The sequence below is a fragment of the Pagrus major genome, chromosome 7 (genome assembly GCF_040436345.1).
Source record: "Pagrus major chromosome 7, Pma_NU_1.0".
Lineage (NCBI taxonomy): Eukaryota > Metazoa > Chordata > Actinopteri > Spariformes > Sparidae > Pagrus > Pagrus major.
Window position 1 is genome coordinate 29,922,651 of NC_133221.1, and position 144,179 is coordinate 30,066,829.

General features: G+C 40.3%; 1 protein-coding gene across 1 annotated transcript; it reads right to left on the reverse strand.

The window, feature by feature from the left end:
• Positions 1–35,416: 35,416 nt before the first annotated feature.
• On the reverse strand, positions 35,417–102,709 carry ntsr1 (neurotensin receptor 1 (high affinity)). The gene is made up of 4 exons (XM_073469485.1): positions 101,967–102,709; positions 64,151–64,352; positions 47,054–47,138; positions 35,417–35,974 (listed from the first exon to the last, which is right to left on the reverse strand). Exons 1-4 carry the CDS (start codon positions 102,639–102,641, stop codon positions 35,719–35,721), a joined length of 1,218 nt encoding a protein of 405 aa, XP_073325586.1. The 5' UTR covers positions 102,642–102,709; the 3' UTR covers positions 35,417–35,718.
• Between the last annotated feature and the right edge of the window lie 41,470 nt (positions 102,710–144,179).

A 144,179-nucleotide genomic window follows, 5' to 3' on the forward strand; every position in this document is an offset into this window, starting at 1 on the left:
CCTGCACGCTACTGTTAAAGTTTAAACAAAGAGGGACCCAAACGCAAGACACAAAAGGGAAGGGAAGGTACAAAAAGGCAAGCATTAATAATACGCTGATTCAAAATCCAAAGTCCAAACTGAAACAATACAAATCCAAACATCCAACATGCAAGATACAAAAGGAATCAAAAAGAAGAGGAAGCAGGCAGGGGCAGGAATAACAGAGTAAAAACAATTACCAAACCAAAAGAGTACAAACGACAAGGACTTAAATACACAAGGGGTGATTACTAATAGAACACAGGCGAGGAGCAAAAAGGCTGGGAAAACAGACAAAGGGAGGAAATGAAAAGCAAAACATGCCACATTAGGACAGAACTTCAAAATAAAACAGGAAATGACAACACTATAAACTCAGACCATAACAGGTACCAGTATAAAACACCTGAATCTCAGACCAGTGTGTTGCTGGTTCACTTTCATTATGGGTAATCTAAGAACCAGGTTTTGATAAGACAGAAGAATTTGTGAAACATAATAGACTTTCTGGATCAGTCGCGTTTATTTTGATCCTTTTTTTTTTTTTTTAAAAAAAGGTTATTGTGAGTATGACGAGGTTATAGGTGATTTAAAGGGAGACGTCATCCCCCTTGTTAGCAAAATGCCCACAATCCGTAATCCAGGTATTGACATAGACTTTTTGAACAAACAAAATAAATTGGAAGAAACGGATCAAATTGTAAATAGATTAATGTGTCACAGTATGTACCTCTGGAAAGCATATAAATCATAGGTATAAGTAGAAAAAGACCTTTTAAACCTGAGGACATGCTTCTCTTTATGATGCTACATTAGTCGCACTGAATAAACATGTAAATCTTAACAATAGAATAATGATAGATAATGATACCAAAGAAATTAAAGAGCAATCTAAGAAGATTGAAAGACAATTTTCAGGTGTTAGTCATGGCCATTATCTTTTATAGCCCCTGAGCGTCATCCTTCACCATTTTACCCCATCGTCTGCATGTCCGTCTCTCACTGAGCTACCATAATACTGACACATCATGCAGAGACACATTCTACATGCTTTACTCTTCTCAGTGTTCTTAAAGGAACCAATTCAGAGCCTCAATTGTTGCTCTGATCTGTCTTTTATCAGTGCCGTATCTCATCTTTTGGGCCCCATGTTCTCCGCCCACACCTCATTTATTTCCCCCCCATCTATTTTCCTTCATCTTCATAAAATTTGAATGCAATATAATTCTAATCAGCAATGAATGCCAGATAATGACATTCAAATGCATGGATGCTAACAAAGAGCCACTTATGATTTCCAAGTGTGTGAGCTGAGCAACCCACCTCCCCCTTATGCAGTGCTAATTCTAATCACTTTGAGAAGCAAATCCAAGCAAATCTCTCTCTCTCTCTCTCTCTCTCTCTCTCTGTGTGTGTGTGTGTGATAGTGTCTCTGTCTGCTGTCTTGGGTGAATTAACACACATACAGTATTGTATAGTGGCAACAGTTTAGTTTTACTAGCAAAACCACACTGATTGTGTGCTGTTATCAGCTGCTGCAGAAATTAACCTTTAACTTTCAAAGAACATGAGAATGCTGAGAAATGGAGCATCATGCCTGCCTGATGTTGATTCTTGTTTATTTCTTCATTTTTCCTTGATTTCTGTGCTTCTACCGTGGCTGAGTCATTAACTAAATTGTTTTGTTTTATGTTCCCGCGTCTGCACACAGTGTTTTATCTTGAAAATTGACCAGTTGCAGTTTTGCTGTCTGACTTCCTGTCTGGCTTGACCTGCTCTGTGCAACTCGAAATGGCTGCGGTCTGCTTCTGTCACAAATAAAGTCAGTCAAAAATCAAGGGAAAATGATTCCTGGTGGAATCTGATGGTTACACCAATCTCTGCTCATTTTAGCAGGAAATTGAAGAGAAAGTGAAGTGCTGATCTGCATGTTTCTTGGCTGAAATAAATAAAAAATTGGAATGTTTCACATTTCTACTAACTGAGTCATCTTATCTGAGTACAAATCAAGAAATCATGGAATTGCATCAGCTAGCATGTAATTCCTGCTGGGTGTGAGAACAATACTTTGATACTCACAAGCTCTTCCTTCCACATCAAACTTGTGTTGCGAGAGACAACAATGGAGAATGGCAGAAAGAAAATGTGGTGCTACTTTTCACCTGTCACGATCTCTGGCACAACAATGTCCTTTGGGATTAATAAAGTTCTATTTTATCTTATTCCAAATGTAAAATTGGGACAGTAAATTAGCCAGATTGAAACTGAAGATTCTCCAGAATTCTCCAGGCGCCCCAGAAATTGTTCCAGATGGGTGAGGGTTTTATTTTGTGGACACATTACAGTCAAAAGTCACAAATCACAATTTAAGAACGTATCAGTATTGCTATTGGTATCAATAAAATTGTAACAAAACATTATTATATCAGATTTAAAAAAAGTTTGGTATCGCCCATCGGCACATTACTCTCACATCTAAACTGCAGAGGCGAGACAAAATCACTACAGTATCATATTTTTCAGTGGGTGTTAATATGTTCAGTTCATCTCTGCCACTGCAGTAATGGAGGCATCACCAGAGGGCAAAACCCATAAATCAGCCTGCAAATTTTCCATAGCTTATGACAAAATGTAAAACAGATCTGTTGCATCAGCCTGTTATATTTTGAAGTTTGTGTGGTTTGCATTTAACAGCGCAGTAAAAGATTTATTAGTTTCTCCTGGTGTATTTGAGGTATTTTCTGTTTATCAAGGCAAAATGCTTAAGTGCACTCAAAAAGGAGATTGGTAGAAATAATTATAACCCACCATATCATTAAAGAATCACAACAGCAGAGTCTTTGAAAGTAATTGAAGCAACAGTGCTCGCAGATAAAGATAATTAAGTTGTCCGCATGATTGACGGACCATGGGAGATGACTGAGATAGAAGACAACAGCCTGTGTGTGAATGTATTCATTCATTCATCCGTTTTCTATTGTGGTTGAACAGCTGTGCCGTTTAAACATCACTGATACCGCTGGCTGATGTTACTGCTAAAATGTGTTATCTGTTCATTCAGTTAGAGGGGGTATGGAGAGTCAGAGCAGGATAGAAAAAACCCTATGATACCTCCTCTTTGTGGAATATCAACAGTGCTGCTCTGGAGGTGTGGGAATTTATGCATTTGTCTGGGCTGAGAGCCAAGAAGGGGGTTTTATTTTGCTAATTCAATGAAAGCTCTGACTTATGCCGTCCACTAAAAATGACCTGAAGACTCCAGACATCCATTAAGTGTTGGGGCTAGCTCACTGCTCCCTGGATGGGCTCTGTTTGTCTTTCCTTTTTGCTCATTTCCTTCAATTCTTCCTCACAATCACATACTCTATTAGGATACTGGGAGAAAATAAAGAAAGGAAGGGAGGAATGTGAATGTGAATGTGATCAGGAAACAGAGGAAGAGACAATTGGAACAGTCACTTTCATATATTATGTAATATGGTTAAACATTTTCTTTGACCCACTATTAAAGAGTTAGCTGAGAGAAAAACTCACAATTATGTTTAATCATTAGCCCGAGGGAAAATATATCTGAGAATATAAAGAAGGTGGCATCTCATCAACAATGGCCTCTTAAAATGTGTTGATAATTAAGACACTGTATTCCTTTCAGCAGTGTATACTGCTTGATCACACATCAAGCAGATGTAGATCCCTATGCAGCTGGCCATAATGGCCATTCAAAGCCACTCCTCTCTGTGTTTGGTTTCAGTTGGACTGTTGTTAACTAGCCATGTTTACTTGAGAGGGTGAAGGAGGCCTGCACAATTTGCCCAAATGTATATTGTTTTGTGTAAATCCTTGTTTCTCCAAATCTCTACAACGGAGATGGAGAGTGCATAGTTAGCATGATCCATAAAGTCATAATCCCCACATTTCTGAGAAATACAATACATCACATGATATATACCAGACTTTCACTTTAACATGTGGTCTGCCACAAGGTGCAATTTTTGATCCAGTCCTGTTCTCCATGGGTATTCTGCTCCTTCTCCAAATAATTAATTTATAATCATTTTTATGCTGATGATAATCTACTGTATTTGTTATTTAGTCACAATAAATGAATGAAACGAATGTTCACTTCTCAGGTAACAGCTCTGGTGGACACTCCTGCAGTCAAAATTTGAGACATTTGTGATGTGTGCTGTGAGATAAAACTGCACATTTTAGAGTGGCCTTTTATTATGACCAGACCAACACATGTCTGTGCACTAATCAGGCTGTTTAATCAGCAGCTTTTGACAAAGTAAGCCTTTTGTGAGCACAGAAAACTTAAATTACTTGTGGCCGCGATCAGCTCCATGTCGCGACCATTCTAGACAATGCTTGTGGCGTCTCAGAAGTGGCTCTCCACTCTGCTCCGCAGAGAAAACTTTCCAGGTATTTTTGATGCAAGCAGACAGCCACCTCCAAACACGTCACCAGGATTCCAGCCCCACCTGTTAATGCGGTTAAGTAACTGTGACAACTGCTTGCCCAAAAATTACGAATCTAGCATAAAAACAATTTATAGTTTTGATCCAACCCTAATTTGGAGCCCCATGTGAAATTTGGAAAATGTGTTTTTTATCACAGTGCCCCTCAACTACTGTATGCCTTGTTCATCAGCCTAAGCTAGCTTGTTACTATGTATGTTTCAATCCATTTGTTTTCTTTGCCATATTTATTTGATTTAATAACCTTTCCTCTGTGGGTTACAGACTTATTTCTCCTTTTATATGTTTGTGTTGTTATCCCTGTCTCTTCTACCTCCCTTTTTCTCTTTTCCTTCTGCAAAACTCTTTGTAACTTCAATTCTGAAAAGTACTCTGTGTCAGTGAATACATAGATAATCACACAGCTCTGTTCGTGGGAGGATAAAGATAAGAGCTAAGCTTTTACAAGTGAAAAAATGCTTTGACTCTCAAGGTAATCTGCTTTGATTTTGTACCAGTGAGGTAAATTGTTTAACCTGAGGGAAAATGTGACACCACATTCCACACATTTTTAACCCACCAATGCCGTTTGTGTACACAACTATCATCCACTTCAAACAAATGTTCATTATGTCATTCATTGGTTTGACTCATTCCACCCTGCACGCTGTTTGTCTTCATTAATTCACTCATTTGTGATCTGCTTGTGTTGTTTTATACCACATGTTTCTGCTCAGCTAGACAGCTGTTTCTATTTGCCAATCATATGGGCTCATTTGTTAACACAGCGCCTAACCACACAATCCATCACACCCAGTCACTGTCTCATTAGTGCCATATAAATGTGAGACTGACTGCCATAGTGAAGGTCAACTAAGCATTTCATATCCAAGGGTTAGACAAGACTTGGCATGAATGGCCCTCTATAATTGACTGATTGCTTCTTCAGTCTTCTTCCATCTCTTTCTCCGTCTATCCAACCTTTGCATTGCTCCAATCACTACACAGTTAGAATGCCTGCTGCTGTTCACTTTGATTGTGATTTATTTCATACTCACAGCCTTATCGCCTGAGCAGCCAGAACTCACTTCCATGAATTTCCCTCTCTCCTTCTGGATCTTTAACTGCACACTATAAAAATCATTTGGGTCAAAACAGCATCGACACAATGCTGTGTTAACTTTACCCAGGACCCATCAGTAGAAAGTGTTTGGTCACAAGACAATGGGTTGTTTTGACCCAGTGTTAATATTATTTTTTTTATTGTAGTGTTAGATAATTAACCCAAACTAAAATATAGAATGGATTCAAACAGTTATAGACAAAGACATACCTGCCATTTTCGTGGCAGTATCCCCATTTTTAACCTTTTAACCTTTGTTAAGAAAGTGAGAAAAAGTTCTCGGATCCATCCCTCTATCAGGATCTGCACCGAAAGTTAATTCTGACACCCATTCCCAAACTACATTTTTTGGAAATCAGTATTTTTTGTGTAATCCTGCTTACAAACCAAGATACAGACACGGATGAAAACATAAGCTCCTTGGAGGAGGTAATTAATGGTTTCCGCCCATGGCTGATGTAATTGCTGCAGGATTTAAAATGTTAAAAAAAATGTTCTTCTAGCAAGGATTTCAACAGGTTGTTTTGTTTGTTTGTTAGAACAAAATCTCCACAGGGCAGCTTTACGATGTGAGGGGTCCTATAGTGGGCTTCAATCTGGACTGATTGATCTATTACCTGCTGTCAGTGGTCAAACATCGCCTGCCTTCCAAACATGTTTCCACAGCATTTATAACTTGTGAAAACAAGTGTGAGTCCACCACTAAATTTTTCCCACATAGTGAAGGTCTAATTTAATTAAAAACAAAAAGCATGGGGAGAACACAAATAATGAAAGACACAGCCTGCATGACAGCCACCTGGACAGAATTAAAGAAAAAAGACTGGGCCTGGAAAATCACTCACGTACAATTAGGATGAACACTGAAAAAGAGGGTTGAAAGTATCAACATGTTTCTGGGACTGCATGCCTTGTCAGGTTCCCGTCTGCCTAACAATCTGGTGAGGACTGAACAACTTCCAGAAAATGTCAGGAACAAAGCCAAATCTGGAAACACCCACCAAACTAATGCCTCAGACCACCTTTAATCAGAATCTCGGATAAAAGTTAGTGAACTCGCTATGACTCTGACTGGAGGGGTTAAATAAAGGTTACTTAAAGCAAATAGATATATTCTGAGGGGAGTGTTGCTATGCATTAAATGTGGTGTTTAAGTATAGTGATACAGTGCATACTTTATTTATTCAGAATGCCCATGAGAATAGGGTCACCTTCAGAGAAAAATGCACAATAAGGATTTCCCTGAACAATTTAAAATTGAATGAGGTACAAAGGCCAAATCAATAGAGAATCAACACAGTCAGACTGAAGCCTATTGGACATGTGTGAATCCAGTTGGTGTTATTTCTGTATACAAAAAGCCTGAGGCTGGCTCTTACTGGAGCTTTACGGATAGTTATAGTTATATAGGTCTGCAGTGTATTAAGTGTTGTGGTTGGACTATTTCCCTGGCTTTCTTTGTGTGGTGTGTGTGTGTGTGTGTGTGTGTGTGTGTGTGTGTGTGTGTGTGTGTGTGTGTGTGTGTGTGTTTCAGAGGTGCTGTGGAGTTGCTGGGTGTGGTTTCCTGATTGGCCAGAGCTGACACCAATCTCACACCTGCAGCATATTGAGGCAATCAGCACCTGGATAAAAGCCCTGGTCTCCTCTCCACTGGCTACCAGATATATTTCAGTGTAACCCTAGTGTCAACCAGTAGCTCTAGTGTGTTTTGCTCGTGACCTCTAGTGAAACAACTCGTGTCTCTTTTTGCCTCCTCCAGTGATCACCTCACTCCTGGATTTCCTCTTGCTTACCATGACCCAGCCTCCCATACCTCTGCCACCAGCCAGCTCCACCCGAGACTCCCAGTGCCACACTCCCCCCTCGAGCCCCAGCCTTCTCCTCCGTGAGCTGCACCACCTACTCCAAGGAACTTCCAGCCTTCTCCTCAGGTCCCTCTACTCTATACCACCAAGCATAACAGAATGATCTGGCCAAGAAATGGACCCAGCAGTCCCTGGAGGCTCTACACCAAGTCATGGAATCCCTTCAAGGCCTCTGTACTAACGTCTCTCGACTCAGCACTCAACTCAACCAGCTCTTTGCACAATCAGATCCGCCAGGCTCTCCTTCACCTGCTACTAAGACACCGGCTTCCTGCCTAGCTCCTCCCTCCTCCTCCCTAGAGAACCCTTTGTTCCCCCTCTGGAGCAATACCCCGTGATTTAGGCACCTGCAGTCATTTCCTCCTCCAGTATTCACATGTTTTTGACCTACAACCTTCACTCTTCTGATAAGTCCTGTATAGCCTATATTATGAAACTTTTAAGGTAAAGCAGCTCAGTGGAGAACAGCGCTTTGGGAGGGTAAATATGCTTTGTTAAACTCATGTGTCATTTGCTAATGAAATGTGGAAGGTCTGTGACCATCTTGTGCAGGGGGCAGAGGCAGCCAGCCGCTCTACGTCAGGGTTCACTGTCAGCGGCAGCCTACTCAATCAAAAAACTTAAGCCTGAACTGTTTAGCTTATTTATATGGAAAAATGTACATAATATGGTTGATCATAAATTTCACAAATTATGAAAATCCAGCAGACATGTCTACTATGTGGGAGTCAAGTAACTCCTCCTCATGCTAACATTGCCGCTCTGTCCTGCTCTTTATTTGGTTTAGGGATGTTTATACTGCTGACATCCCAGTCATCTTAATACCCAGGAAAGTGTTAAAGGGAAACATGTTATTTAAGAATAAGAACAACGAGGCGTAAATGGACTTGCATTTCTTTAGTGCTTTTCCAGTCTACTGACCGCTCAAAGTGCTTGTCACATTCACTCATTCACACACACATTCGTACACTGATGGCAGAGGCTGCCGACCTGCTTATCAGGAGCAGTCTGGGGTTCTGAATCTTGCTCAAGGACCCTTCGACATGCAGGGGAATTGAATCAGCGACCTTTCGATTACTGGATGACCCGCTCTACCTCCTGAGCTACAGTCACCAAAGTGGATCAAGAATATCAACAGAAAGGACTCAATAACAATGAGGAGAATAAATGCAACGCTTGATTGATCATGCTAGCTAGTATATACAGTATTAGTATATTAGACAGTATTTTATCAATTAAAATATAGTGGATGGTAGTTGTCCATTTTTTAATCTATTTCTTAATTATCTATTCTGGCTAATATGTTAAATTTGAATGCCGTTAAGATCGCCATCTATATAAGGAACCTTAATCAGTCGCTGGCTGACCCAGTGACCCATGCTACCCATCGATTTAAAAGATTATTTGCACCATTTTTAAAGCCAAAATCTTTTTTATCTTTAAAATCACATTTGAATCTTGGGGTTTCAGGAGACTTGGATTTTGATGAACAAGCTGTATGGAGCCATCTTATGTTAGTTTTATTTGTTTTGTTGCATTTTAAAACAGCTACTTCAGTCGTTTAGGAGAATCCTGCTACGCTGTGAAGCTTCAGAAATGTTTTGTGGACTTTCCCGACTTTCCATCAGCATGGGGATGAGCAGATAATGTCTGATTTTTCATTTTTGGGGTGAACTTATCGTTTATACTGGCTTCAATTTTCTTTCTTTTTTTCCAGTTGAATGAACAGATGATATACCCAAATGAAACTCAGTAAGAGTAAATGCACCTCTCTGTAAAAGCCTTCTGATGATTTAATTCAAGACTGTTTGTGCCTATTCATTTTTAAAGAGCCAAGACCAATGTGGATACTCCATCAGTCCCTCAGTAGGTCGGGCACAGACTCTGGCCCCGCTCTGCTGCACTCCAGCCAAACAGTGTGTGAGGAAACAAACAAGAACAGACTGGCAGGCCTCGCAAGTTGCTATTGACTAGGTGTCAGGTACAAAGACCTGTGGTGACAGCATTCATCACTGCCATGTTAACACCACAAATCATGTCTATTGATGTCAAGTCTGTCTTTATTTGTAGAGACTGGTTGATGTTGTGTTGCAACAATTCCCCCTAATTGTGCTTTATAAATGGACCTGGCAGGATGGCTTAGATAACAAGTGTGGTTAACACTGAGCTGCTCTGTTAATCTTTCTTGCCTTTCCTGTTTTTACTATTAAAGTAGATGAATTTAGAGGAAAAGATTTCATTGCTGTTTCATAAATGTACCATTACACAACAGGGTAGTCAGTACTGCTCAAATGGCCTGCTGGATATTGTTCTGCTGCTATTAAAATGATTAATTCTTACCAAATGGTATTCATTAGATTAATTCTATCTATCTATCTATCTATCTATCTATCTATCTATCTATCTATCTATCTATCTATCTATCTATCTAATATACAATTTTATTTATATATATAAGTGCTTCACAAGGCAATAAAAGCAATGTAGTATATGGTAACGTCCTTATGTTTGCTGAAATATATTATATATATATATATATATATATATATATATACTAATATATATATATATATATATATATATATATACTAATATATATATATATATATATATATATATATATATACTAATATATATATATAACTATATACTAATATTTTTTAGAAAATGATCAGAATCCAGGAATAAAAGTGTCTGACACTAAAAATCTAATGTGGGAGACACCCCACTTGATTTTTGACATTCTAAACCAGTAATTCCCAAAGTTGGGGGCGCGCCTAGAGTCATGACAGGGTGGGCACAGCTTGTAATAGGACTTCCAGGAAAACATCAAATCGTGACAACTACCAAAACAAAGACCAGAAAATATAACGAGGAATATGTTGCTTCACCAGTACAATGGTGGGTAATGAAGGGAGACAGGGAGGGACAGGTGAGGGTAAATATTCAGGGAGGTGCCACTGTTGAAACTGTTGAAATGAATGCTGTTGCACAGTTTAACTTGTTCCTGATTTATTTTTTTCAGTAAAGATGTCACATTGAAGTTGCAGCTTTGCATGTAATAAATTTGTCATAAAAAATACAAAATAATAGCACCACCCATTGGCGCCCTTCCCTCATGTTCTGCCTTGAAAAAAAAACAAGTGAACAAAGAAAGAAAGAAAGAATAACACACTGCCTCCCTGTTGTTCCTCATCATCTGACCTGCCAGCATTTGGGGTGCCATGTCAAGTGAGCACTGACTGAGCTGAAAGTGCATCTGGTCAGAGGAGAGAGAGCAGCAGGAATCATCTGAATGTCAAGCCTGTTAGCTTATTTTGCTAACTGTTGCTGTTGTTCAGTGTTCCTCCTCCTACCTACCGTGTTTGACACTGTGCTGAAATTCTCTGACCAATACAGACAAATAATGACCCATATAGTTGGGCATGTGTAACTACTTAATTATAGTACAATGTTTATGTTGACCACTGGTGCCAGTAGTAGTGTGCAGACTGCAGCAGTCGTTTGTCCTTCTCTGTCTGCTGCAGCTACATGTTTTTGCTTGCACAGTAATAATCAGGCTAATCTGCTCTATAGCTGTCCAGATGCACTCAGGACACTTTTGCAGAAGCAAGTGGGGGTGCTCCCAAATCCTAATCTCGCCTAGGGCACCAAAATGGCTAGAGCCGGCCCCTGGGTGGGCAAGTGGTTTAAAAATATTGTTCTCCACAAAAGGAGAGGCCTGAAGAAGGAATTTGGGAACCACTGCAAAAACTGGCGGTTGGCAACCCTCGTCGTCCATCAGAAACTATCGTCACAGGGTAGCTCACACAGATAATAAGTGGTCAGCTGACAAGTGAGTGCTGTGCCTCTTGCCTTGCAGTCGCAGTCTGTCAAGAGTCTCCTATTGACAAATGATCTAATGATCATCCAGCAGACAGTGGGCAGCTCATGTGCCATTCTGGAGTGTAACACTGAGGGCTGAAACGTGTCAGTTTCTTTCTGCTGCTGTGCAATTTGAGTGCTGATGACTTCATTTGTTATTTTGTGATTTTCGGGTCGACACATGACACTAAGACTTATGAGTTGACAATGCCAGTTCTTTCATTTGATTCTGGGGTTTTGCTGTTAAAAGTATTTTGTATTTGACTTTTGATTTGACTTGCAAAGACTTGTTGCCTTTTCTCATTTTGGATTCTGACACACACTTTCCTGTCTGGGTCCAGTTGCTGTTTGACTGAATGAAGCCTTCAGGCTGTACTGACAACAAGTTATAATTTCTCTCTGGTTATTGCAACCTCTAATCCTTTTCTGACAACATGCAGAGGGAATGTAATGATTTGAAAGCATAACCCTGGCACAAACTCATTGAAATGGCTCTCTGCAGCTTTGTCACTGGGCTGTGTGGGGTGCAGATGTGCTGGAGTGTACATTCAGATGAGTACACCGCTACCTTTAAACCAAGGCCACAAAGTGCACTTCAAACTTTTACTGAAACTTTACTGTTATAACAAGTGGTGTTTATGTAGCATGTTAACATTTTGGTGATGTGAGGACTGGAGATCAAATTTGGACTGATTACATTAATGCATTTACAGTAACTGGGGATGTTGATGTCTGTGCTTGTACTGCTGTCTTTGTGGATGAGAGGGAGCTTCCGATTGAGAATAATAGTGTGTGTGTGAGTGTGTGTGTGTGTGTGTGAGTGTGTGAGAGTGAGTGAGAGTGAGTGAGAGAGAGAGTGTGTGTGTGAGCGTGCTTTGTTAATTTGTATGTGAGAGCTGCTTAATGTGTGCATCAATAAAATGGCTAATCAGCACTACCAAGAGAAAAGACATCAATTAGTCGTAACGGATGAGCTTTCTGTATCGTGCTGTATTGTTGTAAACACTTCACTTCCCGAAACCTCTGGGGGAAACGGTGATCAACATGGCATCTTACTGAGTCTCCTGATTTCTGTTTCTACAGGGTATAACCTGCTAACAAAGAAACAGAAGAGAGGGATGAGTGAAAACATCATTGTGTTGGTTTTCTGTTGAAACGGTTCCATTACAGCCACTGACTATAAAACAAGTGACCATGAACGAGTCCTCTCAGCCTCTGGACTGGAGGAAATTCTAAATTGTCCAAATTCCTTGTATGCTCACGGTCGTTTTCAGTGTTGATTTTGTAAAGAACCAAACAGAACCAAAAAGAGACTGGATGAACACAAACACAACTCCAAATGAATGTTCATGATTGTACATGTCCTCATATGTGAATGATCAACAATAAGCTAACATGTTCACCATCAGTTTTTCGAGGTGACAATATGTCAGTGTTATGTTTCCATGTATTATTCATGCAGGTTCATAACAAATTTGGCATTTAAACGTATAATATAAACTTAATTTGCCGTGCAGCTGCTCAGAGCTGTGCAGCTCTGCAGTAGAGAGTCAGGTGCAGAGCCAGACATTCTGGAGGAATAAACACACAGAGTTACACCACATGCTGATCCAGAGCCATTTTACAGCCGGGTGGAGAGCTCAGAGATGACTTTTTAACTTTTGGATTTATCTTCATCAACCTGACTACAGCAGCAGCAATCTGCAGAGGTGACTTCCAGTTTGGAGGGGCAGGGGCAAAAGCACCAGCTGTATGCGGTGGGGCACCCTGCGTGATACATTTATGTGGAGAGAGGGTGCTTTACCATGTTTATCCACTGGAAGAGAACACTAGAACGCACTTTATCATGATTTTTCTACCATTGGGGCATCTAAGAGGGCTGTTTTTGTGGCGTTTTTTTAATTTTTCAAACATGAGGGCACTGTTACGCTTTGTTGTCGAGTCATTAAAATGTCATTAAAAATGTTCATTCATGTAGTTTTAGCAGTTTCACTTCTTTCTGCAATGCTCGCTCATATTTTCTCTTGACCGTGTCAATATAACTCATTACCTTCACAACTGACTGGAAATCTGGGGATTAACCTGACTGAGGCTGTGGCACATCATGGGGCCTTAATGAGGACTTTTAACAAAATCCCCAATAGTGTATTGACATTCTTGGGAGGAGGTGAAGTGTACTGGATCATGCAAACCATGAAGCCAAATCTCAGACAGAGCGTTCCGTGGCTCAAAGATGTCACATTCACAGAGCTGTATTAATATACTGCTAACTCAAACCTGCTGCCTCACATTAAAAGCATTCAACTGATGAAACACAAAGAAGCTGTCATTGTGAGGCAGTCACGGGAAATACAATGCGTGTGTCACAGGGGTTGCTAGATGTCACAATGACTGCAGAGTATTCACAACTCTTACCTACTGGTTGCCTCCTCTGTGAGGGGATCTTTCTATGCAGTGCATCATCTGAAATTGTTTGAAATGAAAATGGAACATTTTCTTCTTTAAAGCAACATTATGTAGAAATTGGCATTTTGTGCGATTTGGTGCCCCCCACAGTTTCTGAGTGCAACACCACTGTTGTAACTACAAATCCCAGGTCTAACAATTTATCAGATGTAATGTAGGTGCTGACTACAAACTAAACTCATCATATCATAACCCCTAAATTCCACCAGACCCATGGCCACGGCAGTGGAGGTGATAGGTTTACTCTAGTCTATGTGTCAACTTCCACTGGCTCCGCTGCGTTGCGTATCTGTTCTGTTGCAGCTCTGGCAGTCCGGACCCTTCCGTAGCAGATACGCAGGGCTTCTGTTTCAGCTGCATGCCGGAGCACGGCGTATCAATTCAGCCAACAGAGCAGACAGGAAGTCAGACATGGAAACGGTCTCGCAACTCCAGCTGTCCAGTAGTGCTGCGCCGTGCTGCACTCAACGCACTCAACGTACATGCAACCAGTGCATACATATTTCGGGGGGCAGGTTCAAATTTATTCATAATAAAGTTACATACACTTTTTACTTATGCACATATTTGTTTGAATGGTCTTTAGCATTCACTATTTCTATATTAACAACAAGAACAGGCAACAACAAAGAAAACAAAGCTGCATTGTGCTGCTTAAATGGTCTATTAAATGAATTTACATAAAAATGAAAGGCTGTTATTTATTAATTTAATAATTAAAATAAAAAACAGCCAATTTACTCTTCAAACTACAAAGCAGACCTGTTCAATTGCAACAAAATGGGGTTTTGCCCTCCCCTCCTCCTCATTTCCTCCTCTCACCTCTTCATCTCACCTTATTCTCCGCTCCTTCCCTTTGCTATCACCTCTCATTTCTCTCTCTCCTTTCCGGTTCCTCTTTATTTTGGTCTTCTCACATTTACTTCGCTATTCTCTCCTCATCTCATTTTCTTCTCCCTATCTTTCTCTCTCTCCTTCTAGCCTTCCCCCTCCTCATTTCCTTCTCCTCTTCTCTACCCTGCTCTCTCCACTTTGTTCTCCTCTCCTATCATTTACTCTCATTCGCTCATTTTATTCTTCACTCCTCTCCTCTTCACACATCACACCAGGAGGCTCCCTGGAACACATCCCCAGGATGTTATTTCTCAGATGCACCCTGAAGCACAGCTGTTATGCTCTTGCTCCATCTATCCCTTATACACGCAAACACATACACAAACACCTGCTTCAGATAAACAGAGGGGATACCGTGCATTATGACTGACAGTACACAAACAGCCAAATACCGCCTGCAGTGAACATACATACATTAGAGATGCTTTTCATTTTACTAACTGATGCTTCCTCGCATCCTCTCTGCTGCTGTCATCCAGAAATGGTTCTCTTCCAATCCCTTAAGAACACCTTGAGGAGACAAGCTTTCTGAATATGTCTTGTGAGGCTTAATGGGTGGCTCAGGCGGTCGCCATCTTGGCGGTGGAAGTGGAGCCTGGGTGGAGTTGAGGCGAGCCGGATGAAGCCTGATTATTGAAAGATGACCACCTAGCTTGTAATAACCAAGTTAGCTAATGCTAACAAGCTAGGGACACCTCATGTTATTTGCAAGACTTTGACCCCAGCTTTATTAATTATTTACGCATGTTCATAACAAATTTGGCATTTAAATGAACAATATGTAACTTTATTTGCCAGACCTTCTGTATTGTATTTTAGCTGTAAGCTGAAACATCAGACGACAGATACAGAGTGTGTGTGTCTGTATGTTTGTGTTTGTGATTTTGAGCCTGTGACTTAACTCAGCACTCAGCAGAGACTCAGGTTCTTTCTGTTGCCTTCCAGTGTCTTTTCTTTTTCCCATCTCTGTAAGTACATGACGTCATGACATTCAGCAGTCAAAGAAGAGGGAAGTGGATGACCTCTAGGGTGACTAAGGGTGAAATTCACTTGAAGATCCCGAAAGTTTAAAGAATGAATTCTGCTGTATGGGTGTTTAGACTCCAGGAGTTCACTCCTTCAGAAGCTCTGGGCACTGCTCTCTACTGCAGAGCTCTTCATTTTGAAACAGCTGTCTCCTGGCATCTGTCCCCCTGCTCCAGTCTGTGAATACAATTGACCACACAGCAACTCATATTATTCATCCAATATTTGCATTAAAAATCATCATCACATCAGTGACTGGGAATAGACCAGCAGACAGCTCATGGCTAGCTGTCACTCAGAGCAGCCAGGCCCCTAATTATGCATAACTATACACCTAAATATCATTCAAACGATTGACTTGTATAAGAATTCACTCCCACACAGCAAACAGGGCTGTAAACATGTTTTTTGCTGCTGTACAGGTGGGCATTTTAACATGGGCTCTGTTGGTGTTGAACTTTCACTACATTTTTCAGCCCTGTATGTGGTCGCTTAGCTGTCACTAGTGAAGTCTGATCAGAGAGACGTGGATGCTCAGTTTTCATTTCCTAACTGTGGTGGCTGTGACAGTGGATGTCTGGGGCTTGTGCAGCCTCACAGAATGAGAACTCAAATGCAGTCGTTGGCACAGCGTGACAGGGATTTGAATTTCCGTTGCAACAGGGCTACATGCTGGAAGGTATTTAGCTGATGATGCGCTTGACTTGTGTATAAGTCAATGGTGCGGCTGTGAAACTCTTCCTCCCTGCTGTACTTTTGAAGAATAGCTGCTAACAAAGCTCTGCTGTGTCATTTTCTGTAAATTCCTCACAATAAAACTTCTCCTTTAGTTATTTAAAAGCCTTAAAGGTATAGATATTGAGTCTGGAAAGACTGTTGAAATTTGAATTTGTGGCCAAACAAACACACCCATCCCATCAGTGCTCATTCAGAAACTCCACCCCTCAAATTCAGGGACCGTTCTGTGAAACATAGCAACACTAAAATTACCCACCAGCCAAGCAGAAACACAGAGAAGTCTCTCCACCTTTGAAAAGCCCCGCCGATGTTGGCCCAGGTGTTTCACCCTCGCCTTATCATAGACCATCTTTTTCAATTTTTGTTCTTCTGACCTTCTCCTCTTTGGCTGTTGTTCAGCCATCTCTCAATCTTCATTACACGTGGCAAACACACACACACACACACGCACGCACGCATGCACACACGCACGCACGCACACACACACACGCACACACACACACACGCACACACACACACACACACACACACACACACACACACACACACTTTAACAGCCTTTCTGGGACCATCACAGGTTGGCTGGGGTCGCTAGACTGATTTGGCTCCATTCCGAAGCGGGTCCATCGCAGCCGCTGCTCGGCACAGTGAAACTGGTAATGGAAATGCAAATTGCGACGTGGTGAAAGAGAGAATTAGCCTTGTTGCAACATTTACTCTCCTCATGTCCAATCATTTCCACAACAACTATTCCCAATCCTTAACACGGTGCAGATGGAGAAAATGGACACACTCACAATAATAACACAGACTCAAATACAATATCATTATATTCTCTAACAGATGTAAATTACTATCCAATCTTTATTTTTGGCAAAGCGTGGCAACCCCATAGGCCAACACAAAGTGAATTGAAGAAAGAACAGTAAGGAATGTTACAGAGTCTTTTGTCTGTGACCCGGCCATTCTATCTGACTGCTTTCCCTCCTCTGTCCGCCTGCAGCTAATGAGGGCGACAGCTCCCTCATGAAAACCTGTGGGAAAGCCATCTCTAAGCTCCTGTGTTGGCTCTAAAAACAATTTGTTGTGCAAATTCCCAGAGATTGGATTTGGATACCTCCTGTGTTGGTTTACCTACCTCCAGTGACTGGGCAGTAACATGCTGTTCATACGCTTGACCAAATCCCTCTCTCTCTCTCTGTCTGTCTGGCTCTCTTCCTCTCAGTTCATCCTTCTATCTTTCCTTTTCCACACACTTTCCCTCTTTACGTCCTGCCTCGTCCCTGTCACTGACTCCTTACTCACACACTTTTCAGTGTTTTTCTGCATTAATTAATCTTTTTGTTTGGGTGTTTCCTGCCAGGTTGTGTCGTTTTCTTCAATATTAAGAACTCAAGGAGGAGAGTCATGGCTCATTTACTCAGCTGGTGAGGCAAACAAAATTGAAATCAAGAAATATGGCATGTGGCTGGCTCTCTGCACTCCAAATGCAATTTAAGGCCAAGTTGGACTGGATCCATAATTATATTTTAAGTATCCTGCATGACAGGATCATTAGTTGACCCTCCTCAACTGTGTTCCGAGTCTTGCATCTAAATAAATAAATAAAAAACTGCCACACTTCTTAGAAAATGAGAAAGTATTTATTTTATGGAAACATTGAGTTATTACTGCAGACTGATAAAAAGATTACCATACAAACCTGTGAATATTCAGCAGTATTCATAAAGCTTCATATTACTAAGAGTTGCTCCCAGGGCCAGAATTCTAAGAAAATTCTGATAAATATTACATTTTCTAACAGTTCAGTTCCTTGACCGCTTTATCCGTGAGGGTCGCGGAGATGTTACCGCTTTATCCCCCCCTTTCAGGGGGTTGCGGGGGTTACTGGGGCCAAATCCAGTTTTCTTATGGGCGGAGGCCAGGGTATATCCCTGGACGAGTCGCCAGCTCATCGCAGGGCCCTCTGACGGCAGAGGTGCCAACTGCTCATCAGGAGCAATTTCAGGGTTCAGTATCTTGCTCAAGGATACTTCGGCATGTAGCTCAGTTCCGCCCAGGGGAGCCGGGGTTCGAGCCAGTGACCTTCTGGTCACTGGTCACCTGCTCTACCCACTGAGCTACAGCCGCCCCTTTTTTCTAACAATTTTCCCCTAAAGAAAAGTAAAGAAAGAAGTGATTCACAAAGCATCTTTGCTCTTAAGAGATCCCCTAAGGTTTAACATGCTAGGAGTAGGGAGGAGGACTTAAGAGTTTCTTAAGTAGAGGAGAAAATGGTGGAAAGACAAACAGGAGAATTATTCCCAAATATTGAATGACAGCGAGTTAATTTAAACGCTACAGTTTAGATTGTGCAGGGATAATGTTTGTGGTCAATCTCATTTAATGTCAACACAATGATTCGAGAAGCCCAGATATGAAATTGATCACATCAGCAAAATATGTTGTGTGTGATGTCCCCCTACTCTAACAGGGCCTGCTGTGTGTTGCCTTGTGGACAGAGTTAATCAGTGCAGCTGGGAGCACCTGCCAGTCTCCTGGGATTATATAAGATCTGGTGGTCACAGTCAGCCAGTTCTTATTCTCAATGCGTCAAATTCAGCAGCCTGGTGAGTGGCCCTATGCTACGTCTGACACTGTAGTTAGCCCTCTAGCAATACTTCCTGAAGCACCCCTCTAGTGCAGCAGTATAAAGAGCAAGAAAAGTCAGAGTCAGGGGGTTGTTAGGGTGGTTGAGGCATTCTTTCATGTTATGTAATTAAGTAAATTATGTGATTTATGTTATGAGACCGAATGTACATATTTTAATCCAAAGTATGGACATTCCCTAAACCTAGTTTTAGTGCCTAACCCTAACCAAACCACGACCATGTCACAACAGAAAGTCAAGAGTGATTTGTTTTTAATTCATATAATGTAAGTAAATTATGTAATTTATATTACAAGACTGAATGTACTTATTTTAACCCAAAGTATGATCTTTTCCTAAACCTGACCAAGTAGTTTTTGTGCCTAACCAACTGCGACCATTACACAACAGAAATCAATTGCAGCGCTTTCACAACCTCATGTTGTGGCGCAGTTCATTTAATTTCCACCGGATGTCAACACCCCGCAGGCTCACAAAGGAGAATTCATGGACATAACAGGCTTTCCAGGTGTCGTTGGTGTGATTGATAGGACGCACATCTGCATTATCCATCATCAGAACTCTTTTGTCAACCAAAAGAGGTACAGCAGTATTAATGTTCAAGTAGTTTTTGGTGCAGAGTACAAGATTTTGGAAGCCAGGATACTGTCTAAGAGCAGTCTGAGACAGCTTCTTGAAGGACATTATGTGCCAGCAGTTGCCACTTGTTAGGGGACTGTGGCTATTCATGCAAACCATGGCTCCTTACCCTGGACCTCCACTATAGGGATTTATATGGCCCATAAGACAACACAGGCAGGAAGACAAATGGTGGAACAAAAAGCAAGTTTTAATGAAAAGCTTATATCAAAAAAAAGATAGATGGAAAAACCAAGAAAATAAATTCTATTTGTCATGAAATGTATTCTTCAGAAGTTATATTTTTAGTTCGTAGTAGCCCTCCAGTAAACATAGGACTCTCACTGCTGTTTGAGGACATCCATCTCAGTCTTGAATTATCTGTGCAGCGGGGATGGTGTTGCAGCAGCAGCAGGCTTTATTGAGACATCTGAGGCTGTGGGTCGCACACCTGCAGCGGTAAAGGCCCTGGTTCCTCTGCTGGCTCCATGCTACAGAAGAGGAGAAAACACTTTGTCTTTTAAACTGTTTCGTGTTCATTTTTTGTCAGTTTCACAGAATACCATCATGGCAAAGATAGAAGAGAAGTATATAGTATATGAATATGACCTTAATATGTCCTATACCCTAAATAAGATTAGTTTGTGTTATTCTGTTTACCTGCATATTGGTTTATGAAAACCAACTCACCCCGTCTTGTCACATTTTCATCAACTGAATCATTGAACTGTTGGTGCCTTCTGTCAGCGAAGTGATGCTCACTTTGAATGTCCTAGGACTGAAACTGTCTGTGATACTTGAGAAAGCTGTTTTGCAGGTGATCCACCCCCTAAAATCAATTCAGTATATGAACACATAATTTAGTTAAGTTAACTTTGTTAGCAGTTGTAGTTAAATTGTATAGCACTCTTTTCATTTATGTGCTACAATTCCCCCTCTGGTTCAAACTGCAGCACATACCTTAAGTTTTTACAGTCCTCACTGGTGCACACAACTAGAGGGAATGACATATTAATCTGCTGTGCTCTGTGTCCCCATACCTGCCTCTTGGCTTGAGCTGTGACACTCCAGGGCTGTCAGGTTAATCCCAAACTTTTCAAACACAGCTAAGCAAATAGGCAAACGCCTCACTGTAAGTGTATAATTATGCCATACATCATTAGAAAGCGTACATTCTTGTGAGTATATTGATGTGAACCATTTCAAGATGAAACCACATCGGCAAGGTGCAATCAATAAACAAACTAACAAGCTAAGAGAACTAGTGTCTGGGTGTTTCAGTGCATCAGAATGCCATTATCCCTCCACAACAGCTGGATCATGATCGTATATGCCCGCTCTAGAGCCTACAACAGTCAATGAGTGATAATGTAGACCAGCGACCCACTCGCTCTTCTTTCTCCTCTCTCCTGTGCCACTTACACGCTAGCCTCAGGATGATTGATGCATCATGTAGCGAATGGGATTTCAATTCCAGCAATGGATTATGGACAACTGACACTTCAACTATCTGTCAGGATCTATATAAATACGACCAAAGACACGGGGAGAAAAAAACTAACAGCAAGCTTTAATAAAATAAAGCTGAAGTCCACAATCAAAATTCCCAAATACAGTCACAAAAAAGCAACAAAACAGTTATGTAATTCAGTTTTAAACTGTTTTTTGTGCCTGTGGATTACTGACATATCAGCTCTTACTCTTCAACTGTTTGATTACTCAGCACTTCAACACAAACCAGCCACTCAACTTTACACAGGGCACAATTTTCCCATCATTTAGCAATTACACTTCAACTGATGTCAGCTGCTTTCAGCCCTGCAGCAGGACACTTCATGTCCTTTCAGTGCTTCAACATATGTGCAATATTTTATAATGCAGAGAAATAACATTAACCTGTGCAAGCAAGCACACTTACATTTTATGAATAAAATGTTGCTTTTGAATATATTTTTGCAACTAGAATAAATATTTTTATTTAAAAAAATACAAGATTACACAAAAAATACCCAATGAAATCAACAGCTGGAGATTCATTCACTGAGAGAAGGGAAAATAGAAGCTTGTGCTACAGTTCTCTGTAATGTGAGTTCTCTGTAGTACTTGGATGGATTAGTATCACTGTCTGACAACACTCTGCCTCGCAGGCTCCGATGCATCATCATGAGCGTCACGCCTCAGTGTTGGCCATGTTACAAATGGAAGTGCATCACTGCTTACTGCCTGCAAGGCTGCTTTGTAAAATGTCGTGCCATTCATTCTGATCAGCAGGCCAAACACTGGTCTCTACTGTACAGCAGCTTACCGTGTAGGAATGTGTTAAGGTGTTCCCCAGAGCTGGGTGAGTAGGACCAGCCATGCAAGTGACGGACTAAGAATGGAGGGATTATAGTTCCTTCTGTCTAACTCAGAAGCAGGTTCTTCCCAGAGCCCCGAAGCTTTGATCCACTTTCCTTTATTTGTGGAATTTCCCAAATTCCCCCAGTACGGATGATTTCCAGAGAGCCGGGTGGAATATATGTTGAAGGTCAGATGTGAGAAGATGGTTCATATAGGAATCAATATAAAGCAAATCTTGTTCATGTAGAAATGCCAGCTCCCCTTTGGACATTAAATTGAACTGTAAAGCAAGAAAAGCCTGCCTAGATTTTATTCACATTTCTCAAGAACCGTTCATCCGATCTACTTCACACTTTGCTGGTGTGTTGTTGGGGACCCGAGGAAGTGCAGTGTCAAATTTGGTGTAATTTGAACATGCGACATGTTCATTAGTAAATAAATCTTGAATAAACAGCAAACAGCGCTCTGAGCAGCAGTGGGGTCATGGCTTCAGGGCTCTGCAGACTGAAGCTGGGCTCACGTGATCTCATGGGGAAGCAAACTTTAAAAAAATGGGATTACTTGCTGTTATAACATGTTGCAGTGTCAAAAAAACAAGTGGGGGGACATGGTCAACATGTATTCTTCTGAACTTGAGGTGAGCTTTTAAGTTTCTGTCAACAGGAGTGTGCTAGTTAATGTTAGCATCACAGGCTAGAGTGTTTAAATTGTTTTTTGTCTGGCTCAGAAAATACCCATGTAATCATCGAGATTTTAAATCTAAATATCAACCATGCTTGATGTTATGTCATGCGGCCCTGACGAGTCTTTTAGCAGTTCAGGAGGCTTAAGACTGCTGCAAACCCCTCACATCACCAGATAATCTGTGCTGAACATTGGGGCTGGTATTACAGCTGGACAGCCTGCAGAAACAGCACCACTGGAACTCAAATTGTTGGCCACAGTATTTTATAACACTAGTTATGTTCCCGGCAAAATACCTCATTAAATTCATGCTCCGCTTTATGACCACAGTGGTTACATCAATGTAAGCGACCAATACGCCTATGACATCAATAACTTCGCTCATTGCATGCAGTTAGCTTCAACAACATTACAGATGTTTACTAAGGTTTAATTATATGACATTGATTGCCACTTGCACAAAGAAAGCAGCACCTTAACACACACTGCTCACCAAACTCAGATCACACTGTAAAATAAGTCAGTGCTGATCAAATGCCAATCAAGATTTTGATACCTCATAGCTTCACTATACTGCATTTGTCACCTTAGTGTTTTTTAATCGTATTTTAGCGTACGGTTTAGCTGTTAGAACAGAACGTTTATGATGAGATGGCTGCTTTGGGTGCTTCGTAACGTTCTTTTTGTTCAGGGGTAGATTATTGAAATGTGCCTCCAGGCAAACGTCTGTTCAAGTAGAGCTTTAAATCTAATGTAATGCTGATTAGTTTAATGATTAAAAATGCGTCAGATGTTATATTTTTGAAAAGCACGATTTGAACAGGCACTGCACGATAAAAAAACATTTAGATCATAAAGAGTGGGAAGCTGTTTTTCATTTTGGACCAAATGGTTTGATTAGCAATGCTGAATGTAACACAAAGCTCTTCTCCTGATGTCTCTAAGCGTCAAGTTCAGTGTGTGTGGATGAACTGCTGTGATAAACCAATTCAAATCCTGCCTCTTGTATTCCACAGTTGATCATTAAAGTATTCTCCCTCTCAGAAGCGATAAACGGACTGGTAAGCCGTTTTCTGCCATGTGCTTAAAATCTCATTTGGCAGAAGGCAATAGAGTGGACAGCCGGAGACAAGGGAGAGAATTGTAATTTCATACCCAGCTCCTCATGGCAAACTGGGTGGCTCAAGATAAAATTGGTGCAATTTAAAAAATAGATAGAACTCAAAAATCACCTGTCACATACAAGTTAAAAAAAATACCTGACTTCACACTGGGTTCCACAGGGTTCAATTCTTGGTCCTGTCTTATTCAATCTCTTCATGCATCCACGAGACCATTATCATAATAATGTGGATGATGCTCAACTGCACAATAAAGGCAAAAGGTTAGTGTTTATTTAAACTCCCTGTCAATTGGCTGTGAACAAAAAGCCTCTCCAGACCAGCAATTGTCCAATCATAGCCTTAGCAACTGTATCCAGGCACCGCAGTCCTGTCAAGCTTTGTATCTCTTGTTTCTGCACTATGTAACTTCAGTGAGAGGGTAGGACCACAGCGTTACATACATGTCGACTTCAAGATACAAGTTTTCAACACATAACATCGTTATGATGTGACGAGTATGTTTGAAGTTAGCACCTACATTACATCTGACTAATTGTTACAGACCTGGGATGTGTATTTACGACAGTGGTCACAAAATGCCAATTTCTACATAATGTTGCTTTAAAGGTTATTATGGAAAGAATGATGGGTGATGCTTCCAGTGTGCAGCGGAACTAGCGTAAGTCACAAACTATCATAATGACTTACACACTGGAGGCATTTTGAGGGTTTTAGAAGCGTTAACTGAGCAGGTTAAGTTATAATAATAATAGTGTTAGTAGTATCTGCTTGTTAAAGTCACCAAACTAGATCTTTATGGATGAATGATACACTGTACCAATCACTCTAAGATCAAGGATTATCATTCTGTTACCACAATTAGGTGACATGATGATACAGTACAGTAAATATTTCAAAGGTTGATTATCTACTACTTTGTTAATCCAGGCTGTCATCTTCAGACTCTGTGCACATTCCCATATTAAAAAAAAGGGCATTATTTGACTCTTCTTCCACACAAAACAATGGACTGATCACATGCTGGCTTCTTCAGACAAGAGATACTACTACAAAATACTTCAAAGAACAAGACTGTTTTCTTCAAATGAGGCAAGAGAAAAATGCTGGCAGAAAATTACAGATCATGTAAATTCATGTTAGTGTAGTGGTTTTCAATCTTGGTCCTGGGAGCCTCCTGCCCTGTGCGTTTCCCTGCCACAACACACCTGATTTAACCGGGTCGTCATCAGGCTTCAGCAGACCTCCGTGACAAGCTGATCCTTTGAATCAGGTGTGTTGGAGTTAAGGATGTTACGGTGAGGTTAATTATAGGACCCAAACGAGAGAATGGAGAGAGGAAGTCAGTGAGTAACATATTTATTGTACAAACTATGACCAGGCAGGCAGGCAGGCAGGCAGGCAGGCAGGCAGGCAAGCAAGCAGAGTTGGCTGGACCCGGCATGGAGGAACACAGGAGAGCAAGCTGGAAGTGGAGCAGAACGGCGCTGCAGATTTCTGTCGCCAAATAACAAGGGCATTAGCGCAAAGGCGAAAATACAGAAAACACAAAAAGACTCTGAGTGTATAGAAAACACTAAATCGCAGCACTCTGAAGTCACCGTATGGGATGTAATAATCTATCGCTGAAGTGGTGGAGAGACCAGGTAGATAAAGCCAGAGGGTGATGAGTTGATCTGAGACAGGTGTGTCACTCTGCTGCTGCTGCTGCTGCTGCCACGCCCACAGACACACACACACACACACACACACAGGAGAAGGAGCAGGTGAGGGAGAAAAGGGGGGGGGGGGGGGGGGGGCAGGTAGGGAGAACAGAACACAGAGAAACAGAAAAACAACCATACTGCCACAGTAGCACCGTGACAAAGGAATTTCTTTTACCAGGCAATTCCCTTCTGATGATTGCTGTTTATTTCTGGCGTGTCAGAGTTATAGAAGTCTTGACCGTTTAAACATTATAGCATTTTTAGGTAATACATTTAGGTCTGACACAGGACCTTTAATCACTGTAGCTTTTGGCCAGATCGAAATAAAATTTTTTTATTGATTAAACTTTATTTGTGATGAATACCAATAGACTAATCAATTTTGTAATCAGTGGTCTATTAGCTAAAATACCAGCAGTCTAAAAGAGACTTGCAGCGAATCAGCACCAAAGATAAAAACATAATCTAAAGCGGTCTGTAGTTGGTTTGCCTTCATCATTATTGTAGTGTATGGATGATATGCTGTGTAAAATTTAAAGGGCCTGTATTACCTGAAGCAAACAGGACAAAATGATTTTCTCATCACCAACTGATGTATGTAGGTGCCCGTGGCAAAAGACCACAACACGATGCATACAATATGTTCTGCTGTCATTACATGGCTTTGACTGGTGGTGTACTCGTATACCATTCATTAAGTTTGCATAATGTATTCCCTCAGCTGATAATCTCTTGTTCTGAGTATCGTCAGGAAAAGAATGAGTTAAAGTGTGGCAGTTTTTTTAAAATGTTTTATAATTATTTAAATCTAAACCTCATTCAGGGCAGGTTAGGTTTGCAGCATAAGGTCCTGATGCGGTGATATTGCCGGGTTAAAAGAGAACCATCTTTATGGCATTGAAAACCCTTCCTTTAGGCTCAACATACTTCTCTAACCCATTAATCTGGCTTTGTAGTACATCCTTTGTTCATGACAAACAAAACCCTGTATCTCCCCACTCTGTGGAATATGGGCTAGAAGCTACCAGAGTTTAAAGTGATCTTAGCAGCAATGTTCCTCTGTTTATTGTATTTATGGAAGATTACTTTTAAGCACCTCCAGCCAATGTTACAGAAGTTCGCATTTTTTCTTGATTTTCAATTAAAAACATAGGATTTGACAATACAAACAGGTATATAAGCTGAGCACCAAAACAGACTTGTCACAGTAGTAAGAAGAAGGTCTACACTGCAATACAAGAACCATGCCTTCTACATGGATCATTAACCAGTGAGAATGTTGACTTTTCTCATGTTATGTTTATTTCATTTTGACGTCTCTATTTTCATTTTTGTGTCAGGATTACCTGTAAATCTCGTCTGTCTGTAGAGCACTTTGAAGCTGCCTCTTGTATGACTTGTCCACTAACCTTGACTATACTTCCATGTTCCACTTTGTTGAAAAATTTCACATATTTGTGTCAGTTTCAGAAAATGTGTAAAATTATACACAGTACAGTAAATCCTACCTATCGAGGCTCTTGCAGGAAGAGAATATACATATGATATGAGCATACTGTTTGCAGCACTGGAGCCAGTGTGTTTGAGAGAAATATTTATTTTTTCATGTGCGGCAGAGAATGTGCCGTGGGTGACAGTGGACACCTAAAGTGATGCACACTGCCTTGCTTGCCTCCCCTGCAACTTGGATCCTGATCACACTGAGGCGTTTTTTATACAATGGCAGGTGTTTTGCTGTTGCTAGGAAACATGCTCAGCTGTCAATCACTTGCAAGTTGTGGGACACACATGATAACTATGAACAGCAGCTTAGTCAGGCAATCAAAAACCCTAATAGCATCCTAAACTTACCTGATCCAGAGTTTTATTGGCCAGGCCTGCTGCTGCTCTGTGGACAGCAGAGGACAAGCCACAGTGTGATTTCAGTGGCACTGAATAGTGGTATTTTATGATTTAATTGATTTTTCTTATTTAAATGAGCTGACATTTTTAGCAGACCTCAGGTAAACTAGAAGCATGTTCCACAGGTTTGGATCATCAAAACTAAAATCCCAAATGACCAGAGGGGTCTGGATGCTTCGTAACAAACAAGTAGATCAGAGATATATTTAGGCACTAGACCGTTTAGTGCTTTAGTAATGACATTTTAAAATCTTTCCTTTGAGACACAGGTGTAATTTGCTCCCGTGAGGACTCTGGCAGCAGTCTTCTGCATGACTTGCAGCTGTTTGATTAATTTTTTTATCAAGGCCTGTGAATGCACCATTACAATGGTCTAGCCTGCTCAAAATAAATGAATGAACAAGTTTTTCTGTATATTGTCTAGACAGAAAACCTTTTATTCTTGCTATGTGAAAATTCTTCTTTATGTGAACATCAAAATTCAGGTCAGAGTCCCTAACTAGATTTCTGGCTTGATTTGTTGATTTTAGTGTCATAGATTCGAGGTAAGCACTGACTTTTAATCTTTCTTGTTTGGGGTAACCTTCTCTCCAGTTGATCTTGGAGTCTCCCAGATGGCTTTGGGTGAACTCTAGTTGAGATTTAATGAGCTTTCTTCAACAGTGGCTTTCTCTTTGCCACTCTCCCATAAAGCTTTGACTGGTGAAGAACCTGGCCTGAAGCTTTTAACTCCTTCAGAATAGTCATAGGTGTCTTGGTGGGCTCCCTCACTAGTCTTCTTCTTGCACGGTAACTGAGTTTGTGAGGACGGCCTGCTGTAGGCAGATTTACACATGTGCCATATTCCTTCCATTTCTTAATGATGGATTTAACTGAACTCCAGGGGACGTTCAGTGACTTGGAAATGTTTTTGTATCCATCCCCTGACTTATACATTTCAATAACCTTTTCACAGAGTTGATTGGAGTGTTCTTTTGTCTTCATGGTGTAATTGTAGCCAGGAATACTGATTGACCAGTGACTTTATACTACAATTACTTGAGACGCATTCACTGCACGCACGTGATCTCCATTTCTACTAGCTACTAGCACCAATTGGCTGGACCTCTGTTGCATTAGGTCAGTCAAGGAGGTTTAAAGGGGGTGAATACTTATGCGATCACTTATTTTACATAATATATTTTTAATCAATTGACATTACTTTGTAGAAATCTCTTTCACTTTGACATTAAAGAGTTTTTTTTGCCAAATTATATTGACCATGATTCTATTTATAAAAGCAATAAAAGGGGAAAACAATTATGGGGATGAATACTTTTTATAGGCACTGTAATGTATATATGTGTGCATATATGTGTGTGTGTGTGTGTATATATATATATATATACATATGTCACATGTAGAGTTGTCCAGGCATCTCCGTTGCAAACTATCCAGCGTGGTCGGCCTTTAGTGAGGAGGAGTAGGGCTCTCTGCATCAGCTGTGTGCTCGGCCAGCAAGTGGTATTTGAGACTCAACATACTCCGGTGGTAACTCAGTTCACATCGACAGTAAATGCAAATAACTTTGGTCTTGTGGAGAGAACCATCTGACAGGGCTTTGAAGCTGAACTTGCCATTCAAAAGACCCTTTTCTTTATCCATTTCTGCTCAAGGAGGTTTTTTCCTGCTTGCCATCCACAACGTTACTGCTGCATTGCTTCCTGATTTCCCAGACTACTGGGCGAGCCGAGGGTCATAATGTGCGTACATTTTAAATTAACGTTGTTATAAGGAATTTGCGTTTACGCATTATTATCGCGTTAACTTTGAACACATTAATATATATATATATATATATATATATATATATATATATATATATATATATATATATATATATATATATATAGATAGATATATATATACAGTATATATGAACAGTGGTAGGTATAAATGTTGAATATTTAATATTTTGACCACTGTAATGTTTGGTGTGTGTTACCCTGTGTCCAACCTGAGGTTAGTGAACAGCACTACCAACTACAGGAATGAATACCATGTGTAGTGAAAGAGATTGGCATGAGTGCTCTGCTACAGGAGTGAGGTGTAATACCTCATCCATGACCCGGTTTCAGCCCTGGTCTTGCCTGAGAGCACAGTATGCTTATGCAAAGGGGGTTGCTGTAATAGCAGCTACAGTGAACGAATGTAATGGCTATTTTGAACCCTATTATGCCTTTCCTGGCCTGCTTTCTGCCCTCTTTCTCCCTCTGTAGGAGGTCGAATGAGTTCCATTGAAGACTGCTCATTCAAGGAAAAACTTATGTACACTCTCCCTGGATTTATTACATAATAAAGTGTTTTGTTGAATGTAGATGGTTGCCTTGTATATTTTGAAATAATGACAAAATACTTCTTCTTCAAACTACTTCTTCTTTCTTGGCTTAAATCAAGCAGTTCAATTCAATTCAAACCTTTTATATAAGCTTGAAAAGTCATTGACGTTGCCCTCAATTACAATGATGTCGCGTTACAAACAAGTTTAAAATGGGACAAAACACAAATTAAATCAGTTAAAATGGTCTGGGGACCTTAAAGCCCCACTTCAGTGTATTTTGGCATTTTTATATTTCCATTTCCTGTTAAGGGTTATTAGCCAAGCTGTTCGCCAAAAAAATTTTTTGACACAGGACTGCAAGACTTTTTGTGCTAAAAATTCAGATTCACAATCAGCAAACATTGTCCTTAAAGAAAATGTATTTCATCTCCCACATCTTCCTCTTCTGCTTCATTACAAAAGTCCTTGGCCATCTTACTTTACTTTCTAATGATTATTCTAGCACCATAGGGCCAAAGTTGGGAGATTTAACTGGGAGACTTAAAAAACCTGTTACTAAGATGGAACAATAACAATGACTAAAGTGGAATCTGGCAGTTATGTGTCATCCTCCAAGCTTAGCTTATATGGGTTACGAGAGTAGTAGTGGCTCCTTAAAAAGAGGGCAGTGTGTAGTGTGGGTGGCCGAGCGAGAGAGAGACAGCAACATTGGCCGAGCCAGGCCCCCGGAGGGAGCTGCTCAGCCTTGCTTCCAACCTGGCCCTGTGGCCACTCCCAGTATTGCAGTGGAAAATTCCCCTGTGGCCCAAAAAGCATTTTCCACATAGATCACCATTATAAAAAGGTTGGGGTGGCAATAGCTCAGTCCATAGGGACTTGGCTTGGGGACTCAAAGGTGGCAGGTTTGAGTCCCACTCGGACCAAAAAAAGTCCGATGTGGACTAGTAATGGAGAATACTAGTTCACATCCTGGGCATTGCCGAGGCGCTAACACTGCTCGTTGGGCGCGGTTGCAGGTGGCCCTCATTCTCCTCTATACACTGTGTGTGTGCATGTGAGTGATAAAAAGAATTTCCCCTTGTGGGATTAAAATAGTATAATAAATTAAATTAATAAATTATGAGTCTTTCTATTATGAATCTTTGATCTATTGAGGTTTTATATTTGAAAAAACTTCCCTCAAGCTGAGAACAGTGATTAAAAATCGATGACATCATCACAATGTAAAGTCTATGGGCCTACAGGAACTTGCGGGTGGGGTCAGCGGGGGAAACTCTACAGGAAGTACAAGCTGAAGCCAGAAAATGTTACTGGCATTGGCTGGGAGAGCAATTCTTATTGGTTTGAGTGGGTGCCATCTTTGCGTCTGGTATCTAGTTCTTATATAAATCCATGGCTGAGCTCAGAGCAGACAGAGATGGAGCCGAGGGAAAGTTTAGCAGTGAAGTTGTAGTTGTAAACGTACAGTTCGATTACAGTTTGCCATGAATAATCTCTGCAGCTCTTCAATACTCAAGAAGACCTTATGTTTAAGTGACTATTCCCGCTAATTTTCATGCTATCGCTATTCATACTAACATTCATGCTAACGCGATGTTAATAATGTTGATTTTGTTGGACTGGCAATCTCGTTGCTTGATAATGGATTACATCCTACTATTAACAACACCCCCATCTGAGAAAGAGTTTTAACCATTTAAAAGGTAGAAATACTGGCTGGAGTTTGGCTTTAAGCATAAATGAAACAGAGAAAAACTGATTAATACTGTTTCTCTCTTTCCCCCTAGAAAAGAAAATGCTTTGATACTGTATACATTGAATCTAACTGTTGTCAAAGTAGTAAAATCAATGCACGTGTGTGTAAATATAAGAATGCCGTATATAGCCGCTGCTGCTGTTTGTCCCAGTGGAAACTATTCAAACAGATAGTCAACAGATTTGTTTTATACTTTTAAGAGCTACATGAACCTTGTGTCGCCAGTTACTTATTCAACAGTGCTGTACCATCTTATATTCAGCAGATACACAGAGAACATAGTAATGTCCTACGTTATAGTCAGTTGACATGTTAAGTCAGGCATATGGCCCATGTAATAAGGCAACAGCCTTCTGTGCCTACCTGCATGTGCTCTGTGAATGACATTTCTTTTTTCAAGCACTCACATGTTAATTGTCATGAGTGTATTTAAGCAAAGGTCAAACACTGTTCTGCTAAGTGGTGTGTGTATGTGTGTGTGTGTGTGTGTGCGCGCGCGCGTGCGCGTGCATGCATGCATCTGCATGCACAATTTTGTGTGAATGTGTGTACTTCTCATTGTTTGGATGTCTTCGCATACCAGTGACAGACCTTGTGTGACAGCAGTAAGACATAGTGTAAACAGCAAAGTCATTACGTCAGTGTGTTATATATCCATTCTTTTATTATTTCTTTTTTGTCGTGAAATGAAATAACATTCTGTTAGAGAAACATGATATACAGTTAAACATTGCTCATCTGAATCATCAGTAGAAATAAGCAAAATCTTTCTTTGATTTAAATAAAATGAACACTGGGCTGAGACACATTCAGGGTAAAATATCCATGTGCAGTTCTGTACAGAGAAGTACAGAAAACAGGTTTCTAACTGCATGTTCAGTTTGCAACATTAAAGGGATATACAGGGTTTTTTCACATATTTCATTCAGTATGGCTGTCTGGTGGATCTGTGGGTAGAGAATCTGATGTTTGGCTGAACTAAGGACTGATGGAGCGACTAAAGCCTCTACAGATTCAACAACTACACAATTACTGTACAGGAACACTGAGCCATATTAACCAACACAAACAGCTAGTAACTGTCACCATGAAGAACTAAGTGCACTATATTAAAAACGACCAGTCATGGTATAATAAAACCAATGTACAGAGGTTTCTGACAATTTACTGCTGTGATATGCATCAAGAGGATGGTAGCAGTGTCAAGTATTTTTACAGTACAACAATAGTGCTGAGGCACATTGTAGGTGTAATGCATCAAGGTGGTAAACACTGAAACCAAAAGTGAAAATGCTGATGTTTCAAAATAAAAGTATTATATAACTATATATATAACATATTTTGGGGTTTTTTGGGGGTAAAATGTATCTGCAACTATTGGATGGATTTTCATGATATCCCGTAGATTTACATGTTCCCCTCTGGATTGCAATCATGTTTGTGATCCCTTGACTTCTTTAGCATGAACATCAGGTCAAAGTTTCAATTTGTACTATACGTTGGTTTATGATCAAATACATGAAAATCAGCTTCAGCTGTACTTCATGTTTAGTGCTAATGGGAAAATGTTAGCATGCTAACACACTCAACCAAGGTGGAACCATGGTAAACTTTACCTGTTTAGCATTAGCACTGTCACCGTCATCGTCATTGTGAGCATGCTGATGTCATCATTTCAACACATCCTCATACCTAAATGACTGAGTTGGTAGGTTACCTGCCTTTCCTAAAACAACATATATCACTATTCCTGATACGACATAACTGTTGCAACATACCAGCATTAGGACCTTAATCATATGCTCACAGTTAGGTTAGGATGGTTTAGGCAAAAAAAACTACTTGATTAGCTTCAGGAAATGGAATAGAATGGGAAAAAATGGGTTAAAATACCTACGATAGATATATAATTTTAATTACCAATGTACCTACATCACATACGTAACTGCAGTTGCATTATGTATGTGACATCACTTCACTACATTGGTAAGTTAAAATAACACACCTTTTAGTTTCACACTGGACACAGAGAGTGGTCTTCTTGATGAAAGTCCTGTGCTTGTTTGGCCCAACCATCCATCCCCGCCCTTCTTTCTATATGGACTGTCATTCTTTCTAGTACTTTACCTGACATACTCCTTTGCTGCTGAAATAATTACTATGGCCACTAGAGGTCTAACAAGAAAGTTTTTTCAGATGATGATAGGCAGAGCATTTAGCTTGAAGCATCACTGTGCCTAAGCACAGCTTCACAGAGCCGCTAGCAATGCTGTAGAATACTTCATATTCAAGACTGTTAAATTGACTATATTAACTTGTGGTACATCCACTGTGGCAAACATAAAAACAGGTTGCAAGATCAAGATTAATAAGTAGGAATTTAGCAACATAAGCAGAAACACTAAATGTCTCAGATGCTGTGACCTTGTTGCCAATCATTGATCCCATTTGTTTATATTAAAGCAAATTCCAACTGGGCGAGACTCGCTTCCCACAACAAACCCAATGAAGTCACAAATATCAATTTATCAATTCATTTAGATTCTAAATATTTGAACTGATTTCAATATATATTTTCTGCAGCATCGATCCACCAATGCCAGCTGCGTTTTCTAGTTTTCTCTCCTCTCCGACAGCCAGCTGATGCACACACTGCTGCAGTGCCCACATAGCCCTGCCTCCTCTCACTCATTAAAAGAGCTGTCTTGTCACTTATCTCATTTGCTCCATTTTGTTATGGTGTAGCTCATTTAAGATGGCAAGAGCAAAAAAAGAATTACAATTCTATTCGGCCTTGAAAACATTCTATCTTGCTATCTACAAAAGCGGGACCCTAAAGAAAAAGTTTGGGAACCACTGGGTCAGGTAACGGAGAGATTATGGCTACAGTTAATAAAATGGCAAACATTTACTGCAGGACTATGACAACCTTGAGCTCTAGTTTCAGTCTCACTACGTTAAGAGACTCCTTGTCACACTGACACAAGCATTGCTGCTGGACATAAACCATTAGGTACGGAAATCGCCCATTATGGACATTAGGTCCTCGGGATACTGGGCTGGTGCACGGGGATCATCATAATTTGTAAAACTGTACTTCTGGTCAACATTTTATACTGTGAGAGTGAGACGATTACTTTTTGTGTGCCTTAGGCGAAGCAGAGTCCAGATTGTTTCACGTCTTCGTACTGCTCCTAAATGAAACATTGGAGCCCCCAGATATCTGCCTTCCTCTGATCCCTTAACAGCAAGTGGTGGGGAGGCATCAGAAGGAGACTGCGTCTGTTGAAGTGCTCCCACAGGCCCAATGTTACATTTAACTTGTGTCTATGTGTCAGCTCATTTCCAACACGTGTTATTGGCTGCACATGGTCACTACTGTCATGTACAAATAATTCAAATAATCAATTGCAATCATGTCTACACACTTGCTTCACATTGTAAAAGTCTATTATGAGTCAAAGCAATGTGACAAGAACCCGCTTTTATCTAAACTCACCCTTTGTAACATCAAAAGTTTTGCATCTGCTGGTAACAAAGTCAAGAATGGCATGAGAACAAAGAGGTAATGATGCAAGAAGAACAGCTGTCAGTGCCACTACCTTTCAAGAAAGAGAATCACCTACGCTTCACACCTCTTCTTTTCAACCAGCAAAGCTAGGTTTATCCACAGACGCTCATTCAAAATAGCAGAAAGAGGGTTACATCTGAACATTTCATAGTGATGAAAGTACTATCAAGAGGGATATTTTTATAGAGAAAGGAGTCTTATAAGTTGATGCTTAAAAACACTGAAACAGAACATTGAAGTATACTGTATAAAACATTTACATTTCAGTTAACATTTTAAAAGACGTTCTTTCACTCTGTTTATGTCCATCCTTCCTCCTTTCTTCATATTTAGTTTTTTTTATTTCACAAACTCATGTATATTGAATCAAGACGTATCACACACTAACACATAATAAAATGTGCATTTGGAAATGAAATCACAGTGGTCTCAGAGTGGGCACTCGACCCCACATCACAATGATGGTTACCCCAGTGCTGGATTGGTCTGTGCTAACAGTCTCCAAACCAGTACCAGAGTTTCCGTGACGAAGTTAGACTGGTAATCACAAGGTGGCAGCTTAATAGTATGAGAAAGCGTATTCCATTGCAGCCCGATCAGTACGCTGTCTCTTTGATGATGTTGGTGGAGAGGGTGTGGTTGCTAGAGATGCTAATGGAGTGGCGGGTCAGGGGGTGGGGGTGCCTCCTGGGTGTATGGCGGCAGGGCATGCAGAAGTAACGTAGCGTAGAGAAGAAGATCTGGCGGTAGGTGGCTGACACCAGGTTGTAGAGGATTGGATTGATGGCCGAGCTGACGTAGAACAGGACGTTGGTCAGCATGTAGAAATAGTGATAGAAGTCATACAAGTTACTGCGAGAAAACAGAAGACAGAGAGACATTGTTATGTGTTATGAGTTAACCTGTTTGTTAAATATAGAAATGTAGCATATAATATACCATTGTATTGTATCAATATGTTTTTATAATTTTATATTTTTGTCACAATATTTTTCTTTTATGAATACTCTAATTTTGTCCCAATGCAACAAATCTAAAATATTTGGTATATTTTGTTTATAAATAAACTAAAGGCACATTAACACCAGCATTTAAAACAGCAAAATACTGAGCACAGTCATTTTACTGGATTTGTCACAATCAGAGGATTTTCTCATGGTGGCAAAGTAACTGAGGTGGATAGTTCAATACAGAGGAAGCTAACTTAGATTATTAGTTGTTTTGCACCATTCTATTTATGTTACAGCTTGTAGACATTTATGAGAGTTAATGGTATACATCTCTTGACCAAATAGTTAATAAACTGTTAACTGACCAAGCTGCCTGGTATGTTTACTGTCACTTAGCAAGCTAGATATCTCTGGTATTGTGCTATTGTGACCATTAGGTGATTTGATGGGGGATGCCATCCCCCTTGTTAGCCTGCTATCCTCCAACTCTATCCCCTATTAGCAGACATAGTGGTTGTTCAGTTAAATATGTTAGGTCTAGTCTGCCAACTTACTGCAGAGTAATTGATATTTTAACTGATTGAAGTTTGTGTAAGTTTGAATCTATGGCTGAAATATCAGAAGTCTAATGTTATGGGAAGCAAATTTTTTGTACGTCGATGAGTCAATGAACAGATGCAAATTTACATTTATATGCAAAATTTCCACCATTCACCAAATTACGCAAGTTGTAGCTATTCAACTTTAATGAAAAATCTGCATGTGTCATGGGCCTTTGACAAATGTTGTGGGTGTTCCAGCTCTGGGAGAGAGTCGGGTGCAGAGCCAGGCCTTCTCGAGGAGTAAACACCCTGAGTCACATCTCTGATCCAGAGCTCTTTACTGAAGGGAGGAGAGCTCATAAATTACTTTTTAAACTTTTGGGATTAAAAAGTAGATTTAGCTTCACTCCCATTTATCAACCTGACTGCAGCAGCGACCTGCAAGGTAACCTCCATTGTCGGGTGATTATGTACCATAATAATGACTGCTGAGTTGGAACTGAAGTCTCTGTTGTGTGCTGAGTTCAGTGACAGGTTGACCTGCATTCAAACACACAGACACCTTTGGTGCTTGCCATTACCTGCTCTGCTAGCTTATGGCTGATGTTCAGTTAAGTACTCTGGCTGTTTGAGGCAAATAGCCATGGTTTGTGTGTGTGTATTACACTAACCCAGTAATCTTCTCTTTAGATGCCACTGCTCATTTTAGGCCTTGCTGATCCGCTACCACTAATGCTTCCAACGTCATTAAAAGATCAAGTATTGAAAAAGTTTTTCCAAGTTTGTAGTGTGGGCTCCAAACCAGCCTCTGGTTTCATTAATATTGTCAAAGCTACAGAAAGAAGGAGGGAGGAAGAAACATTTTCTGTGCTGGAATTAAAGAGACACATACTGAGAGAGAGATTGGTCTTTGAAATCCATATGGTACAGATCTAATCTTCAGCTGTTAAGGGTATGTAAAATGAGATTTTTCTCTGCATAAAGGGAACCATAAAGAAAGCCTTACTGCAGCTGGACTTAGATCCTTTGTAAAAAAAATGGAGCATATTCATTTTTATTAGCAATGCAATAAGGAATTAAATAAAAAATTAAATCCTTTTATCTTTCAGAAGTCATTATATGCACTTTTTAAAATGTTAGTGTATGCTCTGCACTATACAAGTGCCTTAAACCTATTTGGCTCTGTCCCTCTAGTTGCTGTCGGAGAGGAGGAGGAAAAGGGAGATTAAACTACACAGCAGGAGAGGAGGGGCCATTAAGGATATAAAGATTACATAAGATGGGATATGAGATGGGAGGGGTAAAGAGATGGTAAGGAAAGAAACAAGTGGAGGATAGGGGGAGAATGAAAGAGACTACAACATACAGTATAAGTGCATAAGAAATCAAGCAAGTCAACGTAATGCAGATACTGAAATGGTTACAACTCTTTAAATAAATATAAAGCACATGCTTCAAGTCTGCAGCTGTTATATTTTTCAGTTTTTCAGGAGTATATAAAACCAGTTTTGGATACATTTATGGAAACTGCATGTAAGCTGTGAGCCTCAGGGTGGACCGGCATTTGAAAGCCAGCACTAGGAGTCACACAGTAAGCTTCAATGGTGCGCCACTGACTGGAGCACGTCATACATTGTATAACCTACGAATACTGATAAACAGCATTTACTGACCCGCTTTTCAAAAAGCCACCACACCATGAGCCAGCAATCAAAGTGCTGCAGAAATGAGTCCTAAAACCTGGAAATAAGTTTTCATTTTTGCACTTCCAGTTCCCCTCATCTGGAAGTCAGTGGGTTTTTTTAATGGGTTTTTATTAAATGCCTGAAATAAGGTCTGTGGTTAATACAAGCTTAAGATGTTTTCACGTTTTGCTCTATGGAATAACATACATCAGTTTATATCCTACATATAATTATCAAGTGCTTACATGACTCAAAAAAGGCAGTTGCTACCAAGTGTCTGAATGAGACTACAGAGGTTGTTGGGGACATTAAACAGCGAACACAGAGACTCATCTACTCACTAGTCCGTCTTTACAGGCCAACTTTAGTTACAAACTATTCTAACTTTACAACTTATAGATTTATTAAGTTATTCTTAAGTGTCTGCTAACACAGATATTACACCAATCATATTACAGTGCCATCAGTCAGAACCAAAACCTGGAGAACACAAATTTATGGAAAAAACAATTATAATAGCAATTATAAACAGTATGCTGATTTCTTATCAAAACAGTTTTATATTTAGTTTGACTTGTGTTATATTGGTGGAGCACCAGAGCAAATTGTTTCCAAGTGAACATACAGTATATGTGATTTTGGTGTTTTTTTTCCTCAGGGAGGGATGATTAGGGATGATTCAACCATCAACAAGTCTCTTATAAGATCATACAGTATTTTATTTCTACTAAATAGGAGGCTACGTAACATAGAAACGAGGAGAGAAGATAAGACAACTTCACACAAGCAAACAATGGACAGTGAAGGCAAACTAAAAGGTTAAAAGTCATAACACATCAATATGTCCTAACGCATAGTGTAGATACTCCCCAGTGTCATCTCAGTTACCTGAATTTGGCGTATTGATCTGTTCTGTTCTCGTAGTGGACAAGGGTCACTGAAGTGTGCAGAAAGTCAATGATGTGTGTGTCTGTCTGCATACAGGGACACCATTAAAGATGAATGAGAGGAGGATTGAAAGGGACAACAGGCATAGTATTGAGCATGACCTTTTCATTATATATACTCAGGTAATTCTGTGGGCTGAGTTTACGTAATGGAGGATGACACATGAGCCGTGAGCTCGTCTTTGCTCTGGTAGAAATTTGATTGGAATCCCTCCAGTACTGACATTTTTTATTCTAATAACACAGGACATTGTGGACCACAGGTGCAGCATTTCAAATCTGGTGATTCTGTGCATCATGCAAATTGGTCTGTCTCCCCTTTTGTGGTAGATTCACAGAGGAGGGATATCACTGTTGTGAATTAATCAAAGAGGACTGCTATTACCAAGAGAGAAAAGCCAAATGTTTGACTGGTCGTGACTGCTAACAGACTGCTGCAAGCAGCACTGACTGATGCCCCCTAATCCCAATCCACATCTATCTGCACGGGGTGCTTCTTGGAATTTAATTTTAAAAAATTCAGTCAAAATGCCCTGAACATCATGTGAAACGCATTCTTGCTGTATTTATATTTCTGTATGCTATTATATTTGTATTTCAACACCACTGATTTAGCCCTTTCAAGCATGGTGTCCACTACAGTGGACAGATATTTGGGAGTCATTTTTAAGATGGAGTACCATGTCCCAATCACCAGGTGTTGGACCACCAAAGCCTTGTCCACAATTTGATTTGATTTGATTTGATTATTGTCTTTGTATCTCTTTTTCAATTTGAGATATGGCAGCATAAAAAGGAGGGAATGAGAATCCAAAATCAGAAAATGAGAAGCAGGAGCAGCTGCTCCGCCATCCGGCCCTTCTGCTCTACCCAACAAGCCCAGAGACACCGCAGTTGCAGCAATGAGCAGCTTAGGAGGATGAATGACCAACAGAGGAGCAGCAGAAGACCGGGAGAAAAGGCCGAAGAGACCAGTGTGTTTACCCGCAAAGCTACGGATAAACTGCCATTAACAGAGCAGTTCATGAGCCAGACCTACTGTGTGAATCAGTAAAGCTATAATGAATAACTGCCAGGTCAGATTTCTGAGAAATTAAATATTAAAATCAAATTCGGCCCGTGGGCATTTTTTAAAATTCCTATTTTTGATCTGAGCATAAAATCCAAAGTACGAAAAACAAAGCGTTATTTGTTTTCTGTATCACATTCATAAACAAATAATGAAATAACAATTTTTTAATTTTCTGATTTTGGATTCTCAACTGAATATCAAATGAACGAATGACACACAGACCGAACAGGATATGCACCAAGTACCACTGAAAATAAATGTAAAATCCTCGTATTCTTTGAAAACCAGAAAACATCTTTCTTGAACATTTATTTCTGTGACTGAATAAAACCTCTGCACAATCAAGTGGATGTTACATTCTGACTATTTTATCTGCCTTATTTTCTGTTTTATTTAACCTTATGATATAATTTACACTTGAAAAGCTTTAATAAACAGCAATCTTAATGGTCTTCAGATTTGAAATATCGGCCTAATAGGCAGGAGAGGTCACAGGAAAAAAATGCACAGGAAAAAATCTGGATAAAGGTATTCCTAACATCTTATTTCGTTGAAAACTTGTGTTTTTACCTGTCTGGATTCAAGAGTTTCATGCAGGAAAGAGTTAGGAAAATGGACACTGCGATTTGTATTCAGTATTTGTTGTTAGGGACCACTCTATACACACATACTGTGACACGATCCAGGACTAGTGTGTGTTTAGAGAGGATGGAAATGTTTCATCAATTATCAGTTAATTACCATTATTAATTTAAACAATAACAAAAATATATTAACTAACAACGTAGAAGATGAGGGATGTGCACTATGTTCGAAAATGTGCTGTTGTTTTGGTCCAGTACTCAGAGGTGCCTCAGTCTGTGTAAACAGATGCAGTTACAGGTTTTTGTACTGATCATTTGTAGAGGACAGAATACAGCACCCCTCTTTCACTGCTCTCTGATGATGAAAGATAGTCGCACCTCACTGTGCTCTCTGATGAGTCTTGACAGCTAGCTAAGACCCCGACTGAGTAACCATTTGGTCATGTTGATAACAAACGCTACAGAACGGTTTGTCTTTGCAGGAGGCCTGTCAGCCACATGTTTCAGTCGCAACAGTTTCAATTTGAATAATTCCCCATTTTATGCACATAACTCGTGTTAATAATATGAATGTACCAGTGTTTCCCACACATAGACTTTACATAGGAAGGTCAACCAGCTATATTTCAGTCAGACAACTCACGTTTGAAATGTTTATTATAGAAGCAAAACACAGTTAGAGATTGGCGTCTAGGCTCCGACCTCATTGGGAAGTGATGAGCAAAACATCTGGAACCCCCCCAGTCGGAGCCTACAGGTGGATGCTGGGATGGTGGTGGGGCTGAAAGAACGCGCAGCAATACTGACGCAGGGCAGCAGTGGCAGTGACAGGCAGCTGGAGTGTTGGGAGATTTTTTGCCAAATTGACTGGGTGCGTTTGGTAGATGATAGATGATTTGTCCGCCTGAACGAGCTCACAGGCGTTTCTCCATTAATGGCCACACAATTATATTTGGAGACCTATTTTATAATCTTTTACTTTTACTTCTTAATCCCCTCTACCCCTCCCTCTACTGACGTTAGGACATACTCTGCAGAGAAACACAGAGGCAGAGATGTTCTCTGTATTATATGCCTCCTGTTAACACATTGATCGTGATGTGACCATGTAGGCCCACTTATGCTCTAAAAGCTTTTGAGTGTACCTGGTTGCTGTGATATCAGTTGGTATCAAATTGGTTTGGATAGGCTGCACAATTGACAACAAGCTTCCTCAACACGCGGCTCACCTGCTGTTGTGATAAAGGAATTAGGGTGAAAAAAATCCAAAACACAAGGTGTTATTTTGGCCAACTTTATAAAACTAACTGCTGACAAAGAAAGTCAACGGAGCACACACATATCGGGAGAGAGAAACAGAAAGGCGAGGCAAGCCAGTGAGTGTGCATTAAAGTGAACAATTAAAGCACTCTGTAAATTTTAGGCCCGATCCATCTCCAATTTTTACCCCTACCCCTCGTTTGAGTAAACTCCTGGCCCCTTAGAACAGAATTATAAGGGGTAGTGGTCGTAATCTCCCCCTATGAAATGGGACAGCCCTTCAAGACCTTCATACGTCATCAGTTGACATCGATGGTGTTTACGTTACGACCAGACTAATATGACGTATTCTGCAGTGGGGAATTCTCTTGCATTACTGTGACAATCCTGGTATTCTCACAGTGCCATTTACTATTAATCTGGTAGAGATAGAAAAGCATAGCCCTCCCAATTCATCCATAACTTCACACTATAATTCAAGTCATCAAATAAAATAATAACGTTAGCAGTGCTTTATAGGCTAACATTAGCAACCTGTGCTCCCACCCTGCCGGTCTGCACTGATATTAGAGGAGCAGTACCAACTGCAGTAACTTCACCAAACAGACACCATTCACCCTATTACAACACACTGTACCATCAAAATGATTTTGAAGCTGTTATTTTAAGGTAGAAAAGTTACATAATGTTGCTTTAAAGAGGTCATTTTATGCTTATTTTCAGGTTCATACTTTTATTTGGAGGTCCTAGTAGAATAGCTTTACATACTTAAATTTTCAAAAAACACATTCTCATATGGTGCATTGCTGCAGCATCCCTTTTCTCATTCTCTTTTTGTAACCATGGCTGTGGTACAACTGTACATGTATGAGCCCAATTCTGATATCGAAACACAGGCAGAACAAACTGAACCACTGTCACACCGCGGTGAAGGGTGTCTTGTCCTCTTTTGTTTCATTCGTTTTCATAGTCAGTCGAAAGAGTAGTTTTGTTTATAGCCTTTTCCTTTTCCTCCGATTGGAGTGATTTTTTGTTACAAGTTTTTTATAGCCGTATGTGCCAGAGTAGTTTAGTTCTCAGCCCTTTTCTTTGCCTCCTCAGGAGTGATTTTCTGTTTCATTATTCCTTTTCTTTGAGGTCGTTTTGCCTCAAGTTAGTTGTAGTCTTGTTTCTTGTTTTCTCAGCCTGCAGATTAGATTGTGATTTATAGCCTATTTATTTGTCACCTTGTTAAGAGTTCAAGTGAAGAAATCAAATTTCACAATAAAAGCCTGCTCAAATTGCTCTAAATCTGCTCCTGAGTCCTCCTTCCTAGTCCAGGCCCGACAACCACCTTTGCAACCAAGACTGGAGCAGGACGTTTCAGAGTGCTAAGTTATTATTTTGTAACCATCTTTTATTTCAAATATAATGTTTTAAATTTCTCTACATCACAGTAGCAACTTTATGTCTGCTGACTGACTGGAGTGTATATATGTGTATATATATATATATATATATATATATATATATATATATATATATATATATATATATATATATATGATGCACAGAAGTAAAGGCTCGACTCCAAACCAGGCGTTTCAGGCAGTGCAGGAGCAGTTCTGTGGGAGGGAGTAACTCCCTTTGGCGTGGGCTTTTTCACTTTGCAGACCTTTTACACGCACAAAAAATCCAAAAAGCACTTCTTTAAGCTCTAAGCGCCACCCAAACGTTTCATGACCTACACTCAGTATTGTGCCTGAATGCATCCTGTGACACAGACAGAGGACTGAAGCTACTGCTGCTGCTCTGCTAATGTCCACACTACACCACCTGTGTAGACACACGACACGTAAGCAAACCAATAAGGAGGAAAACCTTTTGGCTTTTTGCACTGGCTGAGCAATTTTCATTCAAGTCAATGGGCACCATCTTTGCAGTCCGGTATCCAGTTCTTATGACACATTCGTGGTCAGGAGTGTCTCCAAATGTCAGTCAATCTCTACAAATGTCCAGCCTGAGGCTCAGACTCTGTTCCCACAATTTTAATAAAGTATTTTATCCTCTTTTGAAAAATGGAACAATGTGCACAACAGCTGCAGTGTCATTATAGTGGATTTAAATATCAGCTCCACTTTGTTGCACTACAGTCAGATAAGAGAGCTCATTGGAGATAAATGAGCAATAGCTGTTTCAAACATTCAAAGTAAAAATGATTGTAAAGACAGAATTTAATTTTTATGCTTTTGATATGCATGAATGAACAGAAGCGACAGGGAGGCTGTAATATTGTTTTGTAATTAGAACGTTCCTCGGCTAAGACCATGTCATGTTTCATATTTCTAGGGTTCCCTCTCTTCCTCTCCATCGCTGCCTGAGGAAGAGCTCAAACATATTGCTTATCTGCCTGTGCAGTAGATCAAAGCTTCTCTAACTATCCTCAGTCTATTATTGGCTTCTGTTTGTGTTCAGCTGAACATCTGCAATTTTCTATTTTTCCGAGGAAGGAGCCAGCAATTTTTGTTTGCTTTAAATTACACTGTGAAAAAGTTTTTTGAGCTCCAGTTTCCGGTGCACCTGGGAGGCAACAAAACCCATATTGCTCAAATCAGTTACAATTAGTTCCATTACGTATTCATAAGAAATCACTTGAGTGTATCACAACACTGTGCAACTACATGCTGCTTGAACGAGTAGCAGTTATAATAAGTGGAATATGCTAATACTGTGTCTGTTTGTTGATGTGTATCTTCTGAGTCCTGCCTGCAGTGGAGACATTATTGAGAAAGTTATTATTCTCTCAGTAGGTTTTTTTTTCTACAGGACCCCAAAAGACCCACAGGATACAGCATTAACATGGCCGTCATTAAACAGGGCGACTCTTCTGCAATGTGACAGGACAGCGTTATTCAGGTTTTACATGTCAGATATAAATTAGTGTAATTTTGGACATATTAAAGGGACTCTGTGTAACTTTGTAGCAATTTACATGTATTTAACATTTACACCATATGTGAGCGGATTGTAACGTGATGTGAAAAATGAGACCTTCCCCGTCTCTCTCGGTTGCCTATACAAGCCTGTGGATGATTTGTGTTAGCTGTTTAATGCTGCTGGACTGTGGATTTCTTTGTGAAGAATTTTCCACGCCAGTTCAAGGAGGTGAGACTTCATGCACATTCTGGAGGAGCTTGTCTCAGTGCCTCTCTGCCTCACTAACAAAGAGCAACAGTGGCTAATGTTAGTTTAAACATGGAGTCCACTAACATTAACTATCGGTTGGCTTACAGCACAGAATCTCCACAGAGCCCCTTTAATGTTCTGAGTAATGAAATGTGGTCGCTCAGTCAAAGTCAGTGGGAAAGGATTTCCAGATTAATCTCTCTGCTTGCCTGTCCTTAGCTATCAATTTCGTCAGACATTTATTGAGACAGAGGATGGAGAGAGACAGCGACGCAGTAGACAGTAGAGGGCATGTGAGACCGAAGCAGCATCCTGTGGGCCTGTACTTATTTTTGGATGGAACGCAGCAAATGGGGGCCAGCTCTATAAACATGACAGTCTGTTTGTGACTGAAACCAAACCTTTAATTCTTAATGAATTTGCTTTTATCAGTATTTATGGCAGTCATGTTCTCAGCTGTATTGTAATTAACTACTGCCACGTTCTACAGATGCCTGTTAAAAAATCAGGATGTAATATATAATGAGCCTTTGGAACAGGGAATAAGAAATTAAAGATCACATGGATAATATTTTTAGTATGTTTTTTTTTTTTTTAAATTTAAAATAACACACATACACGTAAGAAAAGTGCAGAATCAAAGCATCTATTTTCCTTAAAAACATTATTATGATTGTAAATTGATCATTTTAACATTTTTTGTTGGGTCCAAAATGATGGTTTTGTTAAGTTCTACGTAAGAATTCTGACACTTGGTTGCAACTTTTAATAAGGTTAGGTCAGCCAATAGTACAGCGTTGTTAGTATCTGTGTTACGTCTGCATCAAGAGTCTTGGTAGTTTGTGGGGAAAATGCACCCAGTATACTGACCTGCCTTAATGTTGCTTGTGAGCATTAGCAACATTAATGGTAAAAAGCTTGCATTAGCAACATTAACCCTTACTAGCATTAGCAACATTACCATTGGCTAGCATGAGCAGCATTATCATAAGCTAGCTCGCGTTACCAACTTTAACATTTAGCGTGTGTTAGCAACGTTAGCTAGTGCAACAGACTGGCAACCACTTGAGGGGGCAGATGATTGAAACAACAGCGGTGTTGTGACGTGAATGCAGTGAAAGGGGAGATGGAATGACACATTTAGTGGCTGAATGTTATCAATAACACATTTAAAATATGTTGACATTTTTGCATAAAATGTAACCAACTCTGGTAGAGTATCTGCTGTCAGCTGGCACACACACCCTGTGGTTTGTGTGTATGACTGAATAGACAGTGTGTTTACAGAAGATGTATGAATCTCCATTCCCACATTTACTAACTAAATCTAGAGCTAACATCCATTTACTGAAATGGTGTCTGTTTGATTTAATCAATGAAACGATATGTAGTTTGAAAGGGCTAATCGCTAGAGAGAGAGACAGAGGGACAGAGAGAGAGAGACAGACAGAGAGAGAGAGAGAGAGAAGATAAGAATGTTAAATGAATGGAATCTAATCAGAAAGATGTATCTGTCCTCCTCCTCTTTGTCGGACGCTCTTAACTGATGACCCTCTAAATGACGGCTATAGCCAATGTGTGTGCATGTGTGTAAATGATCGTGCATGTGGAGGTCTATGTGTGTGCAGTCTATATGCAGCATTGGAGTATTTCTGCAGAATTCAAATGAGCAAATAAGCCACTGGAGGTTCTCTCGCATGAGAAGCTGAAAAGAATCGTTACTCACTCGGACCAGTCAGAGATGTAGCAAAACATGAGGCGGCGAGCGTGATAGGGCAGCCAGCAGACCACAAAGGCTATGACCACCACTCCTGGACACAAGGGAGAAGAGACAGCATTCAGAAGCCGAGAAAAAGCCAAAAATATCAAGAGACAGATGAGAGACAATATTCACAACAAAGATCAAATTGATGCAGAGTGAAAAGGCTTATTTGCAATTTGTTCATAATGTTCAAATGATTATATTGCGAATGTTTAGGGATAAAATATTTATTTACTAGAGATCACTATCAGACTTTCCCAGCTGATTACTGACATTAAGACAATTATTTTTTTGTATTACAACTTTTCTAAATGTGCAAATGAGGCATTGTCTCTTTTTTTAATTCATTTTTTAAATTAAAATAATAAATAAGACATTTAAAAAAGCCAGGCTTAAAATTACATTTGTTGACATAAATGAGTCAAAGGCTTCGACAGAGAGCCTGAAGAACAGCGAGCAGAGAGCAGAACACCTTCAGAATATAGATAGAAATAAAACTGGGAAGTCTCGTGAGGTTCTGGGAAAAAAGAAAAAAACTCATCACAAACTAACTGACATCAAGTTTGGACATTTCCTTCCCACTAGGCTGAAAGAAAAGAGTCCAAATGATGAAAACTGTCTCCATCAGTAGTGTCTTCACTAAAGAATCAGGCCTTAGGAAACACCACACATGTAGATATGTAGTGAGGACATCAGAATAAAGAGAATAATGACATCTTGTGTGTTTGACTGAAAAGTCATTGAGTTCTTGTGGCACCATCCAAGCATGCTTAACAACCCAGTGACAATGTTTATGTATAACCTGTCCCAGCATATCACCAGGGAAATGATGTTGATGTATTTTCCACTGAAGCCTGAAGACTCATGACTGGTAGTGAAGTTGTAGATACAGTACCAAGAAGAAGAGAGTGAACCCTTTGGGATGACCTGGTTTTCTGCTTCATCAGGACATAAACTGTGGTTTGACTTTCATGAAATTCACAGGTAAACACAATCACAGTAACATTTGTACACTAGTAAACTAGAAGCAATTAATTGTTTATGTATTTATTGAAGACATCCAATAAACATTCACAGTTCTATTATGGAAAGAGTAAGTAAATTGGCAGATTTATTATGTGGTTGATCCTCCTCTGGCAGCAGTGACATCAATCAAATGCCTCTGGATCTGCTGAACACCTGTCAAAGAGAATTTTTGAGCATTCCTCCTTGTTTTAGTTCCACCAGGTTCTTGATGTCTGCTGTGGATGGCATGCTTCAGGTCTATCCACAGAATATCTGTTGGGTTGAAGTCAGAGCTTTGACCTGGGTTGACTTTTGAGGTAAATTCATTCCAGTGTGTTGGGTTTCTTGTCCTGTTGCATAACCCAACCAGAGCCCAGTCACCAGAATGAAATATGGATTTTTTCTGCGAACCGCTCATACATTAAATTTTGTATTTGTCATATATACCATATGGACATTTGAACACGTCATATCATGTCACATTACATGTAGACCTGACTACTGACCGACCGTGTTGGGGGGCGAAGGGGATGGTGGTGGATTTAGAGCAAGGTGAGAAGGTTGCAAAGCCAGCAACCGCAGCTCAAACAGGTTGTTGTTTTTTGTTTTTTTTAAAAAAAGATCTTTTCCTAACCCTAACCAAGTGTTTTTTGTGCCTAATCCTAACCAGACCATAAACACAGTTTAAACAAAAAGAAACAAAGTAGCAACATAAAGAAATGTAAAGTTCCAATGTATCCATGGTTTGCAGAAACATACATTCCCAATATTTATTCTGGCCATTGGGCTGCCCAACCTCCAGTGAGCTTCAGCTGATGGACTGACACCCTGACATTTCCTTCTAAGATATCATGGTAAACATGCAAATTCATGCTCCCCTCAATGAATGCAAGTATTCCAGGCTCAAAACAGCCTGACATCATAATTCACCATCCCCCCATTTAAGCGTTTGGATCCTGTTTTCATGACAATATATTGCGTCTTTCTTACATCATTTGTATTCCTGTTTTCCTCCCAAACGGCTCCAACTTAGTTTTTCTCTCATTCTCCCATCAGTGTTGTGGAGTGTCCAAATTCTCTTTGGCAAACTTTAGCAATGTTTTTTGGAGAGCAATGGCTTCCTCAACGTCAAAAGCGAACTCAAAAAACGTTTTAATCATTTTTAGAAGTGAGCTCCAAACTCATTACAGTTAATGGAAACCAAGCTTGCGAATTATTGACTGAAATAAGCTTTTGATCAGGTGATTAGTGTTGAGGTTCACCTACATTTTGTTCTAATAATGAGCACAAAAATGTGTGTGTTATTAGTTAAACCAGATTGATTTTCTTCATTGTTATAACTTAAATGAAGATCAGGCAATATTGTAATAATAAATAAATGCAATTAATTCCAAATGGTCCACTCTCTAATTCTTGGCTGTGTCAGTTTATGTTCATATCTGTATTTGCAGTGTGGTCTGTAAAAATTAATAGTTTGAAGTCTTCTCTACTGCTCAATTTTTGTGTTAAATCTTTTTTTACAATCAGTCATACTCCTCATATGTACAGGTTTAGTCATCAACGTAATATGCAAAATAACATTAGATCTTAAACATGTAGCTAAATCAGAGATTTTCAGTCTGACACTGTGACCCTCCTCACACAGAACTGAGACAGAGGCAAACTGACACCATTAAAAGAATGCTGAACTATTTATTCAAAGCTCCTGTTTGAAATGTACACATGTATGTATACAGACAACTGTCACTGGATGACTCTGATGCTGAATAAAACACAGAAACATGAAGTTCTGGAGTAATAAGAAGGATCTTTTTTTTTAAAAATGATTTTACATGTATTTGCAATCAGCAAACAGAATGATGTCCTCAGATTTGACTGACTTATGATTTCAAGAACAAAGTGTGATTTCTGACTCAGATTTTGGCACCAAGGGTTTATAAGTACCTTACTGTCCTTCACCGGTTTGTCAAATCCACGGCTGCTGAGTGGGCCAAACTACAATCACTCACTTCTTTTCAAAAGAACAACAGGAAATTGTTGCCTTCACCTCTCGCAGTGCCTCTGACTCACCCTCTCTCTCCACTTACCTGATGCACCAGATGGTTTGTTAGACAGAACCATGTGGAAAACTCGTCCTTAGAAAAGGGCAGGCACTGTCAAATATACTTGACAAACCATTTGTCTATCATTGTCTGCCATGGGTTAACTCTAACCAATCAGATCAACAGATCATGTGACATATTAGGAGAGTGCTACCACCAGCAGATCCAGTTAGTAATTCAAACTTACCAAAGCCAGCAGGGAGAAGATCGAGAACATGTTTTCCATTGTAAAACGCCCCTTAATGCTTAAATAAACTCTAAAGTTCTGATATAACTGATGCTATAGCAGCATCAATGCTAACCTCTTGAGGAGCCGCCATTGTTGTTTTCAAATGAATAGTCTGTTCTTTCACTGGTTGTCACATCTAAACCCCATTATCGGCTGCCACTAGTTCCTCATATGACGCTGATTTTGATTTGCTCACAAGCACATAGCTTGAATCCTGACCTTTTTTTGAGATGGTCCCTTACCTCTGTTCATCAGTTTCTGTTTACTGGCAAAACAATTTCTTGAATCCTTTTAGTCTTGATTTAAACCACACCACAGCACAGAGACTGCACTTATTAAAGTTTTAAAGTTTAGTGTGATGTGGACTAGTAATGGAGAATGCTAGTTCACATCCTGGGTATTGCCGAGGTACCCTTGAGCAAGGCACCGACCCCTAACACTGCTCATTGGGCGTCGTGCATGTGGCAGCCCCTTCACTCATCTCCTCTATACACTGTGTGTGTGTGTGCATGTGTGTGTAATGTGAGTGGAAAAGAGAATTTCCCCATTGTGGGATTACAAATAGTGTAATAATAATAATAATAATAATAATAATAATAATAATAATTTAATGAGACTCGTCTGAGCAGTGACAGAAAAAAAATTGGGTTTTGGTATTGTTGGATCTCAGCATTTGACACAAACCCTTTTCATAGAGAGACTCTGTGGCATTTTCATCACAACGAAGGCTTGCCTTTACACCGCCTTTGTTTGCTCACACACCCACTGACTGTTTATAATCATATGGATGCTGTTATAATGTGTTGTCATTGAGATCCTGACCCACCATGCATCCTGGAAAATGACAACGTTACCTGTTTTGTTCTAAATGACATAATTACATAATCACCATCAGTAAACAGGACCCTGTCTGGCTTTCACTCGCAGAGAGGGATGCTGTTTTCTGGGGGAAAGTTCACTGAACTCTCGGTCAGGAGAGCTCACAGTCGAGGTGATTTTTTTCAATGCAAGTTGCCAGAGACAGTAACTACAACAACACAATAGTGGAGGGCGACAAACACATGGTGAGTTAAACTTTTTTTGCTTGGAATCGCGTTACATAATCACCACCATTCAACTGCAGGAGCCATCTGGCTCTGCTGGCGGGGACAGATGCTGTTTTTCAGGCAGAAATGTGACGAAGAGTGTGGGTCATTTCTCTTTTATTTGATTTTATATATCTTTTATTATGTCTGATCTGTTTAGTTGTCAGACTGTGAACACCATCAGACCGACACACCCCTGATCCGTACTTCTGGCTTTTCCATTCACACAGACGCCGTCTCGCCTCTGCTGCGGTTCTGATACTTCCTCTGGAGGCGGATCAGAGCCACAGCGGAACTGTCCCCCCTGTCCATATCTGTAACTTTCACACAGACGATGAGGCAGAGAATCGGCGCATGATTCCTGCACTCAAAGGGCAATGTGAATGGGGCTGCAGTTGACCATAAAATACTGATCGACAGACTTGGGAAGTCGGTGGGACTTTTTGACAATGCATTGAATTGGTTCAAATCATACTTAAAAATAAAATCGGGACTACTTTATGTCAATTGGTTATCGTGAATCTGAGGGAACAAAAACCACATGTGGAGTTCCTCAAGGGTCTATTCCTGAACCTTTTCTATTTAAGTCCAAATGCTCAAGCTTCACAGAACTTCCTACAACTGAACACTGAAGAAACTGAAAAAAAAATGGTTTGGCTCCAAACAAGAAAGATTAAAAGTCAGTGCTTACGTCAAATCTATGACACTAAAATCTACAAATCAAGGTGGAAATCTTGGTGTCATTATGGACTCTGACCTGAATGTCTACAGTCACAGAAGGACAATTACACAATCAGCCTACTACCACCTTAAAATCATAGCAAGAATTAAGATACAGAAGAAACTTTTTTTATGAATTCATTTTCAGCCGGCTAGACTTGTCATGGTGTCTTTGCAGGTTTTTGAAGAAAAAAACTGCAGCTCCTCCAGAATGCTGCTGCCAGACTCCTCACACTCCACCGGTCCTTAAATTACTGCACTGGCTTCCTGTGTGTCAAAGAATTGATTTTAAAATCTATTACTTGTCTGCTCAGTGTTGTCAGGATCAAACCCAAGCAGGGTGAAACCACTTTTAGTTTCTATGCTCCCCTCCTGTAAAACAAGCTTGTAATATTGACGGATCTGGATGGTCATACCCTGGGCTCCGCTGGATCATTCTCCTCTGTTTTACTATCTCCTTATATCTGTATTTCTGTCAAATTTGAAGCCTCTTCACTCTGATCTTTTCTTTTTTACTGCTAATTTTCTTGTGTGGCCTGCCCTCTTCCAGGTCACCACGGTGGAGAGGAGGTCGTGTGACCCGGGCACCTTTTGGCGATGCCTCGGCCTGCTCAGTCGTCTCCTGGATCCGCACACTTCATATATATTATAATTTGTATCAGATATTCTGTCAATGTAATTTGTAAACTGTGATTTTGTTGTTCTGTTCTGCACATGCAACATCTTATGCATGTCTGTCTGTCCTGGGAGAGGGATCCTCCTCCACAGCTCTTCCTGAGGTTTCTTCCATCTTTTTTTTCCCTGTTAAAAGGGTTTTTTTCTCAACATGGCAAGTTTTTCCTCACTCGAATCGAGGGTCTAACTACAGAGGGTGTCGTTCACTGTACAGATTGTAAAGCCCACTGAGGCAATGTGATTGTGATTTTGGGCTATATAAATACAATTGATTTGATTTGATCTGAATACCTGAGGTCTGCTAAAACTGTCAGCTCATTTAAATCTGGGCTTAAAACATTACTGTTTACTGTAACTTTCCAATAAACTAGAGACATAACCTCTTTTTAATCTGAAAGTATTTGCTTGCTTTTGTTTTAATTGTGTTCTAAATGAAGTTTTAAAAGGTTCATGTCTTATTTTTAGTGTATATTTACGACCCGGTAAAGTTTTGGTTCTACCTTGTGTCTGAACGGTGTTATTTAAATAAACTTGCCTTGATTTTGCTCACTGTCAGGTTGCACAAGGGCGGCCAGGCTATGGGATCATGGCGTAAAAATTGCAACTGTTGAACATTAATTAAGCTTTTCCTGCACTGGACAATAAAACTGAGAATGCAGATGAACCTCACTGATAGAATACTGAACAAAAACTATGAAACTACTAGAGTGGTTGCCCACATGCATGACAGCATTCTGTCATGCTGGACCCAAATGCAGCAGACGGCAGGCAGGACAATCAATGGATGAAGTTGATGAGGACAGCACAAGGAACAGACAAACACAACAGCAGGATCAGGGAAACTCAACAGATGACTTGGGAATGAGTGGAAAACACCAGGAACAGGGCTGAGCTAATGAAGGAGGTGCAGTGCAGGTGTGGAGGGAGAGCAGATGGGGAGGAACACAGGGAACAGGGTGCAGCTAATTAGACTGATGCAAGACAGCTGTGGAGGGAAAATGAGGCTGGTGTGGAGCACAAGAAAACAGGAGGGAAACCGAGCAAGGCTACAAAAACCCAAAAAACACATGATAGAAAAATGAAATGAAACTTAATGACAGGACCATGACACATTCCTCATTGAAACAGATCTTAATTTCTACAAAATATCAATAACAAATCAAAAATAGCACAAGACAAGCAGTGGAGTGGAAACTTCTCTTTCTTCCTTCTCTTTCATCTACTTCTTCATTTCTATCCCAGCTGTTGTGACTGGATGACAAGCCAGTGCACTGCGTCAGAGGACTGCAGGTCAAACTGACCTCCATGTTTTTGTAGTCACTTGGAGCTGTCACTTGTCACCTGCATTCAATATATTGTCCTTTTGCAAAATTAGATTCACAATGCTTCCGGAAGAGTGGGTTCAAACAACTCAGCTCAGGTTAAAATAGCTAATCCTCTTCAGCTCTTCTTTGGAACACCATGCTGTTGTGTTGAGCCATTCAATACGGTTAAACATCTTGAAACCAGTATGGATTTATTGACAGTTCAACTCTTCATCACTATCTCCCTCCATAAAAACAATGACAAAGTGCTCTTTGCCAAAACAGAGGAAGTGTCTGGGTCATACGAATCAAATCCCTCGTGTATTGTCTGTTTTTGGATTGAATCATTGGCAGTATTCGTAACTGAAGTACAGTCTTGAGCAAGAGGAAACTTTCTGAATCTATTCTGAAAACATCATTTCAGGTTCGAGGCTCAGCAATCAGCCAAACTCGGACTATTCATCTCCTCTGCCGCAGGCTCAAATATAATGAAGACAGAGCCTTCAAATAAATCTACTGCTTCCTGGCCAAAGCCTTGAAAACACCTGGCAAGGAAGCAAATATCCAAAGGCAATCTCTAATGTCATTAAACCCACAGAATGCAATACAGAACTTTAAATTCAGAATTATAACTAAAGTCTCATCTGGATAGAGCCAGCTACAGAGGAGAGAAGGAGAGAAGGTTTGGGAAGTTTGTATAAAGTCTTTCAGGGAAGGTGGTAATACCTGTGGTCCTTTGTGAAGACGAGTCACATGAGGTCCAAATAGAGAGCTGCAGGGATGAAGTTAGCATCACCCTGGTTCCCTCAACAAAAAGCCTATTGCAGAAAAAAAACTCTGTGGCAAACACAGATTTATGATACTTTTTTGTTCAGCAAGATAATCTTCCCAGACGGGTTAGGGTTAGGGTTTTATGATTTTTTAAACATAAATGAAACCACCAGAAGTAAAAGGTTAACGTTTGGCTTTATACAAACTACATTGTACATCACCACTAAGCTCCCTACTGCAGTCTCATTTAGCTGCTTGTTAGAAACCACCTTTTTAAAGACAGGAAAATGCTTCGTAATTCAAATGTGAGCTACTGACATATTTTATGTCGTAGAACAACCGCAAGTGCAGAAAACTTATTTCTGGGTGTTAAGGCTCATTCCTGCTGCTCTCTATGAGAGAGTCCAAGACCACAGACCCGGCAGTGCTCCCTGCGGTTGTTACTGTTGTTCACAGTTTGAGTATTAAACTGAGGTTTATTTTGCCAAAAACTGTGCTTGTTGACCAGAAGTCAGAAGGGCAAAGTTTCTTTTTTGATGGTCTGCATGGTGTCATGAGTGATGTAATCTCCATTATTTGTTTGCAATGTACCACACTAAGGCTTTATTGTCAAATTTAAATAATTTATTAACAATATAAATGCAACAATTACTTGTTTCACCAGTCAATTAGAAACTAACTAAACAAAAGAAGGTACCTGCCATCTAGTGACTCTTTTTGTAACTGCAGTGTGCAGTCTTCACGGCAGATGTCATTCAAGTTCACAACAAAACATCCAGTATGTGGTGATATATATATATATATATATATATATATATATATATATATGTGTGTGTGTGTGTGTGTGTGTGTGTGTATGTATATATATATATATATATATATATATAGATATATACAGAGAAAGAGGGAGACATGAGCTACTGTTGCTCAAATTGCTGAAGAAGTTAATGCTGGTTCTGATAGAAAGGTGTCAGAATAGACAGTGCATCGCAGCTTGTTGCGTATGGGACTGCATAGCCCCAGACCAGTCAGGGTGCCCATGCTGACCCCTGTCCACCACCAAAAGTGCCAACAATGGGCACGTGAGCATCAGAACTGGACCACGGAGCAATGGAAGAAGGTGGCCTGGTCTGATGAATCACGTTTTCTTTTACATCACGTGGATGGCCGGGTGCGTCGCTTACCTGGGGAACACATGGCACCAGGATGCACTATGGAAGAAGGCAAGCCAGCGGAGGCAGTGTGATGCTTTGGGCAATGTCCTGCTGGGAAACCTTGGGTCCTGCCATCCATGTGGATGTTACTTTGACACGTACCACCTACCTAAGCATTGTTGCAGACCATGTACACCCTTTCATGGAAACAGTATTCCCTGATGGCTGTGGCCTGTTTCAGCAGGATAATGCGACACACAAAGCAAACATGGTTCAGGAATGGTTTGAGGAGCACAACGAGTTTGAGGTGTTGACTTGGCCTCCAAATTCCCCAGATCTCAATCCAATCGAGCATCTGTGGGATGTGCTGGACAAACAAGTCCGATCCATGTAGGCCCCACCTCGTAACTTACAGGACTTAAAGGATCTGCTGCTAACATCTTGGTGCCAGATACCACATATATATATATATATATATATATATATATATATATATAGATAATATGTGGTGTTGTTGTCTCAGTTAAGTCTACTTCTTTATGATGCCTGCAGAGATGTCCTGCCATATCGTATTGCCTGTGGACGCGTATGCTACATGAGCATAGTAAGCACACAGTGGTGCGGCGAAACGCCACAGGTTGGCGCGGTGGGGTGGGAGTGTCACTCCATGGTCCATCTGTGAGACGTGTTGGGAACCCCCACTGATCAGTTTGCCGAAATACGAAGCTGTTATGTTGTTCTGCTGCTAGCATGCTGGACCTACTAGTGATTGTTTGACCTCATCGACGGATTACAAATAATAATAAAGTCATTACTGTGTGTTTTAAACTGGGGAACAAGATTGAACTGAAGTGAAAGTGAAACTTAACGCTACACAGAGAAACATCTGTTGTGTTCCCTCTGTAGTATTTATCTATGCTAAACATGTCCTGCTACTGACCCGTTCCACTCTGTTTATGATCTCCGGTCATGCCTCTTCTACAGTAGGTTAAACATGCCGGTCCTACAGTGATCGTCAGCATCCACAGATGAGTGAATACACACGACACATTACTTTACAGTCCGCTGTGGCTTCAGTCTCAGTCTGATCGCCAGTTTATGTGATTGGCCACCGCAAAGTGACGTTTGGCTGCGTTTCTCCAAAGACTCCATCTCAACTTTTTCAGCACACACCACCCCAGTCAAAACGGATTGCCCTCATTAAAATGAATGGGAAAACCTGTGTTTTCACCACAACGCCTGATCCAATGTGAATCCACTCGCAGCGCTACCACATGCTTTGTGTGTGTTTTTTTCCCCTCTTGGCAGGCCCACTGGGGGTGTGGCTAAATCCTCGATTCGCCCTTTGATTTTGAAGGTCAAGGTCATGATGTCATTTCGATCGATATCCAACTTACAGTTGAGATTGTGACACCCCTAATGCTAACATTTGCTAATTTGCACTGAACATGAAATGGAGCTGAGGCTGATGGGTATTTCATTAGTTAGGACTATGGTCTTACAGGTTAATTTACAGATGGAAGGTCAGGTGAATATTCATAGTCCACAAAACATTTCTGGAGTTTTACAACAAAACAGCGTCGCAGCATCCTCCTAAACAACTGAAGTAGATCGTACTTGTTTTAAAACGTAACAGAACATTTGAAAAAAGAAACATAAATTGGCTCCATACAGCTCGTCCAGGCTAATCCAAGGCTCCAGAAACCCTGAGATTCCAAACTGATTTGAAAAGATTTAAACTCTTTTTAAAGCTGAAATCTTCACTGTAGCTGCTCAGCTAAAAGAGTTAGCACTCAACCCATCTGAAGTGGGTGAACGAGGTGGACGTGGACACTGGACAATCTGTGTGGAGCCATTTTATGTTTTGTTTTGATTGATTTGTTTACATTTTAAAACAAGTCCCCAGCTACTTCAGTTGTTTAAGAGAATGCTGCAATCTTGTTTTGCTATGAAACTCAAGAAATGTTTTGTGGACTATGAAACTCCACCGACTTTACATTGGCATGGTGGTGAGTTGATAATGATTAAATTTTCATTTTTGGGTGAACTGTTTCTTTAAACTGAAGCACCTGAGAGATTAAAGTTCGACATCATCAAAAGATCAACTATGTTATTACAACTCATCATGAGGTGGACATGAATGTGTTAACAGATGTCATAGTTGTCAAGACATTCAAAACCACAAATATCAACCTCATGGTGGCGCCAGAGGAAAAGTCGGGGGATCACCAAAGTCACCAGGATAGCAGTTTGGGAACATGAATGTGGTGACGAAATTTTTATGTTGAAATGTTTCACAGGATAGGTGAAAATATTGACCTGCTGGTGGTGCTAGGTTAAGTCATTAAGATTCATCCTCTGGACCCCGTGGGTATCTGAACCAAATTTCAATAGTTGAGACATTTCAGTCTTAACCAAAGTTAAGAATGGACATTGACATCCTTTGGGCCACACTGCCAACTGGACTTGGCTGTGAGCAAGAAAAGCCTACAGCCCTGCCACCAATCTCATTAAACAATGATTTAACCAGATTCAACACAAGTTTATAGCCATATTCTCTGTGGAATGAAGTGTAAGACGCCATAGATTAAATGTCATTATCAGGGAATTGATCCTGTCAGTCACTGTGACCTGCAGTAAAGTAAATGGCTTGTCACGTATTCGCTGTGGTACATGTAATTACCTCTCAGTCACATGTGTTTCTCTAATAGTGAAAGGCAGTCCACGGTGGAAACATCACTGCTGTAATTTATATCTGCCGGGTTCCTAGCAGCTTCTTAAAAGAACCTTGCTGCCATCCCCAGAATTCAAAGCAGTAACCTCCGGGTTAGAAGGAAACTTTTCTAGATGCCTGTGACTTTCTTTTTCAGACAGTACACTGCATCAAAAGACAGGCAAAATGTCACCACTGGGCTTTTCTGAGAAACTACTGTAAGAACAACATCTTGGTTCTGTTGGTTACTGCTATTTTGGGGCCTTGTCCAATCTCAGACATTGCAGGAAACTCATCCGGTGCAACTTTCTAAGGGGCACTTATCACTGCATGATAAGGCAGCTACACAGCAGAGATCTAACAGATATTTCAAAGTGACAATTTGTAGGCCTGCCAGAGGGATTACATAAGGGTCTAACATATATTTCTTCTTCTTAGCTATCGTGGCTCTGTGGTTTGATTCTCTACAGGCGGTGAGGTACAGCTGAGGCTTTCTGTAGGCAGTAAAGAAACACTCAGCCCTAACACAACATGGACTGTTTCTTTTCCATGGACGATTTACAATGTGCATTGTTCGTTGAAATGTCAACACATCTTTAGAGGTCAATCTGTTACCTTAAACTATCAAAGAACATCAATACAACACAGGAACGCTTAAACACACAAACACACACAAGCAGGCAGCAAAAACTGCGGGAGAGGATGGAGCCAGCATGGGTTCCAGGTGTTTGTGTGTATATGTGTGTGTGTGTGTGTGTGTGTGTGTATGTATGTGTGTGTGTGTGTGTGTGTGTGTGTGCCTGCGTGCGTGCGTGCATGTGTGGGTGGGTGTACACCAGTGTAGTGCATCAATAAGTCAGCAGCAGACAGGGATCTCATTTATCAGGAGTCTGTTCCAGTGTGGCAGCTCCATCATCGGCTTTCTGCCCATTGCTATTTGTGTAGTTGGTCAGTCGGTCACACACACACACACACACACACACACACACGCACACAAATAAACAAACAAACAAACAAACACACATTTATCAGAAATACTAATTCTATAACCATGTCAACCTACCCTCTGCTGTCACAGCTCTTTAAATACGTATATAGCTTCCTATATTTCTGTATATTTTCTTTCTCTAGTGATAGCTGAACCTGACTTAACTACAACTTCAACTCAAAACACTTTCAAACACGAATCAAGGGGAGACCCTACAGGTGAACAGGGTCAAACTTTGAACTATATCACTATGAAACTTCCCTAGTTCATTACTTACTTTAAATATTTGCATTACGAGTTTTTTTTTTTTTACATCTTATGTCTAAATATGCAAATGAGGTATGATCTAATTAAATACGTCCAAATTTGTGTAAATATCCTGAACAGAAATCTAAACTAGAATAAACCCCTAGGGACATTTCTCCCCACTAGTCTGAAAGAAGACATGTTATGGAAGCAAAATAGACCATGAGAACACAATGTTTTCACCTGAACTGTGTCCTAATGGACAGTCAGATAATTCTAACACGTGGCTCTTTGGCCTGTGTTCAGATGAGACCAACCCTAGCATCCAACATTCAATCCTGCCATTTCATGCAATATTCTAGCCCTAACCCTAACCCTCACAACAACAATGTGATTGTGCACAATTCAGTCTGAATAGAAAAAGAAGTTTTCATCAAATACCAACATAAATTCTTTCTGCATTCACAAAGATATCAAGGTCTGGGGCCTGAGAATTATAAATGATTGGTTTTTTAAAAATAAAGTGAAGTTGTACCAACAAAACAAGATATTATTATTATTATTATTATTATTATTATTATTATTATTGTTGTTGTTATTATTATCATTATACTTTTAGTATTAGTAATATCATCTCAATCAGTAAAGCTGTTATTACTGCTGTGGCTGGTGTGTGAATGTGACTCCTGTCACTCTGTGCTGCGACTCTGCAGCTGCTCGGAGCAGACACTATTGTTTTGTAATTGTAGCATCTGTCATCCCAATACATTTTGATTAATAAAAAGCAAAACCAACAGTGGGGTGGTGGGCCAGTAATGGAATAGGTGTGTGCCCGAACGCCATTCTACACTGATAAGACCAACTACTGCAGCAAGGAGCTCCGAGGAGCATTGTTTTAACAAGTGGGTTGCACACAGGCAATGTGATACACAATGTGACACACTATTCCACAGATAAACAGGTGGCGGCAAGAATCTGCAAAGAAGCACAGCAATGTCTCATTTAAGGCAAAGAAGAAGTAACAAGCTAACAAGCATGAATCCAAACAATTCCCAACTAAGTAATTCAAATAAATTGGCTCTGTAATTGATTTTCAGTCATGAAGATGGCAGTGCGTTCAATACATTTGTAAGACCTTAGGGACACACATTGTTTTGGGGAGTAAAACTGAATAGAAATTAAATATCAAAGGTCATATTGATAACATTTTTATGTCGACAAATCTTTTTAAAAAAAATACATTTACAGAGCTTGTAGAAAGGTGCAGAATTAAAGTATCTCTTCTCATAAAAACATTATTACAATAGTGAATTAATCATTTCAAAATGTTTGTCGGGCCCAAAAGGATTGTTTTGTTTATGTCTGTGTAAGCATTGTGACGGTTGGTTCCAGCATCTGACAAGGTTTATGAGACACTAGCAAAACGCTGTTGGTATCGTGTGGTATCTGTGTTTCGTCAGCGATCAAAGTTCTACAGTCTGCACCCAGTGTAATGTACATTACACAAGCCAATGTGCATTACACTGGGTGCAAACAGCGGTGTTGTGGCATGAATACAATGACAGGGGGAGATGTAATGCCACATTTAGTGACTGAATGTTATCAATAACACCTTTAACTTAACTGGGAATTGAGCCTTATTACAAACTGAAAATTCCAAATGGGTACGATGAACAGATTTGAGTGAGGCCAGCTTACTAAATAAAAATGAGTGAAATCTATTCTTCTTCACTTTCTTGCTGAGAGTTAGGGTCAACACTGGGGTATCTGCTGGTTGCCTGACAGCTGCAGTGACTTTTGTACATTATTTGTGATGTAACAAGTGATGCAGCAAACGTCATCTCAGTAGCTTTTAGGGTTGCTGCTGATGAAAGGATTCAGAAAAATGTCTCACCTGAAATGACTTCATATGTACAAAGCGAGGCAACATACAGGGTTTCAGTCAGGTGGGGTGGGATGCACTTTACCAATGCATTTTTTGAGATTTAGATTTAGATTAGTGAAAGTTTTGCCACCTTAGTACTACTTCAAAATGCAATTACATGTTAAATATGATATTTAGTTGCTTGGTTCAATGGTCCCCAACCACTAACTGCTACTTCCATCTGGTATGTGATAAATTGCATTACTGCTCTAACCTTTAAGATAAGAGATATTCTCACTCATTTAAACTATTTTAAGGGCCCAGTAAGCAGAGCAGGAGTCTTTACCCTGTCTGATCTGTGTCTGTAGGGCTTGCATTATTAATGGAATGCTATGAAAGAATTTCTATTGGCATGCAAAGGTTGTAGTGTGTTGATATACTGCATGAGAATCAATCAGACGTCAGAGCAAACACTCCACTCGAACAGACTCTCCTGCAGCACACAGCTGGTGTTTAAATGACCCCACCGCTTTGGGGTGAAAATAAAAGTCACCTCAAGTGTGTGTGGGATAGCCAGTTTATTCAAGTCTGTGGCTATTTCAGAAACCACAACTCACTGTGGACAGCTTCGATTAACTAATGTTAGCTGGATCTGTGGTTTTATAGTATAGGAGACTGATGTTACAATGCCAAATTATGAAACAGCAGTACAACGAAAGACTAATTATGACAAACTACATGTTGAATTGACATCCATTGCAATTTGAAGTATTATGACACATACGCCACGCACGCACACACACACACACACACACACACACGTAAAGAGCAGGTCTAATTAAGGACAGGAAGGGAGAGAATGGAGGAATTAATCTGTGCCCCATTCTGGTCAATGTCCCATTCACCTTTCATAATTGATGAGAACAGAATATGAAGCACATTACAGTGAGGATTAGTCAGTCTCTATATGACATCTGTGTCATAAAAAAAAAGGCTATCACAGACAGAGTAGTGTAAGAAATCACCTCAAAATCCCTTTTCTGGAATTCAAATAGCCTTGGCATCGACAATGACTGCTGTAACTGGGACTCTTAGAGACAAATCTGGACCCATTTGGCCACTACATTCACCTTGATCCAATTATGCTTTAAATTCAATCTGGGAAATGATGACATGGGTCAGAGCAATGAGATGGGAATCACGGAAAGAAGGAGCTAAAATACAAAGAAATACTTATTTGCAGAGACTCTTTCAGTTGAAAAGACCCATAGAAATATTCACATTTGTCTATACAAAATCTAACACATATCGTTCCAAAATAAAATTATTTTACATAAAGTACAGAAGTATCGTTCTGGTTTCAGCTTTTGGTTTCACTTAAAAACCCATGGTCAGGAGCAGGTAGAGTTGTCAGGAAGAAACCACAAATAAATACCAGAGGTGCGTTCTGAATCGAACACTTTGTCTTTTTACTTTAGTACTTACTGCAGCTGCCCTTACAAAATACATACTGTTGCATGCAGTATGCATACAATTGGGACATACTACTTTTTCCCTGAACATCCTTGAACTTTGACCCTCAGCCTTAGCACGAAATTTTGGAGTATGAAGAACTTAGTACTTATACTTAAATGTGTTTTCATCTGTCAATGCTGTCAGTCATTCTGTCAAATGAGTGTGCTCTCTCAGCAGTATTCATATTTACATGACACACCGTGACGTATGTGACATATCTTCCGCTGCGCAGAGGACTGTGGGTCAGAAAAGCCAGAAAACCATGCAGGCTTGCATACTGCAAAACACGACCAGATGTAGTAGGACATCCTGGTGTTTTTGCCATACTGCATTTCACATACTTCGTATTGGGACGTACTAAATCTTTTTCTGGCATACTAAATTGTATGGTAGTATGGGTTTTGGAATGTAGGGCAGGTGTGCCAGCTGAATATTAGGCTGATGATGTCAAATAATGAAGCAATAGATCACACTGATGAACTGTACTTGAACAGAGTTGGAGACAAAATCAAAGTATAAATGCTACTTCGTAATCATGACACAAGTATATGAATGGTCTCAATCCAACAGAATTAATCTAACGTATCTAAAGTGACTTTACGTGTGTGTGTGTGTGTGTGTGTGTGTGTGTGTGTGTCTATGTGTGTGTGTGTGTGTGCGTGTCTGCCAAGTTGGGGGATATTCACTTACGAAGAACAAGAACTCCATGGCGAAGGGACTGAGCACGGTTGGGCTCCATGGTCACATTCAGAACGGTGGGATTTCCCCCAATGATGCACACACGGTTGTCTTGCTCCGCCTCGCGGAACATTCGCAGCAGCTGATTGGCTATGACCCCGTTCAGTGCAGATATGGCCACCATGGGTACCACAAAGGACAGAAATGCGTTGACCTGTTCGGGACGGAAACACAAAAGACTGTTAAGAGCTGACAAACTGGTTTCGGAATATCACATACAAGATTTCTTCTAAACGTTGACTTTCTATAAGCAAAATGACTTTGACAAGGCCACAAACTGTGAAAATAATACTTATTTTCTTGTGGAATAAAGATAAAGTGGGTTGTCCACTAATCACACTAATCTGGATTTGATCCCAGGCTACTGTTGAAATGTCTTTGGGCAAGACACTGAACCCCAAATTGTCTCTACTAGATCTGTTAGTGCTATTATTGTGAGCTGGAAGCACCTTGGTGCATCAATAGCTCAGCCATGTTGTAGACCATGTAAACTCACAGAGAGGGGCCGACGGCTGCTGAAGCAGATAAAAACACCTATCATCTGTTGCATCACTCACTGCAGAGGTCCAAACAGCCCCTGCAGCAGCGTCAGCACACAAACTGTGTGTTGCAAGCTTTATGAAATGAGTTTCCACGGCTGGACAGCTGCAGGCAAGCCTCATATGACCATGTGCAAATCCAAGCATCAGCTGGAGCTGTAGAGCACACAGCAACTTGACTCTGGAGCAGTGGAAACATGTTATTTGTAGTGATGAATCATACTTTACTACCCAGCAGTCTGATAAATGAATCTGGGTTTGGCAGATGCCAGGAGAATGCTACCGACCTGAATGAACTGAGGCTACTGTAAAGTTTAATGTTCTGGGGCTGTTTCTCTGGTCTTTGGCCCCTTAGTTCCAATGAAGAAAGGTTACAGAGACATTTTAGCTGAGTGGGTGCTTCCAACATTGTGGTTGCTGGTTTGCTGTTCCGGCATGACTGTGCCCCTGTGCACAAAGCAAGGTCCATAAGAACAAGTTTAGTGGGGAGAAACTTTATTGGCCTGCACAGAGCCCTGACCCTGAAAACCTGGCTTCTTTTTTTGTTTGGTTTCATAGTAGTAGTAGTATTTTTTTTATTTTATTTATTTACTTATTTGTCTTCCAACTGAGCGACTGGGGCACCCCAAGCCAGGTCTTCTCAAATGCTCTTTCGGCTGAATGGGCACAAATTCCCACAGACACACTCAAAAATCTTGTGGAAAGCCTTTCCACAAAGCCTCTGGTGTCCAACTCCATATAACGGCCTGCAGTTTGAGAATGGGATAGTTTCTATACACATGTAGTGCCATTCTTTACTAAATTTCCAAAAAATCCACAATTGGGAATTAGAGTAAAATTCTAAACAGTTGGTTGGACTAAATGTCCGGCCAGGTACCATTAAACCTATTAAATGGGGGAAGGTAACAGTCTACTAATTTTTTCCACAGATCTTGTGTTTTTTGTCTCTTCAGTAAGTGGAGGCTTTAGTGACGTTCAAGTGCTTCATGATTTTATCACTCAGTCTGTTTCGATTTTGTTTTTGTTGATACACATTGATAGACAAGGGTAAAAACTTTTTGTATTATTTTGACGTTTTTGTTTGAAAGTCCTGTATTTCCACTCTTCCACAGGTTTCATTATGTAAAAATGTAAAATAAGCATAAAATCATGCGGATGGAACCACAGTAATGACATACAGTTATGTATCCTGTGACAAGGGGTCAAAAGTAGGTCTGAAAGTAACAATTACTTCCTGTTCTCTGGTTCCTTTTAAAAGGTGGATTGAATCTTGTTGTAGTTATTGTCTTGTCTTATTGTATCTGGATAAATTAGTATGCAAAAAAATTATTGGTACATTTGTAATTTCATCCAAATCTCACATTTGAACATATTACAAAACATATTTGATGACTTTGTGCTTTGTGGCACAGTTCAAATAGCAAATCACTTAAACTAAACGAAACTAGAAATTTTAAAAAGTTTAATCAATTAGCTAAAAAGTCGCAGCATATTTTCTGTTGACTGACTGATTCACAAATGGTTTCAGCTCTAGTCACCAGTGTGCATAGATAACACAACACAACAACAGAAAATATGAGTTTGTCCTGGTGGCTCATTCAGAAATGATTCTACATAAATTAAACTCAGTTGCATGTCATCACTTCCATAACTTTTTCTGTCTCTCTTAAAGTGAGTGGGATGAATATTGTCATGCCAAAACAAACATGTATTTATATGCAAATATTGCTGATTATTACTTGAAAGCAACCAATGTGCCAAATCACTGAAAACCCATTAGAAAATGTCAAACAAAGGCCTAATGAGAGAGACGGATGATGCACAGGGTATAAAAGAGTGGTGGAGGAAAACAAGCAGGCCCGCGGAGGTGAAGGTGAACTGGGCAACAGTGGGATGAATCAGACACAAGCCTGTGAGCGAAAATTAGGACTGCAGCAAAACAAATTGATTGAGCCACTTTTTCTGCTTTTCAAAACCTTTTTGCCTCCAATTTGATTCAGTCCTCCTCTCATTAAATTAATTCAGCAGCCATATGAATCAATAGTATCCCACTCTTGCTTTGTTTTCCCTGGCAAATGAATGATGAAAACATATTGACTTCCCCTGCAATTCAAAAGTTCCATTGAGAAACTATCAGAAACACTCCGTGAAATTACGTTTTTACACTCCAAATGCCAACTTTGATCAAATTCTGAACGGAAAGTTTTTCACAAATCATTTTCTTCACACTTTGCTGCCTCGCTGCTGATGGAACATAAGAGAGGGAGAGGAAAGTGAGCAGTGAAGATTAATTAGAGAGAAGAATGGACTGAGAGCGGAAAGGAAAACACAAGAAGAAGAGCGTGAGGTGCTGCTAGACATCGGTTATGACAGCTGACTTCTTACAGGAGCTGCCGCGTGGAGCCTGTATGAGGGGCTGGTGAAGAGAGAAGACGTGCACGGCCGTATGATGAGTTAATTTGTGTAGATATTTGATTAATTAATCTAACTGTAACTTTACTTCAGTGCTTCCCTACAGCGGTCCCACTACACTCACACAGACACACGCACAGATGCACTGCTGTTGTTTTTTCCAGGGGATAATCAGGGATGAAAAATGTTAATTGTGATAATGAACAGGCTGGCTGACTTCTGAGGGTCCCCTGCCTCCTAGACATTCAAGACTGATTAAGGTTGAAAAGGAAAACAGGAGAGAAGCAACAAGGCAAACTCGACATCAGAGTGAGACCAGACTCCTGCTTAGGTGGAAAGAAAAAAATGATGATAAGTAGCCAAAACGCTGGCAGAGCTGATGTAGATAATTGGGACTGAAGTGCAGGAACATTGAGATATTAGGTAATAATAATAATTGTAGGGGAAATGCTGACATAAAGAAAACAGCCCAAAGATGGAAGTTTCTTATTTTGACATTTTGATGCACACAGAGGGAAAGTCTGGGTGTAAGGTTAGAAAATATTCATATGAATATGTTGTTGGTCTGTGAGGACAACAGATCTGTGATGGCAATTTCACCGACTTCTTCTCAGGGCTTCAGCTGAGTACAATAAATAACTCTTATCGAGTGTTAGGAACCCGTTTTTCTAATTCACCTCCTTGTCACAGAGATTTACGACTATCTGTCGATCCCACTTATCGTTTCTGGGGAATGTGGCTGCAGGTGGGTGATGAGTCTATTTTCTCACGACTGATAAGAACACCAATATATTTTAAAGGAAATGAAACGCTCTTGGTTTTTTTGGAACTTGAGTTTAAAAGGTAGTGAAAAACCATCCTGTGATGTTTGTGGTAACTGAACCGTCACATTGCTGACTTGGAACACGAGCATTTAAATGAACACAATGAGATTTGTGCAGAGAAGCTCGTGTGCTGGTGGTCAGCTTGTATTTATGAACATTTTTTATTTCATTTTCCCAATCTAGTTTGGCTTTTTATATATAACATTTTGAATGTTACAGTTGATTATGTCACATGATTACAGCTCTGAGAACAAGCAGCCATACTAGCAGCTCTCTAAGGCACAGAGATACCTTGAGATTTGAGCATGTCATGTTCACCATCGTAGTTAAGTGTGTCAGCATTCTTACATTTGCTAATTAGCAGTAAAATGAAGTAAATTTGTGGCTTTTTGGCATTCACCCTCAGTGAACTATTCATTTCTGTACCAAATGTATGTGCATCCAATAGATTACGAGGCATTTCACACAAAACATAAAATGGTGGAAAGTCAGGGAATCACCAAACTCAGTGGGAGTCACCCTCTGGGTACCATGAATGTCTGTGCAAACATTTATTTTTCTAATCCATCCACTACAGCTAACTAAGGCTAACTAACTGAGTTAAAGGTCTACTAGGAGCATCTCAAAGATCGACCAGTCCACTGTGATCGACAGGTTGGTGACTTTTGATCAAACAGTTTACTTATTTGTATTTGGTGAAAAAGACAAAACACTGACTACATGTCACTGACAGAACCACATATTGTTTGATTCATGGAAGAACCCTCCATCCTCCCAAATTGATCAGCATTGTCCTGTGAGGACGTTGCTAGAGGCAGTATCAGTGGTGGGCCAGTCAGTCTCCTAATGGTGAGGTGTAGGTGACGGTGCAGTGCTGCTGTACTGCAGTGACTCCAGTCTGAGCCTTGGCTCACTTTGAACTTACACAACTTACAAATTGCTTTGGAGGGATCCAGTTCCTTTTTTCATAGAATTACTTTTATACCGGATTGTTCTTGTCCAGTGTCAATGTTTGTTTTTTGTTTTGTTTTTCCCCTAAACTAGTGGTTTAGTTGTCACACTTTAGTCATAAATTACACAGACAGTAATTTCTAACATTGTAGAAATAAATGTATTTTAAAAGACATGGGAGTGTGAGTGAGGCGATTGCAGTGTGAGTGCAAGTACTGCATGAGTAAGACGTCAGAGGTGGTGCTGCGAAACACGGCAAACAGCAAAAACAGAAGCAAAGCATATTCTAAGGAATAAAAATGAAATTTCCGATCAAATCACATTCACAGTCCATCTATATACACAGTGGAGGATCGACCGCTAACATCATCTTCAAATAAACATGGATCCCAATCAAGAGGAAAAAGACAGACCACAGAAATGAGGGTAGTCTACTGACCCGCATAAACAAAATACTGGACCTTGTGGTTCTAAAAGACAAATGCAATAGGCTGGAATTTACCCATCAAAACATCAGTCCACTGCAAAAATCAAACCAGGAATTACTAACCTCTGTTTAATTACAGAACAGATGCTTGCCCTCACTAAAATGTCACATTACATTTTTAAAGCTTATACCAGCCCTCACTGAACCTGATCCACTAGTCTGATCTAATTCTTCCTTCTGGAGGCTGAAATATGGTGAGTAATGAATGGGGACAGTAACGGGGACAGTTTCTGGAGTGCTGCCTAAATACTGAAATATCCTGGTGGATCTCACTAACTGACCATTAGCACTGCCTCCACCATCCTTAGGCCATTAAGACTTTGTACCTGTGTGGGTGTTTTTTAACAGACTGCTCTGATGTGCTTATTGATGTGCAAACAGCATCCAGCTAATTTACTCTGATATGACAACTGGAAAAGATCAACACTATTCAACATTGTGTTGACAGGTTGGTAGATCAGTTTTTCCCTTTGAAGTATTTTCTCTAGTCGTGCCTCTGTCAGGCATTTTATGTACTATAGTTCAGCAGTAGAGTATTGCAGAAGATCATAAAAATAAGACTTTAAGATGAGATTCACCTGCTTTACTGCATTGACATTTTACAAGTTCACATTAATTCAACTCTTCAACCCTTAAGGGACTTAGAATGGTGCAGTCGAAGGTTTTCATCTACTTGGTGGTCTTATTTGCTCCCTGCAAATTGATCCATCTTGCCAAGGTATCACTCATTGACTGCCTGTTGCCTTCGTTGCTTTATTTATTTATTTATTTATTCATTAGTCAATAGTTGTTTGTGTAGGTAGTTCAACAAATATGTAAATGATGGGGAGATTTGATTCTGTGGTTTGTGTGTTGTAAATATTATGGTCATGAATTAACCTCCTGACTCTGGATTAGTTACATTTGCATCATCCCACTCTAAGGGAGGTGCCCTGAGTTGAATTCAATGCCAGATAAATCCTCTTGTGTAAATACTGATCATTTCTGGTAGCCCGAAGTGAGTGAATGCACATATTGAAGCTGGATACATGACTGAAGTATTTGTAATTTTGCCATATCCTGCTTTAGGTACAGGTGGCTTTGTTTGGTGTAACCCTACTTGGCCAATGACAAAATGAGTCACTGCTATAAATTGTTACAATTAATCTCAGTTTTAAGATATTTGACCAGTGTTGAGCCATATATTTTTGAATCCTGCCTTAAGCTGTATGTAGCTGGGGGGATAATTGGACCAGTACCCCGGGAATATTTCAGAACCTTCATATTTTTCTCTCTCTCACTCTGTAGTAGCTAGCCAGTGATTGTTACTAGTGCTGACAAGATAGAAACACAGTATCAGTCAACCGAAAATCCCTCGGCAAAGAGGAGAGCTAGTTCGCTGTTAGCAGCCTGTGAGCAGCTGCAATGAGTCCTAACAGCTAATGAAGCTAATAACACACAGCGGGGTAAACACACAGCAGGACCGAGAGTTTCTCTTCAGAGGAGTATAAGGCATTGAACAGTAAATTGCAGTTTAATGTGACAACCAGCAAGTGTACAGTCATTAAGTGTACTGAACAACAGTCATACATGTATAGTGTGAACAGAATGAAGTCCTGTTTCTTGTAGCGCTCAAACGTAGAGGCCTGGAGCACGTCCATTGTGGCGGCTGGATATGCAGTGTTTCTCTGTTCCGTGTGTTTTCGAGGTTTGTGTGTTTTTGACTTTGCATTGTTTCTGTATTTAGACATTTTTCTAATGGAAGTGTTTTGGGTCGCATGTGTTGTCAAACTGATGGAGATGCTTTCCTGATTCCCTCAGGCTGTCTATTTGCATACGTGTCTTAAGTCGGCAGCCACCGTACTAACGAGGATAAAAAAGTAACGGTAAGTAACAAATTCTAAAACATGTAGCCAAACATTGTTCTATGGCCATTTATATACCTGAGTGACCCGCCCAAGTACAGTCTATGTGTGGGAAACCCTGGTTCAGGCACATTTTTATAAAGGTTACCCTCATTTTGGCAGCACTCAGACCCCACAATAACGTTTGAAAGTTCATAAGATGCATCAAAACTGCACCTCACCGCAACGCAGCAGCCACACTCGACACCCATCCAGTGTGTCCAGCCTGTGAGAGGTCACATTCTGTCCTGAAACTTATGTCAGTATTGACTGCGGTCCATAGATTTGTTTGTGTCACATAATGTGGTATGTAAGTAAACCCTTCTGCACAGCTACATCATATTCTTGTTGGGAAGGCTCTACCTTCTTGAAGAATGTGGGGATGATTGCTTTAGAGGCTTTTGTGTCTGTTGATGTTCTCCCACTGACGTTCTTTACAGCTGCCAGTTGAAAGAGAAAGAGGAATTACAAAGAGTGCAGTGAAGCGTTGTATCAGTTTGTCATTAAAATTGCATTTTCTTTTCTGCTCTTCTTCACTCTCCTTGCGTTACTCTTCTTACTCTCTGAACTTTTTCTTCTCTTTCTTCTCTTTATTGTCCTCTTTTCTTTACACACCTTCCTCTCTTTCTTGCTTTTCTTCGATTCACCTTTTCAACCCAGTCTTCTGTACTTCTTTGGTTAACAGATTCCCATTGTCTAATTTTTGTATTTTATCACAAAAACATTTGGTAGGCTCTGTAATCATATCCTTACCTTTCCTTCTCTACCACATTCACTCTGATGAAGTGTTATGTGTAAGACCTGCAGCAGATAAAAGATTATTTACCACATTATGCCATTATTATTGTTACTGTTATTAGTAGCACTGCCTTATCCACTGTTTCTCTTCTCTCATTTCATTCCTCTGTTCTTTTTCATCAAGCTGCGTGGCATTTTTGAAAAGAACTTTAAAAATGCAATTGTTATTGTTTTTGTAATTATCATTATACCATAATAAGATGGGCACATGGGCAAAAAAATAAATTGATGTTCACTCACAAATCAGTGAGAGCGACTGCGAGGCAATCTATCTGATGTCGGGCCTGTATTCTGTTGTGGCTCTGTCCAAGATGTGCACTGGGGAGTCTGTTTCTGTACTCCTCCACATCAGTTTTCTTGTTTTTCTCAACTGCACACTTCTTAATCAATGCATCAGGAATGGCTTCTAGCTTCAGCGAGGGTCCATGAAACATGAGGTGATGCGGCTGTTGCACCCTCTTGTACCGATGTTGATTTATTCACAGTAGAAACGGACTGCTTGTATGATGTTAGCATGTTATTTTGTGTTATGATGATCGGATTTTGTCGGGTAGTTGGCATTAAAACTGGCAGCATGCGTAGTGTTAACATGCTGCTTCAGACTGCATTCACATTCAGCATGTTGGTTTAGCATCGGCAAAACTGATCAGTCCAGTCACATTTGAACTGGCGGTTCTCCTGGTCGACCCTGCACTTCTTCGTGAAGGTCATGTTGTTCATGTTTCATTGATTATCTGAGACCTACTGGGGCTCATTTGATCTGATGACAGGCAGCCGGCTTGCTGGTGTGTGGAACTGCCTATTCAAAGGATAGTCGGAGACGTAGAGTGCACGCAGAAAGTACTTGTACACACGTAACAGGGCATGTGTCAAGAGTATGGTGTGGGAGGAGGTCAAACTAAAGCAGAGCCACACACACTTTAACTCACTCTATGACAGGTGTATAGTGAATAGTGTCACTGGGCTGGCACGGGCCAACTTAAGGGCTAAATTAATAGGATATGACAGCCTTCTGTTCCAGACTCTCTCTGGCTCTCCAGTCCTTCAGTAGAGTGGTGTAGGGATGACGTATGTTTGTTTGCCTGGTCCCCTCGTCAGAAAGCCTTTAGGATCTTTCAATTTGATGTTGGATGATTGCAGAAAATAAGCACTGTGGCAAACACAAGCTTCTGATACTCAGAGGCTTTGTTACGCAAGAGAAACTTCACAGATGAAAACCATCAATATGATGTTTGACGCATAAATGAAATCGCTAACGTTTTATACAAACCACATCATGGTTGCATGACTTCCACATCAACACCACTAAGCTTCCTCCTACACTATACTACGCACACTTTACTATAAAGTGTTCAAACTATAAGTTGTATATTTAAAGTTCAAATAGTTTAAAATAGAAAAAATGACTAAAGATGTTTAATGTCCCCGGCAACCTCTGTCGTCTCATTTAGCCACTTGTTAGCAATCGCCTTTTTAAAGACACGTAAATGCTTTTTAATTTAAATGTGTGGGAATTAACTGATATATTTTATGCCGTAAAACAAATTGTGAAAACCTATCAAGCTTGTGTTAACCACAGACCTTATCAAAGACATCTATCCAAAAAAAAACAATTCAAAAACTAACTTCCAGGTTTTAGGACTCATTCCTGTGCCATCCTATGGTCAGCACTTTAAAACAGTTAGCTGTTGGTCAGTGGTGCAAATTACATGTCAAAATCCACCAAAGTGTTTCATAGGGATCTGTGCAGATTTTTTTAATTTCATTTATTTTCATTTATTTCCCCGTGTTTCAATCTATTTATCACACAATTCTACTGATATGAATTGATCCTGCCACATAATGTTGTTGTTTTTAATGCTGTATTTCAGCCCCAAACCATAATGTGTGTAATTATGTGTTGTCTACACAGCAGCAGCTGTACAATGCTCTGCTCGGATGTTATGTGTGGGTGTAAAAGAGGAGACTGTGACTGGCAACGTGATTTGATTACTGAGGGGAGATGTGAAGGAGCAGCGCACAACAAACAAGAGTGCTAATGCTTTTCTAACGCACATGTTGAGCAGCTTACATTGTGTGCCTTCTGGCAACACTGCTCACCTGGAATATCCATTAAAGCAGGTAACTGGAAATGAAAAAAGACTTCTAATAATTTACTCAAAAGAACAGCGACATGTACCACAAATAGGAAGCAATAAAAATGCTATAATGTTTTGTTTGGTTTCCATAATATCAGCACCTTCAGAAACTGGATGGCCCTGACGTCAACACCAACACATTTACAGTACTGAGAGGATTAGAGAACGAGGGATTCAGTTTGAAAAATGAAGGCTGCACACAGTGAGGCAGAGCGTGGTGGACAACATGACTCTTTTTAATGAGGAGTCACTTAATGATGCAGCACTTGACCAAACAATTTTCAGAGATGAGGGCAAACAACCAAAATGTCAATATCTTGCCTCAGCCTTAATGCCCTGCTAATTTTTTAAATATGTTTTAACGATAGTTAAACTTTTCTGTTAGGAATACTTTCAGTTTTGTTAGTTTGGACGAGGGCGAAGGAAGCTAGACAAGCCTGTATGTGTGTTGTGTATTCCTTGTTTTAGTCCAACAGACATCTCACTCTCACGTTCATCCACACGTACTGATATAAATAACAAAGGCACAGCAGGGACAGGCAGACATGATTGTTCCACACACATACTGTACACACTCACACATGGTAAAAGGTCGAGGCTCCACCTGCCACCTACACACTGTTTTGATCACTTTGCTTCACACCTTCTTTAGATCTTGCCCCCGCTCAGCTTTCACCTTCTATCAGTTTCACAACTCTCACAGGAGACAGCGCATGTTTGGTCGGTGTTAGCAGACTTGCTTTCATGTCTGTGAGCTGTCTGTATGGATAAGGCAGAGTGATATATATATATATATATATATATATATATATATATATATATATATATATATATATATATATATATATCGGACCTGAACACGTATTCACAGTCCAATATATATATACATATATATATATATATATATATATATGTATATATATATATATATATATATATATATATATATATATATATATATATATATATATATACATACATATATGTATATATATATTGGACTGTGAATACGTGTTCAGGTCCGAGGCGAGGAGTAGAGATTGTCTTTTCTGATAGTGTGTGTTGACTGCTGTACTCAGATACCCAACAGCACCAGTTATCCAGTCTATTAAATGGAAATGAAATCTCAATGATTTCAGTAAAAGAAAAGTGAACTGAATGTTGACTACTGTGCAATAGGAACTTAGTGTTGATACATGTAAATACAGCCATAAAACCAGTGTAAAATAAGTAGTGATGTTTTCTGAAATGTTTCTTATTGTAATATACACCATGTTCTTAAATACCACATGATCATCTCAGTCTGGATTGTGTTTATGCAGATGGCAGTCCCAGTATTTAATGAATTAGTTTGTTCTGTTGACCACTAGAAAACAGTTGAGAAAGTGCTGACCTCTGAGGGAACAAAAGGTCAGAATTGGGGGAACAGTGGAAGCTTTATCATTAGCTTTGTTATAGGGCTGGGCCAACAACAATAGCTGTATCCAAATTCAGGGGCTGCATCCTTCGAAGGACCCAGCCTTTGCGGCCTCCGAAGGCGAGTCCTTCGAAGAGACCTTCGAAGGCCGCGTCAACCGTCAAACGTTGAGTATTTCCTGGTTGCGTCACCAGATGTTTCCGCCCCTTACCCTTACGTCACGATTTCTGCCGCCCAGGACCGTGAAAGAGAGTTGACTGAATGGATTTTATGGTTTTCTGAACATCTACATTTTGAAAGTGAAGGCTTTTAAGGTTTTACTTCCAACGGCATACTGCTAATTTATGCCGTATGCTAATGCATTACCAGCATCACGTATTTTAAGTGAAAGTTAAAATTTGGAGGTTTTCCAAGTCCCCTGAAGTTTGACATATCTGGCGTTGGACGTTCAAATGAGTAAAAACCGAGTATAAACCCATACTTACATATAAATGTCAAGTCTGCGCCACTTGATGTCGCCATTCTTCTTGCTTTCCCTCTTCTTTTTCGGGACTGAGCAGCAGCACGCAAAGAATCTTGGGATATGGGAGGCCACGAAGGATAGTAGCAGTGCATCCTCCGAAAAGAGGGAAAAGAAGGCTGCATTTGTGGGCTGCATTTGAAGGAGCCTTCGAATTTGGACAGCCTTCGCGCAGCGTTGTGACGTAATTGGCCTTCAAATGCGCCCTTCGAAGGATGCAGCCCCTGAATTTGGATACAGCTATAGCCATCGTCCAATGCCCATGGCTGACAGGCATCAACTACTGAGCCCTGACCATCGTAACGTCATGATTTAAAAAGGTGCCCCACCAGAGAGCACAAAAAGTAGTGTGTCCCCTCAGAGTTGTTGGCATTTGTGACATGTGGGAGAGAAACTGAAAAGAAGTTTGTTGCTGCACTACGTCTCCATGTGTGGTTTATTGTTTTATTATTAAATCTGCCCGGTGAGGCAAACCCAAGATGCTCAGACACATCGGTGGCAGCTGTGTTCCTTTCCTCAGGTCCTGTTGGTGTGTTTCTTTTGACCGTATTCTTAGCTTGGCTTCTGCAGTATAACTAGCTGGCTAACTTTGTTTCAAGCTTCTGAAGTTACAGACATGTGGTGTGTAGAAGAACACCCTTTAAACCCGGCTTGGGGATGTATGTTGGTGGTAACAGGAGACAGTGGTTTCCACCGGGTGAGACAGTCGGAGGTCGCCGTCAGAGCAAACAGCTGTGAGTACAGTGGTAAGTGAATGACCTTCTGCCCTACGTGGTTCCTCTGCACATACGTATACAGATGTTTTTCTTAGTTTTTCAGATCCTTGTTTTGTTTCACTCTCAGCGCTGTCATCACCATTGTTTTCAGCAGCAGCAGGCAGCTGTTTTGGCAACCAAGCAGACGAACATATTGGGACATTTAGCAGGTATACAGCTGTTGCTGAGACTTAAAACAGAGCTAAAAGAAGAACGAATATTGGATGTGCATTCATTGGGTGGACATACAGATTAACAAATGATAAGTCAATGGCATTTTGCACTGCTACTAAGTGGCTAAAGAAAATGTTTATATTCTATGAAATGTCAATGGTATCATCATATGGTTTCCTTGGGGCTCGAATCTCGAAAAATGTTATATCCTTGGTAACCATCTACAGTTGTACATCATTTGTCATGGTCATATAGAGACAGCAGCCAGGGAATCTTGTGTGAAGTAAGGTTTTGCACATGGTCATTTAGAGTCCATACAGCTTGTGAAAAAGGTTAACCAAGTTTTTGTAAATGAATGCTGAACGATACTGAGATTCTATTGGGAAACAATTAGAGACAAAAGCTCCTGCAGATTGGTTCCAGGAACATGTTGGCAGTAGTGACTGTGCAGATGACAGTATTGTTGTCCTCCTGAGAAAGTGGGCCAATTTTCTAATTATATTCAATCGAGTACGAGGCAATTCCTTATTGTGTGTGCGACTGATTTGTGGGCAGCGCAGTGCAGTGCAGCAGTGCAGTATGTTTGTACAACTGAGACAAAGTAAACACTTTTTTTAATCACACTCCCCCACAAGCCCCTTCTGCCGCTGTTGGAAAAAAAATTCGGAAAATTCAGTCCAAAAGTATTTGTTGTACCTCTACAGTCACTTTCATTTGAAGTACCTTGTAATGATTGATGTTGTTTACCAGAACCTTGTGCTGTATGTCATTCCGTCTGTAATCACATATTTTGTCATTGTGTCACAAGGTTTCTGGACTGAATGCCATCGCACAATAATACAATTTTAGTAATGCCAGTCATTTGGCCAGAAGGACATGCTGTGCATTCTTCAGAAATGTTTTATTTCTTTGCTTACGTCACAGCCTTCTACCTCGACGTTCTTACACAAGAATGTTGTGGTTATGTAATGTCTGTTATTTCTTTCTTTGCCATCGCTCTCTTTCTCCTCTGTCGTCCTTACAGAGTACACATTCAGTTATTGGCATGGCCGTGGCGAGGCAATGAAACAGCTGTGCCACTCACCTTTCAATCAAATAGGAACACAGAAGGAAGAACACAAAGCCAATTTACTCCCAAATGGCTTCAAACAACATTAGATTAACTACACTACCACTGACATGTTCACTCAAACCTTTGTCTCACTCAAATAATATTTTTTTCTCAGACTTCTTCCCTTAAAATACCTTCCTGTGTTCTCACTGCCTTCAGCCCAGTTGCGTTGAAGTAAGAACAGGATGTCTCTCCTTCTTTCTCTGAAAATATGAGCGTCAGTGGTAGTGTTAAACGACTAAAGTCTAAAGTGGATACAACAACATATTTTAGATCATCTCTTTGTTGTAGCATTTTCTCGGAAAACACTGCAAATTGAATAGCCCCTTGCCCTCACCGTGTTTTGTTTTCTTGGACCTAGTGTCACTTACAATCTCACCAATGGTATATGTCACCGAAAAGGCAATCAATAAGCAGTGAGGTATGGCAAGAACAACACATGGTGCATCGCAATGATCATATTTCATCTTGTTAAACACAAAATGTTGGGCTTGATTCCATTTTCCTTATTTGATCATGCCACGCTCCTTGTTCCTCGCCTTGACCTGAGAATTGATCTGGTTCTCCAGCATGAGCAAAGATACACAAGACAAGTCTTTATTAGAAATCTGTCAGTGATTGGACATGCTGCTGCTTGTCCTGCTGTGACACCACATCAACACAACAAATACAGCTGTAATATTTAAAAAGATGTGGATTTAAGTCCCCCTCCAGTCAAAAATGTGTTTTTTCTCTTTGTTTCTTCAGCTGAATGTTTGAGCTTCATGCTGTAGAATGATGTATGTGCGGAGTAACAATAGAAACCTGTTTTCACATTCATTGCTGAAAGTGTAAATTTTCTCTGTTCTTAAAATCTTATTATAAGAGGCGGGCCTCCGTGCATTACTTGGGAAATCATAAATAGTTTGGGAGTTTCCATAGTTTGATCTGGAAACTTGATGCCTCTAGTGCACAGACACTGATAATGAACATTATAGTGAAGTAGGAGACTTGCATATTCATATTCTCTGAAAAAATGTTTGAGGGAGAAGAAATAGGTGCCATATTATGATTTCTAATTGTAGCAGATCCCCCGAAAGCTGGTCAGACACTTACTGATGTTTTTCAGATTATTACAAACCTAAACCAACAACGTAAGAGCTGGAAATAAAGCACATAAAACAGAAATGAAATGCAATATATTAAAGTGAGATACTAGTGCAAAATATGCTAACATTAATTCATTGACCAAATCAATTAAAATAAATTCTGCACTTCTAAATGATTTAGAGACACAAACCATGCACTAAAATTACAACAAAACTTCAAATAGACTAACCTTGTGCCTCTTCGGAGGGTTGCTAATACCTTAACCCTTGTTAATTTATATAAACTTTGCCGTTTCTCAACTTAATTTTTCCCTTCGCTAAAACAGGAACTCCGAAAGGATACCTGGGAGTCTCTTTCAAAATAAAAGCATGACCTGAAGTAACACCACAAGCAAATCTTACACAATAAAACAAACTTTTAGCAGATAACACAAATTGGGTTATTTACACTTATGTTGTGCTTACATTTTTTTCTCTGCATACTTTTCTTTTTTTTCTTCTTCTGAACAGGACTGCTCAAAGTTGAGAGTGATCAGGAGCTCACTTCTCATGAGCTCCGTGGAGCACCTGTTCCTGCAGTCACTCCATTTGTTGGCCACTCTGGAAAAGATCCTTTCCACATATCCAGTGGATGCTGGGATGCTCAGGATGTGGCTGATGATAGACAGCATGTTAGGCAGGTCAGCTACTTGAAAGAGAGCCACCCACCTGGCAGCCACACCTTTGGACTTTCAGCATCTTCTTTGAGCCTCTTCAGAATGGGTTTTGCTGTGGAGCATTCATCATAAGGTTCATCCATGTTGACTTTATGGATGAGGTTGAGCTTGGTGGTCACCCTCTCAATGTCACTAAAGGTCAAGGTGCCATGGTGCAGACAGAGAGGTTGCAGTGAGAACAGCCAGTTGTCTTCTGAAAAGTTGCATCATTTCTCAACATATGAGAGTGCTGTGTTGAGAAATGCAGTAAAATCTGCCCTTGCCATGTCTGCATCACGTGGACGGAGACGCTGCAGCTTCACTTTAGTTCAGTAGCCATAGAACTGGTCATCTCGTCTCTGTGTAAGCTTTTGCTTGAAGTTATCCATGATGGAATATAACTCAACACAGGTGGTTTCATCACTCTCCAGCTTCTTTACAACTTCCTCAAAGAGAGAGAGGATATTATTGCAGAAGAGAAGGTAAACCTCCACAATGTCTCCATCTTCCTCAGTTGAGTCCTCACTGAGCTTTAACAAAGCTTGAAGTTGTTTGGGACGGTCCTCCCCAAGGCTGATGAAGTAAGATTTCAGTGCAATCCAGGTTTGCATTAGCCGGGTGATGGCTGGATTAAGGGAGAGCCACCTGGTTGTGACATGTCGTAGAATTTCCTGGAACTCAACATCACAAAACCTACAAAACTCTTTGAGTGATTCTGCTTTGGTGAAGACAGAGTTGTGAATTCCGTAATTCACATGTGTATTGTCTGCACTAAATGCTGTCACTTGATCAAATGATAAGCCAATTTGTCAAGCGACTGCTCTATGAGAGCTACAATCCCAGCAGCGGACTCATCTGCATTTTCCATGAAATCCAGCATTTTGTTGGTGACCCCGCATTCTGGACTGAAGTATTGAACAGCAAGGGGAACATCTTCCTGTTGCCTTTATTTGATGCATCTGTCTGAATGGAAAATGGGAGGGGTTTATCTGATGTTAGGGCCTTGAGAACATCACCCACTGCCTTTGGAGCAAGGACATCTTTAACTACTGCCTCTGCCTTTGTTCTCCCTATAGTCATTTTTTTTTTTTTACAATTTTTGAATCCGGTAGAATCTTTTGATTCAGTTTATGTGCACAGTCAGCACTGTTGTAGCTGAGGTTGTGTCTGACTGTGTGGTACACCTGTGTCACCTCAGCTGCGGTAACCTAGAGGGGAGGAGTGGGATGACAAATTGTTAATTAAATTGAACAGTATTTGTATGCTGCCTGTCTTATGACTTGAAAGGAAGTCAGGTCATCCAAACAGTTAAACCACACTAATAACAGAATTTATGTAATGATCACTGAACACTGTATTCCTCAAAAATATAAACATTTTGACACAGAATACACAGAAAGCTCTACAAACATTTTTAATCTAAGAAATGTATATATATTAAAGAATACACATTTTCTCTTAACAAATGTATTGATTTATTTATTTATTTATTAACTGTTAATCCATTAGTATGATTTGTTCTTTAAATGGCCATATATAATATTTATATTGGCTAATACTACTGTATATTAAATAAATGATCGTTCATTCGACTTTAAAAACTCAACATCCTAAACAATCAATCAAACCACAATAGTTTACTTAACTAAGCTGTGCCCATGCACTGACATCTTCTGGCAAAAGCACAACCAGATAGGAAATCAGTCATAACATAATGTCCCATACCGTCAGTCTCAGGAGATGCTTGGGGTATGAAGAACTGTGACACTGACGCTTGGGTCTTCTGTGTTCTTTCGTGTCTGCAGTGTTGCTCTCCTGTTGCATGCTGTCTGATGTCAGACAGGCCACCGTGCGCCACTGAAAACCCTCGCTGACACATTTTACAATTTGCCTTGTAAACATCTCCACTGACGCTGTCCAGCCGAGGATGTGCCTCTTCCCACTCACGTCTGTACTTTTGCAAGCGTTTTCGCTTTTGAGGACGTGGTGGAGTATCGGGTGGTGTGGACATTTTTAAAAGGTCTGTCGCTAGGCAACCATGACAGCACCACACGCATGCGCAGACACACAGAGGACCAGGACCTACGTAGATCCCGCCACGACAGTTTTGCTGGCCTTAGTATTCCCTGTGTTTTAATTTGAACATTATTGTTAGATTTAGTGTTGATGTGTGTATGACAGACATGTGTATTGGACATTTATGGAAATACGGAACAAATGGCATCCCGTATTGGTTCAAAACGGGACGCAACATTTAATTGCCAAATAAAGGACGATTCCGTATTTTACGGGACGGGTGGCAACCCTAACAGCAGAACAATTCTCGTAACGTTACACTTGAGCCAGTCAGCGATTATAACTAGCGCTGACACAGCACTGTGGAGAGAGAGGTAACTATGGTGACAGCATGAGAAGACGCACACTCTGTTGTAGTCTGAAGTAGTCTGTTCAGTTTATCATTCTGATTGTCTGTTCATAATAACTACATTTACTGTCATCCCTGAGTGGGGGGACGGCGCAACGTTTGTTTCGAGCCCTACAGCATGAGAGCTAACAGCTAACGGTGCTAACGTAGCTAACAGCTAATTGAGCTAACCGCCAACCACCTTACAGCAGAGCAAAGCACACAAAGCAGGACTGAGAGTTTCTGTTCAGAAGAACATGAAGTGTTAAACAGTCAACTGCAGTTTAATGTGACAACACAACAAGTTTACACTGATTAAATGTTCTGCAGTACTTAGGTAAAAACAAACAAACAGTAAGTCGAGTTTGGAGTTACAGATATTTAACATCAGTAAGCAACCCTATACAAAAAGAGTAGAAAGAAGCTTGACAGCCCTGTTTAGACTGAATAGTACTAGCATAGCTGATTAGCATGTTAGTGGTTAGCTAATAGCAACAGTAGCTGATGACCTACCCCAGCCCGTGGTACCTTTAATAATTTTTAAAATAAAACACTCAGTGTTGTTGCCAGCACAAAAACCGCAAAAAAGAGAAATACAAGCTTCTAATCCTTCGGTCAGGAACACTGTGTGTTGTTGTGTTTATAACACATACGTATAACTGCGGTCATGCGTGATTATGTAATTATCGCAGGAATTCCTCAGTCTCCTAACTCCAGATGTGTTGCGCCTTGGCGGACTCAAAACTCAGCTGGTGGGGGTTGCTGGACGATGGAGCAAAACCGTACAGGAGCCGGAAAGCAGCGGACCTCGACCCTGCAAAAAAAATGTATATATAGATACCACTTATGGTATCCTTGATAAATAGCAGCTACTATGCGCTGATGAGGGCTTGAAAATTGTTTCTATTTTTTCATTCTTTATCGACGATATGTTGTGGTTTCTTTCTTGTGACAAATGTACTTATTGTAAGTCGCTTTGGACAAAAGCGTCTGCTTAATGTCCTAAATGTAAATGTAAATGTAAATCAATCTGCATTGTCCCCTGAACATAAGTAAATGTATAAGAATAAGCATAATTTCCATTCAGTCATGTGATGCTGAAAATCTGGGGATCCAGTCATAAACGTTGTAGAATACATCTTGTGATGCACCTTTAGGGTACACTCATGTATCCTGGCTGAAGCCTCATGAGGAAGCAGATCATTGGGAAGTTCTTCATGATGGTGGACCAAATCAATTTTACAGGACAAGAGAGGAGACAGAGGGACACTCCTTGGGACGTAACCCAGCTGTATATACAAAGGTACTAATGAGCTAATGATGTATAGCTGTGTGGACAGGCAGCATCTCAGGGCTGATGAGGTAAGAGGGGAAAGGAAAGAATGAGTGGGAGTACCTGGTGGACAGGGGGCTGAAGCTGTCATTATAACATGCTCAACAGTTACAGTTTTGTTCCAAGGCTTGAAATGAAATAAATCTCATGTCACTTACACAGTTACATCCCCCCATCCATTCCAATGGACATGACTTTTCTATGGTTTACATCTATAATCACTGTCATCTGACTTCACCCCAATGCACAAACTTATTTGATTAGATGCCTCTCAGCCAATCACATTGTTCCACATCAGCTGAAGTGGAATGCAGTTGAGCCACATCTCCTTTTTTAGCAAGCATGGCCGACTGTGATGCAGGGAAGAAGCATATGGCACACTTTACTCTGTTGATCAAAAAAAGTACATCACCTGTATTTAAATTGTGTTTAAAGTAAACTTGAGATGTCAAATGAATTATACATGTCAATGTAGAATACAAAAGATTTATAGGTTTTACAGGTTTTTAACAAAAAAATGTGTCCACTGGAATGGACTGGGAATAAATAAACCTGTATTTCCTTATTCATATCCCTGACTGTTCTAATATGATTTTTCAGTGATGCAACCATCTTATAATACATCCTTTTGATTATGTACACAGAATATTCAACTCAGGAGACTTTGAACACAATATTTCCTAGAGATAATTTAACTTTTAACATTGTTAAAATATTACAAAAATATATGTACAATGTGTTTTAAGGCATTACTTTATTCATAGGTATGAGCTAACTATTCGTGAAAAATAAATACACTCTTGTTTTGCTGATAGAAGGTCTATTAAGACTATTTATTGCCATTTTCTACTATGCGTTCAGATTCTCCATCCATTAGAATGGAAATTTAAAAAATATGCATAAAAAAAGTATTTTAATACATTTTTGGATTGCTAATGGTTTATGCGTGCATGTCAAGTAGAAATCCAGAATTACACTATTGTGTGTGTAACAATAATGTGTTTGAAACATATTAAAATGCAAAAAACAATCATGTAAATGTAATATTTGGCTTGTTTATTGCCCAAAAGTTGCATCACAACCAAAACAATGGACTGTAGGTCCTTGTTTTTATCATTTTCTGTATGAAAAGTTCTACTGCCTATTTGTAAAATAATTCATTAGAATTATTACCCTTAACTATCTATCCATTCAGTGAGTGTTTGCCTCTGGCACATGGCCCCTTTTAATTGCCATGACCTGGGTTCTCCTGTCCACACAAACATCCATCTCACTTTCAGCAGGGAATAATCCAAATATTTGCATCATGGTGACACTGTTTGGACAAAGGTCTCTGCACAGGCTCCATGCCACGTGTCATGTGGTGATTTCTAATTGCACACAGAAAAAAACATTGATGTAAACACATCTGACTCTTGTCTAGTGTCATCTCTACTGTTCACAGAGCAGAGGACCCAAACATGCTCAAACAGAGGCCTGCAATCTGTAGATCTTTCAACATGAGTAACCATGGATTATGAACATCTGGGCTCTTCCCCTTACCCTCATATAAATAACCCATACACTCTGTGCTATTAAAGCTGGAAGTTTATTCTTGAGAACACTTTTGTGTACCATGTCTCATGATTTCCATTGCATTTAATTAGGGGTGTAACAGAACATGTCCTGAACCGACATCAATCCACACTCCAATACAGTAAGTGGCGCTAACGCACCTAAAAGCTGTTCCAATCGCCATGAAACAACAAAAGAAGAAGAGATAAATGAGGGGGGTGGCTCGGAGGAGGACGGTGCATCTGTGCTGTTTGACACTTGTATGTGACTGGAAATAAGTCGAACATGCTAACACATACAAGACAGATCCCACCCAGATGTGTCAATCACGGAGCGAAGAAAAAAAAGACAGCCCAACAACGTATCGATGCTGTTTATATACAGTTGTCTCCTTTCACATCCAGAGGCTGTTATAAGAGTGTATGTTCACTGTTAACCACTTAACACACTACCAAGCAAGGTGGAGCAGCATTTAGTTTCTATGCTCCACCTGTGGAATAGCTTCCTGAATGCCTGAGGTCTGCTACTGTTTATTGTGGCTTTACAATAAGTTAGAAACATAACCTCTTTAAACTCTTACATACAAATTTACTGAATTAAAAAAAAAAAATTATAAAAATGTGTGGAACAAACTGTAACTGCACTACTGTCAGTTGAAAATAAAAGAAATGACACCCAGCCTTATTCATTTGGGATTTTTTGTTACATCTTTTCTTTCTTTCTCATTTTACCGAACTTGTACTGAACTGTGACCCATGTACCAAGATACATACCACACCGTGTCTTCTGTGTACTGTTACACCCCTACAGTTTATACATTTTTACACTAACTTTTGCCATTTTTATATGTCACTGCTCCAGCCTGTCACCCCCACATGTTTCAAGAAGTTCACCATTGTGCCCACTGCCTGAACAACTACTGCCCAGTAGCACTCATCTCCCCCGTCGTGAAGCACTTTGAACAGTTAGTCAAAACTTTCATCAAGTCCTTCCTCTTAAGTTTGCATACAGGCCTTCCACCCTAACAGGCTGGCCACACTGGATGCATGAGCAGCACCTACGCATTTTTATTGAGCAAGTGCGCAGTTCTCTGCAGAAATAGGCCTGAAAACGACCTGTAAACAGTCACATGGACATCATACCAGCGTTTCACTGCAGTTGTGATGTCTGTGTGTGTAGAATATGTCACAGACATGAGGAGAATATAAACAACAGGTGAAGGGCAGTTTTTTTTTTCTGTGCACTCTCTTTTTCTTTCTCTCCCTCCCTCTCGCTTTCTCACTTTTTCAACAGAGGTAAAGGAAAATCACATCATCATATTTATTGATAATTATTAAAGGTAAACTCCATGTAAACAGAAAGGGGAAGGCAGGAGCCACGCTGCAGCAGCAACGATGCCTTTATGAACACAAACACATGAGTGAGCAGGAGCAGCTCAGCAACGCAACCGTCAGGCAGTACACAGGCATCCAGTGTGTCTGGCCTGTAACTCTCATTACGAGTGTCCCTCAGGGCTGTGTCCTCAGCCCTCACCTGAACTCCCTGTACCCGAACTCAGTGGTGGAAAACACAAGGTTCAAGCATTTGATCAGAGTACAAGAGCCAGGCTGCGATATACCAAGCTGGCCGCATATGACCGCAAACATGTTTCCCCAGATGTACGAGAACGTGGGGGCAGAAGTTATTGAAGGCCTGAGCACAGCAGAGTTAATTGCCTTGACAACAGATTGCTGGACCACCGGTGCTACACACAGCTACATGACCACTACAGCAAACTACAATGATGATGGTTGGGAAATAGTTAATCCAGTCCTTCAAACCCGCCCCATCTATGATGCTCACACAAGTGAAACTTTGGCAGAGGTGCTGAGAGAAGAAGTAGTGGAATGGAAACTGGACAGACCTTATGTTACCATCCCTGTGATGACAGATGATGACAATAACATAGTCAATCTCACAAAGAGGGCTGAATTGTCACCACATATAGGATGCTTTGAACTGGAAGTAAAGCAGATGTCCCGTCTTTTGGGCAGAGTCAGGAATATGGTCACATTTTTCCACCTGAATATGTCTGGCGAAGTGAGAGACACCTGTCTTTGGCTGAGACAATCTTGCAAGAGTATTTCACACAAGTTTGTGGTGAATTAATGTCATCAAATTTAAAATAGCAAATTATTGTAAAATCTTAGTTTAAAACGTAATTTTGAAGTGTTATTAGAAGCAGTTATAGCTTCTCCTTTTTCCTTGATTGGCGGTGATTAAAGTTCACAACATTACTTAACACAAACGGCCATTCAAATGACACTCCCAGACCACCGCACAACCCTGCAGATAATCGCGGCAACATCAGACTCAGAAGTCTGAACGCAGCCTTACTTTATCAAACTTGCATTATGTTATTATCAGGACACCTCTTTGAGGGTTATAGCCACGTAAGTGGCCAAGAATTGCCGTCATTCTAGAAAAACAGCTGAAAGAAAGTCATCAAATATCATAATACATGCTAGAACTTCAAGACAGTACATTACTTCAGTGAATGTACTGGATTTTGTCTGTGAGGCCAAAGCTCCATTAGTCACTCTGACTTCAACTACTGCTGCTGTGAGGATATAAACATAACAGAGGTCTGTTCTGCCTGTGATCCAAAGAGGTCTGGAAGGGCTTCTTTTGAAGAGAACGGCAAACAGAAAATGGCCAGATACACTCTACACTCATGCCAGGAAGGATATTTTCAAAGAAGAGTGCTGACAGTCACTTTATAGATTTCTGTGTAAAAAAACATTGAGTATAAGCAGGAGCCCCAAGTTGTTGTTTCAAGTTTTTAAGATGTTTATTTACTGACTAGGCAGAATTATTAGAGTATTTGTGATCAAGAAGCATCACATCCTCTTTGGACTAGTGAGCAGTCAGGGGTTCATGTCTATACAAATATTCCTGGCAGCTACAAAGCCGTCCCTGTCCTAATTTTGGTCTATCAGAACACATTTCCCAGCCTCTTCTGCCTACTTACTCTCAACTGATCTCAACATCAGTCTTGAGGAATATACATCTTCATCTTCATATATCAGCAAATGTGCTGATGATGTGGTGATCACAAAGAGAGAGAGAGATCATTCCCCAAACAAAACAACCTGAGGAGGCAAAGAAGCTGCCTTTTTATGAAGGTAGATTTGTGTCTTTATTATTCAATCAAAAAAAAGGTTGCTTCAATCAAAAAATATATTTTCAATCAAAAAAACCCGTTTCAATCAAAGAAAAAAAGTGTTTGAATGCAAAAATATATTTGAGACTCAAAAAAATGCATTTGAACACTATTTTTTTTTGCTTGAAAATGTTTTTTTTGATAGAAGTGAAGGTTTTTTTGTTTGAAGCAACTTTTTTGATTGAAGTATTGTTGTTTTGTGTTTGGGCCATATTATGGGTAGGACATTTGTGTCTTTATAATTCAATCAAAAAAGAAGTTGCTTCAAACAAACAAAAAATATTTTCAATAAAAAAATCACTTCAATCAAAAAATAAACCTTTTCAATCATAGAAAAAATGTTTTTGAATGCAAAAAAATATTTGAGACTCAAAAAATTGCACTTGAACACTTTTTTTTGATTGAAAATGTTTTCTTTGATTGAAGTAATCTTTTTTGTGTTTGGACCATGTTATGGGTAGGACATTTGTGTCTTAATTATTCAATCCCAAAAAAGTTGCTTCAATCAAAAAAAAAATATTTTCAATCAAAAAAAAAATATTTTCAATCAAAGAAAAAACTGTTTAAATGCAAAAAAAAAAAAAAAATCATTTGAAGTGTTTTTTTTTTTTAATTGAACTTTCTCTTTTTTTGAATGAAGTGAAAAAAGTTTTGAAGTCGTTTTTTTTTTTTTATCATTTTGACACAAACGTACCGCAGTGGGCGGGTGCTTCCCCATTGGTCAGACATGTTTGAGTGACAAGTGTCTACACCAACGACGTCTTTCTGACAAGCAAGTCATGGTCGCCAGCAGCCAGGAAGCAGTGGTGGAATTGTTGTATATATGTCTATGGCATGGATCTATAATAGATCCATGGTCTATGGTGGTTAGTAGATAAAACCATAGACATAGATACAGAGACGCCTCATTGAGCGGGTTGTTCCGCTGCTGCGATACGTCGACGTCGCCGACATATTGGAGGAGGCAGCTCTGCCCCGTGAACTAATACAAGTGAATGGAGTGAACTTTACAAAGCTCCTTCTACAAAGTGCTATAAGTTAATGCCTCTCATTTACACATTCACACACGTACGAATATATTCAGGAAACAGACAGGAACCAGAAACAACGTCTGTAACGTCCTCGGATGATTATAAACGTTAACTACTCCTCATATGTTCAGTAAACAGGTGGCACCAAACCACCGGATGTATTTTTATAATGTTTTTATGTGTTTACAGCTGCCAACGTATGTAACGCTGCTACTGTGATGATACATGACGGTTAAATATTGAATCTGTGTCTATAATAACCAGATCCTGACACGTAAATGTGATGTCTGTCTACCGTACTGTCAACTTAAATATGGACAACTGACTGCATAATATATTAATCAGAATCAGAAATACTTCATTAAGCCCTGACGGGAAATTGCTTGTGTTACCGTCATGTATCATCACAGTAGCAGCGTTACATACGTTGGCAGCTGTAAACACATAAAAACATTATACAAATACATCCGGTGGTTTGGTGCCCACCTGTTTACTGAACATATGAGGAGTAGTTAACGTTTATAATCATCCGAGGACGTTACAGACGTTGTTTTTGGTTCCTGTCTGTTTCCTGAATATATTCGTACGTGTGTGAATGTGTAAATGAGAGACATTAACTTATAGCACTTTGTAGAAGGAGCTTTGTAAAGTTCACTCCATTCACTTGTATTAGTTCACGGGGCAGAGCTGCCTCCTCCAATATGTCGGCGACGTCGACGTATCGCAGCAGCGGAACAACCCGCTCAATGAGGCGTCTCTGTATCTATGTCTATGGTTTTATCTACTAACCACCATAGACCATGGATCTATTATAGATCCATGCCATAGACATATATACAACAATTCCACCACTGCTTCCTGGCTGCTGGCGACCATGACTTGCTTGTCAGAAAGACGTTGTTGGTGTAGACACTTGTCACTCAAACATGTCTGACCAATGGGGAAGCACCCGCCCACTGCGGTACGTTTGTGTCAAAATGATTTTAAAAAAAACGACTTCAAAACTTTTTTCACTTCATTCAAAAAAAGAGAAAGTTCAATTAAAAAAAAAAAACACTTCAAATGATTTTTTTTTTTTTTGCATTTAAACAGTTTTTTCTTTGATTGAAAATATTTTTTTTTTGATTGAAAATATTTTTTTTTTGATTGAAGCAACTTTTTTGGGATTGAATAATTAAGACACAAATGTCCTACCCATAACATGGTCCAAACACAAAAAAGATTACTTCAATCAAAGAAAACATTTTCAATCAAAAAAAAAGTGTTCAAGTGCAATTTTTTGAGTCTCAAATATTTTTTTGCATTCAAAAACATTTTTTCTATGATTGAAAAGGTTTATTTTTTGATTGAAGTGATTTTTTTATTGAAAATATTTTTTGTTTGTTTGAGGCAAATTCTTTTTTGATTGAATTATAAAGACACAAATGTCCTACCCATAATATGGCCCAAACACAAAACAACAATACTTCAATCAAAAAAGTTGCTTCAAACAAAAAAACCTTCACTTCTATCAAAAAAAACATTTTCAAGCAAAAAAAAATAGTGTTCAAATGCATTTTTTTGAGTCTCAAATATATTTTTGCATTCAAACACTTTTTTTCTTTGATTGAAACGGGTTTTTTTGATTGAAAATATATTTTTTGATTGAAGCAACCTTTTTTTTGATTGAATAATAAAGACACAAATCTACCTTCATACCTTTTGGTCAGGTGACAAGGAAGCATGCAACACTGCCAGAGCAAGACTGAAAGCTGGTATCAAGGAGGCAAAGAGGAGACATCAGCAGAGACTGGAGAGGGACCTCAACACCAACCGCACAAAAGATATGTGGCAGGTAATTTAGAACTTCACAGGCTGTAAAGCCAACTCTGTCTCCAGAGGACCGGCACCTGTCAGTAAGAAAAATCCTTGAGTGAGAGTGAATATAAGTAATGCTGCTGGTCCAGATAATATACCTGGGCTACATGCACTCAAAACATGTGCCAATCAACTAGCTGATGTTATTACTGACATTTTTAACATCACAGGAGACTGCTGTGTGTAGTGTTTCTGACTACCACCCTGTGGCTCTCACCCCCATCCTGATGAAGTGCTTGGAGAAACTGATTCCCCAGCACATCAGAGACAACACTGCCAGCCTGGACCCTCAGCAGTATGCTTACAGAATTGACAGATCCGCAGAGGAAGCCATATCAACTGCCCTTCACTGAGTCTTCACACACCTGGAGTTTAAGCTATATCCGAATGCTGTTTGTTGATTTCAACTCAGCATTCAAATACAATCTCACCCCTGCAGTGGATTGGAAAACTCAACACTCTGGGCTGAAGTACCACACTCTGCAATTGGATACTGGACTCCCTCACAAGCAGACCCCAGACAGTTCGGACTGGCAGTCACACCTCCTCTACTTTACTGCTCAACAATGGACAAGACTCAAAAATCAACTATATTGATATTGATGCTGGCTTGCTTCACCTTTCTGTTTTCTCTCTCCCAACATTATCTGCTTCATTCATCAGCAGTGTTTTTATAAAGTCGGCCAAAAAACAAACCTTTAGGTTTTTTCACATGTGATTCCACTGTCATAACAGCACGTGAGCCGCGTTCAGAGGAAGCTTGTTGTTAGATACGTAGCCGATCAAAACCAACATGCACCGAATGACATCAGGACGACCAGGTGCACTTACAAGTTTGTACAAAGCAGCAGGATAAGTACATCAACATTAAATAGGAAGGATTGCGTCACAATCAGTGCGTTTACCGTAGAGTCTCTTTCTCTGCAAAGCATGTGTGATCGACAGTAAACTGGAGGGGAAGAGCAGGGGCAGATTGTCCACTAGTTGATCAGTTGTAGATGCCGTTGTTTTCTCGGACGGATAAAAATAATAAAAGTTTAAAATGCTAAAATGGGTCGCCAAATATATTTATTATTCAGCTTTTAATATACCTAGGCTACCCGCCCAAGTAAAGTCTTTGTGTGGGAAACCCTGCTATTGTTAGGTAAGCTAACAACACCACCATCATCGGCCACATTACAAACAACAATGAGAGCTCATATCGGGAGGAAATCTTGCAGAATGGTTCACAGGACAATCTACTGCTTAACTACAGGAAAATCAAGGAGTTGACAGTTGATTTTAGAAAAAAGGAGAAGTGACACACTTCTGTCTAGATCAGTGGAGCTGAGGTGGAGCAGGTGAACATCCTGGTATCACCACCCTGGTAACCCACCCACCCGGTGCAACCAGGTTGAACATTGTGATACATTTTCTGCATTGCCTTATGACAAAGGCGTAAAGGGTTGGTTTTGGCACAAAAGAGGAGGAAGAATGTGCTTCTCTCCCAGTCCAATTTGAGAGATAGTTTTGAGATTTTTTTTTGGTGTTAAAATGAGTCTCGGGTTGATGGAAAAATCCCCTCCAACATGTTCTCCTGGGCAATCACAAGAAGACTGGTACTGATACAATTCAACCTCCCTGAGATAGAGTTAAAGGCTAATAATGGCCATGTCCGCAAGTTATTGGTATAGAATGTGGCTTGAACAATAACTTAATTAGTTTGAGAGTTACATTTCTAAATTAGTCAATTACATATAAAACCCTGAACCTTGGGGTTACAAGAATGTAGTTTAATGAAGAGCTTGTCAGGTTATAATGAAGATAATAGAACCGAGGAGCACCTATACAAAATGATCATTTTAATTATCATGGGTCAATCATTTGGGGACTCAATGGCCACTTCTGAATGCAAATCTAATAACCCAGAGAAGCTTGCAGGTCAACTCCCTTCATCTACAGGGACAATGCATCTAATAGAGAACCAAGTGGGAATATCAAGTTAAAATAAGCACAATCATGGTTGTGTAAAGATGTGTATGGTCATGCTGGACCGAGCTGAATTATTTTGGAATCCCTTCAATTCAAGATAAATAACTTCAACACATTTTATTGTTGGTATAAAGTGTATATATGTGATGTGTTAATGTTTGTCATGCAGCACAGTGGTTCGGACAGTCAGAGTGTAGATTGATTTCAAGAGCCACAATTTTAATCGCACCTTGCTGGAAGAAGTAAAAGAGTCAGCGACTGTCGATTTCATCGGCTATAGTGACATTAGAAGCTGACAAATGTCCTCAGCTGTATTAATGACATTTCTTTGTTTTAACCACATCGCTTCACAATCTTTGGATAGGGAAAGTTATAGACGGTGAGCCTTAATCATGGCTATGTCCAAAATACATACAAAGACGACACTGGAGGTACTGGTACTGGAGGTAAGTCCGACAGCATCAGAGATGTTGGCTTTATTTTCTTTCTCAGAGATCCTTTTTTGATTTGTTTGGTAAGAGGGTTAACTTGGGACAAATTTGAGTAACTGAACTTTGTAACAAACTGAAAATCTTTTGTTGTTTATTATTGAATTACTGAAGGGTGGTATTTTTTTGTAGAACTTAGGAAACTTTATTTTTGGTCAACATCATTTGAACTTAGGAAACCAAAGGTTAATTCTCCTGCCAGTGCTCTTCACCAAGGCACTGGCTCAGATCTGGAGTTGGGGCACAAATGTTTCCTTCTGCTCCTTTGGGATGGAATGCAGAGTACCGGTGTCACTATGTCATACATTGTAGTGTTCATTTTGGAAGCTATTTTAGATCTAGTCATAGTCTTTAAACAAAAATGCTTGTTAGTTTTAGTCACATTTTAGTCATTTTTATCCTTCATAGTTGTAGTCCAGTTTTAGTCAAAGAACAGTCATTATATTTTAGTCAACTTTTAGTCATCGCTTTCAGTCAAAATGTGTTGTTTTTATGTTATTGTTAAATGTGTTAGGCTAGTTATAAATGTAACAGCCGCAACACCTGATGAATATGTTAAGTTCTTTTGTTACCTAAAAATGTACAGAATGAACTGAAGTACTTTATTTCTTGTACTCTATATAAACATTATTGAATACGGAGTCAGCACTATTTATTTATATTATACTATTTATAAAGTATAATGTGATAATAAATCAAATAAACAGTTATTTATGAACATTTTTTAACATGTCTTAACAGCCATGTTCAACAATTCACTATTAGTGACTCTATAATGTTGTGATTAAAGGAATGTAAAACAAATTAAATTATTACTCTCAACAACAACATAAAAAATACAGTGGTAACATGTATGAACATGCTGCAGACTGCAGACTGCAACTCCATACACTGATGGCAGCGGCTGATAACATGAATGTGAAGCGCAGTAGTCCGTAGACTAATAACCCTACATAGTAAATGCAAGGCAATTTATCATTTGTGGCAAAGAAAATGATCCAGCCTGCAGTTTGGAATATAGACTTTGCCATCACGCAGATGTTTTCAAATGGTCAACCAGGAGGCAGGAACATACATTTACAACAATGGAAGCAACATTTCCACCTGTCAAAAAAAAGGATTCTTCTCTGGAGGAATCTGTTGGTTTTGCTCGTTGTGCTGCACAAACAACACGACCCTGTACAACCCAAGCAGAAAGTCCTGCCCAGCAGGAGACCACTCAGTGCAATGACAGCAAACAAGCTCACAGGTATACAGACCAGGGTGAGTGGTCACAGCTAAACACACAGCATATAAAATGGTAATGTACTGGAAATATCTGAGCTGACTGTTGACTGCAGTGAGTTAAATTTACTTTCAGTTTGCTCGGATCCTGCAGCCTTGGAGAAATTCAAAACAAATCTGCTCTTGTCCTTTAGCCTCTCGCTCATTCATGCTCTCTCTTCCTCCCTCATACACTCCTCCTGAGTCTCAGGAAATATTCTGCACAAATTCACATCCTTATGAGTTTTATTCATTTGCTGTGGAGGTCTCATTTTAATTGTCTAGAAATCAATGTGAGCACCTTGAAAGAAGACGATGCTAGAATTAGGCAAAATAACACTTTTTTTCACACATCATTTTTTAGTTATGAGTTATTAGCTGTGTTGCCATCAAAGTATTTTTATGCATCTTTTGAAATATTGCATTAGAAAAGGTTTATGGAAACAGCAAAATACAAAAAAAAAACGGCCTGAATTTGAGGGTAGCTCCAAAACTATAGGGGACAGCAACTGCTGCTCCCTATACTCTTTGCTGTAGCTATATTTAGCAGTAGCAACTAGCTGTTATTAGCAAGTAGCTGTGGACCTTTGTGGCCCTGCTGGTTGATGGGGGTCTGCCAGCACCATGCCCTCAGATCCCAATGGAGTTACCAAAGGCAACTGAGCTCAGCTCCACCGGGCTAAGGGACATGCACACAACTGGACACCTGACTGGGACTGAGCACAGCCTCCGAGACCGATGGATGTCAGTTTGAACACAGGGGATACAGTAAGGAGGTGATTTACAGCGACTCTGGAGACAAAAAAGCACGGCAGACGGGACAGGAGAAAGGTGAAGCAGCAGAGGTGCAAGAGAGAGTCACATCAGAGGTGATTGTAAAAACCCACTGAGCAGGCAACGTCTGTGGACGTCTAGAACAGGTTGATATCATGTCCTTCGGGCCAGGCCATGATCTGGATGTCCATTGACAGCCAGAATTAGTCGATAAATGACGCTGAGAAAAGACGTCCAGTCAGGCCATAATCTAGACATCCACTGACATCCAGAATTAGTTGAGAATAGACGTTCATACTGGCTATGATCTGGACGTCCACTGACAGCCAGAATTAGTTGACAAACAACATATAAAGGTCTATACAACGTCCAGAAAAGCCGTATAAAGAACTTTCATTCTGACTCCCCAGAGGACGTCTTTCAGACGTCTTGGATGTCCATAAATGATGTCTAAAAGGTGTGATCTAGACCATTTTTTGCTCACTGGGAAGACAATCCAAGACTGTTTTGGTCAGTTTTATTTCATTAATGTCGAGTTTTAAAATAAAACATTTTAGCTCGTAAAAGAGAAAAAAAAATCATTTCAGAGAGTTTATGATTGTATTTTACTTTTTGTAAGGAAATAAGGTGTAAAAATAAAACCTTTCTTGACATGTGAGTTTATTTTATTTACTTATTCGACGAAGTGGCGAACTTGCTGCTTTTACATCTCCCACGTGAAACTAAGGGGGCTATCAGACTTTCGCCTCTTGGGGTATAAAGTGGTATCACAAGACAGCACGAGCTAGCTGGTTAGCATGTTAACTTCAGTAGACATCTCTGCAATGTATGAAGACGTCTTTGACATAACATCAGCACTGAGGTTTCTTCACACTCTGTTGATATTGTTAGTTCATTTTTTATATTTTAAACTCAAATTCTGGCCATATATTATCCATTGCCCCTGTATTGGGAAATAAAAACACCCTTTCTGACTAAATGATATAGCAAACATTTACATGAAGCTCAAGTGAAAGTTCAGTTAGGAAGACTCTTGCATACTTTGGCCATTAGTTTATAACTCATACCATCCTGTCATTCACTCTTCTCACACATGCTCACTTAAAATTTCCTGCTGTCATTATATGGGGCTGTCAACTGAAATCAGCTGTTCACATCACATCTGTCCGATAGCACAGCCACACACCTTCACTGTTGCTGCCATCTTTTTTAAATATGATGCTCTCTCTGCCTTTGGTTCATTCTTGCTGCTTTTTTTGTGGGTGCCCTCCACCTCCCATCATCACCCTGTCTTCACAGATTCACCAGCTTCATCTTTTCATCAACCTTCCAGTCTCAGAACAGCCATCAGCCACCACCACCACCAGTGTCTGGACTCCATTGGGGGGATTGTTTTTGCTGCCGCCCATCAATCACAAATCTCCCTGTAGAGTCTAAGCACCAAAGACTTTCTGATGAGACTCAATTATCACATCATCTGCTGTGATAAACATCTTCATTCACTGGTGTCCTGATTGAACTGACCAACTGTTTCCTCCCAGAGAAGAAGATGAAGAAGTGGTTCATGCTGTCCTCATCTTCCCTCTTTGTTACTTCTTCTTTATGGTGTCCTGGTGGTTGGGAAACAGTTGTTTTTCTTTCCAGTTCACGACCTCTTCTTCTACTCTTATAGCCATGTGTAATGTAGCCCATACGCTTCTGACCAAACTTTGCTTTGCATAGCCATTTATTACAGGAAGCATGGCTAATTCATATTTTCTTTTTTTTTTTAAACATTTCAGAAGTTCAATTCAAATTTACTTGACAATTGAATGGAAACAAGGCTGAGTGAAGGCAAAAATTACTTGGTAAGAGGAGATTTTTGCAATCCAAGAAAGACAGCCTTTGAAGGGTTTAAGACATTAAAACGGTTTTCAAATGCATCATTTAGAATTTAGAACTTCACTCACAGCACTGCAGCTGAACTAACTGCAGGGGACACTGACCTCCTGACCCAGGCAGTGTTAGCACCGTGTGCTCTGACCTCCTCGTCTTCCCCTTTCACTTCAGTTTTCTTACACAAGCACAAGCATACACACACACACATACACACACACACACACACACACACACACCTCCTCTCCCCCCCAGTGTCACTCACTGTTTTCAAAACAGGCAGAGTGTTTGGAGACCCTCTATATCAGCAGGGCGCCTGCTGAACCAGCTCATACTGCATCGTTCATATGCACATACACTATGCAGTGTATTCACCAACACACACACACACACACACACACACACACACACACACACACACACACACACACAAACATACAGTTGAAAAATGTTATGGGAGCAATTTGATTATTTTCTCTGTCTTAGTGTACTTTACATAATGTCCCCAGACTCAACTGTCCCAATGTATTTATTTTTCTGCTCTTTACATCAAGTGGAAAAAATGGAGTCTTATGGTATTTCTATAGGGTACGACCTCTTGTGTGGGAAAATGTTTCTTCACTGACACAGAACATTTGCTGGAGCCTGGCTCATAAATGCCAATAATCTCAATGACAGCAGTGGAAGATGAGAACCGTTAGTCTTGGCACTGCTTCAGATGGTTATTGTCATGCAGGAGTGAAGAATAGAGGAGGCAGAAAACATCAAAAAGAGATGAGCCATAGAAGAACAAACTCAAGACAACAGATGGGGACAAACATCAGTGTGGTGGAGGAAAGAGGGAGACAAACGATGGCTATTAAAATGATTAGACAAAAGCTAAAGACAGACACACACCAGCTGATGTCACATTCCCTTTTGCTTTTGTCTCGAGCCAAGTGTCTGCAGAGCTACGTGAAACACATCACCTAGTCATTCCCAATTCTCTCACTACCCGGATCACAACATGGGCTTCTGAGTCACTGCCAAGTATGTGCATTGTAAACAAAGCCGGGGAGATTGGCCTAATCATTTATACAACCTACGACCTGCAGAGCAGCACCATTTATCTTGGGGAGCAGAGGGGACACACTTGAGGAATGGCCGTTTTGTTTCCGAGGAGCCTGCTGTGCTCAGAGAACGGAAGAAAAGTGTGTGTGCATGTGTGTGTGTCTCTCTCTCTTTGTTTCTCACGCACCCACACACTTGCTGATGACTCACAAGCTGTTTACACTAAGCTACATGCCCCGTTAACGTGCACATAGGTCTGCAACTAATGATTATTTTCTTAACGGATTATTCTCTTCATTAATCAAGATAGTAAGTAAAAGAATAACAGTGAAATGTCAGGAAATTCAAAAAAACGTCCATCACAATTCCCTACAGTCCAAGTATCCCCGGTTTGTGTCTCATTATCATTATATTCAAGTCATATCCAATTCCCCAATCACCACCCCACCTCAACCAATGTAACCATCTGGAGGTAAAAATGCTATGCAGTGACATTTTAAACCTATTTCTCACACTGCAGTTGTTTCTTTCAAATCCAGGCAGTCCAGGGGCAGTCAACTGGTTTTTCAACACATCCTCATACCCAAACAACTTGAAGAGGTCGATTGTCAGCAACTCCCAAAGCAACATATATCAGTATTCGCAAAACAACAGGACCGTTGCAGTGCACCACCAACAGGCATACTGGACCTTTGTATAGTGGCAGGTGGTTGAGTTTAGGCACTCAAACTATTTGGTTGAGTTTAGGAAAATATTGTGGTTTGGCTTAAAATAATGTGTGTAACATGTTAGTATGTGTGTACACATGTAGCTACATCAAATATGTAATTTAATTCATGTAATGTACGTGACATCACCTGAAGCCAGGTTATTCTAGAAGCATTTTGTGTAACAAATCAAAAACTCTAACAAATAAAAGAAAACATTTAGTATCTGTGGCTGTTGCAGGCCCATCAATCATCTCATTCGGCCCCTATACAAGACTAGAGAGGCTATCTGTCTGTCTACCTACATACCAGCCTACCTGCATGCACCCCGCCCTTTACACTCAGCAAACTCTTTGTTTAATTTCCCGACATACTGTAAATCATTTTCATTTAACTTAATTCAACCCAGTTTCACTCCCCAAGGGTGGCCCGCCCCCCACTTTGACAACCACTAGCTTAAATATATCGTATGTAAGAATTCTGCATTAAAACGTGTAAAAATGATGAGACATTTGTTAAATATTTTGTTGACTTGTGTACTTAACATTATCCCAAATGTTTCCAACAATGATCAAACCAGAGAAATCTGTAATTTACTCAAAATGCGTTTTAATTAATTAATTAATTAAACCTAACATGTAACCTAACTGTTAAACATTAGCTCATCTGTGAACATTTCTGCCTGAGTCACATAGCAAGGTTTTCATTGGAAATCATGGTTGTTTAACAATGAAGACAACAACTCCCATGATCCCACCTTACTTACGTCTTTTGATTTGATTGAGATACCCCTCAGCAGAAATTACATACTGTGTGTTTAAAAGAATATTTCCACTTGCAGTCTTTGTTTGGCTTAGGAAACAAATAAACCTTCGGAAATAAAAAAAAATATTTCCCAAAACACATTGTTAGAAAAGTATTCTGAGGATTCTGGAAACACCCTCAGATAGTAGGTATGTGTTGTCAGAAAATCTGATGCTTTATGTCAGTGACTCAAATTTAAAGGTGCAAAAAAAAGGAATTTTAGTTTAAACCATTAAAAAGTAACTAAAATTATCAAAAAAATCATCTCCCAGTCTGAAAACCTCCTCCTGGCGCTCCAAAGCGCCTGTGCTCGTGGTACAAACACCAACACTCCCTTAGTGCTCTGAGCTTCAAGACTTGAGTCAGCTAATAGGATCGCTAGCCACACTGCTAACTGAGCTAACTAAGATAACTAGCTAACGGCAGCTACAGTTATCAGCAGTTACTCTGGTGATATTTTGCCGCCTATTTGTTTGGAGTATGAATTTCGTGAAAGTAACCAATTCTTACATATTGCATCTTTAATGTTAATACATGAGAGGCTCAAACTGGGACTTGATTCCAAGGTAACAACATTCATATATCCGGATCAACGGTCCAAGAACCAAAAATATCCAATCAACTATACTGTGAGAAACAAAAATCAGAGAGTCCTCACATCTGAAAAGCTCGATCCATCGAATCTTTTTGCTTGAAAAACGTCTTCAATGATGGAGCAAGAGTCAAAATAGTTATAAATAAATATTAAGTCATTTTCAATCGGCAAATACATTAATCACCAATTATTACAGCTCTAAAACACGTGCACAACATGTAAAAATGTGCAGGGACTGAGCCACCGGAGCTCTCTTCACCTTCAGCACATATCACACCTGTAGCACCCTGCATGCTGCTGTAAGTCTGCTCATCGGCAGAGAAGCTTGGTTGTTAAATGATTGTTCCCTTTAGATTTCAGTGATAATCTGAAAAACAAATCATGTTTATTCTGATATAAAGAACCGAGAATCTGATCGTTTCCCTGCGTTCAGCATCATGTTGGATTAATATCGCGGACCAAGCTTCATGTTGTTGATGTTGGTGAGAGTCTGCCTTGTTCATTTCCTGACAGAAGTTAACCTGCAGTGAAGTGGAATTACAAACAACCCTATGGCTAATTTTATTTTAATATACCTAATTAAAGCTTAATTAGTTTAAAGGTGCACTACGTACCTTTGGGGAAGAAATTTTAATCAGAAGAGAAAGATCTTCATTGACTGATATATTTTTTTTCTGCCTAAACAAAGTGAATAAACAAACTGACCTTAAAGGACAACACAATTTATACTGTTTTACTTTGTTTATATGTGGCGGACCCTGCCACCTTTCTAGCTTCAAACAGTGTTCTGGGACCTTATTTTCCTCCGAGAACAGCTTGTTTATTCACTTATGGAAAAAATAAACATTTCTGAGTTTGTATTATTACCTCATTAATATTGTTAATATTAAAATTCTGAGTTTAAGTTTCTTCTCCAAAACTACGAAGTGTCCCTTGAATATAATCAGCGTCTTTGGTGCGTGTGCAGTGATTTATTTTAGTTTGCTGGTTTCCAGTGAACATAAACACACATCAGTACCCACAATAGAGGAATTTCGGACACATGCAAGACACTTTTCCAACACCTACCTGGAGCACAGCCTTAATGGTGACAGGGGAGACGATAGAGGTGCATATCTTCTCGCCATTTAGCAACTTCTGGCCCATGACGAAGAGCATCGGCGTGGCGAGAGCGAAGGACGCGACCCACATGGCGCTGATGAGCTTCTTGGTGCGGCTGCGGGACATGATGCTCTTGGCTTTGAACGGGTGGCAGATGGCCATGTAGCGCTCCACGCTCAGGCTGGCGATGTTGAGCGCGGTGGCATAGGAGCAGCTGTCCCGGAGGAAGTAGTAACCCCTGCACACGGCGTCCCCGAACACCCACGGGTGGTGGAACCAAATGAAGTTGTAAAGCTCGATGGGCATGGAGAGCAGGAGGATGAGCAGGTCGGAGACGGCGAGGCTGGCCAGGTGGTAGTGCACGGTGCTCTGCAGGTTCTGGAGGGTCTTTTTGGTCAGCAGGGTGTACAGGGTGATGGAGTTCCCCAGAGAGCCCACAGCGAACAGAGCCACGTAGATGACAGTGACTATCACCCTGGAGTAAACGTCCGTGTTCACTTCCAAGTCTTCCTCCTCTGTTTTGGAAGCGGTAGTGTTGTTATTATCAAATGAAAACAGAGAGTTATTCCCAAACAAGCTCTGCGCCAGAGCGCTCAAGCCGGACAAATCGCGCCCCGCAGAGCGCGTGGAGTTCACATCCATTATGCCTGTGTGTGTGAAGACATGGACACAAAGTCAGATTGTTCGAACTGAGTAGACTGAGTGTTGATTGTAACTTGTTCATCCACCGGATTAAAACGGGTTCAGTCTCTGTCTGCAGGTCGGAGTAGAGCAGCTTTTATATTTGGCACGACAGGAGGCGTGCTCGCTATTGGACGCGCTGCTATGACGCACAGCCATTCAGTCAGCGGAGCCCTTTGCCATGTTCACCCTGGAAACCAAACATAACGCCAAGGACCAACAAATGGAACATCATTTCATTTCAGAAACACTTTCTGAGACATTTTTAAAATGTGGTTTTGTGTGTATGATCACCTTAACCCACACATCTCTCACTCTCTCTGTCACTGTGTGTGTGTGTGTGTGTGTGTGTGTGTGTGTGTGTGTGTGTGTGTGTGAAATCCTTCGGGCTTCTCGTTTCCCCCCTCTCTCTCCGAGGCACAGAAGTGTAGTAACAGCTGGAGACCACCTACACAATATATCAGATCGTGTTGGAGGCTGCAGTTAAGATCGTGTCTTCGGTGCTAATGATCCAGCCACAGTGTGGAGCAATATTATCACCGGGCAGGCAGAGAGCAAATGTTCCTCTAATGGTTACTCTACAGGAGCTGACGCTGCTGGGACACACACACACACACACTCTCTCTCTCTCTCTCTCTCTCTCTCTCACACACACACACACACACACACACACACACACACACACACACAGGCATGTCTTTACACATAGTTAAAGGTGCACTGTTTAGTTCTGGGGAAGAAATTTTAATCAGAAGATCTTTACTGACTATCTTAAACAAACTAAATAAACTCTTTGTGTTCATGACTGAATAAACTGAATAAACAAACTGACCTTAAAGGACAACACAATTTATACTGTTTTACTTTGTTTATTTGTGGCGGACCCTGCCACCTTTCTAGCTTCAAACAGTTATGGGTTCTTAATTATTTCCTCACTAATATTGTAAATATTAAATTTTGAATTTCTTCTTCAAAACTACGCAGTGCCCCTTTAAAGGGAAAAGAGAAGATGGGCATTTCCTCACAGTCTGAATGATAGTCACCTGGAGCTAGTTGAAGAATCTCTCAGTATTAATGCACCAAAAACACACATGCTTTAATCGGTTATAGTGTATGCAGGCAGGGACATGCCCACAAAAAGAAATGACACTATATGTATGAAAGAACATCGCCGTCTTTAAATGAAGCACAGGGCTGTTAAAGGGACAGTTCACCCAAACATGAAATTCAGTCATTGCCTAGTCAACCTTATGCTGATGGAAGGTCAGGCGAAGTTTCTTACTCTACAAAACATGTGTGGAACAGCACTGCAGCATTCCCTAAACGACTGAAGTAAATGGGGACATTAAACAGTAAGAAAAAAAAAAAAAAAAAAAAAGGCTCCATGCAGCTCGTCCAACGTAATCCAAGTCTCCAAAAACCCTCCCTGAGATCCTAAATTGATTTGTAAAGTGTTATTTTTACCATTTTTCAAGCTGAAATCTTCACTGTAGCTGCTAAGCTAAAAGCATTAGCGTGCACCCCGTCTGAAGAGAGTGCATGAGCTCAACAGCGTTTCGAGCATGTAAATGATGTCTTTTCAAATCAGTTTGGGATCTCTGGGCTTCCCGACATCAGACAAGCTGCATGGAGCCATTTTATTTATTTTTTTCCAGTTGTTTTTTTTGTTTTTTTTATGCTTTAAAACAAGTCTCCAGCTACCCCAGCCGTTTAGCAGAATGCCACAACGCTGTTTAACTGTGAATCACCAGAAGTGTTTTGTGGAAACTTCATCCAACTTTCCATCAGAATGAGAGTGAGTAGATAACTACTCAGTTCTCATTTTTAGGGTGAAGTTATCCTTTATCAGCCATGTGCTGCATCTAAAGAAGATGATGTTCTTTTATACGTACTCAGACAACAAATTATACTTATACTCGCTTCTTTTAATGGACATGTCTCTGCCTCAGAGCTCATTATTAATCACGCGTCCTGAATGCAAAGGCACACACACATTGTAACACATTAAAGCATGTGTGCGTTAATGTGCTGCATTATTACTGAGGGACTCTTCAACAAGCTTCGGGTGATATCCTTCAGACTGTGAGGAAATGCCCGTCTTCTTAAATAGGAAATCTCTTCATGTTTCCGGCCCCGGGGCCAGTGTCTCTGACTGCACAGAGTTCATTGTGTTTTGCTGACAGGCTGTCACAGAGGAATTAAACACATAGCCTATCATTACTTATAATAAATGCCAGCTGGTCACAGCTGAGCCTGTTACAGTAATGTAACTGGATGTGTAGTACATACTGTATCTCTGCAGTACCTTAAATATGATGTTTACTGTGGAACAGGATGTCTTTTTTTACTAATGGATTTTCCTTATCTCGTCCACTTCCCTGTGGGGTCAGTGGGGCGGTGGACAGTTAGCCTAGACATGAGAGGACAAAAACAAACTCACACACTGGATTCATGTTCAAGTCAATTCAAGTGTAACAGTTTGTCAAAACAGTGTTAAGTGTGCACACAGAGGTTTTGTTCAGTGTTTTCTTTCAATTGGGTGTTACGGAGTCATATCAGGGTCAATAATAGTGACAAGTGCACGTTACATGATCCATACATTGAAAAAATAACAAGATTTGAAAATGTATTGGATGATTTTTAAATAAATTATGGGGTTTACAAATGTGAAACGGTCCTGGTCAGACGGCAGAAGGCACAAAAGTGAAATCATTAGAATCATTTGTAAGCAGAGGGGGACATGGTTTTGTCCTTTATGGACCCAGCTTCAAATCCTCAAAGTACTTTTTACCTCTCCACTTAGAATAAACAATCAGGAGATACCTCATTTTAATTTATTTGTCTTAATGTTTATTTACTCTATGAGCAACTGCTACCTACAGTATGTTTTTATATTTTTATTCAGGCTTTTTAAATTAGTAATAGAGATATTTTGTAGAGCCCGACCGATACCCAATTTTTCGTCTGATGCTGATATTGACATTAGGGAGTAAAAAATTCCAGTATTGATATATTGACTGATAAACACACATTTTTGCAAGAATTCCTCAAATGTGGTTATCAACAGTGATGAAACGTGACTAACTTAATTAACTCAAGTACTGTATTTGAAATTTGTAAACTGGAGGTACTTGTACGTTGTACCTGGGTATTTTCATTTCCTCCTACTTTATAGTTACCTTGCAGATTGCATGCTGCGGTAGATCCAAAGCAGTGCATTTTAAATGAGTTTCTTTACTGCCAATCAGAATGAAAAAAACTGATTCTGATAACAAGAAAAATGCTGAATATCAGAGCTGATAATCGCACATTATACATACATACATTCATACATGTAAATATATATATGATATATATATGATGACTTTAACCTGTACTTTTGATACTTAAGTACATTTAATCATTTAATTCAGATACTTTAATACTTTCACTCAAGTACTATTCGTATGGTCTGCATTTTAACATGATATCTTTACTTTTACTCAAGTATGACATTGTGGTACTGGTTATCAAACACTTGTGACAAAGATATGTAATGGAGGCAGTATATTTTTAGAAATAAACTTTATTGTCTAAAACGACATCAGTGCACTGAAACAGCAAACTTAATTGGGAATTTAATAATTATAATTAACTCAAGCATCTTTTTCTGTATTCTAACAGCTAAAAAAATTAAAAAAGAAGAAGAAGAAGAAAGGTTTCATAACGATATATCTGTGATAGGCCAATATCAGTCGATAATATTAACCAACCGATTTGGAACATTGGAACATTTTAGAACATATAGCATTTCTGCCAATCATCTCACTACACCATCTGTCAGCTTGACTACCATGTGGCCTCGAGCCTGATCTCCACCTTTGGTACTCCCAATAATTACTCTCACTCTACCTTCAAATCCTGCCTCAAAACACACCTTTTTCAAACTGGCATAATCTGTCACATTGAGTGTTTCTACTATGTTGTAGATTGTATGATATGTGATCAAATAAAGATTGTTCTTCTTCTTTTACTCATGATTGTATACCTAGTTTTTATCCATCCATCCATCCATCCATCCATTGTCTGTAACTGTTTATCCTGTGCATGGTGACAAGGGGCTGGAGCCAATTACAGCTGACACAGGGCAAGCAGCAGGCTACAACCTGGACAGTACGCCAGTTCATCACAGGGCTGACAGGCGAGACAAACAGCCATTCACATCTACGGGCAAGTTGGAGTCACCAGTTAACCTGATCTGCATGTCTCTGGACTGTCATAGGAAGCCAGAGTACCCGGAGGGAACCCACACAGACACAGAGAGGACAAGCAAACTCTACACAGGAAGCATCAGTGCTAACCACTGCACCGCCATGCCAAAAAGAAAAAAAAAAGAAGAAAAAAATATTTATGAACCAAGCGGCGGCATTGACTTGGGCAGCCATACAGTCCAGATATAACTGGACTGTGTGAAACTGTGTGAAACAATACATTTTCTTCACTTGGTTTTCACCTGACAGCAGCAATGTGAGATAAATGGTTCTTTGGTCGAAAGAATGAAGATCTGCTATCTAATCTGCACTTCTCATTTGCAGTCATTTCCTTTTCAGCTTAAAGCAAACATGCCCAGCCCAGTACATATACAATTAATGTACACATCAGTGGAGAAAACCAACAAAATGAAAAGGAAACAAAATGAGTCAAGAGCCAAATTACTAACTGATTAAACAAAAGCAGAATTGTTGTCATTAGCAAAACACTCTTTAAAGTTTCTTAAATTGATTTATGTTTATATGAGCTGAGCAGAGAAGTATTTCAATTACTGCTTCTGTCAAACCCCACGCCTTGAGTTTGTAAAGCAGACTTTTTGTTAAGACTCTGGTCTAAGCTTCATAACCCCGCTGACATCATCAAGGGTTTTTTTCTTTCAGACTTTCAGAAGCTCTCCAACTGGCTGAGTAGTTGACTAGTTAACTGATCTTCATGTGTAAAATCGGTGAAGTGTCCCTTTAACCCTGTAAAAGCACAATGAAGAGCATACTGTACAGCTGAATTATAACATAGCATTACAACTATAGACCACATGACTTCTTTATATAAATCTCTATATACTATATCAATTAAGCAGCACTACATACAACACAATACAGCATGTTTTGTAGAGGGGATGTTTCTATTTTCATGATTTAATGTCCTACATCTTTGTAATTTAAACCTTTTCATACCATGGTCTTGGTGAATACTCATTTCTGATTGGCTGGAAGGTGTGAATTAACTTTTGATATACAGACACCTCTTGAACTCCTCAAGTAGTTCCAGTGAAGCTGCCTGTTCACAGTCCTGAATTAATGCGCTATGTCCTGTATCTAAAATGAACGGCATCAGCATTAGCTGGCGCCTCAAAGCTTGAAACAAATTAAATTTAAAATACACAAAGTGTAGTCCCTCAGTTCATCATCCTGTGAACACCACAGGGTGGCGATTGTAACAAACAAACTGCAGTTGACACACAGCCCTGAGTGTAGTAGCCTTCACTCAGGGCTGTGTGTCAATTAAAAAGTAGGTAGCCTAAGTGTCCGCTGGCTGAACTGTCCAAAACAAGTCATGTGTAAGCAGGAATGGTGAGTAAACCCTGTGTGATAATAAACAAATTAGGTAAACTGACTCTATGAGCGTTTTTTCCCCACTACAGCCTACTACACTGTCCTGCTGAGCTTATGCCTCGTTCAGACCAAACGCAAAGAAAATATTCACGTTGCGTTACTAGCGAGAGTGACTCGAATGAAAATAACCGCGAACCACATCAGTATGAACCCAAAACGAAGAGATTTATCTGTGATCTGACTGCAATAAACGGATCAGAAGGATGCTGAAATAACAACATCATAATGCCGCCTTGTAAAAAGCCTGAACTCATGCATCGACAGGTCTGTCGGCCAGACGACAAGCAAAGAAGTTGTATCTAAAGTCTGTCCTATTTACTGGAGTAGTGAACAACATTGCCATTATATAAGCTATGGCAATAAAACAGTTTTACTTGTGAAAAACTTTATATTTTGATCACAAAACATGATATATTGTCTTAATGTTTTTTCTTTGGCAAGTGACCATGGTATAAGCAGGATAATGTCCTTTGAGGTGTCCATAATATGGAATTAATGGACTTTGCGAAGGCTTCTGACGGTTCAGGCCTCCACGTCGTCCATTAATTCCTGATAATGGACACCTCGTCGGGCACCCAAGGCTCCAGAGATAAAGTCCAGTTTTTGACCCCTCCAACCCCCCCAACCCCCCCAACCCCCCCAACCACCCCCCAACTCAGACTTTTCCCACTCTTTTTACTACTATGCTACAGGGGCGCTGTGTTGACGCGTCTGGAGTGAGATCGGGCAAGTAACATACATTCTGTACGTAACACACATACAAAATACAGGTTCTGTTTATGTAACATACTTAGGTTTGGTCGAGTCAGACTGTGTTGTGGGCTTGCTTGTTCTGAGATTCAGTGCTGTGCTGGTTGGTCCATCCATCAAGACACTGAAACATCTCATCAAATATTGCATAGTTTACCATGACCTTTTGTACATTCAAGGCCCCTAGAGGATAAACTGTTACATTTTCAAGTTGTCAAATACTTTGGTTCAAGATGAAATATCTGCAAGACTAATAACAATCTTATCAGCCTCAGTTGTGCTTTTCTTTTATACATTTTTTTGCTCATAGCAATGTATGGTCAACTTCATGGAAAACTTGTCATTAGTTATTATAAATGTACAGGGAAATGTATGAATCCCTCTGCAACCACCACTGTATGTATGACTGCAAAAATAGCTTTACGAAAACATCAAAACAAACCATAAGGTCTATGACTGCTGTTATGTCTGTGTGTCTTGGCAACACTCACTGAGTGACGTTTGTGAGAGTTAGATTTGTTACTGAAGAAAGCACATTTGTCTTGAAACAAATCGTCCCTCCTAGACTCCTCTGGTGTTCTCCCTGTGACCTCCAATGATTGTGGCCATTGATAAGACTACGCTGACAAAATGTGTTATTTTGCTAATCTTTGTAATATTTGCGTCAAATGAAACAGGTGAGACTACCACCCACACTCCTCTCTCACAGGTATTTCTTCATTGTGTTCTGAGGGATAGTTAAAAGATAAAGATGGAGCTTTTGGAAACACTGGTTTATGTTTCAGTGACGCCAAGCAACGATCTTAATCTAATCTGACACTATTCTCAGTTCATAGGCTAGACCCAAAAGATCTGTGGACTGAACGAAACTAGTGGTGAATTAAACGTGTAATCAATTGCAAAGTGCTGATGTTATCAGTTACTATCATGTCTACAATGGAGATGATGATAATCTGTTCATTCAACACCTGCACTACCACATTTAAACTGTAAAAAAGTGGGTTTCGGCAGTGACTTCAAAGATGACTGATTCTGCTTGATCTCCTCAGGAAGTTTGTTCTAAAGCTAAAAGGCACAGTCATCATCTGAGGATCTCACATGGATCACTGGGTCATATGGAGTTGAGAGGTCTATGAAACACAAGCCAGACAAAATGTGTCCTAAAAATGATTAATAATTATAAAACCGACTACAGAGTGTAGAAATTAAATATTTTTAAAATAATCTTGATGCTGCATTCCAAAAAAAAAAAAAATGATCGAGGCATGCAATGGACTTTTTGTTGGTGTATCACACTAGCCAAGATAGGATAACTGAGTGTAAACTGAAGTTTCAAGTTGCTCTTCCTACTGTGACATGTCAAAATATCAAAAGAGTATATCAAAGAAAAAGGGGAGTCTTTAATTAGTCCACATTGTACATTTTTTAGTAAGCATGATTATGATCGTTATTGAACCATAACCATGAGGTTATCACTGTAACCAGACAATCAGACAATACTGGAGGGCATGGGCCAACCAGGTAGTCTGTTGTTTCATTTGGAAGACCTATAATAGACATTGGCTGTCTATAGCGAGCTTACATGGCGCATGCAATTCTGGGATATTTTATTAGTATTGTCAGCATGTATGGCAATCCTGCTGTTCACCATAAAAGTATAATAGTTAGTCACTTAGAAAGTGACAGAAGTCCATGGCTCAGAATGAAGCCACAGATTTTGGAGGAGACTTAAAAAAGTGGTCCAATTTCAAGCGCAGTGTGTGAGCTACTAGAGGGGGTAGGGGATCCCCGCACTCTCTTCACTTGATGAGCGGTCATCATCATGGGCCAGAACATCAGTACGGTCCCTCAGAACTCGTCCTCTAGCAACACCAAAGCAGCCATCGTATCATGTGGCACAGCCATCGCGCACGGCTACAGCCCTTACATAGTGCCGTTTAAAGGAACTGATAATAGATCACACTTTTATATAATCCTAAATTACAGGAAAATAATCTTTATTTATGTAAAGATCATCATCATTATAATTATCATAATGTATACTGACACACATATTAGAGACAAAGTAAATAAAGTTTAACAACTCGTGTATCACTGTGTAATCATATTGAAGGTTTTTAAACTACAGATGTAATCCTAACACAATTTCGTGAAGAAACAAAAAATAAAAATGTCACCTCACAATATCCCACTATCAGACTGAAAAGACTGTTTGCATGCTACATATGGTGTTAAAGGTTTGTATCAGTACGCACAGTCACACCGCCCGTGGGTCAAATAAGGACAAACAAGTAGGACAATAATAAAGAAGACATTCTCATCTCAGGTATTTATTTACTTAAATTGGTCACAGTCTAAGTCATCAGCAACGTATCGTCATCACATCAGTTAACAGTGACAGTCAGGAACAATGTTCATTAAAAAGCTTCACTGCAGCCGGTTCAAAGGACTTCCTGAATCACTCAGAAGAGCACCTCGGACCTCAGACTGGTTAGATATGTCAAAAGGAACCCTGCATTATGTTGTCTCAGGCATTTGCAAGGTCATCTCAGCACCCATGCTCCATAGAAACAGTTACATAAACAAAAGACGATATACAAGTATTCAACTCCAGGCTGTGTGTACATCAGAGACTGTGTTTGTGGATGTGTATACTAGTTTGTCAGGGTCCATCTGTGATGCCAGAGTATGTCAGAACTTCCCATTAAATGGTCACCTCCAGGATGTCATGGGTATTGACTACAACCTGCTTAGAGACTATGCATACCCACTCAGCACACTCCCATCACACCACACAGAGATAATAAGCTCTTTCCCCAGAGATAAAAGAAATTCACCACACTCCACAGCTCAGCCAGAGTTGAGATTGAAAGGGCATTTGGTCTTCTAAAGAGGAAATGTAGACAACTTAAATTACCTGACCATGGAAGACCTTAGAATGTCAGAGCTGCATGTGCTCTACACAATTTTCTCTCAAGGGAGGAAGAGCACCACATGGAGGATTGTGAAGATGTGGATGGCAACAATGGCAACGAATGTGAAGCAGCTGACCAAGATAATATTATATATTATATATATTAATATATAGAAAAGATTAACTTGCTTGTTGTTTGTTTTCATAATTTTGGTTTTATAAAAGAATGGAAAGACAACAAATACTGGATAAGAAGCACAAAGGTCATCAGAATTGTCTTTTTTTTCCTTGAAACAAATATCATGCCGTTAAGCTAACAAAATAGAACCTAACCCCTATGATTCCACTGAGCACGTCTCTGTTACCTGGTGTGCGCCGCTGTTTTGTTGCCATTACTTCATATCCCACCAGGAGCATTTCAGAAGCGGAGGGTCATTGCTGCCTGAAGTTATTGACTTGCGCAGATTGTATATATTTCATAATTTCTGCTTGATTGTTGTGCTCCTACTGTTGTTGAGTAGGCTACGTAGTTAAATCGTTTTGTTATTTGTCCATTTTAAGTGTGTTTATTGTTAATATTTCTGATTTTGATGTGCTGTAAATCCCGAGTCGGCCCACATTGTTTTCTTCTGAAAATTGACCAGATGCACTATGCCGTTCTGTCTGACTTCCTGTCTGACTCAATCTGCTCTGTGCTGATAGAAATGGCTGTGGTCCACTTATACAATATCCATTATACTATAAACAAACAAAACGGATCGCTAAATTAATAAAGGGACCTATACCTCCCCAATGATCAAGCTATCACTTACAAATTGCACAGTACCAGACAATATTGCACATGCCCATTATAAAGAAAATACCAAAAAATGAAAAAGAACAAAAAAAACAAAGAAAACAAATGTAAACCAAAAAGGCCCGCTAACCTACCTACACTTGTAATATGAGAAAAAACAGTGACAGTCACTCATTGCACTTGAAGACAGTCCTATAAAAAATAGACTTAAATTACCTTTAAGCATATATCAGCAAACACTGTATTTCATAAAATGATCACCCCGATATGCTTTACCTTGAGGTCATTTAGGTTGCACCCAGATCAGCAGTGTGCTTAATTACTGTGATGACCGATACTAGATGAGGAAAAGAAACATACAAACATTACATGGTCAAGGTTACAATCTAGTACAGCCTCTTTATAAATCTCGAGGTGCACAACTCACAATCATAATCCTGTTCCTTCTTGAAAACAATCCACTCATCTGCAACACCTTTCTCCAGGGTTTAAGCAAGAAAAGTTTGAAATTGACCTGTAATTGCTTAAAACATTTATTTTTAATGAGACACTTTTTCTGTTGCTAATCAGCTTTGATGATTTTTATCATGAGTGGACAGTGTTCGTCAGACTCTTCTTTCTCCACACAATTAAAGATAATCAGAATCCAATTCACAGGGCATTAGCATCTGCATGCATGCATAATAATTATTTTTTTGAAGTGTGTTCAGTTCAGTGAATACCATAAATGTGACTTAAAAGAAGGAGACACAGAAAGGCCGTTCACTTTCACTGCACAAAAAATATCATGTCTGGGGAGGACCATATCCATGATTAAAATTCTGTCTGTGTACCCACAGACCAAAAAAAATCATCTGATATAAAGAGTTCAGTTTCTCACTAAGAGGAAGGGACTGCACATGCACACACACGACTCCTCAACAAATTGTCACATTTTTCCATGTAAAGGATGTTCTTTCAAAAAGTTAGGCTCATTAGACTAAGAAAACGGCCCGACTCAAACAATATTAGGTGCACGGAGAGTCAGAATAATGATATCTGACGGTTGCTGTTCATAATGCAACAGGTGCACAAAAGCAGGTGAAAGCTGTGAAAACCGAAACATTGAGCTTCCTGTCTTAGAGGCAAGTTGACCTCCAGGCCTCTTATGCATGCCAGAAATAAATATCCAATAATAATCCATTCATCCCAGTGCTACTGCTCAGGAGGAGGCTGTGACACTGAAACAGTGCAGCATGCCCATAGTCTGCCATAGACAATAGTCTATATACTGCCATAGTCGGGCTGTAGGAGGGACAGCAACACAATGCACAGAACATAAAAATGATGATTTTTGATTATAATAAGAGCGCCTGATCTTACTGTTATCATCAGAGTGCCTTGGATTCTTTGTAAGGCTTTCAGTAAACCATGGTCTTCCATTACAAGTAACCTAGACAGTTGAAGTTGACATGACAAAATTTAACAAAAAAACTAAAAATATTGACAACAAAAGTTGCAGTCTGTTCATCATGTCCTGAGAAGTAAAGACGAGAAAAAATAGTGCCTCTAATCGGGCAGACAACTTCAGTTAGACAGTGTTACCCACACTCACATTTTGCAAAAACTAGTTTGGTTCACGCAGATTAAAATGAACTCGCTCACCTTCATTTCTTCCATTTTTGTTTTTTTCTTTTAATGAGCTGTTCTGAGCCAATCTTCTGTAACGCATTACAGCAATATACCACTTTTAGCAGTAAGCATTATTAACGCATCACTAAAAGGATTTTCGTAAAATTACCACTCAAGCTCATTGTTGTCACATACGACAACAGAATGTCATATACGACATAATAAATATGTCTGGAAAGCTGCATGTTAGAGAGTTAGCTACTTTTTTTTGCCCATACCATTGTGCAAATGTGGGCTCCGGTACGATCATATCCATTTCAGCAGCTTTATAATCCAGCCTTGAAACACAGTGTCTTTTTGGAGACTTTGTAAAATTACTCTAGAATAATTCATCCAACGCTGAATCTTCTGTGATTATGTATCTATCTTCTCTGTTGAAAACAGTTACTGTTCTTGTTAGCATGATTGTTGGTCATCCACTGGCAGTCCCAATCGACAATCAGAGGCTATGCTTCTGACTGAGAGCCTTCATAGAGAGCCAAAGTTACACCCCTTCTGGTGGACCTCATTGGACCTTATTTTGGAAAAGCTTTGTAGATTTTTGATCCTGTTTGAATTGTGCCATAAATTAATGTTTGTGAATTAAAAAGATAATCTTTCAAGTCAATAAAGTTGCTGTTTGTTGTTAAGATAATAAAATATAATTTAGTTTTAAGTGAAACTGCTCAGTGAACTACATCACCTCGCAACATTCGTCACCAACATGGCCATTGCCTCAGCACAGAAAAAGAATTAACAAAGCTGAAAACCACAATAAAAAGGGTCATATTGACAACTGCAGTTATGTGAGCTGCTAATTTACAGGAGCAACAAGATGACGTCACTAACGCGATTGTTAGCTGTGTTGTGTTTATAATTATGGATTTTCAATGTCTTATATTTCATTAGTTTTCTTTCTCATGTTTCTCTTTCTCATGTTGATAAATTATCTTTAAAATTGAAGAACATCATATGTGTGATTCATGACACAATTCAAACGGCATCAAAACATTATTTGTCTCTCCCTATCACTACCATACATATTTTTTGAAAGATAAGGTCCCACGAGGGAGCGTTCTGCTATTAGGCTATACAACATTGCCCCCTGCTGGATTTTTCTAGGAATACCCTCTACCATTTTATAATGCCCAGTCTCACTTTGTCATTAACTCTCACATAAGCTAACAATGCTCGTGTTCTTTGGTTGCAAACAATTACGTTCAGTTCACTGTTCGCCAAAAATATGAACGACCTACATTTGAAGCTTCCCCATGTGCTCTTTAGCATGTTCATGCGCAATACTGCAGTTACATCACAGTAGCCCTCTCAAAGCATCGGTCATAATCTGCATGTGTAGTATAAATTCTCACTGCCTCTCATGGATGATTTTTTGGCTGTTCAGTGCCCATGTAGATGCCAGATTCCAACTGTGAACAAGCTTACAATATCAGAGCTTGACTAATGAATAAATCCAGCTAAAAAAATGAACGAAACCATTAGCTGCTGGCAGCCGGCCTCTCAAATGAAAAGTGCCTCATCTTCTCCAACAGCCTGTCAGGTCAGTGACACTGCCGCCAAAAGCTAAATGGCCCTGTTCCCCACCTCAAGATGAAAACACAGACTCCATCTTTAATACCTTTTGAAGCCAGAATAACAAATCCTGATCCATGATACACAAACAGCATTGCAAACTGTCAAATGCTTTTATGATCAGCAAGACTAAGCAATTGTATATATTTCATCATGCGGTTTAAAGCAGCTTAATTTTAGATCTGACAAAAGTCCAGCTCAACGGGTGGCTTTGATGTGAAAGGGCAGGATTGCTGCTTATTTTCCTTTAATTAGTTTCTCAGTAACATCCACTTGACATTTTAGCATTTTGAAAGGTCCCACTACTGATTAAAGAATGATTAAAGAGGGGAGTTTAATGGTGGTTAGATTCTACTACTGAAATGACAAGTACTGCTGAGAGAGATCAAACTGAGAAAAGTGCTCTGGCCATCAGCACAGCTGTGTGTGTTCTGAATAAGGTGTTTCATATTTAATGAATGGTGCACAGGGAACGTATTGAGGTTGTGGGCTATTGATTCAAGTATGCTTCGAAATTAGATGAGACTAAGCGGTTAAAGGGATTTCAAGAAATGTCATAGATGGATAAGGGCATATGGGGAGGTGGGTGTTAAGGGTCATTCGTTAACATACACTTCTACAGTATAGGTTGTGCTTGACCAGTAGAATACTCAATTAATGTGGGTGAAAAACAAGCTGCTAATTTGATAGGATGAATTCTGTGAAACACAGGAAATTATGAAAGTTCATTGTCAGGGCAGGGAGAAATTCTTGGTCTGGTCTAGTTCCTGAAGTACTTGACTTTTGTAACCTGAGACCTCAGTTGGGAGCAGTTTTAGCTTGCTAACAAGCTTCAAAAATGGTCACACATACATAAACAAAATATGTGTAAATTCCACTTGGGGAACACATTCTCTCAACAGACACATCTTGACTCTTGCTAATGAAAAAGATGCTCCTCGCTCAGTAATCAGCATGATTATCTCCTCAGATCAAACATTGCTTTACTCATAATGCCGAGAGTACTCCATGTCAGACATTTTGACACTGTGGGGACTTTTTCATTATCTCGACTAAAATTAAATTGAATACAGAGGACACTACTACTCAAATGTTTGTACTTAAGGACACAATGTCTAACTCTTGTCTAACTGCGGTCCTGATCCAGAGCTGTACATGATAGTTTATTGAGGTGGAATATGAGTACGATATTGAAAAAGGCAATTGAGTATGAGTGTAATATTGATCAAGTGTTGACTGGCTGCAGTGTGGGGAAGTCTTCGTTAAGGATCAGTGGCAGCTCCTGGGCTGGCAGACCCCGAAAAAGTTCCCTCAAGGACAAAGATAAGATTGGGCATTGTGCTGATCTTCTGGGACCTTTCTCCTGGAGGCCGTCACGGCTGCTCAAATCCGTAAGGAGTGGCCAGAGAATAAGCTGGGGGAAATCCCAGACAAGGTTAGAACCTGGGAACCGGGAAAGAAACCGGGATCGGGCAGCCATTTCACCAGATTATGCGATGACCAAGGGGTTGGAAGGAGAAGCATTTCAAGATTTTCTGAATTGCATATGATGCGGCTCGTATGGGCTTAGGTGCCTGTCTAGTTTGAAGTACATTACGGGAATTGGATTGTTGGTTTTGCCTTGTTTGATTGTATAGACTAGGCATTCTTCTGAGATGCAGTAATGGTCAGACACGGTGGGATGGAGATGAGGATTGAATTTAGCAGAGAGTGAACTCTGAGCACTGAGGGAAACCAAAGAAGGCCGACAGGAACGTCGATTCTTGTGCCTGGGCTAGATGATGAGGTAGGAGGCTGGGATGTAGGGTATTGATACAGCAGGTTGAGAGATCAGGAGTCGATGGAAGATGGCAAGGAGTTGAAGTTGGTGACTGCCGCTGGAGGCATTTAAATGACAACTGGTTGAGCATGGAATGAGAACAAGTGGTACCTGTAATATGTTTGGCGAAAAAATGTATGCCACTAAAAGGTACACTTCAGTGGTGGGTATTTTCAAGCCAAGAGAGAGATGGGCTCAAGAAATAAGACTAGATAGGGTGGCTATGTTGAATGATGGAAAGTGGAGGTTGAACTTTTCATGGTAGGAGTGAAAGGAGCACCAAGCAGTCCAGTGAGAGGAGAGAGTGCTGGGGCAATGCTGTTAAGGATGGCTTCCTCAGAGATGCTGATGAGTTCATTGATGGTGGGGTTTGGGCGTTGAATGTCGTGGTTGGAAATAGAGGTACTGGGGTAGGATGCATCTCTGTATGAGGAGCCAAGGTTCTGAAAGTAGCCAAGTGAGGCGATGCATGAAAGGCATGACAGCTGGACAGTTGCTTCGACCTTTACTTATGATGTCGACAGCAGCGACTTTATCGGAGTGAATGGGAATGGATTTTCTTGACCATTTGTGTCCCCACAGGAGAGCAGCAAATATAATGGGGGTCAATTTCAGAAACTGCCAAAGATGGTTGAAGAGGTTTTTGAAAGGACTGCAAGAACTTGGGTGCCCATGTGGCTTAGAACCACGATTGGCTGTAAAACCCCCAAAACCAGCAGAAGGGGCAGCATCTGTGAAGAGCTGAATGTTGTGTGGGTTAGACAGTTGGTCTTCATAGAAGAAGGTGATGCCGTTCCTGTTTGCGAGAAGGCATTTCCAGAGGCACGTTCAGCTTTGGATGGGCTGCCGAGGGCAGCTGTTGGAAATGATGGTATGGCGGATCCAGTGACAGCAGGTGGAGAAAATATGACTGACCTTAAGAAATGATGTGCATGGCAAAGTTCAGGTGATGTAGAAGGAAGAGCGGTTGCCGTTTGTGCAGCAGGTAAGTAAGGAGAAAGTTGCTAATGGGAAAATTTATGTGATCGAATTTCTCAGTACTGGGTTGTTGATGGGCGTTGAAGCAAACGTGGTAATTATTGGTTGGTTGGGTTGTGGAGATGGGCAAGTCAAGAGTGGCCACAGCCTTGGAAGGAGTGCACATGCAGGAATCTACACTGAGGCATGCTGCAGCTGGATCCGTTGAAGTTATTGCAGGTGGATCGACCTCCTAACTGCAGCACTGGTCTACCTTTTTGTCCATGCCTTGGGGTTAGGGTATGGAGGCAACAAGCTTGTGACTTTTGGAATAACATCTGGTGATGGAGTAGTAGAGGAGAGGCGAGTGAAAGGAGAAGTTCGGCTTGAGTTTGTGGTTTTTGGAGGGGGATGATTCGTGCAGTGGAGGGGTGAGCAGATAACAGTGCAACTGTAGTTGAGGCACCCCAAGTGAGTGTCCTGATTAAATTGTTGAAGCTGTGCTGCTGCATTTGAGGTGAAATGAACATGGTAGTGTTAGAAACCTGTGTCTACGAAAATGGAGTACTAGTTCAAGGACCAGAGTCAGGTAATCATCAAACTCCTGTCCACGAGCTGGGTAAGCTGGACAGGAAATATCTCTATATAGAAAGAAACCTCTATGACTGTGAGCTCTTTAGAATGAGTCGGGACTTTAGCATGAGTATGCCTTCGTTGCTATCGATCAGTCTTGGTTGAGAAGTTTGGTCAAGGGACCATGTATTTACTGTATTTAGCTAGCTAGTGCTGCTAAACTAGCTTCTAGCGAAGTTACTTCACTTCAGGTGGCAAACAGAGTCTGATTATATTTTTAAATCATTTATGGGCACACTACTGTTCTAGTATTAGTATTCTACTTTCCCCAGGCTACAGCCACTTTCAAGAGCTGAGAGAAAGATTGAGGGGGTTGTTTTTTTTTAAAGCCTGCTGATGTCATCAGCGTCTGTGTAAGAAACTACCCATTCATTTGCATTGTAGTGGCGGAGACCAGAGATGTAATGTGGAGTCAGAAATGTATTTGTCAAACATAATTTGTTCCAATTATTTCTTTTTAGATGTGAATCTAAAATGTGAAGAATGTGAAGTCTGAAAATACATTTGTTTAATTTTGTATAATTTAGGGTATTTTTATTGGGGGGGACAATTCATGTTTTTCAGAAATCCCCCAAAACTCCCTATAAAACTTACACTTTACCCTTGAAACACAGATGGGGAACTGCACTACATATGCAGGCGGGAAAAAAACAAATCTGAGCACCTCAGTGGTCCTGACTGCAGCAGATGCTAACTCCATCTTCGAGGAGTTCCACTGCAGCCACTTTGGTGGACATCGTGGAGTAGAGAAGACTCACAGTGTCATTATCAGCAGGTACTATTGGCCTGGGATGTTGGCAGACATCTGCAAATGGGTGAGTTGGTATCCTCCAAATCTTGTGTTGACACATGTGCTGTTCACACACAATTTATTATTGATAACCCGAGGTTCATCCACCTGCCACAGTCCTGTCCTGGTGCAGTGGGGAGTGCAATGTGTATTTTTGCAAACATAGTGGGGCTGTCTGTGGATGTAACACTGAACTTATGTGTCCATTGATCATCACAAATTTGACTAGGTTGGTCTTTTCTAGCTTGTTCAGTGTCCACAGTGCCAGTCTAAGAGGGCCATTATAAAATAAAAGAGGCAATACAACCCAATAGAGGTAGAGGCAGTGATAAGAGACAGTCAGCTTTCAAACACATCAGTGATCTCATTCTCATGTCTTATTTTGTCTCTTCCCTCAAGTAACGGAGCTTCTCAAACTTGTCAGGATATATCTGGTGGGTAAACTCACACTGACAGTGGGTGTCATGGTTGATTATTTGATTAAATGGGCAGAGGCCTACCCACTGATGAGCAAAACAGCAGTCGAGGTGACAAATTGTATTCTTGATTTCTTTTACAAATTTGGTACACCTAAATGACTGCTAACAGAGCAGGGCACGGAGTTCTGTAACAAGGTACAGTAATGATGCCTTATGTGTCCCCAGTATAAAATTACTGTTGTGCTGACTCATGTTATGTTTGTCCAACTAATCATTTGAAGGTCAGCTATGAACTGTGTGAGAGGCTGGGCATCAAAAGAAGCCTTTGCTCTCCTTATCATCTGCAGACCAACAGCCTTTTAGAGAAATTGAATGAGACGATACAGTATGATTTGTTTCATTACTGAAATGAGTTGCAGCGCTCACAATACGACATTGAGCTGCTGTTCCTAGCACAGCAGCTTTATTATACACATAAATGTGATTTCTCCATTTTATGTCCCTGAACAAAATGGTGGCTGATCATCCCAAGCAGTGGGACCAGTACCTGTAGTCCACCATGTTCGCCCTGTGAACAAAGAAGCAGCTATGCACAAAGTACTCCCCGTACTTTTTGATGTTTGGGAGGGAGGTGCCACAACAGTACTAATTAAGATTGTTAAATGTTCTCACCATTAACTGTGTGTGTGTGTGTGTGTGTGTGTGTGTGTGTGTGACTACTACACATGATTGATTTGTGGCAGGTCACAGAAGACAGGGTCACCAGCCAGCCTTCAAAGGCAGGATACCATTTACAGTGAATTGCTGGAGAATATTCAAAAGAGCCAGGAAAAGGTCCGCAAACGGAAGGAAGACCGCGGCAAGGAGGACAACTTCCAGGTGGGAGAGCAGTCCCATTGTTTAAGAATTGCTATCTTTCTTGGCACCTCCTCCTCATGCTGGTCACCAGTCTGGTCACACACAGAGCGGGGTTTCTCAGAGACTACCTCCAGAATTTGGGAGTGGAGAGGATGGAATGGCCTGCCAGCAGTCCTGACCTCAACCCCATTGAACACTTGTGGGGTCAGCTTGGGCATGTTGTTTGTGCCAGAGTGACCAACACAACCACGTTGGCTGACTTGTGACAAATGCTGGTTGAAGAATGGGATGCCATCCCACAGCAGTGTGTGACCAGGCTGGTGACCAGCATGAGGAGGAGGTGCCAGGCTGTTGTGGCTGTGTATGGTTCTTCCACACGCAACTGAGGCTTCTGTTTGTTACATTAATAAATTGTTAAATTGCCAATATGTCTTGTTTCTTCAGACTTCAATCATCCAATCCACCAAACAACACCAAACAAGAGCAAACAGCAGAATAAGCTGTTTGGCAGAGAAGATTTGGAAAATTCTTCATGGTCAAAACCCACATACTCAGCTCTGCTGCTCATCCCACAAATGCATGTTCCTTACAAATGTGGCACCATTTAAAAGGGAAATAAACAGGCTTTCCAACCGTATAAGATTTATTGGGAAGAAGCATTGTTACAATAAAGAAAAAATCTACCAAACACAAATTTCCTTACTTTTTGTGCTATGTTTAGATATAATGGCGACAACATGCACATTTGGACGATTTACTGACATTTGCAGGGGTTGTTTTGGACAGTCATCGACACAGTCACCTACATTCAAGGCCGTACCCAGCATTGAGGTCACCGAGGTCTAGACCTCGGTATTTTTTTTCCAAGTACACATCATAAAAGTTGTCCAATAATTACCTAAACATAACTCTACTTGAAAGATGCAAAAATATTGTACCGCGCTAAGATAACCGATTTTATCATCTGACCAGCGGCACCGGAATAACGGTGGTTTATTAGCCTACATACATAGAGAGAATCATTGTAGTAGCCTCCGAATTAAATGCTGCGAACAAATGCAAATTTACTGACTGTTTGAACGAGTGGTGTAACAATGTGTTGTTATGGAAATGTTGGTGCTTTTCCATCCTTGGACTGCGTCATCTGTGTACACTCTGCCCAGTAGCTAGCCTTGGTATTGTCATGACTTAATTCTAGCAGACTATGGTAGCATGTAAATAGCCTATCAGTTGACCATGTGTTTACTTTATTTACTGACAGATGAAAATGAAAAGACTACGCCAGGCAAAGCTGAACTATTGAACTGGAAAGGAGACTGAGAGAAAGAGAAAGAAAAAGAGCGGTGATGGAGGTGAGAGAAAGAGAAAGAGAGGTGTAATTGTCCATTGTGTCCCTGTGCTGGTCAAAACAAACAAAAACAGCCAAACCTTATCATAACCCCATCATATTCAAACAATTAAAGGCCATTTATAGACCTAATTACTAAATAGGCCTACAAATGAGTGATTACAAAAGCACATTATATATTTAGTGGTATAAATTTCACATTTAAAAAATATGTTGGATGGAAGTGTAAGACATAACAGTTAAAATATAATATCTTATTGTATTCACTTGTGCTGTCTTAGACACATTTCTATAATCCAAATTATGCAAACTCCAAAACAAAGATACTGATGGTGTAGAATTACTGTTAATTATTTTATAATTGAATTTTACCAGAAGAGACAAGTGAGGAGTCACAGGCAGTGAATACAGAGGGAGAGAGAGAGCAAAGAGCAGATGATAGAGAGGAAAATGAAAAAGACCAAGAGATGGAGAGAATAGATGTTGAAGACAGAGAGACAAGAGGAGATGAGGGAAAGCAGAGAGATGCAGATAAGGAGGCTGAGAGAAGGGACACAGAGGGAAAAGACTCAGAGAGGTCACACAAACACAGCAACTCTAGAGGAGACCAGGCTGGAAGAGAGGTGACAGGGGGAAAGAGAGAACAGAGAATAGGCCCAGAGGACAGAGAGGCAAATGAGCAAGAGAGAGAGACAGAGAGAGAAAATGTTGAAGACAGAGAGACAACAAGAAGAGATAATGGAAAAGGAGGCAGTTCTGGAAAGCAGAGATATACAGATATTGAGGCTGAGAGAAGAAGCACAGGGGGAAAAGACTCAGATATTAGAGGAGACCAGGCTGGAAAAGGGGTGACAGAGGGAGAAGAAACAGAGGTGCGAGACTGGATGTCAGTCAAAGAGACAGATTTCTACCAGAATTTGACCCAGCCAAGTTTAAAAATAAACTATTGACAGATGAAGACAAGTGCTTCTTTCTCAAGAATAAGTGGTCCAAACAAAACTATAATTACCCAAAAACAAAAGTTGGTGAAAAGCAATAACACATTACATTTCCAACCATTCCTGTAGTCCAGGCCACCTAAAGGCCTCTGAGCTGGCAGAGAATTTTCTCTCTGTTTCTCAAAAGGCCAGGTTTTTCACGGCCCTTGCGGATGAATCAATGGATGTGAGCGGGACGGATCAACTATCTATTTGCATTCGATACGTAAAGAACGGCATCATGGATCATCTCAAATATGTGAGGCATTCTTGGGCTTCTGTCCTCTTGTCAGACAAGATGCTGCCTGCATCACAGAAGCCATCCTCTCCCAGTTGGGCCTGGACATTGACCAAGTGGGGCTTGGACATTGACCATCTCAGAGGACAGGGCTATGATGGAGCCAGTACAATGAGCAGACATTTGAGTGGAGTACAACAACGAATAAGAGAGCAACAACCACAGGGACTGTTCACACATTGCCATAGCCATGCTTGTGGTTGTTCATGGATGCACAGACATTCCTCTCATCAGGAACACCATGGCTACCATTGACAATGTCGCTGCGTTTTTTTCTGCTTCTGCTGTGCAGAAGAACATGCTTCAAGAACAAGAAAGCACAGACTCACAGACAAACAAGAGCAGTGGGTGCATTTTTGGATCATTTCAGCGCAACCCATTCAGGAACATCTGCCCAATCCAACAAGGCTAGCAACCTACGCCACAGTATAGAGTCATTTGATACAATCATCACTACTGTGACAACAAACAACATTTTAGGCTACATTCAGCCTTTGACAAATGTGTTAGTCACCAAACATTGATCTCATGGCTGCATACAGAGAGGCCAGAGAAGTGTCCCAGGTCATTTCTTCACTATGAAATGAGGAAGGCTTCAATGAAGTTTATAAAAAAATCAGAAGAACTTGCCAGTTCCATCGATGTTGTACCTGCAAAAAACGTGTGACCAACAGGCAGCAAAACAGGGGAAACGTACCATCACAGTCAGTAGAGGAACATTACAGTCTGAATCTTTTTTACCCTTTCAGTGACCATGTCACAAGCCAACTTTACATTAGGTTTGAGGAAGTTTCTGAGCCAGCTATGCTTGCTACCTATCTAATACCATCATCTTTGTTCAAACTCACTAAAGAAAAGCTGGAAATATTGGTGTCATGGTACAAACAAGATCTCCTTCAGCCAGACTCCATTAACCAGGAGATTCATAGATGGAAGGTCAAAAATCAACCTCCAACAGTGCTGGCATCGACAGCAAAAGATACACTGGAACAAATCGACGCACAGTACTACCCCAACATCCACTGCATCCTCTCCAGAAAGAGAGGATGCAGTAGAAAGGTAACATCTAAATAAACCTTGACATGTATTTGATATACATATGCATCATTTTCTATTATCAATAATCAGCATTTATATGGACTTAATTTGTCATTTCAGTGACTCTACGGGATGGCCTCTCTTCAGTTTGGATGATGACCGTTGTCCTCTCCACACACACACACACACACACACACACACACACACACACATACATACACAGACACATAAATATATAGACCCCCCTACACACACAATTCAGACACACAAACATACAGACACACAAACAAGCAAACATACATTCAGACATACACACAAAGACACAGGCATAGAGATACACAAACAAGCACACACAAAAAAACAGACACACACACAAAACTGACCTGTTGTCTTCATTTTAAATAAACATTGACCATCTTAGATGTTTTATGTTAATCTCTTTTTCATTTAACTTGATTGTCATGCATTAATACTGGACAGTGCATTTACACTACTGCCAACTGACATGTGGGTGGACTCCATAGCAGGGGTGGTGTTGGGGGGGAGTTAGGATGATTCTAAGGGCCCAGCACTGACGGGGGGCCCCTAGAGGACACATATATTATAATCAAGTAGGCTAAATAATGTAGTCAAAATTATAATTTTGTGTTTAAGTCCAACAAAATGTGTCAAATCCATGGTTCATTGTTGGCAAAATTATCATGATGGCCTTTATATTTCACTGCTATATGGTTCAGTCTTGCGTACATAGACTACTTTGCTATTCTAGAAATGAGTTATATATAATAACCTGTGTAGGTTTTCTTTAGGCCTCATAGGCTGTATTGTAACATGCTATAATGTATGAAATATATTTATCCTCTTTGTGAAAAAATGTGAGGCAGGAGCAGAGGAAAGGGGGAAAGCTGGAGGCAGACATGCTTGGCCAAAAAAGACAAAAATCAACATCAACATTGACCACCTGGCACATTATGTACAGCCAGAGGAGAGTGACTGACTCCTGATTAATGAGTGGAAGCAGCTTGGGGTGTTCCCCTCCCAGCCTATCATGGTGTGACGACGCCCTTTTGTGAAATCTTAAGAGAGGTGGGGAATGGCACCCAGGTGGCCCTCACTCTCATTCTGAATCTTTCCCTGGCTCACTGCAAACCTCATCCCATCAGCTTGCCAGCCAGAAACTCTGGTCTGTTTAGGCCCCCATTGCGATTTCTTGGCTGCCCCATTTTATTCTAGTGGGGAAACTGTTTATTCTTGAGCCAAGTTGGGTGACCACAACGTTACCCGGCAATTAGGCTACCTGGTTTGTGCAAGTGTGCTTGCCTTGCAAATAGCCAGACGCCTGCAGGTTTTCTTTTGTTTTCCATATTATCTTAACTTAACCCCTTGAAACCCAAGCCCCGATACACCTTCAGGTTTAACATTTTATTTCACTGGGGAGTGGTAGAGACACATTTCAGTTTGGTTATCCCTGAAGAGGCATTTTTTTGATTATCCCTGAGGCATTATTTTTATGTAGGTTGGGGCTGGCTTGTAAGAATTTTACTGCCAGCACTGCCCTTTATTTATTGATTGGGCTATACAAGGTGTACTCCCACATACTGATGTAACTGGCCTCAGGAGAGGAGTTAGAGACGGAGGTAATGTCTTGTTTTGAGTGCTTATTGTTGGTCTTTTATTTCTCTCTGTTAGTTAAACAGTGTATCATCGGTCACTCTTGTACTCTTGATTGTTAATGCCTACCTGACAATCACTGGAAATTAAACAGCCACAATAATAGTGGAATCTAACACTATGTCTGCAGTCTGGCAGGGCTCTCAGAGGAAATACAGAGGAGTGAGTAGGATGTCTAACATTTCCTATGTAGTGATATTTTATACATATACGTATAAAATGTATGTGGTGTATATACGCCTATGTATATACGTATTTAGTTACATATACGTAATATATATGTACATATTGTATATTTGTGTGTTTTTAAGCTGGATCTTGTGAAACATGATGTGGCAGCTGGAGCTGTATGTCACCAGGGACACTTGACTCAATGTGTGTTAGGAGCAGGGACTGGTGGGAAAGAGTGGTGCTCAAGGAATTCTCAGATTTTCACGAATGGAGCGAAAATTTCAGAAGGTTCCGAAGAGCATTTAACAAATTTTGTGACCTGATGAAGGATGTCATGATCCCGGTGTGACAGTTTAACTGGTGTTCATTTTAACTGGTGAGGGTCCCAGATGTGCTGGAGGAGTGGTTTGAGAATCCCGTCTCAAGAGGGGTCCTCGGCCCTGTCCGCTAACCAGGAAAAACATTCCGATCACCCTGCTCATCGATCCAAGTCATGTATATGTATATTAATTTTGACATGGCTTGTACACTACTATTCCACACAGAGATGCTGGGGTCTGCGACCTGCAAACCACTGTTCAACGAACTCTACAGAGCACACAATGACAGTGTAGGTGACTGTGTCGATGCCTGTCCAAAAAAAAGGCAACTGTCAATAAATCGTCCAAAAAAAGGCAACTGTCAATAAATCGTCCAAAAGTGCATGTTGTCAGCCTTATCTTTGTCGTGAATGTCTGTACTCACATACAGCTGATGGATGGAACAGTCTTAGGCATTTGTTTAAGCCGAGTGGCTCCAGAGCAGCGTGGAGATTGCTGAGCTGTGGCGTTGAGTGTGCAGCGTCCAGGTTAACTTGTGACATTTGTCATCGAGTATTTCTTTCATTCCACACTCCGTTCAAATGGTTACTTAAAGTCATCGTTCCCAGCCGTATATATCATTATTAAGCTGACACCAAGTCGATGTGAAAACTGTGTACACTGTCATACAACCTGCTCGTCAAACAGTCTGCAGAGTATGTTGATATCCAGCCCGAACACAGCGTGAGACGCCCAGATCAACTTGTGATACAAACACCTGTATCGACCGTCGATCACGGATCATAGCAAAGTCCAGACACGTATCTCACACTTCTCAAGGTGTAAAGATGAATATCAGGAGGGAGAGGAGACAAAAGTGTTGTTTATATTTTTGTTCAGTGTAGATAGTGAGAGTTCACCCAGTGTTGTGGGGGTAACCTATCCTGGGTGGATCCCAATCTTCCATCTTAATGTCAGTCAACATTAAAATACACTGTCTTACCCACTCATCCACATCAGCCCCTGAGCTCTCCTCCCCACAAGCCCGACACAGCTCCGACAGGTCATCTTTAAACACAGACAAAACAATGACAGGTATTTATGTATGTAATGTCAATACAGACACAAATGTTTCAGTAAATGTGGTGGAGTAGTACATACTAGTGTTAGTTAAAAGGGCCGTTGCCATGTCAAGCCTGATACGGTCCACACCCTGCTGGTCCACGGGGTAGTCGATTGTTTCCCCCTGCAGGATCTGCTCTGCAAGCTAAAAAGTGACTGCTCATTATCAGAAAATTGACTTATCCTGATGATGGATTGGCAAAGACATAGTCAAATTGTTACCTTGCATACGAACACACCACATGAAGTGGAGTCTACCTGCTTTGGGTGGTTGACCGAGGAGCAGGCCCATCGTCCAATTGCCGGACAATGTCTACGGACCAATGCTCTACACAGACAAGACATTGATCATAGCTCATTATTTCTAACCTCAGCCCATTTAAGGTCTTGACCAATTAAATGTCAGTTAACTGGTGTTAAAACAAATTCACAAGGACAAGCTCATGGTAGCTAAGTTAAACAGTGGTCACAGAGAATGATGTAATGTGTTGTGTTGCTGCAACAATATCATCCAAGGTGCAGGAATACATCATCATTAGAGTTGACACGTCACTAACCTTGTGACATCTCTGCATTGTTCTATATGCTCTTTTGTGGCCCCAAATGGGTCCAAATACAGAGCCCTGTTCTCCTTCAGATACATTATCTATGGAAATGCAATTGATGATTACAGCCAACCTCTTGTACACCAGATAGTCACATGATTTGTATCCACTCAGTTAACAATTGCTCACAATAAGAGTCCAGTGTCCCTGGTGGCATACAGCTCCAGCTGCCACATCGTGGTTCACAAGATCCAGCTAAAAACAAGAAACACGTTTTACACACAAACATCTCAATGTATAAAATGTCACTACATAGGAAATGGTAGACATGGTACTCACTCTTTTATATTGTTTCTGTGATCCCCGCCAGTCTGCAGACATGGCGAAGGAGTCGACAATCTTCATGCCGTCTGCTTTGCAATCAGCATCAAATATGCATTGACAATCTGTGAGTACAAGAGTGACCGATGTTACACTTAGCTGACTGAGAGAAAAATAATTGAACAACAATGAGCACTTAAAACAAGATATTACCTCCGTCTCCAACTCCTTTCCTGGGGCCAGGTGCCGCAGTGTTTCTGAAAACACCTTATATGGCCCAACCTTTGACCATAGGATCTCTCCAAGGCCACCTGCCCATATGTCCCTGATTACTGCAAGGATGAAGATCAATGACTGTCATTTGTGAAATGCATGATTCACGGTGTACTTGAATGAATCTTTACTCACAATGTTCTGCATCCTTTGCAGGACCTGTGTGTCCGTGTGTGTCCGTGTGTCCGTGTGTGTGTGTGTGTGTGTGTCCGAGTGTGTGTCTGTCCGTGTCCGAGTGTGTGTGTGTCTGTCCGTGTCCGAGTGTGTGTGTGTCTGTCCGTGTCCGAGTGTGTGTGTGTCTGTCCGTGTCCGAGTGTGTGTGTCTGTCCGTGTCCGAGTGTGTGTGTGTGTGTGTGTGTGTGTGCGTGTGTGTGTGTGTGTGTGTGTGTGTGTGTGTCCGACCAGCCAGAGAAGAGGAAACAAACACCTTTCTTAGTTTGGCAGGGACCCTCTCCTCTGGCTGGACATAATGTATCAGCTGGTCAATGTTTATCTTGATTTGCTTCTTTCCCTTCTGGGACACCAGGTCTGCACTTTTCCCCATGAGTTTTACAATTTTAAGGGGGCCAAGTAAATCGGCCTCCAGCTTGCCCCCTTTCCTTTTCTCCTGCCTTATGTTCTGTTGGAGGACAAGCTCTCCAACTTTAAAATTGTCATCCTGGCCTCTGTCCCCCTTCCGTTTTCGAACCTTTTCAACCAGGGTCCTGCCTCTGAAGGCCGTCGCAGGGTTCCTCCAGGTTGCGCACGCACGCACGCACGCACACACACACACACACACACACACACACACACACAGAGTTAATGGTGAGAACATTTAACAATCTTAATTCGTACTGTTGTGGCACCTCTGAGGGGTACCTCGCCTCCCTCCCAAACATTAAAAAGTACGGGGAGTACTGTGTTGTGAGTTGCTTCTTTGTTCACAAGGCGAACATGGTTGACTGTAGGTACTGATCCCACTGCACATGATGGTCGGCAACCATTTTGTTCAGGGACCTAGAAATGCAGATATCGCTTTCATGTGCATAATAAAGCTGCTCTGCTAGCAACAGCAACTTAATGTCATATTGAGAGAGCTACAACTCATTCCAGTATTGAAAACAAATTATACCTCTGTATTGTCCCATTCAATTTCCCCACAAGGCCATTGGTCTGTGGATGGTACGGGGAACAAAGGCTTCTTCGGATGCCCAGCGTCTCGCATAATTTAAAGTTGACCTTCAAATGATTAGTTGGATGAACATGACATAAGTACAGCAGTGGTTGCATACTGGCGACAAACGAGGCATCATTACTGTACCTTGTGTAACCGTAATTACTGTACACTTTATATTTTGGGTTATTTTTATATATTATTATAATTTATATATGTATATTATGTATATTATTTGTATTACTTAAGTTACTGATAAAGACATTAGTATTATTTTCATTATTATTATTATTATTATATTATTGTTACATTATTTCATTGTCATTTGCAGCACTTTGATTTGGATGTTTTTATGTACAGAGTTTGGATTGATTGCTTCATGCATGCTTTTGTTTTGGTGGGCGCAGGTATGTGGGTGACGGTGTTGCTCCGCCTTGTTGATGAAGGTAGAAGTTGTTGTATGTGAACCCCGACATTGAGGTCAGAGATGAGTTGTACTGTTCTGCCGTTTTGGTGATCATTAAAAGAAGACTGAGAACGAGAAGTGTAGCCCGCTATTTATCCACAGCCAAGAGAGACTGGAGTACGCTACCAGACAAGAAAAGAGGGTTACACTTGTTACAGAACTTTTTGCCCTGCTCTGTTAGCAGTCTTTTAGGTGCACCAAATTTGTAAAAGAAATCAAGTATACAATTTGTCACCTCGACTGCTGTTTTGCTCTTCAGTGGGTAGGCCTCTGCCCATTTGGTGAAATAATCAACCATGACACACATGTATTGGTTGCCACCACCTGTAAGTGTTTACCCACCAAGTCCATTCTGACAAGCTCAAGAGGCTCAGTCACCTGAGGGAAAAGACAATAGGACATGAGAATGTGATCAGTGATGTGTTCGAAAGCTGACTGTCTGCCATCACTGTCTCTACTTCTATTGGGTTGTATTGCCTCTTTTCTTTTATGCTTGCCCTCTTGGTCTGGCACTGTGGACACTGAGCAACCTGGAAGAGACCAAATAGTCAACTTTGATGAACAGACACATTAGTTCAGTGTTACATCCACAGACGCCCCTATTACATTTGCAAGGATACACATTACACTCCCCAGTGCACCAGGATAGAACTGTGGCAGGTGGCTGTACCACAGATAATCAATAATGAAGAGTGTGAACAGCACATGTATCAACACAAGAGTCTGAGGATACCAACTTACCCATTTGCAGACATCTTGCAACATTCCCGGCCAATAGTACCTGCAGATGATGGCACTGTGGGTCTTTTCCACTCCAGTGTCCACCAACTGGACTGCAGTGGAACTCCTCAAAGATGGAGTTGGCCTCCACTGCAGTCAGCACAACTTTGGCCAGGTGCTCAGAGCCGTCCTTCTTTCTCCTGCAAATATAGTGCAGGTCTCCATCTGATGATTCAATGGTATAGTGTTAGTTCTGTAGGGAGTTGACCCGTAGCAGATGATCGTTGTGTTCTAGGGTCGATAGAGCATGCATCCTTACCCTTCATCCTGAAGGTGTCCGCTCTCCGTCTGATGAACAGCTCCTTGGAGGTCAGGCCATCTGGGTAGTGACCGCGGAGCTTGAGGTCCAACACCTCCTGTACTAGTTGGATGGTGGTTGTGTGGGGCTGGCGGGGCTGGATGGTGGTTGTGTGGGGCTGGATGGTTGTTGTGTGGGGCTGGTAGGTCTCGATGGTGGATGTGTGGGGGGGGGCAAGCCAGAGGAGAGCTGCTACCTTTTGAAGAGCTTAGCTGGTATTCTCTCCTCTGGCACTGTGTGTTAGCTGGTCCACGTTTGACATGAGTTTTGTGTTTTGGCTGGCCAGACTAACACTTTTGTCCCTCATTGCAATGATTGTAAAGGGCCCCAGCATGTCTGAGGCCATTTTTCCTCCTTTTCTTTGTTGGTCGCGGATATTTTGTTTAAGGACAACATCTCCAACCTGAAAATTGTCATTGTGTCTTTGCCAGTTTTCGCTTTGTTTGTTCTGACCCGTTTATATGTGTCCGGCTGGTTTCCAAGCCCCTGGAAAACTTCCTCCCTCATCACTAGGCTCTCCACTTAATCCGTTGTCACCTAAAGTATAAAAATGCCAAGTGGTGTTACATTCCAAGCCATTTATCCAAGTTATTATTACCACAGCCCCTTGACTTCATAAATATAAAACAAAAAACTAATACACACTTACATCATACTCCTGTGGTACCTCTGATGGATACCTAGCCTCCCTGCCAAACATTAAAAAGTACGGGCTGTACTATGTGGTGAGGTGTTTCTTTGCGTGCAGGCCAAACATTGTGGCCTGCAAGTACTGGTCCCATGTGCTGGGCCGCTTATGGGCCAGCTTGTTGAGGGACCTGACAATTGTGCATATTAGTCAACAATACAGCAGCCATTTTGTCACCAATTCAGTCTATACCATTCATGTCATAGGTATATGATTACGTGCCAATATAACAATATGCATCTTACCGCTGAATGGTGCCATTAAGCTTCTCCACCAAGCCATTTCTTCTGCAGGTGATAAGGTGCACGGAAGCTCTGCTGAATACCCAGGGATTCACAGAGTCTGAGATTCACCTTAAATTAAATTTTGAAAATAATTCAGCATTTGCTGTATACCATAGTAAGATAAATGTTTCTCATATTTCTACCTGTTTTTTTTAACTCTGTGCTCTGGTCTGTAAGCAGTCTTTGAGGTGCACCAATTTGTATACAAAATCAAGAATACACTTGGTCATCTCCACTGCAGACTTACTCTTCAGTGGGTAGGCCTCTGCCCACTTTGTGAAATAATCAACCATTACACAAATGCATTGATTACCATCCTCTGTTACAGTTAACCTCATCAGGTTCATCCCAACAAGTTCAAAGGGCTCTGACGCCTGAAAACGGCACAGGATAATTAGACATCTGTACAAGAACTAGTTGGTAGGTAAGCACATTTGGCTGCATGTGAGAGTCAGTTGCACAAGTAATCTCACTTCTAGTGGGTTGTACTAAATCTTTTCCTTCAGGCTGGCCCGCTTTGCCTGGCATTCTAGACACTGAGTGACCTGAAGCCAAAAAGTATTCAAATGAATGTAGATCACAGGCCTTTGGTTTAAAAAAGTCAGAAGTCAGAGACACAGGAACGACATAGAGCATCTGGTCAATTATCAAAATAAAACACCCTGTGCAGACTCCCGATTGTATAAAAACGAAAAATGACCAGATCAACAAAATCGGGCAGACAAAAGGCTCCACTTCTGAAACGTTCCCGTTGGGTTCTCTTCATACATTCATGGTATGATGCCGTGCAGAGGGTGGAACAAAACCTGTAGCAGACGCGACGCGCTTCCCGTGGATTCCCAGCGCGTCTCTCGTGTAGAGGAGCACAACAAGTTTGCTTGTTTTAAAACTAAAAAGTTACTTTTTGTAAGTGTTTTTAGTGTGTCTGTTCAGAACATGGTGGCTTATGTTATGTTGGTAATTGTCATTTTTGTGCTGGTTTATAGTTTAACCATTAGTGAGGTAGCTGTTACATTTCCGGACGTCAGCTGTTTTATCCCCCATTGAAGCGCACTCTGCTGGACAAACTATGTCATTACACCAATTTTATATTGGCCCAAGCATGTTTTTCTCCATTATAGTTTTTAAATATAAGGTTTTCATATCGGTGCATATCGGACAATATATACGCCGAAACCGATATATCTGTGAGAGGCTCATATCGGCCGATAAATCGGTCAGGCTCTACTATTTTGCTCAATGTTCATTGTGTGTCCTTCAAGGAATTTAGATGCAAAAAAATTCCAAGGGGTCATGTAACTTAAAATGACCCTGCTTGTAGTTTGTTGTGAGAAACGTGAGAAAACCCTGCCTGAATAAACTCAGTCCACTGCATACAATTTAAAGGTGTATTTACTCATTACTTTAATACAGTTATAAAAGGACAATTGTAGGAGGGAGAGAAGGAAGATAACTGGATAAAATGGAGTTGTAGAATTAGAAATGTCACAGTTATGGTTAAGGTGTCCTGCAACAATGTCCTTTGGGGGGGGTACATAGGTGTGTCGGGGCAGGGTGCTGCTCCCATTGAGCCATCCCCCCTGTTAAAAATTAACAAATCACCTACTGTGTATAACACAAGACTGTCTAATTTATTCTAATGTATTATTGCTTCAATTTGACAGATTGTTTTGTTAAGTAGGCCTTAATGTAAAAAACTCAAAGCCAAATTCAGTTGACAACATTTTAGTCTTAATACAACAGAACAAATGTACTTATTGTAATTGATGGTAGATCAATGCAATACTTGACCTTGAGCACATAATTTGAAGCTCTTCTTTTAATGGTGTACCTCTGGTGTTTGGTGAGGCCCTCTGGTAAATGATTATGGATTTTTTAGTCCTTAATTATTTTCTCATCCATGTTTGTTCTCTTTTTTTCTGATGTCTCTCCCTTCTTCCAACACAGATGCCATCTCTGCACAGCCTTATATACGTTTCCCCCTATTGGTTGCTAACGAGCTAATTAGACAAGGCTTGGACTGATGGACTCTGCCAATTTGCACCCAGATTTCCCTTCACTATGAGGCCTTTTTTGGGACCAACAAAGCCCTGCTAATAGCAGGTGGGAATTTCCTTTACTCAAAGTTGAAAATATCGGTGTTCATGTAGGTAATTATTGGTTTGTTACCTACTATACAAAATCACTGTGATGTTGCTGTAACAACAGTCACTTTCGGCTAGACAACTGGCTGACAACTTGTTTATTTCTGTTGTAATTTTCAGCCATAACTGTGAAGCTTAAAGATCTATGGTAAAACATGTTGGTTCTATCTATTTGATGTTTGTGTTGCTTTTTTTTAATTCTGTGTTGCTCAACACAAAAACTAATTTCAGGTGATTATATACAACTGGAGATGTAATTCTGAATATTATATTCCATTTCTGCCAATAGATGCTCCTAAATCCTACACACTGGAGCTTTCAAAGACATCAGGTCATGGTGGTATATTGTCTTGGAACAACTTGTAAGCTAAATTATAGTGTTCTTTTTCTTATAGACTGTACATGGCACATAAAAAAAATATATACAATGCTTTCAGGGGTAAATTTCGCTTCCACAGACAGTTTCCAAACACCACGGTGTGAGCCCTAATTCAATAGAAATGTAACCATGAGTATTACTAAAAAAAAAAAAATTAAATTAAAAAAAAACTAGTTCAAATGTTTTGCTCAAGTTTTTTTATTTGGTTCTACATATAAACTAACCTTGAGTTTGTTTAAAAAAGAAAAAAAAGCACTTTATTTCTGCACTCAAAAAATATATGTACTCTGATGTATAGAGAAGATTTATTTTGTAACACACAAGATACAAATGAGAGGTTTTCTGGACGGGTGTTATATTTATGTAGCGCTTTTTATTGCACTGGAGGGGTATTTCAGTATATTCTAAATGTACTAATAATAGGCTATTTTCATTTTAAAAAGTAATTTTTTAACAAACTAAGTGGCTCGTGGAGGATACAGTTAATAAATTACAAATGAACTGATATCCTACTGAAAGTGTATAGGGAACAAATTGATATCAAACTTAAGGTATATTAATAATTTTGTAGTGAATATTTTAAATTGGTTTGGGGTGAATGTAAACAGCAACGAAAAGATGATAATATAGTGGGCATTTTTAACAATCAGCTAAACACTTTCCATCAACTTTGACTGCTTGTGAGCACTAAGCATAAATGATGTAAACACAGAGTCCACCTCTCCCCGTTGCACGGTCCACCGGTGCAACAGCTTGATCTGGGATGCTGTGGTGGAGACAGGTCTCTGTAAAGATGTGGGCACAACAGTCTCTGATTTCCTGTTGCTTGGCCAGCCTGAGTCCCATTTGTCCCTTCCATTTTCCTGTTACCAGACATCAGCCAGGAGCAGCATTAAAACCAAGCTGGATTAGCATGACTCCCATTCTGGATTTCCCTTCCCCTCCTCCATGGGGCAGTCTGGCTGGTCAGGTTGGATGGTCGAAAGATGTCGTGGGCAGTGATCGTCTCAAAGTCTGCTGTTCTTAAACCGAAACCTGCAATTTCTTCTCCAGTGCTGATGAATTTATTTTGGCCATGGGCAACATGCGTTTCAGCAACAAAGCCAAAAATGTAACAATTCTATTGGGGCTATTCAGGAACTCCATCTTCATAGTGTAGGGACCCCTTCCCTTTCGTCCGAACTATAAATTGAGGCCTTGTTTCTCTGGTAGGTAAACACCTTTTATAGCTTAACTGACACTGTGGCCCCTTGTACCAGAAAACTCTCCCTCCCTTCATCCAGTTTCTGATTTCCTCTATCTGGGAAGAGGAACTTTATTTTCTTAAGAATAAAGACATCCCTTTGGATGCTTGACAGACATGCTAGTTCCTGGTATCTGCACTCATCTTCAGAGGCCCCATTCATAGTTGTAAAACACCACTGTTTCCCTCCCGGAGACAGTCACATCTTCCCTTTCAGGGTCAAGCGAGATTCAGTTGATCACAATTGAATCCACATTTGCCAAACATCACAGGACCGGAGGACTTCCTTTTGATAATTGTATTGTAACAGATTGGGTTGATAAAGTGATGTGTAGGTCACTGTGTGATACTGTGTGTTAAAACAAGGTAATGTTAAGGCAGTTTCTGAGTTTTCCTTAATGTCAGTGAACGTGTTCTAAGTTCAGAAACTGAAGCCTGTCAGTCATTTCCAGCTACCTATGACAGGGAGTGTGTGAGATGGCTTGTCTGTGATTGGCTGAGAGTGAGAGAGGTCAGGGTTGTTTGAGAGGTCTGCGAGTGAATGCAGGAAGGAGTGATGTTGGCGTGTGTGTGCACTTTTGAGGCAGCGAGTCTTTATTGTTTTGGCGTTGGCTACGGCCCACAGTAGCCTGTGTTCAAGTGATAAATAAAGGAAAAGAGAACCCAGCTGAACGTCTGGTAGCTTCTCATTTAGGGACGCTACAGTATGTTATAATTGAATGTCTTTGTATTTGTAAATGAGACTAAAAACTGCTAACATTTTGTTCTCCCCTTTCTAATTAACACACATACACACCTACCAAGAGTGAACTTTCTTTCCCCCTCTCACCTTTGCCTGATAAGGAAACACATGCAGGCCAGAGTGAGTTACGATCTGACACTCCCTAAATTCTTGTCGTCAAGGCTCCTACACTCTTCCAGATTTCAACAAAGTTAAAATAACTATTAAGCCAGAACCTAATCTTCTGGATTTTAACATTATTAACCAGGAACAAAAGTTCATAAAATTGATTCTACCTGCATTTCTCTGAGATGAAAATTGACTGAGATAAATTTAATGTGTGAAAATGACCTGTGGAACCACAGTCCCCTCTAACGGTGAGTCCTGGAATGATTTGGACAAAGTTTCAAAAGACTTTTCCTAAACTCATTTGCGCATGTCACCAGTCAATGTTTAAAATATTCACTGTTTGATAAGTATTAGGCTAGAACTAAAAGAAATGTGTATAAGTGATTAATTCTACGATATAATCAAGTGTGTTTAGATGTTTTGACCAAGTTTAATTTTCTTTTGAATATTAATGATTTAGTGTTGCCATGTGATTTGTGTTAATAAGAAGTCCACATATTAAGCCATGGTGACATTCTGGGAAAGGTGAAACACGATCTTGAAACATTAAAAATATTAGTTTAGTTTTAGTTAGTTTCTGTGAGTTTTCACACTTAAATACTCTGAGACAAGGCTGGCAGCCCTGCCCCCAGGCATGCCTGTTATCAGAATGGATAAAACAAAGGGACATTTCCCTCTGAGCTCTTTTACTCTTACTCTTTTTGTTCTTGTAACTCTTTCTTTTTACGTTCTCTCGTTACCTTCTTTTGTTTTCCACTCGCTTTAACACAGCGCTCTCAGAAGAATTGCTCATGCGTTAATTTTTCTCACTTTTATATTTTTCACCGTATTGATTCATTTCTTTTAAGTACTTGAACTTTCTTTAAGTTTCTACCAGATTGAAGTTCTGTTTTAATTTGTTTTATCCAGTTAAGTATCATAACCTTAGAGGAAGTGAACTTTAATTTGAAATTCTCTTGCGTTAAGTAACAGAGGATGATTCGGTCGCGACGGAGCATCCTTCAGTTATTTTAGCAAAGAAGTTAAATTAGTTTATCAGTCAGAGCCTAAGAACCACCACTCAAAGGGACAGAAGACCATCCTCTTCATTAAGATCATAATCATTAGTGAAGACATTACAGCAACCGGCTGTTATAGAAACCGTGCAAGCAGTTTCCAACAAAAGAGACTCTTTTTCCAAGCTGAACCGGCTCTGACCCCAACGCTCACGAGCGGTGCCATCCCACTGGATACCAGACGAGTTGTGTCACCCGCTGGGCACCCGACGAGCTGTGCCATCCCACTGGCTATTGGACCGAGACTGCCAGCCTGCAGTTGAGCTACAAAACACCCGCTGGAGACGAAAGCCGCAGCCTGCTGACTCCACAACTCTTCTAATAGAGTAGGCTGACCATCACTCATCCTGCTGGATTCACACGTATGAAATATGAGTTGGTGTCTTTGGCTTTGATTCAGATCCTTTAAGCTTAAGAGAAATTCGGTCAGGGCTCCGTTAGCGTTAAATTATTCTCGTAATATTTAAATGCTTTCACCCAACCCGTAATTTCACCATCCGCACATATTTCACTCAAACTCATTACTTTAGTCATTTAGTCAATAAACATATTTAACCGTATGTAGTTTGTTTTAATGTGGAGAACCAATGGTAACTGTGTAGAAGTCACTGCTTCAGTTATGAGGTTGAATAAATTAATCTGAAATGGATTAGAATTGATTCAAGTTAACCTTGTCCAGTCGAATTGGATTAATTTCCTCCAGATTAGTCAAAGAGATAAAAGAACGGAGGTGGTGCCCCTATTTACGAGTGCTTTATTAATCGCAAGTGATTAATAAATTACATTTATTAGTAGTGTATCTTCTACAATAGTCATGTCATGTCAATTGTTCTCTGTCATGTGTTGAAACAAGACTTTAGTTCAGGCCTCACTACAGGCTCTGTGAGGCTGTACTTCAGCATAGGGGTGCTTTTATACCTGGCAGGCCATATTTCATACCCCACAGACACTCATGATCACTCCTTCTGTCTTCACGTCTCTGTGACTTGTTTTCACTGTATGTGTTAATGAGGTTACAGTCTCAGATGATTGCTCACTGCTCATATTTGTTACACTTTGCCCTCATGAGCAGAGTAATTACGATAACGGAATAAGTCAAGACTCATTTGAATGTATACCATGTTTATAATTACACGGACCTCGTGTTTATGTGTTGTGGAGGAGAAAGATGATTATGTCCATCGAGATGCTCATCTGCACTGGCAGAGAACCTTCAGTGATGCAGAGAGGGACAAATTAAATTGAGGTTACGAGGGGAAAGAAGTTAATGTTGATACTACCAATACTGGCAACAAACAGACTGAATACAGAAAGTAATCATTTCTGTCCTCCTAGTAAAGAGCAAGAACAGTTGACAATGAAAAATCAAATCTGTATTTAAATATTTGGCAGCAGAAAGCAAGAAAAACTGCTTGGAATAATGGAAAGCTTCATCTCTATACCTGAAACAAGAAAGGACTTATTTGAATTCAAATACGTGAGGCAATAGTCAATAAAAACAATCACCAGACCACTCCAAGGATGCTTGAGGGGTGTCATTATACTTTCATCAACTCAAAAGGTCTTTGTATTTCACAGACATGGTTGAACAAGGCCATGAATACAGTCCATCTAGATCTGAGTCTCCCTTGTTGAAGCTTTAATAATGCTATTGATTGTGCAATCTCGGGGAATACAGGGCTGATGGAGCCAGTAGGACAACAGGCCCACTGATGCACCAGGAGAGATGTCTCAGATCTGGGGAGAGCACAGGCTTTACAGGCTGAAATGGATCAAGTAGGATCAGAAGCAGACTTCCAGCATGTCTTCAACAATCGACCAACCAACAGCAGAGGACAAGAGAGCAAAAAATATTGATTAAATTAATCATTTAAAAAGATTATTTCCAGCCATTGCTTGTTTATCTATAATCAGTAAAATCTGAACACATTTGTAATTAAAATGGATTTATGTTTTGATTATGTGATGAAGCATCAATGTGTGTACATCAATAATCAGATGGTTTCTTAGTTGATTGTTTTTAGGGTAACTAGTGCATGTGTCCCTTCAGCACAGATGATCTGGTTATGTGAAGGGTTTACGGATCCAGTCTTAAGCCTCCTGAACAACTCACAGACTCATCGGGGCCCCCCCAATAGAGAGAGAGCAACCCATGCGAGTACCTTGCCCCTGTGTCAGCCCCTCTAATTTGACTGGTAGTAAATGCAAATTCTAGGTACTCTGCCAATTTAATAGGATAAAATAAGAATACCATATTGATTTTTAGCTTTTAGGGGCCAAAATCTGATGCCCAGACAGGCAAAAAATGTTATGTTGTAGTCGATCTACATTCAGTGTCATTATGTTGAAAAAATGACAGAAATAGTGGATGATGAGTGTCCTTTCAGTCCCAGTCTCCATTAAAGTGGATGTACCTCACATAAACAATTACCTTGGTTAGGGTTAGTCCTTTTTTTATTCGCTTTGATCTACAGGCACAATCGGCACACATGATATTTACTCAGTAACATCATTAACTATGATGAGGTGTTAAAACTTAACATTTTGTAATAACATGAAAAGTGTCACACCCAAACATGATCATTTATATTGTTAGAACGTGAAAAGTTTCAGATTATAGTGTGGAATGAGGAAGCGGCGTGTGGAGAAAGGATTCATTGAGGAAAATGTCTCAATTACACGCTTTGATTAGGTTCTACTTCGTGCTTGCGTTGTGACATGACGAGATTTTGCTGTTATTGAGCACAGTGGATGACGTTGTGATAAGTATTCATACACTAAGGAGGATTTTACAATTTTTTTCATTTTTTATTCCTTATGAATTTCTTGCTTTCACTTAGCAGAGCAACTTTGGCAGCTCCCTCCCGCAAGATGCTCCTCAGAGTGGGCACCTCCAGCTTGTGGGCTGGATAAACCCTTCAAGGGGGGGCAGGCAAGCGCCCATTCCAGAAGCTTTGGCTATGTTGAGTAATAATAATTAGGCTATTGTTGTGATTGAGCTAACCACCTTATTTCAGTCTTGATTAAGTACCTCGGGATATTTCTGGTCTAAAACCTGATGCCTGTGTAGCCTATAAATCTTCCATATTTTACTTCCCCACTTCAATGTGAAAACAGGAAAACAGCTACTTTTCTTTGTTGATGCCCACAAAAATTAACTTCAATCTTTTTTTTCAGACTGAATGAAATAATGAATGAGTACTGATACTGAATGAGACTATATGAGTGAACAGATGATACACAAAACCCTATTCTTATAGCTTCATCTAACAATATCTTATCTTCTGTGTTGCAGATGGTGCAGCAATAACCGAGGAGCCAGTTCAAGTTGTCATAGCATGATTGTTTAAAAAAATCAATATAAATTATAATAAAAATCTGTTTATAACCCCATAATCTGTCCCTTTTATTGTGTAGGTCTGTGCATGGTGCCGCTGACTTTATCTACTGTCAATAATGCACTCAATCAAATACATGCAGCAAGGTGCAAAGATCGGCCCAGATTAACCGTTAACCAAAACTGCTTCAAGCTAACCGAGCTTCCCCGGTAAATATCAAATGTGTTTTGATATTTAGCAATCAAAATGGACAACTACGATTGTAATTACCTCAGTACTTTCACAATAGCCAATGAGAGAGATATCCCGGAGTGGCTGACAGTGTTGCCAACAGTAAAGAACCCTTGCCCATCAATCTAAAGTTAGCTGTTGACAGATATCAAACTGATTGTTAAAATCTCACCTCCAGTTCTTGCTGAAGAATAGACAGCATGTTGACCGGACTCAGTTCTTCTGCTTTTGATTTTTTTCCCAATGCAAAGTATTAACGTTACTAAAACAAGTTGTTGTACCAGTCTCAATTATTCTCAAGTCTTGTAGTGTGTGCAGGTTAATTATGAATTTCTAGGAACAACACCAACACGGCAATTTCTGATTGGATTCTATTCCTGTCGACAGACCTGCATCTTTAGCATCACCTTTAACGTCTCCACTGCTAAGCAAGATCTTCTGTTCTTTAGGCCCATATCAGGGGTGGTGGCACAACAGATCCCTCTTAGACATTTTAAATAGTTCACAATGTGGATTTGCCATCATCTCAGAACAAAATCCATGCGCTAGGCATTATTATGAACCCAATACTTCAGACAGGCATTGATGGAATTTCTTTGGATAAAGAAAATAAATTAAAAAATGTCATGTAATCATGTAACTGATGTGTGGTCTATCCAGGGATAGCTACTGTCTTTTGTCTTCCCTTAATGGTGTCAGCAGATATAAGTAAACAAATGCTTATGCCCAGTGTACTAATGTCCTTCATAGATGGTACAGGACAGCCACTTGTAGTGGCATGATTACCTGTTGATCATTAGTGCAACTGAGTTCTACAGTTTCTGTCACATAACAGTGAGGGTGAAGCTGACTGCTGCTGCACAACAACTGCCAGGGCCTCTGATATTAGACAGCACCATATTAATGAGCCAATGTACTGTATATGCAGACACAAGAACACAACATGCCTGCACCATTTGGCTCATCCAGTATCAGTAGACAACTAGAGGCTACAGTGACGATACTTCCCCCAAAAAAGGAATTGATTATGAGGAGGTACAATATATCATGGACCTCTGCGGCAAGAAAGAAAACCCAATTTTTCTTCCATATCTTTGAAGTTTTCACTTTCAGTTTGAGTCTTCACCTGCATGTGTTCTTTTTGTTCTCTGGCAGATCTTCTAAAAGATGACAAAAGACTCTTTTCTCTCCTCTGGTCCTTGTATCTCTTTGATGTTATGTAAGGTCTGTTTATCAGCCAGATCACACATTTTTTCCTACTACTTACGTTAAATACATGATACAAGCAGCATAACATGTTCATTCATGCGTATTTTATTTTGGAACTTGTGCAAGAATGAGAAAAGCACTTTAGAACCATACAATAACAAAAAAGTAATCAAAAGCATTAGAGATCTGAATATCAAATTAGTCTCACAATATCTATCGGCTATATACAGTGTGTGAGTCTAGAACAAACATAGGGGGGTCATAGAAAACATGAACCAGCTCAAAAGCTCTTTAAATGTAAACACAGCCTGTCAGGACACCCAAGTAAAAACATAAGTCCAAATAAATTTAACTAAAAAATATGCATAGATAACACATAAATTATAGTTGCCAACAAAAATAAAGTCAAGAGGGCTCCATTTGTCAGTGACTGTGCCAGTGATCACTCAGATCACTTTATTTCTTCCAATGAATGTCTTTAATATGGAACCATCCAAAGG

What these genes read in the sequence shown, in the direction of transcription:
- ntsr1 (XM_073469485.1), bottom strand. Translation starts at nt 102,641, where the DNA reads ATGGATGTGAACTCCACGCGCTCTGCGGGGCGCGATTTGTCCGGCTTG. An exon ending in CCATGGAGTTCTTGTTCTTC is followed by an intron (nt 47,139 to 64,150) that starts GTAAGTGAATAT and finishes CCTTGTGTCCAG; the next exon opens with GAGTGGTGGTCATAGCCTTT. An exon ending in TACATCTCTGACTGGTCCGA is followed by an intron (nt 35,975 to 47,053) that starts GTGAGTAACGAT and finishes GTTTTCTCGCAG; the next exon opens with TAACTTGTATGACTTCTATC.